The sequence below is a fragment of the Callorhinus ursinus genome, unplaced genomic scaffold (assembly GCF_003265705.2).
Source record: "Callorhinus ursinus isolate GAN/ISIS: 27379988/994484 unplaced genomic scaffold, GSC_fseal_2.0 scaffold12, whole genome shotgun sequence".
Lineage (NCBI taxonomy): Eukaryota > Metazoa > Chordata > Mammalia > Carnivora > Otariidae > Callorhinus > Callorhinus ursinus.
The window spans coordinates 5379030-5522040 of NW_027397074.1; the positions used below are offsets into that span (position 1 = coordinate 5379030).

General features: G+C 41.2%; 5 protein-coding genes across 12 annotated transcripts in view; 3 read left to right on the forward strand and 2 right to left on the reverse strand.

The window, feature by feature from the left end:
- The window catches only part of SLC26A5 (solute carrier family 26 member 5), a 58240-nt gene extending 43808 nt beyond the window's left edge, over positions 1 to 14432 (forward strand). Inside the window, exons 11-21 of the mRNA XM_025873242.2 lie at positions 374 to 487; positions 1305 to 1382; positions 2065 to 2160; positions 2379 to 2485; positions 3778 to 3847; positions 5264 to 5356; positions 6038 to 6145; positions 7016 to 7216; positions 7813 to 7867; positions 9028 to 9235; positions 13830 to 14432. Of these exons, the coding sequence (XP_025729027.1) occupies positions 374 to 487; positions 1305 to 1382; positions 2065 to 2160; positions 2379 to 2485; positions 3778 to 3847; positions 5264 to 5356; positions 6038 to 6145; positions 7016 to 7216; positions 7813 to 7867; positions 9028 to 9212 (1107 nt within the window). The 3' untranslated portion in view covers positions 9213 to 9235; positions 13830 to 14432. The remainder of the gene's footprint in view (positions 1 to 373; positions 488 to 1304; positions 1383 to 2064; positions 2161 to 2378; positions 2486 to 3777; positions 3848 to 5263; positions 5357 to 6037; positions 6146 to 7015; positions 7217 to 7812; positions 7868 to 9027; positions 9236 to 13829) is intronic.
- Positions 14433 to 16084: 1652 nt separating this feature from the next.
- Positions 16085 to 30687, reverse strand: PSMC2 (proteasome 26S subunit, ATPase 2). 2 transcript variants are annotated; one of them, XM_025872757.2, is made up of 12 exons: positions 30525 to 30687; positions 28648 to 28685; positions 27579 to 27660; positions 26482 to 26581; positions 21926 to 22057; positions 21464 to 21536; positions 20988 to 21083; positions 20227 to 20391; positions 18925 to 19012; positions 16714 to 16916; positions 16510 to 16606; positions 16085 to 16424 (listed from the first exon to the last, which is right to left on the reverse strand). In XM_025872757.2, exons 1-12 carry the CDS (start codon positions 30592 to 30594, stop codon positions 16267 to 16269), a joined length of 1302 nt encoding a protein of 433 aa, XP_025728542.1. In that variant the 5' UTR covers positions 30595 to 30687; the 3' UTR covers positions 16085 to 16266. The 2 variants fall into 2 exon arrangements, with proteins under 2 accessions (XP_025728542.1, XP_073754800.1); XM_073898699.1 differs by lacking the exon at positions 28648 to 28685 and having other exon boundaries at positions 30525 to 30666.
- A 110-nt stretch (positions 30688 to 30797) lies between these two features.
- DNAJC2 (DnaJ heat shock protein family (Hsp40) member C2) lies at positions 30798 to 68534 on the forward strand. 3 transcript variants are annotated; one of them, XM_073898697.1, is made up of 17 exons: positions 30798 to 30931; positions 36781 to 36971; positions 41954 to 42029; positions 54390 to 54488; positions 55551 to 55692; positions 57035 to 57115; positions 58211 to 58276; positions 58750 to 58841; positions 58918 to 59039; positions 59586 to 59735; positions 62951 to 63039; positions 63113 to 63182; positions 64661 to 64845; positions 65777 to 65877; positions 65991 to 66098; positions 68013 to 68167; positions 68386 to 68534. In XM_073898697.1, the coding sequence occupies exons 2-17, from the start codon at positions 36939 to 36941 to the stop codon at positions 68458 to 68460; spliced, it is 1644 nt and encodes a 547-aa protein (XP_073754798.1). In that variant the 5' UTR covers positions 30798 to 30931; positions 36781 to 36938; the 3' UTR covers positions 68461 to 68534. The 3 variants fall into 3 exon arrangements, with proteins under 3 accessions (XP_073754798.1, XP_025728543.1, XP_073754799.1); XM_025872758.2 differs by lacking the exon at positions 30798 to 30931 and adding an exon at positions 33635 to 33900; XM_073898698.1 differs by lacking the exon at positions 30798 to 30931 and adding an exon at positions 33636 to 33900 and having other exon boundaries at positions 36870 to 36971.
- A 76-nt stretch (positions 68535 to 68610) lies between these two features.
- Positions 68611 to 82848, reverse strand: PMPCB (peptidase, mitochondrial processing subunit beta). The gene is made up of 13 exons (XM_025872759.2): positions 82715 to 82848; positions 80894 to 81031; positions 80059 to 80145; positions 78719 to 78848; positions 74838 to 75036; positions 74379 to 74458; positions 72143 to 72255; positions 71213 to 71356; positions 70249 to 70409; positions 69281 to 69366; positions 69111 to 69199; positions 68880 to 68955; positions 68611 to 68795 (listed from the first exon to the last, which is right to left on the reverse strand). Exons 1-13 carry the CDS (start codon positions 82808 to 82810, stop codon positions 68731 to 68733), a joined length of 1464 nt encoding a protein of 487 aa, XP_025728544.1. The 5' UTR covers positions 82811 to 82848; the 3' UTR covers positions 68611 to 68730.
- A 33435-nt stretch (positions 82849 to 116283) lies between these two features.
- The window catches only part of NAPEPLD (N-acyl phosphatidylethanolamine phospholipase D), a 56640-nt gene continuing 29912 nt past the window's right edge, over positions 116284 to 143011 (forward strand). The window contains exons 1-3 of one of the 5 annotated variants that reach the window (XM_073898701.1): positions 116572 to 116985; positions 127151 to 127179; positions 137077 to 137383. In XM_073898701.1, the coding sequence (XP_073754802.1) occupies positions 137090 to 137383 (294 nt within the window). In that variant the 5' untranslated portion in view covers positions 116572 to 116985; positions 127151 to 127179; positions 137077 to 137089. The other 4 variants (XM_025872761.2, XM_025872760.2, XM_025872762.2 and 1 more) reach the window with 4 other exon arrangements.

The following is a 143011-nucleotide window of genomic DNA, read 5'->3' on the forward strand; positions in this document are numbered from 1 at the left end:
CAGTCCAGGCATTTAGAAGATGCCAACAGTTCTATACACCAATAACTTATAAATATTATGTCCCTTTTTGCTGCAGTTTTCTTTTAAAAAAAAAACATTTGTGTAAAAGAGTGGGTTTGGGAAAGTGGGGACTAGGGAGTGAGTGCAGCTTTTATCTCTGACAGAACAAAAGCTCTAAGTGTTTTTCTCCCATGTTATTCAAGAATCCCTATTTTAAACTCACGCTAAACAAACTCTTGTATCTGGAAAGAGAATGAAGAGACAGCCTATCCTGCTGAAAATGTATCTTAAATGGGCCATCATGCCTTATTTCCTGAAGAATGACTGACTTCTCTGACTGACTTCTCGTGTGCTTTGTGTCCACATGGAAAAGGAGCTCATTGCCCTGGGACTGTGCAACTCCATTGGCTCACTCTTCCAGACTTTCTCCATTTCATGCTCCTTGTCTCGAAGCCTTGTTCAGGAGGGAACTGGAGGGAAGACACAGGTGCGTATACAACTAGCCTCTGAGGACCAGTGATTTGGGGTAGTAAACTTTAATCCCCTGATTCTGTTCTGAACCCAAACAAAGCTGCTCTCTCTGAAGATTGATGCTTCAGGGAGCTGTGTAGTGAATCAGAGAAAGGCATGAATGGTTGAAGCGATTCACAGGAACTGAATCTATAGGAAAGAGGTATATTCTCCAGTTAAATCGAAAATTACACAACACTCCCTGCTACCAGTAAACCTCAGAGTTCAGACATAGGATGTTGCCATGAAAGCCTAAGGCTGGGTATGGATGGTCAGGATGCCAGCACCATCCAGTAGAACTTTCTGCAGTGTTGGAAATGTTCACTATTTTGCATCATCCAGTACGACAGTCATTAGACACATGTGGCCCTTGAGCACTTGAAACATGGGAAATGCAACCAAGACCTGAATTTTTAGTTGTCTTTTATTTTAATTTTAAAAATTTAATAGCTGCACATGGCTAGTGGCTCCTGCATTGGACAGCAGAGTCTCATTTGACTCTGCTGGCCCTTGTGGGTCTTGGGTCATTATTCCTTTCCCTCACCCCTGACAAGGGCATTTCGGTCAGAGTTTTTAATCATTTCAGCCTCTATTTAAAAGCTGTAAGAGAAACCAAAACTTCAGAAAGGGGAATAGGAAGGAGTTATAGGTTTATGTAATGGTTTTGATGACTTGTTTGAATCCATATTTTCTTGATCTTCCTGCAGTAATTAACAAAAGACTAAGATCACCCTCTGCCCCGCCTCTTACTCGTGTCTTCTAAAAGCCCGTTTCATGTGTCATCTCTCATTCAGCTTGCAGGTTGTTTGGCCTCGCTAATGATTCTGCTGGTCATATTAGCCACCGGATTCCTCTTTGAATCATTACCCCAGGTGTGTAGTTTGGACTTGGTGTGAGGTGCTTCCATGTGAAGAGATTTTGCTCTTTTGTTTGTTTATATTTTTGTGGCCATCTCATGGGTTTTTACTGTAACCCTATCAGAGCAGTATAAGAAAGGGCCAAGGCTGGGACCAAGATCCCACTCCACAGTCTACAGTCCTGCCCCACAATCTGGGACCTTGGGAAAGCCACCTCAACATCTCTGGGTCTCTGTTTCCTTATCTGCAAAGTGGGGGGTTTGGACTGATTAATCTCCAAGGTCCCTTCTCTCTTTGATCTTCTATGACCTTGTACTTCCGTTAAAAATCTGAGATGGCCTTCACTCCGAAGACATTTGTTTGCCCATCTAATTAATCTAGCAGAGATCAGAGTAGAGAACATCATAGTGTAGGAAGACCATGGGTGAAATGATTCCTCGAGTACCAAGTTTAATTCTGAACCTCTTGACCACCATGCAGGTTTGTTGCTAGGATATAAGCCTGGTTTTCCAAGGCCCATTCTAGCTAACCAAGTCCTGAAAATCCAGGTGTTCATGGCTCCACACGTACCATCACGGCTGCGTGGGAAGTGAGTGGGGAGAGGACGTGGGGAGGGTAGCAGGAGGACAGTGAGGAGCCAGCAAAGGGGGCTCTCTGTCCACAAGAGGAGACGCATGCGTGATGTGCTCTGTTTCAGGCTGTGCTGTCAGCCATTGTGATTGTCAACCTGAAAGGAATGTTTATGCAATTCTCAGATCTCCCCTTTTTCTGGAGAACAAGCAAAATAGAACTGGTAAGTAACAAAGATGATTGTTAGGTTAATATGTCATTGCGACACCTGGATGAGTGCTGGTAAAAATGTGAGAAAGGTAAGTTAGTGCTGTCATTTGTTATATGTAGTATCTAGTCAGGCAAGGTTAGATACCGTGTGTGTGTGTGTGTGTGTGTGTGTGTGTGTGTGTGTGGAAATTCTAGCATGATTCTACATAAAGCTTTCTGTCTTTCTTGTAGACCATCTGGCTTACCACTTTTGTTTCCTCCCTGTTCCTGGGATTGGACTATGGTTTGATTACAGCTGTGATCATCGCTCTGCTAACTGTGATTTACAGAACACAGAGGTGAGTGTACAAATTGGGATGGATGTGATTGTCCTGCCTGAAATTGCATTGTTGACTTTAAATATATTGTATTTGTCAACAGACACCACTAGATTGTGAGCATCTTGATTGTGAAGGCGCTATTTCCAGAGTCCAATGCCGGGCATATAGTGTGTATTCTCTGAAAGCTTGTTGAGGGAATCCACCCAGAAAAACAGCTAACGTTCATATCATATATTCTAATTCACAAAGCACTGGTGCATACCTGCTAAGCACCAGGGCATTGTAGCAAGTCCATGGAATGTCAAATCAAAGACCTTGAGCCAATATTCTTGCCTTGCCAATCCCTCTGACATTGAACAACTCACTCCACTAGGCCTCAATTTCTCATCCACACAACAGTAGAAAGAAGACTCGTGTGTAGGATATAGTAAGGTAATATGAGGTGCTCAAGCACTAGTATCTGTCATTACAGGATCCAGTTTGAGCCAGATTGTCCTCTAAAAAGAGGCAGGCTCTCGAAAAATAACGTTTAAAATCTATTCAAACTGGGGCGCCTGGGTGGCTCAGTCATTAAGCGTCTGCCTTCGGCTCAGGCCGTGGTCCCACGGTCCTGGGATCGAGCCCCGCATCGGGCTCCCTGCTCAGCCGAAAGCCTGCTTCTCCCTCTCCCACTCCCCCTGCTTGTGTTCCCTCTCTCGCTGTGTCTCTCTCTGTCAAATAAATAAATAAAATCTTTAAAAATAATAATAAAATAAAATCTATTCAAACCAAACTTAAGAAAACTTCTATGCTAATAAGATTTTTGTTGTTTGTTTTCTTCCCACACCTTCAGTTGACTACCACCCCCAGGAGTCAGAGCCTCTTACTAGAAACCAAAAGAAAATCTCCTCCCCTGCTTTTGAATAAGAGTAGGAAGACAGTTCTATTGAGTGGATGAGAATTAGAATTACACATTCCTTGGCATGGCTTGAACTCCGCAACATTCACTTTTGCCCCCATTTTTAAATGCCTGAGTCTTTTGTCCTGACTAGGTTATGTGGTGTGCATGTGTGTGCATGCATGTGTGTGTGCATGCATGAAGAGTATGTGGATGTGTGAGTCATGTATGTTTGGGACAGGGTGTGGGCATGTGCCAGGAATGGCCCTGGGAATGTGATCCATGTGAAGGCCTCTGCAAATGTTCCCTATAAGGATCACGTATTCCTGAATTCACTAGCAAGTCCATACGTAAACACGCAAAACCTCCTGTTTAAATCACATACTGGGCCTCAAAACAATGGTATTTTAACACCCTGTCCCTCTGTCTTTAGTCCCAGCTACAAAGTCCTTGGACAGCTTCCTGACACAGATGTGTATATCGATATAGATGCATATGAAGAGGTAGGACTTTTTTCTCATTTTAAATGGTGGTAAGCCAAATAAATAAAATCTTTTAAAAAATAAAAAAATAGGGGCGCCTGGGTGGCTCAGTCATTAAGCGTCTGCCTTCGGCTCAGGTCATGGTCCCAGGGTCCTGGGATCGAGCCCCGCATCGGGCTCCCTGCTCCGCGGGAAGCCTGCTTCTCCCTCTCCCCCTGCTTGTGTTCCCTCTCTCGCTGTGTCTCTATCAAATAAATAAAATCTTTTAAAAATAAATAAATAATAAATGGTTGTAAGTTTGTCATGGGATCAGCTGACTACCTTTTTTACACAGGACAAAAAGTGGGGCTGAAAAGGAGGGAGGTGTTGCAGTCAGAATGAGAAGCCTGAACTAGAATTTACTGTCTGTATTCACTTTTAGAGTTTATACTTTACATTAATCACTCAACCTCCTAATATTTACTTTTCCCCTTTCTTCAATAGGGATAAATAGATATTCCTGGAATTAAAGTATATATTTACCAAATACTGAAACTGAGAGGATGGTTTGTACTTGCGTGATTTTATGCCTTCAAATTCCCTTGATTTTGAATATCCTGAGGGGGCATCTGGAAGACTTGTACAAAACCTTTTAAAATTAGCTTCGTCTTGTAAGACTGATGAATCACAGACCTGTACCCCTGAAACAAATAATACATTATATGTTAATTAAAAAAAAAAAAGGAGTCAGACACTTAACTGCCTGAGCCACCTGGGTGCCCCCCTAAATAAAGTTTTATTGGAACACACACACACACACACACACACACACACACACGAATTTTTCTCAAAAAAAAAAAAATTAGCTTAGTCTCTTTGATTTGCCTTATGTTTGGGAAGCAATTCTCAGATTCACTGTAAGTACTGGGAAATGAGACTTGTATTAGGATTGTTCATTTTTCCTCCTTCTATAGAATTATGTGCTGGGTTTGTCACTTCCAAACTGCATTCTAAAGTTCCTTAAGGCTTCTGGGTAAAACATTCACTCTGTGGAACTTGGGTCTGTTTCAGCTCCTGCCTGCATTCCAGGAACCAACCAACATAACCTCTCTTCACTCCATCTGCCTGTTCTTCATGGTCTGAGGGGCAGCCTCCCCTCCCTATCCGTTTTCTTATCTCTGTTTGTAAGTTTTCGGTTCCTTCTTTGTGTTTTATGGTGAATATGAAACAAAGACTTTTAAAAGAAATGTGAAGATGTGCATATTAAATGCTTTCTTCTCAGACCTCCTTCCTCCAGGGCACTAGTTGGTAGGCTAGAGTGACAGAATTTTATCTAAACACCATAGGAGGGCCTTTAGTGACTTCTGCGTTGATTTTCAGGTTTGAGGAGGGAGGCGGGTGCAGTTTGGACTCTGAAATATTTTCATGTGTTAAATTCACTAACATTTTATTTCTCAGGTGAAAGAAATTCCTGGAATAAAAATATTCCAAATAAATGCCCCAATTTATTATGCAAATAGCGACTTGTATAGCAGTGCTTTGAAAAGAAAGGTGAGTCACAAGAAATTGATGATTTTTGAGGGGACCTGTGGATTGACGGGAATGTGAGGGACACTTAATGTCTTGATATACCTTTTATACTATTTCATTTTCTCCCCCTTGGTAAAATACATAAAATTTATCATTTTCAGTAAATTTACCATTCAGCAGATGAATGAAGTACGTCCACATTGTTGTGCAACCAGCACCACTCACACCACTAGTCATTCGCTTTTCTCATGTGCACATATTACCTTTTCAAAAGATTTTTAAGAAAGAGTGAAAAAATAATTTTAGGTGTCTCACTCTTCAGATCATGTGGGTTCCTTTGGTCATGATTAAAACTGGATCCACACCGCCCAGTTTATAAGAAAACCTGCCAATCAACCCACAGAGTCTCTTAAATATAAGAATCTGAGAGTACATTTGAAAAATACTCCTTTAAATATTCTCTCTGATACTTTAGTGTATTCACTGCTGCATCCTGCTGAATGCACATAAGAATAAGAAGAGTTACTCCCGTTCCTTTAATGAGGGAGTAACTCAGCTCAGGGTGCCTGAGGGTAGAGCAAGAGGTGGGGTGATAACTTGGTATTGAAAACAGTCCAATGGGGGAGATTGGAAGATTTACTGCATTTGGGTGGGTTTCTGGGTGCCAAGAAGTGATTTTGCGTGTATTGCTCTTCTATAAAGACTGGAGTGAACCCAGCATTCATAATGGGAGCAAGAAGAAAGGCCATGAAGAAGTATGCTAAGGAAGTTGGAAATGCAAATGTGGCCAACGCAACCGTTGTCAAAGTGGTGAGTCGTCTCTTCACTGTAGCTGAAGAGCCTCCGCACCGCCCCCCACCTTCATGCATGATTGAAGTCTTAACACAGCAGGAAGCCCCTAAAATAGGAAAGCTTAGAAACAGTCGAAGTATCCTTTATATATTAAAGATACATGATAAGGTCAGTTATGAGAATGCTTCTGAAAAAATTAGGGATATGAGCCCCAGAAAACATTGTTTAAAAGAAAAAAATAAAGATCACACAGTAGTACCTTAATAAATTGTACTTGTACCATGGGTACTTTGTCATAGATTCATTCAGCTGATAGTGAAAAACCAAAACAAAAAAACCTCAGGCTGGATTTTGCTGTTCAAGCTTATGGTAACTTGTGGCCGTGCTGAAGTTAACGGAATGGTTTTAGAAGTGAGGAGAAATTGGATATGATGACTAAGGAGAGTGGATTTTATTGGACAAAAACAAGAGGAAGAAGAAAAGAAACTGAGCTAAAACTGAATATTATGAACACATCCTTTTTCTGTCACATTACAAGGTGGGGATATGGCAGATATTTTAGAAGAGTCTGGTGGAGTCAGTAGTTTGAGAGTATGGGAACTAATTTTCCCTTATAAATCTTTCTCAGGGGCGCCTGGGTGGCTCAGTTGTCAAGCATCTGCCTTCGGCTCAAGTCATGATCCCGGGGTCTTGGGATTGAGCCCTGTGTTGGGCTCCCTGCTCAGCGGGGAGCCTGCTTCTCCCTCTGACCCTCCCCCTGCTCATGCTCGCTCTCTCTCTCTCACTCTCTCTCAAATAAATAAATAAAATCTTTAAGAAAAAAAAATCTTTCTCAGAACCAACATGTGCGCTGTTCATAGGCTTCTGGTTTGGTTTACCCATTGACAGGATGCAGAAGTAGATGGAGAAGATGCCACGAAGCCTGAAGAAGAAGATGATGAAGTAAAATATCCCCCGATAGTCATCAAGAGCACAGTCCCTGAGGAACTGCAAAGATTTATGCCCCCGGGGGATAACATCCACACCGTCATTCTGGACTTTACGCAAGTCAACTTTATTGACTCTGTTGGCGTGAAAACCCTGGCTGGGGTAAGCATCATCTTATGAGTCGTTTCATAGCTCTGTGCCATCAGTAAAATCAAAGAGTTGAACTAGGGTCCCCTTCTCAACTCTTAAAATTCTCCCTTTTTTTGGTGTTTTTTTTTTTTTCAACTTTTGATTGTGGAAAACTTCAAAACCGTACCAGAGTAAAGAGCACAGTGTAATGAATCCCTGTGTAAGCACCGCCCCACTGTAACAGCTCATCAGCCTGTGGGCAGTCCTGTGTCATCCACCGTCTGCCTTCCCGCCGTCCCCTTCTCTGACCCGAAAGCACATCCCAGCCATTGCCTCTTTGTGAATATTTCAGGGTATAGTTCTACAAGGAGAAGATTCTTTTACCAATCAGTACCATAACCCAAAATTCAACAGGAATTCTTTGATGGCCTCATTATCACTGTCCATATAAAAATTAAGAGAAATACAAATTAGTTTTAAGCAATTAGTTCAAAATGCATAATTATTGAAGTGAAGTAGCTCAGGTAAATGCACTAGCCTCTTGTGTCACTAAATAGATACTGGTAGAAAGAGACTTGCCTTGGGCCCAGAGTCGAGAGAAACTAAACTTTATTTCAACATTATTACAGATTGTAAAAGAATATGGAGATGTCGGTATTTATGTGTATTTAGCAGGATGCAGCGGTGAGTACACTTCTAGAATGGGGAGAAGTTTTAACATTTTGGTTTCGTTTCTTTCTTTTTTAATAACTTTTTAAAAGTTTGGAAATATTTTCCCTTAATTTTAGTTTCTGGCAGAAATGAAAATTATTCAGGAAGGGAAGGGAAAAAATGAAAATCATTCTTCTGAAAATCACTCTGAAGCTAGCTTTGAAATTAGTCACTCACAGGCACCCCTGTCCCTGGGCTATTGTGGCAGGCCTCCTGACCTGGACTTTGAGGGAAGGAGCTTATAAACCATTGTTCTGAGCTGGTACATTTTTTAGTAATTATTTAATGGCAGCCCTAAACATAGTTCTATACAATCATTTAGGTTTTTCCATGACAACGCCTGCTATTTTTGCTTTATAACAAATTTTGGTTGAAACAGTGCCTGAAAATGGAATCTACATAAAGGCATCGCTTTTCACCTGCCAGGATGGCAAAAAGGAGAAACGTCTGACAGCAGGCTCCGTAGGCACACTGTGAGAGAACAGGGACTCTCCAACATTGCTGGTGGGAATGCAAAATGGAACAGCCTCAGTGGAGGGCAGAGCGGCATTATCGTTCCCAATTACAAATGCACTTTACCCTTTAACCCAGCAAGTCCAGCAACGTGCTGCGTATACTCAAAATGACACACATACGTGGTTGACCATCTATAAGCAGTTGCAGAAACTGGTTACTGTCTATAAAACAAAAGACTGGAAAAAATGTCAAAGAAAAGGGACCAGTTAAATAAATTGGGTACATCCACACAATAGAATATCATGTAGTGGTAAAAAAAAATTAAGTACAAACAAAATCCAGAGTAATGGAGTAATTGGGTGATGGGCATTAAGGAGGGCACTTGTTGGGATGAGCACTGGGTGTTATATGTAAGTGATGAATCACTATATTCTACTCCTGAAACCAGGTTTACCATATATGGGATCTAGAATTTAAACAAAAACTTGAATTAAAAAGTTGAAATTAAAAAAAAACAGAAAATAGTTTCCTACTACTACTAGGGTATGACATTGTGGGGACGGGATTGAAGTGACACTTTGTCATTATAGTATTTAAGCTATATAAGAGTGCTAATTTTTTTAATGTTCAAGACTGATACCCAGAGTGTGGACTGATTTTCCTTTCTTCTTTTGTAGCACAAGTTGTAAACGACCTCACTCAAAATCGATTTTTTGAAAATCCTGCCTTGAAGGAGCTGCTGTTCCACAGCATCCACGATGCAGTGTTAGGCAGCCAGCTTCGGGAAGCGCTTGTTGGGCAAGACGCCTCAGCTCTCCCTCCCCGGGAGGACTCAGAGCCCAATGCCACTCCAGAAGCATAGATGAAGAACTCAGCTGGGATGGGGTATGCGTCTCTAGTGAACTCACTCACTGTTACACAGTTTAAGTCTAGACACTAGATTTTTTTTCCCTAAGGGTCAATACTAGTAGTCAAGGCTTGATTTGGAGAGTGAATGACACATAGCAAGATGTATCTCACTTGTGTTTTTTTTTTTATTGAATATTTCAAAGATAGACTGTCCTCTTGCCTGCATTTCTTGTGCAGTGACTTTTTTAAATTTAAATTCAATTAGCCAACATATAGTACATCATTCGTTTTTGATGTAGTGTTCAGTGATTCACTAGTTGTGCTCATCACATTACATGCCCTCCTTAATGCCCATCACCCAGTTACCCCATCCCCCCCCCCCCCTCACCTTCTGCAACCCTCAGCTTGTTTCGCCAGAGTTAAGAGTCTGTCGTGGTTTATCTCCCTCTCTGATTTCTTCCCATTTAATTTTCCCTCCCTTCCCCTGTGGTCCTCCGAGCTATTTCTTATGTTCCACATATGAGTGCAACCATATGATAATTATCTTTCTCTGCTTGACTTATTTCACTTAGCATAATACCCTGCAGTTCCATCCATGTTGATGCAAATAGTGGGTATTCATCCTCTCTGATGGCTGAGTAATATTCCACTGTATATATGAACCACATCTTCTTTATCCATTCATCTGTTGAAGGGCATCTCAGCTCCTTCCACAGTTTAGCTATTGTGGACATTGCTGCTATGAACATTGGGATGCATGTGCCCTTTCTTTTCACTACATCTGCATCTTTGGGATAAATACCCAGTAGTGCAATTCCTGAGTCATAAGGTAGCTCTATTTTTAACATCTTGAAGAACCTCCCTACTGTTTTCCAGAGTGGCTGTACCAGCTTGCATTCCCACCAACAGTGTAAGAGGGTTCCCCTTTCTCCACATCCTCACCAACATTTGTTGTTCCCTGTCTTGTTCATTTTAGCCATTCTGACTGGTGTGAGGTGGTATCTCATTGCGGTTTTGATTTGTATTGCCCTGATGACAAGTGATGTGGAGCATTTTTTCATGCGTCTGTTAGCCATTTGTATGTCTTCTTTGGAGAAGTGTCTGTTCATGTCTTCTGCCCATTTCTTGACTGGATTATTTGTTTTTTGGGTGTTGAGTTTGAGAAGTTCTTTATCGATCTTAAATACCAACTCTTTATCTGATATGTCATTTGCAAATATCTTCTCCCATTCTGTAGGTTGCCTTTTAGTTTTGTTGACCATTTCCTTTGCTGTGCAGAAGCTTTTTATCTTGATGAAGTCCCAATAGTTCATTTTTTGGGCAGTGACATTTCTGTTACTCTTTAGTATTACCTTTATAAGCCGAGCATTTAAGAAGTTATTTCCTTTAAGTACTTTACCTACAAATCAGAAATGCTGTCCCCAGGTGGGTAGTGGCTCTTGTTCTTGTACTTGATTTACAGGATTTTTGTAACCAGAGTTATCTAACAGAAGGAGCAAACCCACAATTTTCTAGAAGTTCTCTTAAAGTAACCTTTTATTATTAAAGAACAATCGAAAAATTAGAAGAAACAGAAGAAAAGAAACACATTATTTTGCTACCACTCAAAGATTATCACTAACACTTTAATATACTTCCTTCCACATCTTTTTCTGTTCATATGTATTTTCATCTTTTAATCAAAGGAAGATCATTTTCAACGTAGTGTTCTGTAATCCATTGTTTTCAGTCAATAATCCTTGCTTTCTCATTCCGGAATACTTTCACCTCAGACCTACTTCAAATTTCCCATCGTCCTCAAATTTGTAGTTGGTCTGTCCAAACTAGTATCCATTCTGTGACCTAATGCTACAACTGGTCCTGTCTCTTCAAGTCCCTTAAGTCCATCTTAATCCAGCACAGTCCCTTTTATGACACTAAGTTGTTTAAAGGGACGGGGGCAGTTGTCCTGTAGAATCCCGTTTTGTTTTTTCAAGGTATTATTTCTCTTATCCCTTTATTTCCTGAACTGCCTGTAATCTAGAAGTTATATCTAAAAGTTTCATGGATTGAAATAAAACATTGTTTTTGCTAGAATATATCATAGATGAGACACATGCTTCAAAGCTCATCACATCAGAAAACAAATATTTAGTTGCCCTACCATTAATGAACGATGCTAAGGTGGATCACTGGATTAACAGGACAGCCTAACCCCCCAGTTATGTTTTCTCCTTTGTGACTACTGAGTTACCTATATGGTATGCCTTTGGCATTGAATGAATGCCCAGTTTCCCATTAGCCATTCACCCAGGGGTTTTAACATCCTTGCCTAAGTCAATAATTTTATTAAGATTTGTGATTTTTTTTCCATTTCTCTCATTTCTTCAGCATTTATTAGTTGATGTTTCTTTGTAAACTACAACTATCCCTCCTCCACTTGAGCTATTTTGTCATCCTTAAATACATCTCTTACTGGAAAGGCAGGTTAAATGTTTTATTTTTTCAATTTAATTATCAACTTCAAAGTAAGGAGTTGGTTTAACAGATGATGACAAATTAGGTTCTTTTAAAGCTCTTTTTTTCGTGTAATTATAGGCTCGTGAATTTTTGTAGTTTTAATGTTCTTCAGTCCATTATAATTATTCTTTTTGGTGTTCAGATTGTCACAACTGTGACCAGAAGTTTTGTTGTTGCTAATAGTAAAGTAACCTTAAAGCCATGTATTTAAGAAAGGTAACTCCTAGGTATAATTTAATATCTTCCTTGGAAGTCCATAAGAGTTATCAGTTAATTCTTCATCAAACCCAGAGTTAAGCCTATAAGTGAGTAAAATGCCTATTTCAAGGACTTTATAGTTGTTCAAAAGGAGTGGGGGAGAACTTTAAGCCAATTTGTCATCAAAAGGTCTTACTCTTGTAGTTCCAACTACCACTTTATTCCAAATCAAAGCACAAGTATGCCTAAAGCCTCCTCTGCTGAGATTTCCTAATAATCAGGTTTTTTTAAAAAAAGATTTTATTTGAGAGAGAGAGTGAGAGCACAAGCTGGGGGGAAGAGCAGAGGGAAAAAGAGAAGCAGGTTCCTGCCTTCAATAGGGAGCCCCATGCGGGGCTTGATCCCAGGACCCCGGGATCGTGACACTTAACCAACTGAGCCACCCAGGTGCCCCTAACTGTCAGTTTTTAAAGTATGTTTTCTTATTGACTTCTTGTTTTAGTTTTCATGAAGAAAACATTGCCAGGAGGAAAGTGGTCAGATCCTAGGAAAGAACTACGTTAGCATGGGTCTGCTCCAGCCAAACCCTACAGTTTGCTTGCTTTAACTATTGGGTTTCTCAGTGACTTTACTAATTTAATTCAAAGTAGACCCCTCCTTTCTAATCAGTACTTAATGTAGATCTAGAGTGAAATCAGAATCGCATCCAGTTACCTCGTTTGCAGTCACCACATACAAGATCAGATACATCTGCATCCTGATACAGCCTGCCTTCTGAAAGAGCACTTAGCTGTAGAAGCTCAGCTTTAGTGGAAACTTTTGTAAAAGGGCCTGCACCATTTCAGCCACTGAAGCAGAGCTTAAGGATTTTAAACAATGTCATAAAATACTTCATTGCATCTACTTTAGCACCCCTCTTCCACAAATGCTTTACACATAGTAGATACCCATGTCCTAGTTGTTGGTAGATTTGAAAGTAGTGTACAAAAATAGTATTTATCTGTATCCAACAGAGCTGTTTTTAACTTTTCTGTTAACCATGTACATAAAAAACACTTAAGTCTTACTGAAAGGAAATCTTGTTTTTGTTTTAGCATGTCTCTGAGAAAGTAAGAGTACATTTCAAAATGTTTTATCTATATGTAAATATGCTGGAATGTTTTACTTTATTTAATATGGTGGAAAATTTCCTGACCTTTTTTACTTGAAGTATGTCTCTATGTTCTTCTTTCTGGACCTTAATAGCTATTAATATATGCTTCCTATGTTTCTCAGCACTGGTTCAAATTCATTCTTAATTCCCTGTCAAAATGGGCATAATCCACAATGATAGATACCGGGACTTGGTTAGTCTTATTTTAAGGCAATATGGGAAAGCCCTGTCTTCAGGAAGGGTCCCACATAGAGAAGTCCTTTGTCTTTCTAAAATCCTACACAACATAACAGTGGGTGATTTCTGCCTCATGGGTAGACAGAGTATGTTTGAAAATAATTGCAAACTTGGGGCACCTGGGTGGCTCAGTCATTAAGCGTCTGCCTTCGGCTCGGGTCATGATCCCAGGGTCCTGGGATCGAGCCCCGCATCGGGCTCCCTGCTCCGGGGGAAGCCTGCTTCACCGTCTCCCACTCCCCCTGCTTGTGTTCCCTCCCTCGCTGTGTCTTTCTCTGTCAAATAAATAAATAAAATCTTTAAAAAAAAAAAAGAAAAGAAAAAAGGATCGCGAACTAACTCATGTCACAGACATTGACTATATAATTGTATGGCAGCTTATACTGGGATCCCATTTGCCAGTCTCATCTGCAGTGGGACTCAGAGAAGACAGGATAGGAATCCTCTGCAAGCCCTGGGAGTAGCTCATTTTATAGTTTTCAGGTAACATCTAAAAATATTCATTCCATGTGGTTTGATCCTTTATTCTTAACTGTTCAACAGAGAAAGGAGGTGCCTGCCTCCAAAGGGACATTTTGAGAAAATGAGTCTGCCCTCACGTGTGCATGAAGGAGAGGGTAACAGACGCACAGAACCTGCCCTGGAGTGGGTAGGTGTGTTTTTCTGTTTTGGGGGTGTGGGTGGCATATGCCTTCATGAGAGGCTGATGGAGAGGGAAGGAGGGTATATGGTAGGGAAGGCTTTATCTATTATGTCTGCCCCTTTAAAGGCAGTCAATCAATTTAAATTTTAAAAATCAAATAAAATGTCTTTGGTGTGAGCCTGTGTGTGCTTTGAGTGTAAAAATGCTGTTGGTCTGTTTTAGTGTATCATTCAGAAATGCTTTTAGGATTCAGTATGTTTAGATTTTTGATAATATGGTTTGAGTGTTGATAAGAGCTGGTTTGAGAACGGGTAAAAAGTACTGCCTTAATTCTCCATATAGCCAACCAAAATTCATGAGACGGGCTTTGAAACCCCTCAAATACCAACAATAGAATGTTCAAAAAGCTTAGCATTGTAGCAGGTAACCTGCTGGCTTACTGACTTGGATTTAATCAAGTTTGAGCATCTCAAAAATCTATCTTGCCTTTGAGAAAAAGGCATACCAAGCTTTTCATTTCACTTTATGTAACGGATAAGCCTGAGCTTTGTGGAAATTAAGTTTTTATAAATCCAATCGCATTTTTAAAAATGTTTATAGAAAGTATTTTTTAAAGATCACGACATATTTTTCTAAAGTCATCAACTCTTTGTATTCTGACTTATCAGCACCCTGATATATATAGAACATACATGTGTGTCCATACACATGCATACGGACGCACATGTGCATGTATTAGGTGGAGGGGGTTACCGGTGAATGTGTGTTCATTTTCTTTTAAAATAGGGTACGAAGATACTAATCTAGATAGGGTTAACACTATTGGACAGAAACACCCCAATTTTTCAAATAATTGTCAATTTGATGTGTGACATTAAGTTTTCACCATGTAACTGAGATGTTAAGATTCTCCAGAGCCTGTAACATGTTAGGCCTGAGTGAGCTCAACATAGCCAGTTTGAGTAATCCCACATTGATGCATATGATACTACTATTGTAGCTCTGAAAAACTTGGTAAGACTTCAGAGTGTGACGTAAATGCTTATGTTTATTAAAACATTACAAAAACATACATCTTCATTCGAGTATATTTTGTTATTAGCCTAACACCTGGAAAGGGCTCACTCTGTTTCATACCTCATGAAAGACCAGGGCAGGCTTAGGAAAAATGTTCTGATCCATTTCACAAAAAAGAAAAATGAAGAAAGCAAAGCATGCTGGTTGGATTTTATGAACAAAGGGCTTTTGTTCTTCTCTTTGAAAACTTTCATATTTTAAATATTTCAATACAACATATAAAGCACTTTCTATGCTGTCAACTTTTTTTCTGTGAATTAAAACATATCCAGTTCTTGCTATTTTGCATTACTTATGAATACTGAACTGCAATAAAAACATTCTTTATTGTGCTTGGATCTCAGTATTTAGGCGGGGAGGCTAATGGTGGTGCAAGGTGGGAGGGGATTTGGTGATGGGGGCTGCACAAGAAATAATTTTAGAGAGATCTGCTGAGGATCCCAATACAACTTTATTTTTAGAAATACCTCACTTCACCAGAAGTCTAACAGGAGCTTTACCAAAATTTTAAACCATTAATTTATAAAATGAAAATAAGTACTTCTCTGTATGAAACCAATTCTGGATTTTCTAAATTAGAATATTATGTATATATTTTTCTTTCTGCTTTGCTACTTCACTGGTCATTAAAGTCACTAATTCTTCTTGATTAACTTGAAATCAACTCAAATGACAAAGCAAAACCTAATACATCAGAGGCTTCTTCCACTTTTAAAAAAAAGTTTAGCCAAAGCTTTGTTAGTCAATGTGGTAGGAAAAAAATAAAAAAACATTAAAACACGTGGTCCTGTGCCTAGATGGGCTGTTTTGAGGAGGGGCAGAAGAGCATGAACGGGAGGAACACAGGTACAGGGCTGACAAACTTGGACTTGAATCCCAGCTCTGCTGCAAGTATAGTAAGTAGGAAAGTTTTTGCATGCATTACACCAAGATGCATTAGCTCCACCTCACTGGGCAGATGGGAGGATACCATTGGCACCCAGCCAGCATATACCTAGAATGTACATGTTCTAAGCAAGCACTTTATGATATGGGACGCTTAAATGGTACTGATCAAAACAATCAATATACATCATAATAAGCTTTTCTGCCTGATGACATTAGATATCACCTTTTATTGTACTACAGAGAATAGACATCTGAAGAAAACATACAATTTTGAAATGCTTTATTTTTGTGTGTGTAATGGTTATTAACAAGTCTATTTAATAAAGTTAGGATTCCAATGAAAAGAGGTGTTTTCATGAAAGCCTTCGGGGATCAGTTGTATGTCATATAGCGGGGAGTAGCACTGAATTTGGCATAAGACTTAATGACCTTATTTACAGCCTCCAAGAAATCCTTTTCAGTAGCAATTTTTCGCCGTGCTCTGATGGCAAACATACCAGCTTCTGTGCAGACGCTTCTAATCTCAGCACCTTTCAAACAAAAAGAAAACAGGCTTATTAAAGCAGCCTGAAAAGACAGACCAGCAAATACAATAAACAAGACCTTTCAACCTACCAGTGCTATTTGGACACAGTCGTGCTAACAACTCAAATCTGATATCTCTTTCAACACTCATTGAACGAGCATGAATCTTAAAAATGTGAGTCCGACCCTAAAAATGGGGGAATTGATAAATATTAAAATAGAAAAACATCATGGGAAGAAAAAATTTCAAGCGAAGGGATTCTTGACCTCTCTAAAATGAAATGATTTTCTTACCTCTAGATCAGGTAAGCTAAATTCAATCTTTCTGTCCAATCTCCCTGGCCTCATCAGTGCTGGATCCAAAGTATCAGGTCTGTTAGTGGCCATCAGCACTTTAATGTTACCTCGAGGATCAAAACCGTCCAGCTGATTGATCAGTTCCAGCATCGTTCTCTGCACTTCATTGTCTCCTCCAGCACCATCATCAAAACGAGCCCCTGAGAAGACAAAAGGAAAAATAAGCTCTTCACGTCCACTCAGGAGCACACGATGAGTAACTCGAAGTACCATCTCCGCTCAAGTCAGGTGCTCCAGCGCAAGCGGGCATCTCCTTGTGAGGCACACTCTCTAAAAACAGCCTCCTTTACACAAAACTGATTAGAAAGTGAATCTTTCAAAAGGACTCATCACAGATTTATTTAACAAAGGCTCCGTTAAAGTATTCTTTTTAAACCTCTTTTAGGAATTTTGTTTTTTAAATCGCTCAAGAACACCTCCATTTTTAGCACAATATACATCTGGACTAGGAAACAGTAATACATGCGGACTTGAGTGCTACAGTGGTGTCTGTACGTTAAGAAACAGTCATATTCCTCGAAGTTTCTCAAAAACTTTCCTTAAAAATATGGCTAAATCCATAATACAGTAGAACTGTAACAGCTTACTATCACACTAATTTAGATGTATTAGAATATTCTAGCTTAATGTCAATCTCTCATTTCAACCAAAATAGCAAAAAAAAAAAAAAAAGGTCTCCAAACATCTATTTTTCACTTTTAAGTTGTATAAATACATATGATTATATTGATGTATTATGTACATTAAAAAAAAAATCGGAAAATTTTTTAAGTGAGATTAAAAATACAAAGAAAAATTCTAGATTGTCTTCTTGTACCCTAATACTACTTTATACACAGTGTACTTTGGAAGCCACAGCTTCAGAGCAACCTGACGTCATCATAAGGCTTATTCCAAAGATACCATACAAATAACTTTAGAGTCACAACACTACACCGATACACTGTGGTCACACATTATGTCCCTCCAAGACATTAACCACAGAATGTCCAAACCCAACAACACCCATCCAGTCTAAAAACAAGACCCTAGGTAACCTAACTGCAGTCCCCAAAGAGCATTACGGGGTGCACTATGTTTTCAAGTCATTTTTGCCACGAAGTTCATTAAATAACTATCTGAACATATGACTTCTCTTGAGCTATTAAGAATTATTACTCCCGGGGCGCCTGGGTGGCTCAGTCAGTTGAGCGTCCAACTCTTGATTTCAGCTCAGGTCATGATCTCAGGGTTGTGATACTGAGCCCTGTGTCAGTCTCCCTCTCCCTCTGCCCTTCCCCTCTCCTAAAAATAAATGAATTATTACTCTCATAAACTGTTACAATAGTCCAGGCCTACAGAACAGTTGCGTTTTCAAGGTCTATCTCATTTATTACTTAACTTTTTTTTTTTAGGTAGGCTCTACCCCAGCGTGGAGCCCAATGTGAGGCTTGAACTCACAACCCTGTTATCAAGACCTGAACTGAGATCAAGAGTTGGATACTTAACCAACTAAGCCCCCCAAACACCCTTATGATTTACTTTAAATCTCTCAAAAACCCATGAAATAAACAAGGCAGGAATTATCATTCCCTTTATAAGGTAAGCAAACAGAGGCTCAGAGTTGGAATAACCTGTCTAGATCGCACAGCTAATACTGTATTTCATCAAATCTATGAAGCCAACAATAACATCATTTTATGTATACTTTATGAAAAACCACCACCAACTAAATTATGCCCCAATGCTTTCTTATTACATCAAGTGAAGCTATACCCCAAGTTAGGAGTTGTTAAAGTGTGAAAACATGTGCCATGTGAATGAAATTAGGAAAGTACAAAGATAAAGACTTTGAGAAATAGCAATGCTCTATAATATTTTTTTTCCTTTACAATGTATCTCTATTGTTTATTAGATCTGTAGCTCAGACATGCCAGAGCTCATAGGAAGAAGAGCCGGAATTAGAATTTTGTACAAGATTAACATATCAAGAGAACTCTACACATATTACTTTAGAAGGCTCATGAAAACCAATAATAAAAAATAAAAATAATATAATATAAAAAAAATCACTGAACAATGGAAAAAAATTGAAGAGAAATAAAAATCAAAATCTTAAGGAAAAAAAAAAACCAATCCTAAAGTAGTTCTCTAAAATACCACTCATACCTCCAATAGCATCAATTTCATCAAAGAAGATAAGGCAGGCTTTTTTTGTTCTGGCCATTTCAAAGAGCTCACGAACCATTCGAGCCCCCTAATGAGAAAAATAATTCAGAGTTGGTTTAAAACATTTTTTAAACAAAATTTTCACTATTCCTAACAGTATTCTCAAGTATTAATAATACCTAAAGCTTTTTCAAAAAAACTGAAGTTTGTTACCTATTCCATCAATCTCAGCCTCAAAACAGTATTAATTTCACAATGCTATATCTATTAAATAGCCAATACTTCAAAACCTGAAGAGGTCAAATGAACACTTGAATAAAGGCACCATTTTCAATCAGTTAAAATTGAGGAAATGAAAGAAAGCATCTGATTTATCACTTGGCATTTCTGATCACTGATTTTGCTTTGTAATTTTTTTTTTCTTAAAGATTTTATTTATTTATTTGAGAGAACAAGCGGGGGGGCGGCAGAGAGAGAAGCAGGCTCCCCACTGAGCAAGGAGCCCGATGCGGGGCTCGATCCCAGGACCTTGGGATCATGACCCGAGCAGAAGGCAGATGCTTAACCGACTGAGCCACCTTAGGCACCCCTGCTTTTTAAGTTTTGATCAAGGAATAGAAGTATATTTTAACTCATGCAGCTCCTTTACTAAGTCTTTTTCTAAGTATACTAATCATTGGGGCGCCTGGGTGGCTCAGTCGTTAAGCGTCTGCCTTCGGCTCGGGCCACAATCCCAGGATCCTGGGATCGAGCCCCGCATCGGGCTCCCTGCTCTGCGGGAAGCCTGCTTCTCCCTCTCCCACTCCCCCTGCTTGTGTTCCCTCTCTCACTGTGTCTCTCTCTGTCAAATAAATAAAATCTTTAAATTAAAAAAAAAGTATACTAATCATTAATGTTTCAGATTGATATACACAGCCCTAGACTTAACTCTAATGAAAAAATACATCAAATGTATACGTGCGTGCATGTGTATATACCCTCGCACATATACAGACGATTATGTTCTCTTTCTCAATAGAATATGAAACGCTGCCCTTGAAATGAAAGTACACTTTTGAATGCATTCACTGTATTTCCGGGGTCTTAGAAACCAAATCTGTAGAAAAGCTCATCCTTTTGAAAAGGGAGCATAATGATTAAAAGTTGCAGGCAGTTGTTTGTTTCCAGTGACCAAGGGAAGGCTGGTGGCTTCTGAACTACTAATTACAATCCATCAGTCAAGAAATTTCAAGTCTGAATCCTTCAACATGGAACTGCTTTCACAGGGCTACATATTATTTGATTCTGATCAATGTACTTTACCTCACCGACATACTTCTGTACAAGTTCAGATCCAATAACTCGAATGAAGCAAGCGTCAGTCCTGTTGGCAACTGCCCGAGCACAGAGGGTCTTGCCTGTACCCGGTGGACCAAAGAGCAGCACACCCTTGGGAGGCTCAATGCCAAGGTTAACAAACCTCTCTGGCTGTGGTGGGAGACATGATTTTTACACTTATCACTTCTGTGTGATAAACACAGAACTATTTCGGTATCATATCTGTAGTATCATGATATTTAAACCAAAATTATTAAGTGCACAACCTACATACTTGATCTAAGTAAGACTTTTGCTTATTCTAAGACACGTAATACTGAATGGCTTTTAAAGGTGATTCTCTTATCCAGGCTTAACAAAACATTTTCCCACTGATTTAAAAAAATCATAGTGTTTTAAAAAACAAAAGTATTATCCTAGTTTTCCATTATCCTCCCAAGCTTAATTTGACTCAATTTAAGCCGACATCCTCTTGGTATCATTAAAACATGTGGTTTCTTCTACAGTAACTTGTAACACATTTACCATATTGCTGAAGGTTATACGTCAGCCTCTGTCACTCCAGAGAGCAGATCTGGTTTTGACTAGGTCTGACCGATCAATCCTTTGCTTCCTCTTCTCTCCTGGAACGTACCAACCCACCACACCTCTATCCTCTACCCCCTCAGAAGTTTTCACTAAAGAAAATATAAAATTTGTAAAGCTATCTAATAACAGATAACTAGTGCACAGACTCAGCCACTTACATGAAGTAATGGGGTTTCTACTACTTCTCGAAGTTTTTCAATCTGTTCCTTACAGCCACCCACATCACTGTATGTGACATCAGGTTTTTCTTCCACCTAAAAGAAGGATGAAAATGTGTAACAGATAGCCACAGGCTTTTGAATACGAGTTCAAATGTTCTATCCAGTAGAGCAAACCCAATACCCTAAAAGAAAAATCAGACTCACAGCAAGTAAGAATTCCATAAAAATGGAAGACACTGTCCAGTGTCCTAGAACCACTTGCAATACTACTTGCTATGACACTAAGTGAAAGAGACAAACCAGTAAGACTGATAAAAACGTTCTCATCTGAAAAATTGTTCAGAACGTTTTTGTAATTCTTCAGTATACGCCCACATAGTGATAGTTTACAAGTCAAAGTTTCAAAATTCTGTGAGATGGATGCAACTGTATTCAAAGTCATGCCATTCCTTTTCCCTCCCATATTTTCTTACCTGCATCATGGTAACTGTTGGGTCAATCTTGGGAGGCAGCGGAATGTGAATCTGATACTTATTTCTGTCCACCCTACGGAGATAAAAAAGATCCTCACTCAACACATTCAAAAAATGTACTAATTATCATGTGTTGAATATACCTTAACTTACTTAATCCTAACTATGCTAGAGCCAGTGCTTTCTCCACTCATACCATGTTACCTTAAATAGACCGTCAAACTCAACTCTCAAATCCTGCACTTGAGTATGACATGTAAAGCCATTCACAAAAAGCCCTAGTGGGGTAGGAGAAAGAAGCAGATGTAGAAGAAAGGATGTTCAACTGTACTACTCTACTACAGAGTATTTCTTCGTTATTCTACGGCACCCAGTTCATTCATTCCAAAGAAAGCCAAGGATGTGAATGTGACATGGTATCTTTAATGAAAGAGAAGTATTTACTGTAAAATGGAGTCTTACCCAACTCTCATCCCTTCTTCAATGTCAGTAGGTGCTACCTGATCACTGAGGTCCACCACAAACTTGGCAAACTGCTTCACATTGATAATGTACTTCGGGTCCTCCGAATCAGCATTGATTATCTTCGTACACCTAACACAGCAAAAGGCTTGGTTAGAGTAAGGAAACTAAACCACTAATAATGAATTCAAGTAACTGGATTCTCTCCTGGGCAAGCAGTATACTAATGAGCAGGTATAAACTAGAACTGCAGAAATTAGATCACTGCCAAAGATCCTTTACTATAGAAACCCAAGGGTCCACTCAAATTAGCTAAGCTGTAAAATTTTCAAAAGATACATTCCCCTATGGGGCGCCTGGGTGGCTCAGTCGTTAAGCGTCTGCCTTTGGCTCAGGTCATGATCCCGGGGTCCTGGGATCGAACCCCGCATCAGGCTCCCTGCTCGGTGGGAAGCCTGCTTCTCCCTCTCCCACTCCCCCTGCTTGTGTTCCCTCTCTCGCTGTGTCTCTCTCGAATAAATAAAATCTTTAAAAAAAAAAATACATTCCCCTAGAAAGTTACACCCAAATATTTCATCAGTAAGGAGTTCTCTAATTTCTTGATTTTTTTTTTAAGATTTTATTTATTTATTTGAGAGACACACAGAGACAGGGAGAAAGAACATGAGCAGGGAGAGGAGAAGCTGAGCAGAGAGCCCGATGCAGGGCTCGATCCCAGCACCCCAGGATCAGGACCTGAGCCAAAGGCAGACGCTTAACTGGCTGAGCCACCCAGGCGCCCCAAACTCTTGATTTTCTTAACTACATTCATTAGTGATACTCCTCTGTATCTTAAGTTACTCTCCTTTTTATATTCCCTTTAGGAAGATGCTCATCTTGTCTTACATCAACTTAAGTAATAAATGTATTTACATTCTTTCCTGAGTTTATACTTCAAATCCATGTTTATCATTGTTGCTATTCTTAACTCAAATGTATTCTTTTTCTGTGTGACATGGTGAAGGCAAATTTGTAATACCATGTACATCACAGTCAAAAGTAGTCCACCGCCTTTACTCTTTGATGGAAGGAAACAAAGAACAGAACCCACTTTAGAAAAAATCCATGTCATAAGTTGTAGCAATTATATGGGGAAATACAAAATAGTCTGGAGCGTACATAAAGGTAGAGCCCAAAGTAAACTCAAGAATGCTTTGTCCCCAGGGCACCTGGGTGGCTCAGTTGGTTAAGTGTCTGCTTTCAGCTCAGCTCATGATCCCAGGGTCCTGGGATCGAATCCTGCATCGGGCTCCCTGCTCAGTGGGAAGCCTGCTTCTCCCTCTCCCCATTCGTGCTCTCTCCCTGTTTCTGTGTCTCTCTCAAATAAATAAAATCTTAAAAAAAAAAAAAACGAATCCTTTATCCCCACAGCATAACTGTGTGACAGGACTGTTTTCTGTTACCAGCCAAGGTCTACCAGGGAGGATTACATAGAAAGTACCTATTACTACTTTCTCTGACAAACCATGTCAACACTGTCTGCACAAATAAGGATTTTGTAAATCTAAAGCTGAAAAAGTATATATACATATGTAAGGACGTCAACTTCCAGAATCAAGCGGAGTTTCTCTCAGCTCTTAAGTCTCCAACTAAAACCAAAGTACGATTTACCAGACATCTAGCATAAAAGATGGGACACCAAACAAGTGAAGGGAAAAAAAGCATCTCGGATGAAGTAGAAACCTTGCAGTTATCATTAATTTCCTTAGAGATGAGAACATAGTACAACCATGATTCGAAAATAGAGGACATTCGGGGCGCCTGGGTGGTTCAGTCCTTAAGCGTCTGCCTTCAGCTCGGGTAATGATCCCAGGGTCCTGGGATCAAGCCCCACATCAGGCTCCTGCTCCACAGGAAGCCTGCTTCTCCCTCTCCCACTCCCCCTGCTTGTGTTCCTACTCTCGCTATCTCCCTCTCTGTCAAATAAATAAAATCTTAAAAAAAAAAAGGGCATTCAAAAAAAAAACAACAAAACACATATATCGGAAGAATAAAGAGCTCTTAGAAATTAAAAGCTTGAGAAGAGAAACTTTACAGACAGGAACAAAAATCAATAAAAGAACTTAACGTTAAGAAAAATCTCACAAAAAGTAGAGCAAAAAGACCAAAACAAAACAAAACAAAACCCCACACGGGAAAGAATAGCATATTAGCAGAGATATCCAGGAGGCCCAAGATCCAAGTAATACAAGCCTGGAAAAGAGGACCAAGAAAACAGAAAGAAATTATTAACAAATAATTTCAAGAAAAACTGCCACAGTGAAGGCCATGAGAGCCCAGCACCGTGGGTGAAAATTCCCCAATACTGAGGCATGTCATCATGAAATCTCAGAATCGTGAGAACGAGGAGACCCTACAATCTCAGAATCGTGAGAACGAGGAGACCCTACAACTTTCAGATGAGAAACAGGTCACAGATACAGGACTGGGAATCAGAAGAGCTTCGGACCAACAACCCTGGGAGGTGGAAGACCATGGAATGCTGCCTTCAAAATTCTGAAGAAGGAACTTTATACCAAGACATTTTCAGACATACATGGTCTCAAAATATTGCCTCCCAACTCACTTCTTTCAGGAAGCTACCAGAGAGCTAATACTTACACCTAATGCGGGTGTAAGTAAACCAACAAGAGAAACTCATGGTACGCAAGCACCAGGAGAGAGGCCAAGGGAACCTGCAGGGTCAGAGGTCACAGGATGGTTGTGATTTAGCAGGTGCAAAGGGCCACAGTGCAAACTGAAGCAGGTAGGCAGTGCTGGGAAAGACTTCTTTAGGAGAATGGACCCGAGAGGACCTGTGGCACAGTGCACCTGAGGTATACGTGAGAAAAAACCTGATGGACCTAATGCATCTGAAGAGCTATTTACACAGTCAGGAAAAACTGGAGGGTTGAGTTTTTATATACAGAGAAAACCGGGCAAATGAGAAAACAAGACAATTATGACAAGGAAAACAAAAAATGGTACGAGAAAGAAAAAGTAATCACCATTTGCTACTTGCCTCTTTGTGAACAGCACTACTTAGCCACAGTTAGGAAATCAATGACTACTAATCCAACCAAAATTTTACTGTAATTACATTAGGAGGATGTAGGGATAGGAAAGGTATGTCTTGGGGATGAAGGCAGAGGAAACGAAACAAAATCCTCAAGCCAACAGATAATACTAAAACTAAAAAAACAAGATGCAATCTACAATATACAAGAATTATGTCCATAAGAATCATGAAGGCAGAAACCAAAGAACCAGTTAAAAATTTTGAAAATAGGTGTCTCTAGGGAAGAGAAATAGGGAAAGACAACTATTGTCCTAGAATTATTTAACTCTTTAAAACCATGATAAAACTGAAAAATAAACCAATAAATGGAAAGAAGGAGAGACCGAAAAGAGGGAGGGAGGGAGGAAGGAAAAGAGGAAAGGAAAAATAATCTGTAGTAAAATAAGCTGTAGTAAAGAGATTAAAACTGAAACAAAATTTTCAACTATTAGAATACAATACAGGAGAATATAATCTTGGATTGAGCTAAGCCTTCTTGAGCAACAATCAAACCCAAAAGGTATAGTGAAAGCATTTATGTATTTTATTAACCTCCTAAAAATTTTAAACATTAGTACAACAAAAGGTACCAAGAAGTTAAGTCAAGTGACAGAGTATTTGTAGCATACTAAAGAAAAGATTAATATGCACAATATATAAAGTCCTCCTAAAAATTCACAAAAACCACCCAACAGAACAAAACATGAATGGACACAGAAATGCAAATGTTTAGTAAGTATAAGAAGCTGTCATACTAGTAATCAGCATAATGCAAATTAAAATGAGATGTTTTTCCCCCCAAATGGTAAAAGTGTAAAAATAGATGATCACGTATCTTATACTCATCAGGAAAACAGGTATTCACTTCAAAGCCTCATGCTGAGGAGTGTAAACCGGTCAAACCACCTTTTTCCAGATTTTCAAAACTGTAAATGCCTTTGACCTCCCAAATGCACTGCTAGTAAGCTATACTACAGAAGTGTACACACACAGAGAAATATATAACATCAAAATTCAGTGTAGCATCATGTACAGTAACAAAATTGTAAATAAACCAGAATCTACAGCATGAGAAAGAAAAAGGAAGTACTAAAAAAAAAAAAAAAAAAAAAAACCCCAGGATATGTTTGTTTGCATGCAAATATATACATAAAGACACACAGGTGGACCAAGAGGACCAAACCATTTTCAGTTGCAGCTGAGGAAGGGGACAGCAAAGATGCGAAGGAAGGTTTCCCTTTCTTCACCTGATCTTTTTTGTACCATTTGGATCTTCTGATTTTTTTTATACGATTATGTCTTCACCTACTTCTTGAATAATTGTTGAAGTCATAAAATTTAATCCCAGATACTTCTGTAAAAAGCTTTGTTTACTTCGAATTAGGAATAAAAAATTTTTATGAACTATTGAGTATACCCTAGATTCTAAAAAGTGCTTAAAAGTACACATAAAAATAAATTTCCAGAGTTCTATGCATACCTCGCAACCTGTAAAGGCTGTTCACTCTGCAGTGTTTGCTTGTCTGCAGCCAAATCCCAGAGTGCTGGTGGGGCCAGGCCAGTATCAGATTCTTTAATACCTACATAAAGAAAGAGAACAAAATTCACAGAAATGTAATGTATCACCCACAAGCAGACGTTCTCAAGCTCAGCACTACTGACATTTTGGATGGCATAATTTGTTGTAGGGGGTGTCCTGTGCATTTTCGTGTAGTAGGCAGCATCCCTGGCCGTTAGCCACGAGATGCCACCAGCACCACCTCCCCCTCAAGTCATAAGCATCAAGAGTATCTCTAGTCACTGCCAAATGTCCTGGGGGATGGGGGCACTGGGGCAAAATCACCCCATTTGAAAACCGCTGCCCTAAAGTAATTACAAGCCAAAATTCAACACCATATTTCACAAATTTGTGCAGGTCAAATACTGTAAAACTTCACCACTCAAATTACTGAGAAGAAAAGTTTCCAACTACTAGACAATAGCCCACTTACTTCAAGTAATACCATGGGAGACCACATTTTTATTCACTAAGAAATTTTTACTTGTTTATTAGAAATGTTTATTGAACTTGGCTCTGACCAACAGAACATTTGCTTAAAGGATGATGTTGCTTAACTGCTTAAGCACTGGACTTGGTTGTAAAAGGAAGTGAAAGATTATTAGATAAGGAGATCTAATTTCTTTTTTTTAATTTAGATTTTATTTATTTATTAAAGGTTTTATTTATTCACTCGAGACACAGAGACACAGAGAGAACGAGAGCATGAGCAGGGGGAGAGGCAGAGGGAGAGGGAGAAGCAGGCTCCCCGCCGAGCCAGGAGCCAGAAGCGGACCTCAATCCCAGGACCCTGGGATCATGACCTGAGCCAAAGGCAGACGCTTAACCATCTGAGCCACCCAGCGCCCCTAGATTTTATTTATTTATTTGAGAGCGAAGGAGATCTAATTTCTTAACAGATAGGATAATAATTTTTTTAATCTGTAATTCGTGAAAGAGGAAGTCTTGTAGTTAAATTCTTTTGATATAATTAACCCATGACATTTAAAGAGAGGAGACAAGAATAAAGAAATATATACCAGTGAGCTCATTAATTTTCTTGAGAAGTTGCTGAATGTCATCTTCAACCTGCTTTATCTGCCTAGAATAAGTGCTTTGACCCTAGGAGATAAAGATCACTTTAATTAGAACATTAAGACATCAACAATTCATTAAACTGCAGACAGAAACTTTAACAGTTACAATGTTAATAGCTATTATTGACCCAAAGCTTGTGAAATGGAAGTAGAAAGCATTATCTTTCAGAACTATTCCTAAACCAGTATTTTCCCCCCAAACAATACATCATTATGGAAGCTAACCAATGAAAATCATACCTGAAATTAACCAAAAGAAGCCCATTTCTATGCATTAAAACTTTTCATTTCTAATTCAGTTACATACATTTTAAATATAGTACACATTTGTGTAAATTATTTCAAGTATCTTTCAATATAGTACCACACTTAATTACAAATAGTATAAAAAAAAAAGTACCAGCTTTTTTTTTTTTAAAGACTTTATTTATTTATTTGAGAGAGAGAATGAGAGAGAGAGAAAGCACATGGGGGGGGAGGGTCAGAGGGAGAAGCAGACTCCCCGCTGAGCAGGGAGCCCGATGCAGGACTTGATCCAGGGACTCCAGGATCATGACCTGAGCTGAAGGCAGTCGCTTAACCAACTGAGCCACCCAGGCGCCCAAAAAAGTACCAGCTTTGACATGCTGAATATTTACTCTCTGATCTAATCTAGAGAGAAACTGTGGTACGTTAACTTTTTTCAGTGAGGATTACTATAAACTGCTAGACATTCTTTTTTTTTTTTAAGATTTTATTTATTTATTTGAGAGAGAGAGAATGAGAGATAGAGAGCACGAGAGGGAAGAGGGTCAGAGGGAGAAGCAGACTCCCCGCTGAGCGGGGAGCCCGATGTGGGACTCGATCCCAGGACTCCGGGATCATGACCTGAGCTGAAGGCAGTCGCCTAACCAACTGAGCCACCCAGGCACCCTAGACATTCTCTTCTTAATTATTTTGGAAGGATAATACCAACAGTAGTTCTTATTTCAACATAAAACATCTGTATTTGGTAGACACTGAAAAAACTTACATAAGTTTTCAGCAAGGCAATATCCCCCTCATCCAGAGCTAAAATAAGAAAGATAACATATTAGATTCAAAAAGAGAAAACTAGAGCTAGCAATTCTTTTCTGTTCAATTTAAATTGCATTTATTGAGTGAGAAAAATTATGCAAAGATGTAATGATATAAACAGAACGAACAAAAAGTTCCTGGACTCAAGGAACTTTTATCTAACTGGGTGTAGGCAGATGTTTACCAACTGTATAACATAAATGCTGAAGAGTCTCAAAGTCCTGTGACACAAAAAGAACAGGGAGCCCAAAGACAGTTTGAGAATCAGAACAACCTGGGCACTAGCAAAGTCCCAGCAAGTCATGCATTTGCTAAGTAATGTTGGAAAAACCACTTAATCTAAAGCATCAGTTTTGTCATCTCAAAAACAGAGATAACTCATCTTACTCTCACAATGTTGTTATAAAGACCAAATTAGATATGGATGAAGAAGCACATAAAATTCTATACACATTAATCATATATATATGCAAGGGATAAATTTAATAATACATTTGCAGAATGATAACCCACCCAGAGAAATACACGGATGAAATGTTAAATCTCTTTAAGTTCTCCACCAGGTGCCTGAGTAGCTCTAAGCTGTATCCTAAAATACTTCCAAGGCAAAGAGTAGAGTGTGGGATCAAAGTAGAGAGAATATTTCTTTCTTTGGCAGGGAGGTCGAAATGGAAAAGAAAACAGTTGCTAGGAGAGGGTGAAGTTGTTTAGGAAGGGAAGAATAAGAGAAAAGAAAGGAAAAAAAAAACAATGCAAAAATGTTTTTTAAATAGTCTGTAAGGAACCAAAGAAGAAAACAGCATAAAGATGAGACTAAAAGGGGAAGAAAGGTAAACTGGGTGTGCATTATCTCCTGCACTGTGGGTAGAAGTGTCAAGTGGTATAGTCTCTACAGAGAGTAATTTCACATTATCAAAATTACAACTCTGTTTCTAAAATTCATCCTACAGCTTGTGTTTGTGCCTGGGATAAGTTATAGGAACAAGGTTATTCGTTGCTCTAGAATGGCGATCAGATTGGAAGAAATCTAAATGTGCATCAGTAAGGATTAATTATATATATTACTGCTCCCCCAATAAAGTGGGATACTATGCAGATGCAGACAGGCACACAGCACGGACCCTTTATATAACGATATGAACTTATCCCTAAGACACATGAAGATGGGAAAAAAGCAAGATGTACAATATGCTCCGTTTATGTAAAAATAGATAAACGCTTGTTCATGCACAGAAAATGTCTAGAAAGATAAGGCGAAATGGCAACACGAGTTGCCTCGGTGGATAATGGATGGCTGGGGTCAAGGGTGAGACACCTTTCAATGTATCTTTTTTTATGATTTTAGTGTTTTGAACCATATGAATAAATTAACCAAAGGAATGTTGTGTGTGTGTGTGTGTGTGTGTGTGTGTGTGTGTGTGTGTGTGTGTTTTAATAAAACTACGTCTCAGGATCCCGGTTACACAGGGATAGCACCAAGCCGTCCCACTAGAAGGGGAGGAGGGACAGGAAAGAGGATCCAGGTGACCAGGCACCGCCAGGCGGGGACACTTTTCAAGGCCGGCCAGGCCAAGCAGGGTGCGTGACTTCCTCAAGAAGACCTGACAGCTGAGTATGAACAAACACCTCGATCGGCGGGACATGAACAGAGAACTTGGCGCAGCACGAGGGGCAGAGAGAAGGCAGGCAGGCTAAACCGGCTGCCGCCACCCACTAAATCATCAGGGGCACAAAAGGGACACAGCGCCGAGTGGCGAGCAGGGAATCCAGCCTCCCCTCCGGGGCCAAGCCTGGTTCTGCTCCGGCCCGGACCGCCAGCCTATGTCAACTGACCTCGGATGGGCTTGTCGTCCTTCTCATCCTCTTTGGTTTTCCGCTGATCGGCACCGAGGTAATCCGGCATTTTAGATGCTCCGAGTGCCTCAACACCTTACTGATTACACAGCACCTCTGTCGCTTCCGGTGGTGCCGCTCTTTCCTTTCCTCGCCGGAAGTAAGCCGAGCTCTGCGGACCCGTTTGGTCTGCGCACGAGAACCGGAAGGGAGGGCCGGGGCCCCCGTGCTGACGTTCTCCTCGCAGTTACGCGGAGTGCGAGGGATTCCCGGTGGGAACCGAACGTGGGTCGGCCCTGGCGCCTCACCGGGGAGACTTGCCCTGAGCAACGGATTCTGAAACCCACCCTGGCTACGTCGCTGAGTTTAAATCCTTATTTAGTCATATCTTCCCTGTGCACTCTCGGGTAACTACTGTACCCTAGTTTATCCTTTATCTCATAGCATTGTCGAGACAGTAAATAACAGTTTCAAAGTATCCGGGGTATTAAATACGCAGTACGTAGTAGCTAGATCTACAAATAGAGGGAGGTAAATAGAAGGTGTTCATTAATTTGATGTCAGCGTGAGATGAGATAAACAGTTTCAATTTTCGAACCTCCTGGCAAAGAAGAGTGGTGGGAACCATCCTCAGGTACGGCGGAGTTGGGGAAAAGAGCAGGTTTGAAAGAAATTAGTTTAGGTGATGAACAGAAATGAATAGTTAGGAAACAACTGCAAATTTAGAAATGAAAAGCCTGGCAGTGAATAGAGTGAAAACGTAACCTGCAGGGTGGGAGAAAGTATTTGCATGTCATAAATCCGATAACGGATTAATAATCTCGAATATATGAAGAACTACGACTGGAGGAAAACGGCCCCATTTTAAAAAATGGGCAGTGGGGGCGCCTGGGTGGCTAAGTTGGTTGAGCAGAGGTCTGATTCTTGATTTTGGTTCACGTCACGATCTCAGGCTCTTGAGATCGAGCCCCGCATGGAGCCCCTCTTCAGGCTCTGCCAACTCGCTCTCTCAAATAAGTAAATAAAATCTTGAAAAAAAAAATAACGAAAAATGGGCAATGGATTTGAATATGCAATCTCTCCAAAGAAGATATACAAATGGGCAGCAAGCGCACGCAAAAGATACTCAACAACACTAGCCATTGGGGAAATGCAAATCAAAACCGGGAGATACTGCCTTACACCCATTAGAATGGCTACTATCAAAAAAAGGGCGTGAGGAGGAAGAAAATAGGTGTTGGTGAGGATGTGAAGAAAAAGGAAACCTTCCGTACTGTTGGTGAGATGTAAAATGATATAACTATGGAAAATAGTATGGCAATGCCTCAAAAAATTAAAAATATAATTACCATATGATCCAGCAATTTCAGTTCCGGATATACTCAAAAGAATCAAAAGCCAGGTCTCAAAAAAATAATTTATATCTCCATGTTCATAGCAGCACTGTTCCCAATAGCCAAAAGGTGAAAGCAACCCCATAGGCAAATGAATGGGTAAGTAAAATGTACATAACCATGAAATCTTACTCAGCCTTAAAAAGGAAGAAATTCGGATGCATACAGTTGTAAAGATGTTATGTGATGTAATTAGTCACCAAAAGACAAATAGTGTGTGATTCTACTTACATGAGGTATCTAGAGTAGTCAAATTCTCAGAGACAGAAATTAGAATGGTGGTTGCCAGAGACTAGGGGGAGGTAGAAATGGGGAGTTGTTATTTAATGGGCATAGAGTTTCAGTTTTGCAAGATGAAAAGTTTTGACAATTGGTTGCACAACAAAATGAATGGGGTGCCTGGGTGGCTCAGTCAGTTGAGTTGTCAGCCTTCAGGTCAGGGTCACGGTCCCAGGGTCCTGGGATGGAGTCCAGGCATCAGGCTCCCTGCTCAGCCTGGAGCCTGCTTCTCTCTCCCTCTGCCCCACCTTCCTGCTCTTTCTCTCTCTCTCAAATAAATAAAAATCTTTTTTCAAAAGTATTTAAAAAAACAAAACAAAATGAATGTATTTAACACTACTGAACTGTACACTAAAAAAATGTTTAGGATGTGAATTTCATGTTATGTGTATTTTACCACAATTAAAAAAAAAAACAACCCATATGACCTTAGAGGTAATTGTAAGACTGGATGGGGTAGGTGTCAGAAAAGAAAGTGGACTCAGGTTACTTTGAGCCTTAAAGCCTGTTTTAACAAGTGGTTGCATTAATAAAGAAAGGGGTCAGGAAGAGGTTTAGGGAGAGATAATTAACTTTTTGAAATGTCAATTTTGAAGTGACAGTTTTGTCATGTGGTAGATAGGAGGCCCATTCAACTTATTTTACAGTGAAAATGTAATTCATAGAGACTAATTCTCCAACTTCAAGTCTTTCATTTTTCTCAGCCTATTCCAGATACTGCTGCAGGGCTGGAAGGGGTGGGAGAGAGGGGTGAATCTTTATCCACTGGTTTCCTTTTGCTAGTTTTTGCGTTTGACCTCAATCCTAGAAGGGATCATAGTAGGAGTACAATTGATTTTATTATACATTAAACAACTAAGTTCCAGAATCCTGTAATTGGTAATATCATGGGGGGCGAAACAAACAACTTCATGCTTTTAGAACAGGGTAAAGAGATTGCTGGCCTTGGAATAAAACTTAACACTGAGGAGGTGGTCTTCTCCAAATGTCATGAGGATTAAATGAGACAACGCAGGTAAATTAAGAATATCGCAACAAATAGTAGTTGACATTATTAATTAGGTAAACGCAAATATATTACAGATATATGTACAAAATTCTCTATAGGTACACATAGACTACAATAATTCTCAATACTAATACGTACATATATTTTCATTTTTTTATTTGTGCTAGTAGAGCTACTGGAAAAATCAGCGGTTAGGGTCGGGCTAGTAGTAATTTAAAAATAAAAACATTGTATATAATAAAATTAAAAAAATAAAAACATTGTAAGAGCTGCTTCGGAAAATTATGCTCCACGAGTAGCACCTGTTGGAGAAAAAATAATCCTTTTCGCCGGGGAACTGAGGAGTCTAGGAACCTTTCTTTTGTGAGAGTCGGTCCCCAACCGGATCTGAGTCAGCAGCGGAACTAGGCTGCCGCACACGTTGGCGCGGTGTGTGGGGGTGGAATTGGCCTCCGCACCGCGAAAGATCCATCCCGGAAGTAGTTATTGGTCGTCTCCATGCGCCGGTTCCTGGGCGTCGTAGAGCCAAGGCGCGAGGCTCGGACCGAGAGGTAGAGCTGGAGGGGACGCTAAGCGCCCTCCGCCCGGGACGCGAACCGCTTAGCCAGCGGGGCTGGTCCCGGCGCCATCATGCTGCTCTTGCCGAGCGCTGCGGACGGCCAGGGCACCGCCATCACCCACGCTCTGACCTCTGGTACGTGCCCACTCAACCCCGGCTCCGTCCCGCCTTAGCCGCCCTTGCCTCAGTCCTCCACCTGCGCGACCCCGAAATCGCTCTGCCCTTGTCCCTGGCGACTAGCCCCCGGACGTGTGGGGCCGTGACGCCAGTGCCTTTCTGCTCCGGGCTATACAGCTATCGTTGCCCAGACCGAAAGGAAGGAGGGAGGGGGCGTCTTCTTTCTGCTCCTACAGTTTCTTTTTCTCTCCCGGCTGCTGACTCATGGATCGGGCGGAGCAGTTCTGGACCGAACCCTCTAGTACCGTAAAAAGGTTCTTGTAAGCATCTTCTTGCCTAGGGCAAGAGACTGCCCCAGTGAGCTCCCACGTGCCTTGGGTCGTACAAAGCCTTGCTGCTGGTGCTCTGTTAAACACCTTTCTCCCGCTCTGCGTTTGCTTCGGCTTTGTTTTTTAAATGTCAGAACTCAGACACTGCTCCTCATACTTAGTATGAAAAGATCGTTGCCAGTACTGCTGCTAAGATTTGTGTAGACAGACTTCTTAAGGAGTCATTGAGTGAGTGTTGACCTGCTGCTGTAGTTTCTTCAATGTATAGCCCAGGACAGTCGTGGGTATTGTAAACCTAGTCTCCAGTTTCAGCGATCCACGTTAATTACCGGTACCACTCATAGAGACAGTTGTCGGATGTGATTCTGAGCATATCTCGCGGCCCATGTTGCGTTCTGCTCACAGAAGTCTGTGTAATCTTAACACCTGAAGGAAAAGGCTTGAAGGGTGATCTTAAAAACTGCATCCCTGCCACACAGCTAGTCCTTCTTGAACATAGTGTTTGAATCCTCTCCTGTGTATGGTACAGATCTTAATTTCCCAAACCAACTAAAGCATGAAAAATCAGGTATTTTTAGAAAATTGTGGCCATTAGGTACAAGGGGAAACATATTTGATTTACTTGTTGCTGGACACAGTAAAACTTTTTGCATTCGTATGACTATGAAATTAAAATTGAAGTGTTCAGTTTTTTTTCCTGACTCACTACTTTTTGGGGATTGTTGATATACAGATGTACAGATTGTTAATATACAGTCTAGATGTACAGTGATTTATCTCTGCTGCTCAGGACTGATGATAAAGCCTTACTTTGATACAACAGTTTGTGGTTTTCAAAGTGGTTTCAAAATGTGGTTTGTCATTCCATCTTCCAGGGAAACCATAGAAGATAGATGTTGTTCCCATTTTACAGTTGAAGACATGTCTGACTCATTTCACGTAGTCACTAATTGTCAGACCTAGACTAAATCCAGAGCTTCTGATTTCAAATCTAGAATTTGTTTCACTATAGCATAGCTGTGTCAGTAAATCCTCGTTAGCTGCTTGGAAAATTGTCTTCCAGAACAAATCATTGCTAGTGAATTCCTTTTTTTTTTTTAAGATGTTTTGTTTATTTGACAGAAACACAGCGAGAGAGGGAACACAAGCAGGGGGAGTGGGAGAGGGAGAAGCAGGCTTCCCGCGGAGGAGGGATCCCGATGCGGGGCTCCATCCCAGGACTCTGGGATCAGCCGAAGGCAGACGCTTAACAACTGAGCCACCAGGCGCCCCCATTGCTAGTGAATTCTTAAAATTTTTAAAAGCTATCCAAATTCAAGGTTTTATTTAAGATTTTTTTTAAAGATCTTATTTATTTGACAGAGAGAGAGACACAGCAAGAGAGGGAACACAAGCAGGGGGAGTGGGAGAGGGAGAAGCAGGCTTCCCGCTGAGCCTGGAGCCCGATGTGGGGCTGGATCCCGATGTGGGGCTGGATCCCAGGACCCTGGGATCGTGACCTGAGCCGAAGGCAGACGCTTAACAACTGAGCCACCCAGGCGCCCCAAAAAAATTTTTTCTAAAAACAAGTCAAAATATCTTAAATAAGGGGCTACTGGCCTTCAGCTCAGGTCATGATCCCAGGGTGCTGGGATCGAGCCCCACATCGGGCTCCCTGCTCCGCGGAAAGCCTGCTTCTCCCTCGCCCACTCCCCCTGCTTGTGTTCCCTCTCTCTCTGTGTGTGTCTCTGTCAAATAAATAAATCAAATCTTTAAAAAAAAATTTTTTATGAGGTTAGTTTTTTATGACAGTTTATCATTTATTTATTACAGTTACTGGTCTAAAAGGAAAGCAGTTGGCAACATTTCTCCCTGTTCCTCACCTTCCTCTCATATTCTCAGAAAAGTTTTTATTTATTGTTGACATTGCTGAATGTTTTGTCATCTAACTGGAAGAGGTTGATGGAATACTCTGCAAGTACTAGGAAACGATTATTGCTAACCCTCATGTTAACTGGAATGCAGGCATACCTTGTTTTATGGCACTTCATTTTATTGTGCTTTGGTGATAGTGCATTTCTTACAATTGAAGGTTTGTGGCAACCCTGTTTTGAGCAAGTCTGTCAGCAACTTTTCCAACAGTATTTGCTTACCCTGTGTCTCTGTCACATTTTGGTAATACGGTATTTCAAACTTTGTCATTCTTATGGTGATCTGTGATGTGACAATGACTCGCTGATAGCTCAGATGATGGTTACAGTTTTTTAGCAATAAAGTATTTTAAAATTAAGATATATACGTGGTTTTTTTAGACATAATACTCTTGGAATTTTAATAGCTTACAGCATACTGTAAATATAACTTTTATGTGCACTGTGAAACCAAAAAGTATATTTGATTCACTTTTTTGCAGTGTTTGCTTTATTGTGGTGGTCTGGAACCAAACCTGCAATATCTCCCAGGTGTCCCTATATTTCTTTAGTTGATGGTTTTAAAATTACATTCTGATGCTGTTTTGATCTTATGTTGCCTTGAAACAGATTTTTTCCATGCAATACATTGAAGCCTCTCTTAACGCTTTCAATCACAGCCTCAACACTCTGTCAAGTTGAACCTGTGGGAAGATGGTTTGAAGCTTTTGTTAAGAGGAGAAACAGAAATGCTTCTGCCTCTTTTCAGGAACTGGAGGATAAGAAAGAATTATCAGAAGAATCAGAAGATGAAGAATTGCAGTTGGAGGAGTTTCCCATGTTGAAAACACTTGATCCCAAAGACTGGAAGGTATTTAATAATCTGAATCTTTTGTTCAGTCAGATGCTTTGTGAGGCATAGGCAGTTTTCCCACGAGTTTTCCATCAGTAAGCCATGTTTTGAGATGGTTCAACAAGAGAACCATAACTGAGCACCTGTTTATTGTTAAGCTCTGAGTGGGATAGCACTAGTCATAGGATACCATCTCTGCTGGAGAAATCCAGGAAGTGTTCACAGAAAACATAATGTTTGAGCTGGCCTTAAAGGGATGAGTGGCAGTTCGTGAAGCAGAGAAGGGAGAAAAGGTGTTCTGGGCAGAAGGAATAGATCTGCAAAGACACAAAGGAGTAAAGAATGTATATCACCTCTTTGGGGATTAGTGAAGAGTAGAGTAGGTAGGGTACTTCGAGGGTGGTTGTGAGAAATTAGTCCTGAAACAAGACTCTAGACCAAATTCTGTTGTACTGTCCTCTTTATGCCATGCTAAGGAAGGAATTAAGATTTTTTTTTTTAAAGATTTTTTATTTATTAGAGAGAGACACAGCGAGAGAGGGAACACAAGCAGGGGGAGTGGGAGAGGGAGAAGCAGGCTTCCCACTGAGCAGGGAGCCTGATGCGGGGCTCGATTCCAGGACCCTGGGATCATGACCTGAGCCGAAGGCAGATGCTTCATGACTGAGCCACCCAGATGCCCCAGGAATTAAGATTTTATTTTCAGGGCAGTAGGAAGTCATCAAAAGTTTTAAGCTAATTTTAGCAAAGTAATTCTCCTGGCAGTACAGAAAATTGTTTGAAAAGGGAGGGCGGGGCTGGAGGGGAAGTGAGTAGTTTGCTGTTACGGGGCTAGTGCAATAATCCAAGCCTGCAGATGCATACTTGAGCTAAATATATGGCCGGGTTTTGAGGAAGAGGGAACATGTGCTTTTTTTGGAGGTAGACTTGATAGAGCTTGGTGACCTTGACTGTGTGGTACAAGAGAAGGAGATGTACTTAGAAGACCTCTGCGCATTCCAGCTTGAATGACCTGCTGGAGTGTGATGTCAGTCACCAACATTAGGATGCAGGAAAAAGGAAGTTTGTGGGGAATGTGGTGTTTGTGTTCAAGTTTGGCTATGTCAGAGTTGAGGTTCTAGTAATGTACTGATGAAGTCTTCTAGTAAATGGTTAGAAATTGGTCTGTGGCTCTAAAAGAACGATAAAGCCAAAAACATTTGCAAGTCGTTGGCAAGTTGTAGGTGGTAGTTGAGCCTGGGGGAATTAAATGACATCAGCCAAGGAGAAGAATATAGACAAATAGGTATCCTAAAGCTTAAGTAGGCATTAGCATAATACTTAAATATGTATGCCATGGAATTAGAGTGCCAGAATTCAAATCTGGTTCTGCCCGCTTTGTGTGCTAGGATCTTGGGAAAGTTACTTGACACGTCTGTTTCGTGCAGTGAGATTGCTAACAGCTCAAAGGAGTATAGCGAAGATTAGTGCAGTGTGTATATAAAGCACTTAACCTAGTGCTTGACACGTGAGAAATACCAGACAGTGGATGATGAGTTCCTGTCTCCTAGCTTGTGAGGGTTAAATGAGTTAAAGTATATGTGTAAAGCACTTAGAAAAGTAAATAAGCACTCAGAATGTTAGCTGATTCACATACTGTCATCAGTTTTAAAAGAAAAGGACTGCACGTTGAGGAGCCTGAATAGTTAACGGTGGGCAGAGGCGGAGGAGCAGCAAAAGACACTAAGAAGGGTGAAAGAGGCCGAAAGAAAACAACGAAAGAGCCATTTGTTAGTTCAGCTAAGGTTTGTTAAACATCAGGCCCTTCTAGAAACTAGGAGAGGAGGAAGTCTCAAGAAGGACAAAACAGTCACCCGTGTCACTGCTTTGGAGAGGTCAGTCACATAACATGAATAATGATGAAAACCACCGAGTTTGGCACACGAAGGGTAGGTGAGCACACTGAAAGCAGTTCTGGTGAATGGTTCGGGAGGCAAGCAGTTACAGCTGGGTTGAGTGATTAGGAGGTGATGAAATGGAGACCACAGTGCAAAATACTCTCTTTCAAAGCTGGGCTGTAGAGAAAATACTAACTTCAGAGAAAGGCGGGGTCAGGAGAGCATAGAATTGGGGACCACTGAGGTCTACAAGAGAGAAAAGGAAGAAAGGTGGAGGTCTTTGGTATGGAAAAGAGTAGGTCAGAACAAGGTAGCGGGGTTCATACATTGGCTCAGTTAATCGTTTCTTTCAACAAACGGATCAAGCATCTGCTTCGTAGCAGATACTGTTCTGGGGGCTGAGGAGTCTGCCGAACGAGACAGTATCACTGCTCCCACATAGCTTCTATTCCAGTGAGGAGACAGACAATAGGTAGACAATCAAGGACATGGCCGTCAGGTACTGGGCCAAGAAGTCGAACAGGGTGCAGTGATGGAGTTTCCAGATAACTGCTTTAGGCTGAGTGGGCGGGGAAGGCCTGTGGAGTTGACATTTAAGATAAAACCTGAATGACACGCCAAGATCAGGGAGAATGGTGTTCCAGGCAGAGAGCTTGTGCGGGGGCAGAAAGAAGTTCACAGTGTGCCAGGAACTGATGAAGGCAAATGGGTGGAATAGGTGTGGATGAGGGAGTGGTGAGGGGGTTAAGGAGCTGTAGTCACTGGAAGGCCCTTGGAGAGTTGGAAGCAATGACAGTTTGTAAGTACTTCAGGGGAAACCAGAAGGAACAGAGATGGGCAGAGAAGTGTCTATTTTTAATAAGGTGATAACATTTAAGCTGAGACTGAAGGATGAGAAGATGGCAGCCATGTGAAGAGTGGGGGAATGTGCCAGGTGGGGAGAACAGCATGTGAGGAGAAAGGGCTTGGTGTCTGCAGTGAACTGCCAACACCAGTCTTGTATTTGGAAATGAGTGACCAAGGTAGAGTGACAGGCCAGGAATAGCGAGCGAGAGATGGAGGTGCTCCGTGCATCTGGGGCTCAGAGGAGAGGTCTGTGCTCAAGTGAACTGGGGAGTCATAAGCATTTACAGGGTACTAACTATATTCTAGCCCTGGCATTGGCTCACATCACCCAGGGCCAAATTATAGAGAGAGACAAGAGAAACCCCAGAACTGAGCTTTGCAGGTCCTGGAGAAGCCAGTAAAAGTGGCTGAAAAAAGCTACTGGAAGGTGGGACGAAAAGAGTGAATGCACAGAAACATTAAAGGAAGGGAATCTTTCAAGGAAGGAGTCGGCTGTGCCACCACTGGGAGCTGAAGTCAAGTGAGAACAGATGAGTGATCTTGGGCTTGGCACCTGGAAATTCATACTGAAGAGAGCAACCTCATTGCACCTGGGGTGGGAGTGGGTGGGGCAGAACCAAAGTGGAGTGGTCTGAAAATGCATGCTAAAGGAGGTAAATGTGTGGATGGCTTTTTCAAGAAGTTGAATGTTGATGAACAGCAGAGAAATGGAGATAGAGCGGTTAACTGGAAAGGGGATCTTGGAAGTATTTTTAGGATGAGAGCTAACGGGCACCTGGGTGGCTCAGTTAAGCATCTGCCTTCAGGTCAGGTCATGATCTCAGGGTCCTGGGATTGAACCCCGCGTCGGGCTCCCTGATCATTGGGGCGTCTGCTTCTCCTTCCTCTGCCCCTCCCCTCTGTGCACATGTGCGTGCACTCTCTCAGATAAATCAATAAAATCTTAAAAAAGAGGGGGGTGGCACCTGGGTGGCTCAGTCGTTAAGCGTCTGCCTTCGGCTCAGGTCATGATCCCAGGGTCCTGGGATCGAGCCCCACCATCGGGCTCTCTGCTCGGCGGGAAACCTGCTTCTCCCTCTGCCTCTGCCTGCCGCTCCTCCTGCTTGTGCACGCTCTCTCTGTCATATAAATAAATAAAATCTTTAAAGAAAAAAAAGGTTGAGAGGTAACAAAGCATCTTTTTATAAGGATGAAGATAATCCAGTTGAAATTTAGGAAATATCTGAAAGAAGCTCGTATTTTTGAGGAGACTTAGAGAACCAGGAGGAAGGATGGAGTAGTTTCTCTTGGTAGGACAGGCTTTTTCAGTTGTGAATGGAGGCAAAGGGAAAGATCTATGGATGCCAGTAGGGTGGTAGAAAGATAGGTAGGGATTTGAGTAGGATAGTTTACATTTTTTAGTTAAGCAGGAGGCAGGGCTGTTGATAAGAGGGTGGAGAAGGATCTGAGAGGTTTGAGGAGTAATAGAGACATAGTAACCTTAGGGAGTGGAAAGGTAAACCAGCTGGAACGAAGTATTATTGCCAGGCATAATGAAGAAGCCCATCCATATGAACTTTGCAGTCCTGAATTTAAAGGGAAACCAGTCAGCCCTGCTTGACTTTTTCTTCCCATGTTACATGCCTTCAACTCCCTTTCCTCCCCACTCACTTTCCAATACTAGATACACTCTTTGAATTCTGTAGGGAGACTTCAGTTGCTACTTCAACTTGTAAAATCACAAGGATGTTAACCCAAGCAGAAACAAAAGCAGGTATTTCCTCTCCGGAGAAGCCTCATCCCTCAGTTTCTCAAAATTTCCATCCAACCTACCTTCTTTGCTTAACATGACTCCTAGTCTTACCGTTGCCCTGGCCCAACCCTGTGGGCTGTGATAATACTTCCCTCTCTTCTGAAATCTTCTGGCTATATCCTGATTTAAGGATGGCCATAAGATATTAGTAGGTGATCTTGGACTTGGCACCTGGAAATTCCCATGTAAGAGAAAAATGGGCTCAACGGTCAAGTAAGTTTGGAAAATGCTGGGTTTTGCGGGTTTGCTTGCATGTTCTTTAATTGCAGGACTCCTCAGAGCCTTTATTAGGCTTCTGTGCATACAGAGCATCACAAAGGCTGTTAATCACAGTCCACATTTCCCAGACTTACTACAGAATCCATTTTATATGCAACGTCTCACTGGACTCCTCTATTATGGGAAGCACTGTTTTAGGGTACCAGCACAAGGGATAAGATATATTGCTCCATTTCACACTTGACTCCCTTTTGTGTCTTTATCAGAACCAAGATCATTATGCAGTACTTGGACTTGGCCATGTAAGATACAAAGCTACACAGAGACAGATCAAAGCAGCTCGTAAGTACTTAGTTCTTTGGAGATAAGCCAATATCTGATACAGGAAATGTTATCTTTTTTAAAAGATATGCATGATCATAGTCTATAGCCATAAATCTAGATTCAACAGCATTTGATACATGGTCATAACAATGCATAACCACAGTCTCCTTTACCTTCAGAACCAGAAAAAAGCAATCATTCTCATGCAGGGGCTTTTTCACTGGGAATAAGAAATCAGAGGATGGGTGGGTAGGTGTGTTTGTGACCAAGATAAAGAACATTCTTCCAGTGGCAAGCTTTTAAAAAAGTAGTGTTTCATTTCCCTTTAGAAATATGGCCAGCTGTATTTAGTGGAAGCTGCCTTGTTACTTAGGTTTTTTAATGTTATTTTGTGGTTTAGGTTACATTTTTATTGATACCACCCTGAGTCTTCTGCCCAGTGAAGAATTATCTGATGCTTTACTGCTTTCTTCATTAAAAAGATAAAAATTTCGGGGGAATTCTTGGGAACCTAGTCTTCACATGCTTTATAAAACACCATCCCCTTAGTGCCCTACACACCGTTCGGTTCACGTGGTTAATAAAGTTTGATGAAAGGGGTGAAGGTGATTAGTTTTCTGTGTTTTATCTTAGAATGTTCTGCCCTCCACTCTAGAGAATGGATATTGAGGTCAGAGGAGGTAAGAATGTGACCATAATGGAAAAGGAGTTAGGGAGTCAAGGCCAATCAAGAGGAGAAAGTATTGTACTTGGAGGAAGATGGCTGAATGAGACCCATCTCATGTTGAAAAATACTAGTTGAGACTAAGTATAGTAGATAAACTCAAAATTTTCTCCACTAATGCCAATATTTAGGAAAATCACAGGAAATATTTCTAATAAGGTGAAGGAATTTATGAGATTATTTTAGATCTATTCAGTTTCTTAAAAAGCTGGCATGGTTTTAGACTAAGCATATGTTAATGCATATGAATAGTCATTGCAATATACATAAATGCCAGGGAAATTCATTTGCCATGGAAAAATATTGGCAAAGTCTTGCTGTATGAAAGAACAGCATACAAATACCGAATGAGTTGATACATATAAATTTGTGAAAGAATTGGAAGTGATTTAGAACTATGAAAACAATTGATGTTTTAAGGTGAAGGAGTTGTTTTTTTTTTCTTTAAAGATAAAAAATACAATAAGCTGTAAAAGAAACATTTTTTTTTTTTTAAGATTTTATTTATTTATTTGACAGAGAGAGAGAGAGACAGCGAGACAGGAAACACAAGCAGGGGGAGTGGCAGAGGGAGAAGCAAACTCCCCTCAGAGCAGGGAGCCCGATGTGGGGGTTGATCCCAGGACTCTGGGATCATGACCTGAGCCAAAGGCAGACGCTTAATGACTGAGCTACCCAGGTGCCCCTTATTTGTTTCTAAGTCCATTCATTTTATTGGCATAATAGAAGTTAATTTTTTAATACTCTATAGCCAGAAGCTTTGCAACCCCAGTGCATCAGATTAACCTTAAGTAAAATTATAATTCATTCGCTGCCACTATGTTGATATTCTCAGTATTTATTCAAAAGGAAACTGATGTTCTCTTACCTCTGTCATTATAAAAAAAAAAAAAGGCAGTTGCTTGCTTTACTGCTTTCTGAAATTTAGTTCAAAAGTAAAAATGTGAAGTTTAACATTTACAAATCTGTAATTATTAGCACAGAGAAGCCTAATAAAAATAAAAATTTTACTGCATTTGAGGTCCTTCAAGTTCTTTTTTTTTTTTAAGATTTTATTTATTTATTTGACAGAGAGAAATAGCGAGAGCAGGAACACAAGCAGGGGGAGTGGGAGAGGGAGAAGCAGGCTCCCCGCAGAGCCGGGAGCCTGATGCGGTGCTCGATCCCAGGACCCTGGGATCATGACCTGAGCCAAAGGCAGACGCTCAATGACTGAGCCACCCAGGCGCACCGAGATCCTTCAGGTTCTTATATCCTGTTACACACATATAAAAAGACTTTTCTTTTTGTCTAATGTATTTTGAATTGCTGTAATGAAAATGAGGAAGTCAGTGAAAGATGAATAAAATAAGTGGTCTTTTTTTTTTTTCCTTCTCTGCATTGTCTGAAAAGAATAAGTCACTAGAAAAGTTGAATGATGCGTTAAGAAAAAGTACTTGAATACTAAAAGTGGGATTTCAGCTGCTTACATAATTTTGTTTTGAAATAAAATTGCCAGCCACACTGGCAAATGATGCATGTAGGTTTGATATTCTTTGCATGGAAATAAAGTCTTTGGTGATTTGAATTTTCTAAATTTAATAATTTTAGTTCAAAATATTTCTGACATTTTAAACTGAAGCTGTTCCTTACGCTTCTTAAAATTAAAAATCCTGGGGCTCCTGGGTGGCTCAGTCAGTTAAGCGTCTGCCTTCGGCTCAGGTCACAATCCCAGGGTCCTGGGATCGAGCCCCACATCGGGCTCCCCGCTCCACAGGAGGCCTGCTTCTCCCTCTACCACTCCCCCTGCTTGTGTTCCTGCTCTCGCTGTGTCTCTCTCTGTCAAGTAAATAAATAAAATCTTAAAAAAAAAAAATTTAAAAATCCTGGGGCGCCTGGGTAGCTCAGTTGTTAAGTGTATGCCTTCAGCCCAGGTCATGATCCCGGGTTCCTGGGATCAAGCCCCGCATCGGGCTCCCTGCTCCTCGGGAAGCCTGCTTCTCCCGCTGCCTGCCGTTCCCCTTGCTTGTGTTCCCTCTGTCGCTGTCTGTCAAATAAATAAAATCTTTAAAAAAAAAAACTTTTTAAATCCTGTTTAGAGACATTTTATAAAAATAGCAATATGACTGTACAAAAAAAGCCTTTTTGCTAATGTAACCTCAAAACATCCCAGAAAGTGTCTTCGGTGGGAGGAGAGGGGCATATCTTTGAAATTTCAGTAAACAACTGCTGCTCGCAAATTACCCTTGTTTCTTTTTCAGGCAGTGTTCTTTGGCCTTTATTTTTAATATTGAGAAATATCTTTTGCCCCCTTCACAAGAAACAATGTAAGGCAGCCTCAGGACTTCCTAATAACACATGGATGAATAAAGATTAGGCAGAAAACTCAAGAAAAAACCAGTGCAGCATAAGAAGAGACTATCCAACAAAAAATGGAGACATCACCTCTCTTAGACTTAGAAGGTTTCAAAGAAAATTTAAGTATCTCCTCATGTGGTCAGTAAAATATGAAGACACTGCTCTGGGGGTGTGGTGTAAACATGGCGGAAAGAGACTAGGGAGAAATAAGTAGAATTGTGTGGAAACTGAAAACATGAGAGCAGAATTTAGAATTCCAAAGGTTGACATACTGATTAGAAAAACAGTAGAGCAGAGGACAGGAATGTTCCCAAGATTCAGAGAGAAAGAATAAAGAGAGGCCAGATTTCTAAGAAGTCAGAATAAATGTCACAAACCGTAATTGCAAATAAAGAAGGAAACTTACCAATTTATAAGAAGATACATCTTGGAATTAAGAATGTTTGCGGACATGTGACTTAGGTTTCACTGCCCAGCACACTTCCTTCGAAATTCATAGGAGAGCAGTGTGAGTTAGGCTGTGCTGCAACAGAATCCATTTTGCCAGCAGGTATGGAGGCGCACTGCAAAGCTGATATGGCTTCCCCTCTCTGCCCTGGCCCTGGAAGCAGCCTGTGCTCAGTTTCTCTAGCGCCCCACAGTGCTGGAATCATCACACCTCTGAACTATCTGGTATGATTGATAATAGTTCCTAGGTACATAGCTTCCAAGCCTTATAGTCTGACTCTTTCAAAGATTCTGTGAGCTGCCTAGTAACGTTTAATAAGTTCCTTTCTGCTTAAACCAACTAGAAGACAAAAATGCTTCTTCTGGAATGTTAGTGAAGAAGCTGATGATATACCAGACTAAAAAAAAAAATTGGAGTTCAAAAAAACAGAAATGTTCTTGTCAGTTTTTGAAGCCCTGCAGTATATGTAGAAATTACTAACTTTATTATGCCTATAAAAAGAATTGTACACAAACGTTTATAGCAGCCTTATTCACCATACCCAAAAACTGGAACCACCCAGTGTTCACCAGCAGGATCATGGATAAGCAAACTGCTATATATTCATACAGTAGATTAGTGCTCGGTGGTTAAAAAAAGAACAGATAACTAAGACATGCAGAAATGGTGATGAATCTCAAAACATTGGGTTGAGCAGAAAAGATACAAACTATAATTCCATTTACAAGAAGTTCAGGAGCATGCAAAAGTTGTCTATGGTGAAGGAAGTCAGGTGGTAGGGCATGGGAGTTGACCAGAAAGAGTGAAGGGAACTCGGTGATAGAAGTGGTCTGTATTTTCTTTGGTGGTAGTTATAGGGGTTTATACAATTGTCAAAATTCAATGTAAATTTTATTTTAATTCAATAAAAGATGTGATTAAGCAAAAAATCACTTGGGAAATCAGATACACTCTTTGGGGCCTAGAAAGATACAAAAATTGTATTAAGAGATTATTTTTGTAAAAGTAAAATCATTGCCTCTCAAAACTTAAGGGATGGCGATTAGAGCTGCACCATAAGTTCATTGCCTTAAACTGTTACTTTTTAAAAAGAGGGAAAAATAAAATGGGCATCCAGTTCAAATGTTTAAAAGAATAGCACCAAGAAACATAGAGGGAAAATTAGAAGAGATAAAGCAGCAGTATCCCAAAGTGGATTTATAAAAAGAAAAAAATAACAAAATACAGAAAGAAAACCAAGATATTTTTAATGGAGACCACTATTAAATGTAATAGATTCAAAAATTTTGATTAAATGAACTTTTTTGAGGGGCACCTGGGTGGCTCAGTCAGTTAGGCGTCTGCCTTCAGCTCAGTTCATGATCAAGCCTGGAGTTGGGCTCCCTGCTCAGTGGGGAGTCTGCTTCTCTCTCTCCCTCTGCCCCCTCCCTGCTTGTGCTCTCTCTGTCTCTCTCAAATAAAATCTTTTTATTTTTTTTTTTAAGATTTTTATTTATTGGACAGAAAGAGACACAGTGAGAGAGGGAACACAAGCAGGGGAGTAGGAGAGGGAGAAGCAGCCCTCCCGCGGAGCAGGGAGCCGGATGCGGGGCCCGATCGATGCCTAACAACTGAGCCACCCAGGCGCCCCAATAAAATCTTTTTTAAAAAATGAACTTTTTTGAAATTGAGGAAGAAATTTTAAAGGCAAATGTTTTAAAGATTTTATTTGAGAAAGAGTGCACACGAGTGGTGGGGGTGCAGAAGGGGAGAGAGAGAGAATCTCCAGCGGACTCTACGATGAACATGGAACCCAACGTGGAGCTTGATCTCATGACCCTGAGATTGTGACTTGAGCCAAAACCAAGAGTCGGTTGCTTAACTGACTGAGCCACCCAGGTGTCCCTAAATAGGAAGAAATTTTAAAAGTTATGGAAGAATTACCTCTTGAAAAAAATGTTTTTAGGGGCACCTGGCTGGCTCAGTTGGAAGAGCATGCAATTCTTGATCTTGGGGTTGTGAGTTTGAGCTCCACAATGGGTGTGGAGATTACTAAAATAAATAAACTTTTAAAAATAATAATAGCAAATTTAATTTAACAGCACATTAAAAGAATACCCACGAACAGATAGGACTTCTCTCAGGAATCTAACTTAGGAAGTATATTAATATAGCTAAATCTATTTATAATTTAGATAACACATGATTTCCTAAGTAGTGAAAAATGTTTAAAACACAATTTAATAGACATTCCTTTTTGATAAATAGAACTTTGCAAAAAAATACAGTTAATTTCCTACTTTGGTAAGTATTTCACACCCACAGCCAACAAACTTAACCATGTGATGTTAGTGATATTACCATTAAAATCCATGGGAGAAACTAACCTGCTTATTATTTTTTATGCTATTTTAGGAGTATAGTTTAGTGAATTAAGATATTAAATAAGATAACTATTGGAAAGAAGAAAAGAAATATATTATTTTTAGGTAATATTAGGCCCTACCTAGAAACCGAAAAAAGGGTTGAGTCAAGTGGCTAGATGCAGGAGAAATATGCAAAAATAATAGCTTTTGGAAGTTACCATCAAATTTATTAGGAGGGTATAATCATTTTAAAGATGATCCCAGAGCAAGAATAGTTAACCAGAAACAAACCCTGATTAAATTTACTATAATAAAGGAGGCATCATACATCACTGGAGACAGGAAGGATTATTAGATGTTATTAGGACTTCAAATAATGAAAAGTTTAGATATTTACTTGAATTTGTTAAAATTCTAAAAAAATTTAAAGAATTTTTAAAAAATTTCATTTCTGACCATAGAAAATATTAATGAAACTACAAAATATATTAAAATTGTTGAGAATGATGAAGGCTACCTTATAAGTACTGAAAAAAATAAATGATCAGTAAATATAAATAAAAATGACTGATATATAGTGTATATATATAAATGTTTATAACTATACATATATATGACACATATACATATGTTATATATGTAAAACTCCTATTTTGAGGATTTTTTCCCCATCATTTAGGGTTCCCATTAGGTTAATTGGCAGTGCAAATCTTACATCTCAAAAAGTAGAAGTTTTACATATATATATAAATACTGTGTATGTATATGTCATGAATATATATGTGTAGATAGGTATAATGGATATTTGTATGATACATATCACAAAGAAAACGACAACAGTATTCATAGAAAAAGCATTTTAGAAACAAATTCAGTAGGTAATCACTTTTTAAATTACAGCTGAGGTATTAAGAAAATTGAGCTTTGCTGAGCAGGAGTAGAACAGGAGGGAATTTGGGGGTCTCAGTTTTTTCATTGTAAAATTTAAAATGTGACTAGATAATCTCTAACATCCCTTCTAGTTCTAAAATTCTTTTTTTTTTTTTTTAATTTATTTGAGAGAGTGAGTGGGAGAGCGTGAGCAGGGGGGAGTAGAGAGAGAAAGAGAACAGACCCCCTGCTGAGCAGGGAGCCTGAGATGGGGCTCGATCCTGAGACTCCAGGATCATGACCTGAGCTGAAATCAAGCGTCAAGACATTTAACTGGCTGAGCCACCCAGGTGCCCCTGATTACACTTATGTTTTAAAAAACCATTCTCTCTCTTTCTCTCTCTCTCTCTCTCTCTCTTTTTTTTTGGCAAGTTTCCTCTCTACATCCCCCACAAGCATCACAAGCTATTTATTACTTAGTGTTACATGAGATAATGGTTTCAAGTAGTACATGATTTAAAACAAAAGAATGTTTTAAAACAGGTGATCACTTCCCTTAAACTCGTAACTTCTGTTTATAATCTTTTTGGCAAATGTAAAGTGCTCAGTTATTAATACAGAGAAGTATGCTTTAAGAGTGATCAGTAAGATTCTTTAAAAACAATTTTCTTTGCCTGAAGTGTTTGCTACAAGGACCTTAGCTCAATTTTGTCACTGTGCCTTGTTAACTCTTACTCATTTGCTTGGAATTACCTCCTGTCATCCATTCACCTAAACCAAATTCACCTATCTTTCAAAGTCGTTTTTACTTCTGATGTACTGTTTTTCATAGTGGCTATACCAATTTACAATCCTACTGGGGCGCCTGGGTGGCTCAGTCTGTTAATTGTCTGCCTTTGGCTCAAGTCGTGATCCCAGGGTCCTGGGATCGAGCCCCACGTCGGGCTCCCTGATCAGCAGGGAGCCTGCTTCTCCCTCCCCACTGCTCACGCTTTTTCTCTCTCAAATAAATAAATAAAGTCTTAAAAAATAATTTACAATCCTCCCAACAGTGCATGAAAGTTCCCTTTTCTTTGCATTCTCACCAAAGCTTAGTTCTTGTCTTTTTGATAATAGCCGTTCTGACTGGTGTGAGCTGATATCTCATTGTGGTTTTGAATTGCATTTCTCTGATGATCAGTGATACTGAGCATCATTTCATGTGTCTGTTGGCCATCCGTATGTCCTCTTAGAAAAATGTCTATTCAGGTTCTCTGCCCATTTTTTTAATAGGATTATTTGGGGGGGGGGTTGGTGTTCATTTCTAGGAGTTCTTTATGTTTTGGATATTAACCCCTTATCAGATATATCATTTGCAAATATCTTCTCCCATTCAGTAGGTTGCCTTTTTAGGCCATTATGTTTCCATTTTTATTTGTGTCAAAGTTTTTTTTTTAAGATTTTATTTATTTATTTGACAGAGACACAGCGAGAGAAGGAACACAAGCAGGGGGAGTGGGAGAGGGAGAATCAGGCTTCCCGCCGAGCAAGGAGCCCGATGCGGGGCTCGATCCCAGGACCCTGGGATCATGACCTGAGCTGAAGGCAGACGCTTAACGACTGAGCCACCCAGGCACCCCATCAAAGTATTTTTTTAATTTCCTCTGTCATTTCCTCTTTGACCCATTAATTGTTTAGTAGCATGTTGTTTAGCCTCCACAGGTTTGTTTTTTTCCTGTGTTTTTCCTATAATTGGTTTCTAGTTTCATACCATTGTGGGTATAATAGTTGCTTGGTATAATTTCTGTGTTCTTAAATTTATTGAGACTTGTTTTATGGCCTAACGTGATCTATCCTGGAGACTGTTCTATATGCACTTGAGAAGAATGCGTATTCTGCCATGGTTGGATGGAGTGTTCTGTTAAGTATATCTGGTCTAATGTGTTGTCAAAGCCAGTGTTCCCTTACTAATTCTCTGTTTGGATAATTTGTCCATTGATGTAAGTGGGGTATTAAAGGCCCCTATGATTATTGTGTATTACTGTCAATTTCTTTTTATAACCATCAGTTTTTTTATATATGTATTTAGGTGCTTCTCTGTTGGGTGTATAGGTATTTACAATTGTTATAGCCTCTCGTTGGATCTCTTTATCATTAAGTAATGCCTTATTTTGTCTCTACAGTTTTTGTTTTAAAGTCGATTTTGTCTGACATAGTATTGCTACCCCAATTTTTTTTTCTGCTTCTATTTGCATGGAATATTTTTTTCAGTCCCTTCACTTTCAGTCTGTATATGTCTTTAAGCTGAAGTGAGTCTCTTGTAGGCAGCATATAGATGGGTCTTGTTGTTTTTAAAGATTATTTATTTGAGAGAGAAAGAGAAAGCACAGAGGGTGAGGGAGAAACAGACTCCCCCCGCTGAGCAGAGAGCCTGATGTGGGGCTCGATCCTAGGACCCCGAGATCATGACCTGAGCCAAGGGCAGATGTTTAACCAACTGAGCCACCCAGGCACCCCAGTGGATCTTGTTGTTTTATCCATTCAGTTACCCTGTGTCTTTTTTGAAGCATTTAGACCATTTACATTTTAAGCAGTTATTAATAGATATGTACTTATTGCCATTTTGCCAGTTGCTTCCTGGGTTTGGTTTGGTTTTGGGGTTTTTGTTTTTGTTTTTTGGGGGGTTGTGTATTTTAGAGCTCTTGTCTGTTTCTTTATTCTCATGATGTCTTCCCTCCTGATATAATGACTTTCTTTAAAGTTAGGCTTAGATTCCTTTATTTTTTTTTGGTATCATAGGTTTTTGATTTGTGGTTATCATGAGGTTCATATTAAAACATCCCACGTGTGTAATAGCAGTCTATATTAAAGTTGATGGTTGCTTAAGTTCAAACACATTTTAAAAGCACTATTTTACTCCCTCCCATGTTTTATGTATATGGTGTCATATTTTACATCTTTTTATTTTGTGTATCTGTTGACTGATTTTTGTAGATAACAATTGATTTTACTACTTTTCACCTTTTTCCCTTCATGCTGGCTTTATATATCTGTCTTCACTGTATGTTTGCTTTTACCAATGAAGTTTCCCTTTCACCATTTTCTTCTAGTTATGGCCTATTCTTTTCACTTAAAGAATTCTCTTTAACAGTGGCGCCTGGGTGGCTCAGTTGTTAAGTGTTTGCCTTTGGCTCAGGTCATGATCCCAGGGTCCTGGGATTGAGCCCCGCATCGGGCTCGCTGCTCTGCAGGGAAGCCTGCTTCTCCCTCTCCCACTCCCCCTGCTTGTGTTCCCTCTCTCACTGTGTCTCTGTCTGTCAAATAAACACACAAAATCTTAAAGAAAAAAAAAATTCTCTGAACCCTGGGATCATGATCTGAGCCAAAGGCAGATGCTTAATGACTGACCCACCCAGGCGCCCCATGCTACTCCCTTCTGACCTCATAGTTTCTGTTGAAAAATTGTCCTTATCGAGTTCCCCTTTTATGTAACTATTTCCTTTTTCTCTTGCTGTTTTTAAGATGCTCTTTTTATCTTTAATTTTTACTATTTTAATTATTACGCATTGAGGTACACCTTCTGGGTTTCATTCTTCCTTTGCAGGGCTCCCTTTGTGTTCCAAAGCTGGATGTCTATTTCCTTACAGGTTGGGGGAGTTTTCGGCCATTATTTCTTCAAATAAGTTTTCTGCCCTTAACTCTGTCCTTCCATGACCCCTGTAATGCAGATGTTCTCTTATACTTGATGTTGTTGCAGAGGTCCCTTAACATGTCATCGTTTTTTATTTTTAAAAAAATTTTTTTTAAAGATTTATATTTATTTCTCAGAATGAGAGAGAGAGAGCATAAGCAGGGGGAGCGAAAGGCAGAGGGAGAAGCAGGCTCCCCGCCGAGCAGGGAGCCTGACGTGGGGCTTGATCCCCAGACCCTGAGATCATGACCAAAGGCAGAAGCTTAACCAACTGAGACACCCAGGTGTCCTACAGGGCCTCATTTTTTTTTTTAATTCTTTTTTTCTTTTTGCTGTTCGGCTTGGTTGCTTTTCATTACCCTGTCCTCCTCATCGCTGATCCATTCTTCTGCATCCTCTCATCTGGCCTTGATTCCCTCTAGTTTGTTTTTCAGGTTTTCTGTCTTTGTTGAAGTACTCACTGAATCATCCACTTTTCTTCTCTCCAGTCCAGTGAACATCTTTATGACCATTACTTTGGGCCTTTAATCAGGTTAAATGCTTATTTCCATTTTGTTTAATAGCTCTTTTTTCTTGGATTTTGTTTCGATCTTTCATGTGGATCATATTCCTCTCTCCTCAGTTTGCGTGACTGTGTGTCTGTGTATTAGGTAAGTCAGCTCCCTCTCTTGTTCTTGAAAGTAGTGGCCTTATATAAAGGTGTCCTGTGGTGCTCAGTAGTGCACTCCCCCCCACCGGTCACCAGGCCCAAGCCCTCCAGAAATATTTTGTGTGGGGGCTGCAGGCACCCTCCTGGTATAGACTGGTCCAGGACTAGTATGGGTGCAGTGGTAGGCCTGGCTTGCCACCAGCACAGCTGGTTCAGAGGTCAGGCTACAAGTGTTGAAGCTGTACTGGTGGTTGGGGCTGCCCCCTCTCCTCTGTCCACAGTTGGTGTGGAGAGGCCCTGGTTCTGGCCGGGGCTCCCTACCAGGTTTGGTGGGATGGGAGCCATTTGTGATGGGCACCTTTGGGTGGAGGGGCTCTATAGGGGACCATGGGGCGAGGCAAGTAGTGTTAGCAAGGTAGATGGAGAGTGTCACGACTGGCTTCCACCAGCATCAGGGCAGTAGGCTGAAGGAGGGCAAGGAAAATGGTACCTGCCTGTGTATTTCTTTCTGGAGAAAGTTCCTGCAGATCCCTGCCCCTCTGGTACATGTCCTGTAATTAGTAAATCTCTCACATATAACCCACGTGCTTTTCATGTTGCTCGCTCTGTGCTGGGTCTCAGAATGAATGCTACAGTGCACTGGCCCTTTAACATTTTAGCAGAGGGGCGCCTGGGTGGCTCAGTCATTAAGCGTCTGCTTTCGGCTCAGGTCATGATCCCAGAGTACTGGGATCGAGCCCCTCATCAGGGCTCCCTGCTCAGCGGGAAGCCTGCTTCTCCCTCTCCCACTCCTCCTGCTTGTGTTCCCTCTCTCGCTGTGTCTCTCTCTGTCAAACAAATAAATAAAATCTTTAAAAAAAACAAATAAAATTTTAGCAGAGTCTCAGTATAGCCTTCCAACTCCTGGAGTGAAGCCCCACTCATTTTCAAAGCTATATGTTATGGGGGCTCCTCTTCTCTGTGTGAAACTCCAGGGCAAGGGTGCTCAGTAGGGGCTTGATCCCCCACTCCTCAGGGAGGACCCCTGCATCTGTCATATCCTTCCTTCAACCCCAATGGGTTGCCACACTGGGGATTTGGTTCCAGACTACATCTCTTCCTCTCTTCCCCTGACAATGTGGCTTTTTCTTTACATCTTTAGCTATGGAAAAGCTGTTCTGTTGGTCTTCAGGTCCTTTTCTGAGTTGCATTATATGTAGTTGCAGTCTTGATGGGTTCGTGGGAGGAGGTGAGCTCAGGATCCTCCTACACCGGCCATCTTCCCAAGCTCCTCATTTTTATTTTTAGTTTTGATGCATAAAGTGACAAATTGTCTAAATCTGGCTTGTTTTGTAGATAAAGCAATGGTTTTAAAACATCACCCAGACAAACGGAAAGCAGCTGGTGAACCAATAAAAGAAGGAGATAATGACTACTTCACTTGCATAACTAAAGGTAAGAAAATTTAGAGTCAGGAATTTCTAAAAGTGATGATTTATTAAGTTCTGGGGTTGGATTTCTAGTGTATATTCTGTAGTTAATTTAACTATACCATGACATTTCAAAACACTTTTCAGTTATATCTGGTTGTTTCTGATAATCTGCCCCAGAGCCTCACTACAACAAAGTGAGGTTCTCCCAACCAGCATCATCAGCAGTACCTGGCAGCTTATCAGGATGCAGAAGCTTGGGCCCCACCCCAGATCTCCTGATACAATCTGCATTTTAATGAGATCATCAGGTGATTCTTAGGAGAAGTTCATCCTAGAGTTAATTCGTCATAAATGTTACATCTAACAAGGATACTAAATTCTCCATTTCAGATACTTCGTGGGACTACATTGTTCCTCAGATGTTTTGCTAATTGAAATCCAAAAATTGATTATATCCTGCTGTGGACCCCAAGACAGTTTATTGCTCTTTAAATAACCATGTCTTCATTAAGCAAATAAATATAGGTTGTTGCCATTTCTAAATGTGTCCTTAAGTATGATTTTATTCCCAACACGGGGCTTGACCGCACAACCCTGAGGTTAAGACCTGAGCTGAGATCAAGAGTCGGCCGCTTAACCGAGTGAGCCACCCAGGTGCCCCTGATTGTGCATTTTGATGCTAAATTTTTAAAATCGTGTACACACCTTTCAAACTTACTCTTTTTTAGCCCATTCTTACACAGTGCTAAAGATGCTAAAGATTCTTTGATTTTTTTACAGCCTTGGAATCTAACGGTTAAATTTCTCTCTCTTTTTCCTCGGAGTCATGCATTCTTAAGGGTTGAATATTTAACCATTTTGTTTTGTTATGTGCCTTCCAGAAGAGATTCTGAAGGAAGTTGTGAGGTGAGATTATATCCCAGTAGTGCTGGAGGTGTCATTACCCAGATTCAATCTCTTCCTGCCCATAAGCACACAAAATTTTTAAATATGAAAAAATTTTTTTTAAAGGAAGGGGATTTTTTTTTCTCACAGGAAGAAAATGTAGAGGCATGGTAATGTGACCTTATCATTTTTTCCTCAGCTTATGAAATGTTATCTGATCCAGTGAAAAGACGGGCATTCAACAGTGTAGATCCTACTTTTGATAACTCCGTTCCTTCTAAAAGTGAAGCAAAAGACTATTTCTTCGAAGTGTTTTCCCCAGTGTTTGAAAGGAATTCTAGGTGAGTTAAAGGATCCCCTTGTGATCATAATGCTGTGTCGGCTTGCCGCATGTGCTTCCAGGCGTCTGCATCTTTCCTCTGGTAAGAGTTTGTGCTCTCCTCCTCTCCAGAATTGAGCCCCTCTGGTGAACCTACTGCTCTTAATTTATTTTGCTCTCTGAACAGAAGTTCTGCCTTTCCATGGCGAGATTCCTTATCACCTCATAGGATGTTTTTCTTTTAGATTTCCTTTGTGGGAATGAACAATAGCTGACTTTATATAGTGTGATATTGTTACTTAGGTGATGGTAATTTCCCATTCTTTTTTTCCCCTTTACTAATGTGCTTGTATTCTCTTTGGCCCCTTATCATTTGATAAAGCTTTTTTTCTTTCTGAACTGTTTCTTGGAGCACTTCATTATCATAAGATTCTCTGACAAAGGATGATATAACTTTAATATTAGTGTATATGTAATTTATTTCATTAAAGTCAGTTTTTAAATGGGTATATCAATATTCTACGTTTTTGGTTCCATCTGCGCTGGAAGGTTTCCTTAGAGCACAGCTTGGCTGCACATTGGCATCACCTGGGGAGCTTGCAGAACTCCTGATGGCTGTGTTCCACCTGGAGAGACTGTGATTTAACTGTGATTTCGATTTAATGTGTTCGGAATGTCTGTCGGGCATTTGAATACTCCCAGGTGATTCTTAATGTGCAGTCGGGTTTGAGACCCACTTTTTTGGGTTAGTGCGGCTTATAATATTTTCTCTGCCCACTCTTCTCAGTTTTGTTTTGTAACAGTGTTGAAGGTGGTAAAAACTAAATAGCGTAGTATCTTTTGTTGTGAAACAGTTTCATAGAGTAGAAAACATGGGTCAGTAACAAGCTCAGGATCCTTGCAGAGATGATGGGTGAGGTGCTGAACTGAGAAGTCTTACTCTTCGGGGGATGGTCATGGTGCTGAGGGGGTGGGAATCATCTCTCTGTATTAACATTTTAAAAAAATCTGGGCCTGCAGGTTGCTTCTCTACTGCCTGTTTAGAGGGAGAAGGAAGTATGCCTGGGAGAGGGGGCTAGCATCTGTTCTTCCTAGCCAGTGTGGCAGCTCCTCATTTATGCAGCTGAAGACAACCTGATGATGAGAACACTGTTTGATTGTTTCCTCCCCAACCCTGTCTACCCTTGTCCTCTCTCATGGCACCTGCATTGTTCAGTACCCCACTGCTGATCTTCCAGCTCCATCTCTTAGTCATAGGGAAGGGAGATTATAGGGGATTAGTAAAAATTGTTTTTTTAATAAATTAGCTTGTCTGTTGATCTTTATACAAAATTTTGAATTGACTTTTTCTTTTAATATTTCAGATGGTCAAATAAAAAAAATGTGCCTAAACTTGGTGATATGAATTCATCATTTGAAGATGTAGATGCATTTTATTCTTTCTGGTAAGTGACTACACTGTTTCTATGATGCTGTCATTTTTTAAAAGGATATTATTGGGCGCCTGTGTGGCTCGTCATTAAGCATCTGCCTTTGGCTCAGAGTCCTGGGTTCGAGTCCCACATCACAGGCTCCCTGCTCGGCGAGGAGCCTGCTTCTCCCTCTCCCACTCCCCCTGCTTGTGTTCCCTCTCTCGCTACCTCTGTCTCTGTCAAATAAATAAAATCTTTTAAAAAAAAAAGATTATTCAATAAATACTTGTTCATAAGTTACTCGTTCATAAATTAATTGAAGGATAGAATGCCAGAACCTTTCCTGAACAAAAGCACTCTATTCAGAAATAATCATAAAGGTTTTCACATAGTGCTGTATTATCTATGTGATGTTTAGGCTTTCATGATTTTTTAATCTGTTTTCTAATCAGATCTTGAGATGTCAAGCATGCTATAGTGGTAAAAAATGAAAATTAAGGAGCCATTTGATTTCAGTAAAAATAAATACATTTTCATTTGTCTTGCTAATAAAAATACTTGAATACATGTGGAAGGCAGTGCTTTTTTGTGTAACTAATTCACTAATGTTTAATAAACACAATATTCCTGGCCAATTCATAATTCCATGTGCTATATTTTCTCATTAAGTATCTGGTAAATGAAACCTAAGATTAATGTGAAACAAAAATGACCAAATTTAGCTCTATCAGTTGTAGTTGCCTTTTCCCTTCAGACGGTACAAATCAGAGATGCAGTAACCACTTTGTGGGATACCTTAAGACTTGACAGACTAGGACAGGTAAAGGTAGGGAGAGCTTTAACAACTCCCAGGCAAGAGAAAAAGCCAGTGGAGATGGCAGGGAGGTGTGATTTTAATTTAGGGGTGATGGATGAACTTTTAGATTTTCATACCAAATACAGGGTCATTTAAAAAAGAAGAAGATGGCTTGAGCATAGTGTTAGTCCCACCACTGGGGGGTGGGGGTCTACTAAGACAAACTCATCCTCTTGCCATTAATGTTTCTTAGAATTACGTGCATCTAACTTAATTTTAAAAGGAAGATTTTTTCATTTGTTTTGGCGTAACTTTGTTTTTATCTATATTAGGTATAATTTTGATTCTTGGAGAGAATTTTCTTATTTAGATGAAGAAGAAAAAGAAAAAGCAGAATGGTATGTATGTAAGTCACTAATAAAGGAAGATAGTTATTTGGTTCCTTGTTGTGATGTTGTATAAATGTACTGCATATATTTTCTCAAATAGTTTTGTGTATCCTTTTTTGAGTTTTTTTAGTAGTAGTTTGAGATCCCATCTCACAAGTTAAACTAGATGAGGCCAAATCAATAGTTATGGTATGCTTAAGAAACTGCCAAGAAATATAACTGTCACAAAAGCTCAATTCAGCAAATTATATTTCTTCTGTTTGCTTAGTTAGGTTTTAGTTTTCCCCGTTTGTTGGGAAATAACTTTTGACATGAATATTCCCCAAAAAATCAACCAAAATTAAGTAGAATCACCCTTTAACTAATGTTAATAGTGACATGGCATTTTAACCTTCTCAGACGTTATTTATATATAAACTTATATTACATTTTCCAGTGATACCATTTATAATCAATAGTTTGCAATATTTTCTATTTTATAGTCGTGATGAGAGGAGATGGATTGAAAAGCAGAACAGAGCAACAAGGGCACAAAGAAAAAAAGAAGAAATGAACAGAATAAGAACATTAGTTGGTAAGCCTTATATTTTTTTTAAAAGATTCTTTAAATATTGGAAGTTGAAAAAGTTAACTTTTTTTTTCTGATATAGACAATGCATATAGCTGTGATCCAAGAATAAAAAAATTTAAGGAAGAAGAAAAAGCCAAGAAAGAAGCAGAAAAGAAAGCAAAAGCAGAAGCAAAACGGAAGGAGCAAGAAGCTAAAGAAAAAGTAAGATGATGAAGCTCGACTTGAAGTGTTCGTAAAATCTTTAATCCTCAGATATATTTAGAAAGCTATAATTTTGGGGGCCATCTGGTGGCTCAGTCGGTTAAACATCCCAATCTTGATCTCAGGGTCATGAGTTCAAGCCTTGTGTTGGACTCTACGCCGGGCATGGAGCCTACTTTATAAAAACAAAACAAAACAACTGTAAATCTTGAAGTAGAGAATTAGGTGCTACATGAATAAATCTTGATTAAGTTGGTATACCATTGATAATTACAGGCATATTCCCTGAAGGAAATTTTTACTAAGTAAAAGCATGTCATATATATTCCTTTAATACTATACTTATTTCTAATGTGCCTATTTTACATTTCTAATAAACGTAGAACTGTACCAGCTGTTTTTCTCAGTTCAACCTTCAGTCTTCAATAAGTTGACATGTCACCTTTTGTCCTAATTTATTTAAAGGTTGAGTTTTTTGAATAAGATTATAGACATTTAGAAATCCTAGTTTTCTTATTAAAATGATTTTATTTTCCATTATTAAAGCAAAGACAGGCTGAATTAGAAGCTGCTCGGTTAGCTAAAGAGAAAGAAGAGGAGGAAGTTCGACAACAAGCATTATTGGCAAAGAAGGAAAAAGATATCCAGAAAAAAGCCATCAAGAAGGAAAGGCAGAAACTTCGAAACTCATGCAAGGTACGTCAGACTGTGCGATTGAACCAACGCTGGGTAACAAATCCAATTGCTGATTTAAACTTCAGAATATTTCCTTTCTTATACTATGCAAATATAATTAAACTGTTACATACATTTTATCTCATTTAAACATCTTAAATGCTTTTAAATTCACTTTTTAAAAATTTCACATACATGTGTGTATTTCAGTATGCAACTGTAGTAATTGGTTTTTTTGACATAAACATCATGTAATTTTCAAACCTAAAAAAAAGAAATGTTGCTCAGTATTCTAATAGTCCATATTTATCTCATTGATTATCCCCACAATATCTTTGTATGATTGGTTTATTCAAATTAGGATCCAAATAGGATTATTCCAAAGGCTTCAGTTGTGTGTCTCCCACTTGTGTCTGTAACAGGTCCCCCCACCATCACCATCTCTTCCCCTTCTCTAATTGCCATTCATTTGTTGCAAAAACCAGATCATTTGTGGGGCGCCTGGGTGGCTCAGTCATTAAGCGTCTGCCTTCAGCTCAGGTCATGATCCCAGACTCCTGGGATCGAGCTCCACATCGGGCTCCCTGCTCCACGGGAAGCCTGCTTCTCCCTCTCCCACTCCCCCTGCTTGTGTTCCCTCTCTCGCTGTGTCTCTCTGTGTCAAATAAATAAATAAAAATCTTTAAAAAAAAAAAATCATTTGTTCTGATAATGTCCTATAGTTTGGTTCCTTAATGGTGTATAATCAGTATTTATCTTAGAAGAAGTTCTTTTAGAAGTTAAACTTGGGTTCTTTTTAAAGATCTGAAAGGTTTCATTTTTATCGAAATGGATATCATTTGGGGGAGTACTGGTAGTTTGCATTCAGATAGTTTTCACCGAAAAAGATTGACCAAAAAATCCCAGAAGTATTCAAATGTAGTTTTGTCCAAGAGCTGTTCTTAACGTCTGAAGCTGGTAGCGTCAGGGACCAGTATTGCTCCTCATCGGATAGCACTGAATGAATAAATTAATGAACTGCCAAGCTATAGGGAGAGATTGCTATACGGTATTGTGTACTATACCATTGAGTTAAATCCAGCAAGTATGTAAATGCTTTCTGTGTGCAGAAACATTCTCTTCCATGTCACTGTCCTTAGGCCCTGGGTATTGGATATTTATTTTAATATATGCCATCCTGAATCTTCAGTTACTATAATATAATTGAAATTACCTTGCTCCCTCATCAGGCTTTGAAAGAGGTTTAACCAGAATATAAGCACAGGTAGTCACTTCAGGCTTTTGGTCAGTGAGAGGAAATAAAATAGGAAAAAATGAAGTATTTTCCTCAGATTTCACCCAAAAATTGTTTTGAGAAGGATGCATTGTATCATAGTGGTGAAGAGTTCGGGCTGAGAGCAAGCTGCCTGGGTTTGAAGTCATTCTCCATTAGACACTTACTGTCTATGGGCCCTCAGGAGGTTACTTCAACCTCTTTGTGCCCCAGTTTCCTCACCTACACAGTAGCTGAAATAGTACCTATTAGTAGAATTATGAAGTTTAAATGAGATCATTCACATGCAGTACTTAGCACATTTGGCATGTAATGAGAAATCCGCAAAAACTTAAAAAGGCCAATTAGAAAATAGAAAGCTTGAATAGTTCTTAGAGATGAGACATAAATGAGGGTAAACGTTCTGGCATTAGGTAACTGTTTTATTGCTCCTTTCCAGGGTGAGTTCATTTATCAGATATCTAGTGAGCACTTACTATGTGCCAAGCAGTTACATTTGATGTAGATATAATGATGATATGGTCCTTGCCTTCCAGAAATCTGGTTAATGGTGGAGAATTAAAAGTAAACACTTTAAGATGAGTACTAAGAAGAGAAAATACCAGAAAGGTAGTCAAGGAAGGCTTTCTGGATTTGGTAGGATTTAACCAGTCAAAGCAGTGTATGCATGAGATCAGAGATGAGAGAGGTCGGGGGCACGGAAAGAAGGCCGAGATCCAGGAAGCGTGGTTTAACAAACCAGAGGCAGCTGAAGACGTAAGGAGCCGGGTCTTGAAGGGCGTCATATATCTTGCTAGCTCATATCTGCTACTGAGTTGGTTGGTTTCAGTCAGGATGCTGAGAGAAGTCCAGAGGCAGAGACAGTTGGGAGTCTTTTGCCGTAATCCAGGTGAGAGAGAGTATTGTGCCTTTAACTGAGAGAGGGTGGAAATAGAAAAGGTGGAGGAAATGAACCAGCATTTAGGAGGTAGGATACGCTGCTGCCTGTGTGGCACTGATTGTATGCTGCAAGTGGTTAGTAAAGGAGGATTTACATATGTCTGGTTTCCTGCATGGAGCAGTGCGTGGATGATGTGTATAATTCAATGAAATAGAAAACGAAGGAAAAAGCTGAAAGGAAATGCTCAGCTCAGTCTACTGCCATTTCCACCTGCTCCAGTTGACTTCAGTTTAGGGCTTGTTGAGCACATTGAGATGCTCAGCTGGAAATTCTGAGTGAGTGGTTGGCTGTACAAGTCTGGGGTTCAAGAGTGGGATCGCTAAAGTCTTCTCTATCTCAGTGCCACTAGGAACCATGTGAGTAGATCACCCAGAGAGAGGAGGGTTAAGAGGGAGGAGGGTGGAGGATGCATACACCCTCGTTAAGGTACTGATAGAGGAAGAGGAGCCTGGGAAGGAGTGACCCAGACAGGCAGGAAGAAAAGCAGTAGTGCTTTTGGACAGTAAAAGCAGCACTGGGACCTTAGCGAGAGCCAGACTGCGTGGAGTAAGGAAGCATTAAGGACAATTAAGGAATGGGAGACATTGAGTACCATCTTTAATCATAATTTTTCTAATACCTCCTGTTCCTTACTTTAATTTGACATTTAAAATTTCTAGCAAATTTTACAGTTCACAAAGAACAAAGAAAGAATAGACAGCCCAACAAAGAGAATTTTGAGTCATCATACAGAATTTCTTGATTCTTAAGTGGTTCTCCGAGGAATCATTCTGACTTTTATAACATCCAGAGATCTTCCACATCATCACCTTTTTTCTGTTTTACTCCTCCATCCTCTTGGTAATGGCTTTTTCTTGCTAGTGGGTCAGGGAGAGCCTTGGGAGTATGGTTGTTAGTGGTCAGAAGGCCATACATTCACCTGAGGAGTCTCTTGAGAACTTAAATGTTTTGCATTTGTGTTTATGGACATACTCCTCCATGTCAGTAGGTAAGAGATGAAAATGTTTGTGCTTGTGCTTCTAGACCTGGAATCACTTCTCTGACAATGAGGCAGAGCGGGTTAAAATGATGGAAGAAGTGGAAAAACTTTGTGATCGGCTTGAACTTGCAAGGTATAACTCTAGGAGGGCTGTTGAAGTCTTGTCTTGGGCTTAGGATGAAGTTTCATCCCCTTTTCTCCTTTAGCTTACAGTGCTTGAATGAAACACTCACATCGTCTACAAAAGAAGTAGGAAAGGCTGCTCTGGAAAAACAGGTAACACCACTTCCCTTCTACCTTTATTTAGCATTTAATTCTGCTTATAGTGTTGCTTTCACCTCAGTATTTCCCCACCCAACATGTAAGTTACGAATAAGGGCAAAGAATCTCATTTCTTTCTGTGTCCCCCAGTATGTTTTGCTTCTAGTAAGTGCTATTGTTACTTTAAATTGGATTTAGTCTGTAAAGTTGTTACCATGTATACTGTTTGTGGTATTATAGCACATTCATTGTAGTTTTTTCAAAATCAGAAAAAAATAATTGTTTTGACTATTCCTTGAGCATCTTTGTAGGATAGTAACATTTACAACCAAAAGAAATCTGTGTTCTGTCTAGTGTACACCTTTTATTTTACAGATGAGGAAACAGGCCCAGCAATTCAGTTCAGTGTAACAAGTATTAGTACCTACCATATATAGCACTATGTCTAGGTAGTTTGGAGACATGCCTCATGCTATTGCTGCCCCAAAGGAGCTCAGGAACAGTTACGCTGAAGAGGAAAGGCCTGAGGACCAGAAGATGGAAGGTCTGGAGGTGGCCAGTACAGGGCAGAGTGGTCAGGGAAGGCTCAGGGAAGGGTGTGAGCCGGCCTTGGAGGATGGACAGTGCCAAAATAAAGGTCAGAGGAAAGCATGAACCGTAACATAGAGGTAGGAGCAGCAAGGGGGAGAAGTGGGAGAGGAAGATGGTGAGGAAAAGTAGAGCGAAATTAAGCAGGTTTTTAATACCATGACGACTGTTTTCCATTACTGCAGATGTTTGAGTAGCAAAGGGTTAATGTACTTTCAGTCTGGCCTTTGCTGGCAGGATGCGCCATTTAAGTGTGACCAGTTCTAAGACTCTGACTGGAAGGACTTGTGCTGTGAGGGATGATGGTAGTCACTGGAATCGCAGGCTCTGGGTGACTGGTTATGAGGGATGGCGGGGGGGGGGGGGGAGTCACAGATGACCCCTAGAGAGCTGTTGACAGAAGCAACAAGGCCAAATAAAGGTTTTCTTCCTTTTTACTCGTGCATGTTTGAAGGTAGACTGGAAGTAACAATGTGAAGGGTGGAACTTCAAGATAAAACACTGGCCACTTTCGGTGCCTTTACCTTTCGGTAGAGAATAAATGAGGTTATCTTCTGAAAGAGTGGATATGAGCTTAAAGAGAGGTTTGAAATGGCCCTTATGGGTGAATAACCCAGTGTAGACTTGACAAGTCCTGTCCAAGGCGAATAGAAGTCACAGGACATGAGTACAAGGCAGGTCAGGCTGAGAGTGGTTCTCGGTGCCTCAAGCAGAGCTCTGCAGCCTGGAGGCCGAGTGAGGCAAAGCCAGAGTGAAAACCTGATGGCCGGTTTCAGCGTTGGCGTGGGAGGCGTGTAGGGCATTGTGGGGAGAATACTGAGAGATGCGAACCACAGAGCCCAGCTGGAAAGGGGGAGTGTAGCAAGATGTTTTAAGTCCCTGACTTACCCGTGATATTTGTGTAGATAGAAGAAATAAATGAGCAAATTAGAAAAGAGAAAGAGGAAGCTGAGGCTCGAATGCGCCAAGCATCCAAGAATGCAGAGAAATCAACTGGTGGAAGTGGAAATGGCAGTAAAAACTGGTCAGAAGATGATCTGCAATTGCTAATTAAAGCTGTGAACCTCTTCCCTGCTGGAACAAATTCAAGGTACTGGTTTTAATGAAACTTTTTTTTTTTTAAGGTTTTATTTATTCATGAGAGCACAAGCAGAGGGAGGGACAGAGGGAGAGGGAGAAGCAGGCTCCCTGCTCAGTGGGGAGCCCGACGGACCTGGGGCTCGATCCCAGGAGCCTGGGACCATGACCTGAGCCGAAGGCAGACGCTTAACCAACTGAGCCACCCAGGCGCCCCTAATGAAACCTCTCTTGAGCACATATTAGAGCCTAGGGAAAATGCAGACAACACCCAAATAGCATTGGTTACAGTAGAAACTTCCAGAGTTATGCCTGAGTCTAGACAGACTCCTTCCACTGAATTCGGTGCCACAGTAGAAAGTGTGAAAAATAAGAGTGCATTTGGAACCTGCAGGATTTTGCAGTTTACACCAACACATATACAGGAGGATGCTTCACTAATTTCTCAGGAAAATTATAGATTATGACACATAAATCTTGACTCTCACGCTGGCTTACTCCATCGTGGCTTGTCCTGGGGACTGGGTCGGGTTCCAGAGTTTCTCTCAGTCTTAATCCTCCTTTCCTGCTTCCCACCTCAAACCAGAACTTACTGCAAAGTGTAAGTTTAGAACTCAGAAGAAGCTTTCAAGATCCAGCCTCTTTCTATAGATGAGGAAACTAAGGCTCTTTGCAGAATTTCTCTTTATGTGTGGTCTTATTACTCTTGGTTTGTACACAGAAGTCGGTAAGGGTTTTATAGACTTGAAACCAAGACTATGTGCAATTGGTTTGAACATATGAAAAGCAAAAGCTATAGTCCAGGTAATAGTAATGAGACCACACCAATTTAGAGCTAGTTCTGTAGGTATTACAGCTAACCCCTGTGCATTACAAATGGAAGGGTCATTCCAGCTTTTATTTGGGTATTTTACCCTCTTAACTTATCCTATCCCTGTCTCTAGATGGGAAGTTATCGCTAATTACATGAACATACACTCTTCTTCTGGAGTCAAGAGAACTGCCAAAGATGTTATTGGCAAAGCAAAGAGTCTTCAAAAACTTGGTGAGCAAATCAATTTCTTTGCTACCTTGAATACATATTTTTTAAAATAACTTGTGCAATTTAATGAAAGACTAAATGAGATGATCTGTAATACATTTTTTTTCATTTCTCAGACCCTCATCAAAAAGATGATATAAACAAAAAAGCTTTTGATAAATTTAAAAAAGAACATGGAGTCGTGCCTCAAGCAGACAATGCAACACCTTCAGAACGATTTGAAGGTAATTATAATCGTTTTTCTTTAGAAAATGCTAGCCATGTACTCACACTGTGATAGACCAGACCTAGGGTGTATGTTCAGAATAACTGGAAAATAAAGCGTTTCGCTGATTAGAAGATGGAAAGGAAGCATTTCTAGGACAGTCACAGATTGACCTCACCTGCCACCACTGAGAACTGCAGTTCTTCCATTTCAGATGCATTACGGGAGGGGCTGGGTTCGTTTTGTTGACCAGATTTTACAAATCAGTATTAAAGGCTATGTGGTCATTTGAAATTTGAATGAGGTCTACAGACTAGATAATAGTATTTTATCAAGGTTGATTTCCTGATTTTGAAAAGTACACTATAATTATGTTCTTGTTTTTAAGGAAAAATGAAATTGAGTAAAGGGCATCGTATCTACAACTTACGTGATTCAGAATAAATTGTCTAATTATATAGAGAAAAAAGCAAGCATGGTAAAAATGTTCAGATTTGGGCTATCTGGGGAGCACATACAGGAGTCTTCATTTCAAAATAAGACTTAGTTAAAACCTGTTAGGGTGCCGACGTTGTCTTGGGCGTTCTTCCCTGGACCAGTGTGTTTCAAACTGCAAATTGTGACCCATAGGCGCGTCACGAATAGAAAAATATCAGCGTTTTACCTCTTACATAAGTGGGTATCATCTGTCACACTTTTGTCCATGTATACATGTGCATTTGGGATGTGAACTTTTTTTCTGTGAGTGGCTGACAAAAAAGGTGGGAAAAGTTCTATTTCACTCGATGCCCTTGTGAGCCACCAGTCTGTTCTCCCCTAAACTAATCTTCGGATCTGCCTTCCAAATCACACTTCCAAATACAGGTTTTGGGATTAATTAACTGATAACCTAACCCGTCCTCCAAGTCCCACTTTTCTTGTATTCTTAATTTGGTTTATTATCCCAAAATTTCAGTATGAAAATATTAAAGAGGCTTATGCTTTACAAAGAACAAAAAATCATTTAACTGTGGTTTCAAAAATTGGGGGATGGGGTTGTTTTTTGGGGGTGTTTTTTGTTTTTGTTTTGTCTGGCCGAGGCTGGGCATTATTTAGACTCTTGAGGTAAGCAACAAAGGGAAGTTCCAGGACACTTGGAGGGCGTTTCTGAAGGGGTTTATTTTCCTAATCCCGTATGTCCTCCATCTTTTTTCCAAGAGAGGAAATGAATTCAGTCTGTGGTGTTAAATGTGGGCCTGAGACCAATGAAAGGAATCATTAAGAGCTTCCTGGAATTTAAAAGCTGACTTCAGCTTTTCAACTATTTGACATTTTCGTTTTCCTACGGAAGTGTGATGTATAACATTTACATCCTTAGAAGACCTACATTTGTTTCTGGTAGCGTGTGTGAGAGAGATCTTGTCAAGCACAAAGCGATTAGTTTAAGAGAGGTTCTTATTAGCATTAGCACTGCAAGAATTTAGTGGATGGATGTGTTGAAAATGCCACACTGGAACACAGAATCTAATGCCCCTAGAGCACTTGGCTTAATTTTGCTAGGCTCTTTCCTCCAGGGTAAAAAGAGAATGCTTTTCAGGGTCTCATCCACCTGTAAGTTTGAGGTAGCTGTCTTATGACTTGTGATTGCGTTTTTCAACAGTCTGGTGAGTAAGTTGTAGGTTGTAAGACACCAGCAATATAAGGCAGATATTTAAAAAAAAAAAAACCAACCCTGAGATATTTTAGGGGGAGTGAACGATCTTAAAAGTTTCTTCTCTCATTTAGTAGTTTAGAGGTTTTCATGTGTTTCATCTCTAAAAGTTTGTTCAGAATTCCCACAGATTTGAATGGCCACTTACCAAGATACCTGTGCGCCAAGACTCATCTGGGAGGGTGCTGCAACAGAATTTTCTATCAGGATAAGATTTTTCAAATAAGAATTTTTCTTAAATAGGTCCGTGCACAGATTTCACCCCTTGGACAACAGAAGAACAGAAGCTTTTGGAACAAGCTTTAAAAACGTACCCAGTAAATACACCTGAAAGATGGGAAAAAATAGCCGAAGCAGTGCCTGGCCGCACAAAGAAGGACTGCATGAAGCGATACAAGGTGATCGATGTTCTAAAACTTAGACTCCATTACCATTTCGACTATATTACAAAGAAATGGCAAATCTTAGCAGCTTTCTAGCTCTGGCAGTTAGTACAACTCAGCCTTGTCAGTGGTGTCTTCATTACCGATTTCCCCACATGTACCAAAGCCAGTCGGTACTAGGAAAGTATGCCAGTTCCAACAACGTCTTCACTAACCCCTTTCTCCCTTCCTAGGAACTTGTCGAGATGGTAAAAGCAAAGAAAGCTGCTCAAGAGCAAGTGCTGAATGCAAGTAGAGCCAAGAAATGACTTATGACAATCTTTGTTGTGTGTGCATTTTTATAATAAAACTGAAAATATTGTACAAATTTTCATTCTTAAAAGTAGAGTGATAATTTGAAAGTGTGCTGATCTACCGTTCACTGTGGTGGTCTTATCCTTTCAAAGTCGGACGCAGTGTTTCATTCAAATTTCCAAGTAGACATGTTTTTATTTTTTTCTTTAGGGACCGGGAGCTTAAAACTTGCAGATCTGTTAGCCTTATAAATACACGTTCAAAATATTTTGAGTAGGAGCATTTTAATCACGAAGCCAGCACATGTTCCTGCGAATCTGGTTAAACTCTGGCAGTTGTTCAATGGGACCTACGGATTAAAAGAAGACAGTTAAAAGTGAATGAAGGACAAGTATTAGTCACTTGTGCATGAGAGAAAAGGAGCCGGGCTTACCGACAGCAGCAAGAGCTGGGCTCTTATCATAAATATATTTGGTGCACACTTCTTGAACTGTCTCAGCATTTACAGCCTGAAAGAGAGAAGATCCCAGCCATTCGGAGCTTTGTGTAGGAAAGACAAAAAGACTCTACACCTAGAACTTAGCAGGGATTTATGATACATATTTTCAGCTTTTGTAACAAGGAACTTTTATACAAGTGCCTACAGTATCTAAAGACTACTTACATCAATTCTTGCTTCAAGCTCAGGGATGGGAATTCTTCTGTTATAGCATAACATCTGTCTACCAATATCTTCACAGATTGGGGTAGAACCTGTTTAAAAGAGAAGGAAAAACTTGAGTCTTGGAATACAGATCAACCCTAGGAAAATAGAATGTAGGTCTTTATTCTTACCGTCGAGTTGCAACAACATGTTTGTTTTCAGAAGATTTTTGGCTCGAGCAACTTCACTTTCAGTTACACTTGTACAGAGTCGCATCCTAAAACCATTGGGAAAAATGAAAATGTCAAGTAGTTTGAAAAGGTTACGTGCTTTTTGAGTCAATGACTTAAAAAATACGATGCTATAATCTATGAACTGCACCACAACATACAAGTGATTATGACTTCAAATTAATGAAAAGTTGAAATTTTCATGATCCCAGTAGCTACACAAAAGCTAAAATGTTACTGATTCTTCATTTTCCTGGTATCATTAATCTCTCAAAAGTAGCATGATCACAGATAGAGGTTCAATCCAACATGAAAGAAGGCTGACCACATTTTGAGAAACACTTCGCCAGTTCCCATGTTAGGATCTGATATGCTAGAGAACAGGTCTGGAGACTCCACTGGTTTCTCAAAAGAATCCAGTGGAGTCTAACTTAAGCCTACTAATTAACAATTAAACCCCCCCAGTTGATGAGATAGAGAGACTTATGGCTTATAGCCATTTAAGAATGGTAGAGGAGAGGAAGCAGAGCTAAGGAAGTTTTCCAAGCAGCGTGGGCCTTTCTGCCTCTGTCTCAAGGCACCAGTTCGGAGTAAAACAATACATTTTTCTTTTAGCAATGGTAACTTCAGATTCATTGGCATAATACCACCTTTCCAGGCCAGGTAACTTGTGGAGATATTTTCCAAGCAAACTTTTAGGATCTTCTTTCTGAAGTAATCCACTTTGTAAAGATTAAGAATTTCCTACAGGATAAAGTCAGCTTCACATGAGACTTAGAAGAAACCTCTTGTGATCTTTAAAAACATGGCAACAACTGCTACTCTTCAGTCTTGTTCTCTTGATTACGTCCCCCATCAAAACCAATCACCAACATGTGAGGAGGAAACTAGTTTAAAATGTGAATTCTAAGCAAGATTTACTTTCTCACCATTCTTTCTGAACAACACGTAGCATGTCTGCAATGGTGGCTGGTTCGCAGACCATGTAGATCCCCCACAATCCCGTATCTGTGTAGGAAGTGTTGAAGGACTGGAAGCTATGACAGAGGTTGCCGTGACAGGTGAGCTGGGCCAGCTTGCTAGAGAGATTCTGTAAGGAAAAACATTGTCTAAGAGAACTGCAGGTGTATGTGCCCAAATTACCAGAAAGAAAAATGAATTCTGTGGCAAATAGTGAATGCCCCAACGTGTGAAGTTTCTATCTAGCAACATCTCCAGAAGTTAAAATTCAACGGGACTAAGAACCATACTTCTCACCAGCCCAGTGTATCCCCAGAAAATGCACAATGTAAAAGCAATGAAACCTTGTAATTAACACGGTAGCTACAGCACTTCTAGAGTAATTCACTGCTGTGATCAGCCCAATTTGTAGGGCTCTTGGCTGTGTATGCTTAAAGATTTGAAATATTATTGCACGTGAAGCCTAAGATATTTATATGTATTATGTTGAAATCTTTGAGTACATACTTTGTATTCTGAAGTAATTTCAGACAGCAAAGTTACAAAAATAGTACAAGGAATTCCCCTTATCCAAATTCCCTAAGAACCATTACTTTACCATGTTTATCGTTTAACAAAATTTTTCAGCTGTTTGAGAGTACGCTGAAAGATCTGATGCTTTTTACCCCTAAATGCTTTGTGTACACTTCTGAAAAACCAGGAAATTAACCTCCATACAATCATGAAAAGTAGATTAACACTGATATGGTACTATTAGTGAATTCTATCCTTATTCAAATTTTGCCACCTATCCAACTTATAAACTTTACGGCACCCACAAAAAATTCTTTTCTGGCCCAGATGCAATCCAGGATCAGTTTATATCTTGTCAATTCACAGTACAGAGTTCCACCTTGCCATTTATTATGGAAAATTATTTTTAAAATCACTTACCATTCCTCCTCCAAAAGAGCGATCCCAGTTGCCAATCAGTGTATTTGCAACCATGAGACAGATTGTATCTGGATGTGCCCAACCAACGGCCTCAACAGCTACTGCAAGATGCGCCAAAGGCATCTTGTCATCCCTCACTCTTATCTAGTTAAGACCAAGAAAACAACTCTGGTTAAGACTGCCACCGCGTAATGGGCTTAATAAGAAAGAAGGTTTAGTAATGCCACATTCATTACATTGAACAGTCCAATCTGGAAAAATTTCTTGAGTTCTGGAAAGAACACCAAAAGATCTCCAATTGAAATACTACAGACGTAGCCACCAGCTGATCACCTGGTCAAAAAGGATTAGATTATTTCACTGGTAGAGATCAGCTAGTATTCTAATGATGACATAACAGGCTTATTCTCGTACCACCAATGCTACACAGTTTTCTGCGCATCAGCCAACAGCAGACCTCTCTCTCCAGGTAGTCCTTTGAAACGTCATCCCTAACTTGGCAAAGGAGGCTGCTGATGAGCCGAAGGCTACAGCTGACAAGTAGCCAATTCTCTGCAAGTTCTCTTAACAGCTACTCCCAGGAATGTACTGTGGGCACAACTTAACCTGACGTGAAAGTCAAAACTTGGGGTGTTTTAAAAATACAATTTCATACCTCAAAATACATAAATGGGCATAGTGTCAAAGAAAAAGCACAGAAAGAGCAAATTATGACATTCCCCTCAAAACCTTGCTTCCTTAAGAGAGAGGTGGTTAAATAACAGGGAATATATGTGCATAAATCCATCCTCTTGCCTTTTTCTTTCAATTTAAGCCTCTGGTTTCTTCCATTTCACTCCTGTTAGAAATAAGCACATTTTGTACACTCATTCATAAATACAACACAAGAAACCCAAAGGGCTAAACACTAGCTCCGGAGGCTTGCCCTACCTCACTTCCTGTGAATTCGCAGGGAGGCAGAGCTGGTGTTTCTCCTTCGTGTGTGGACAGAGAGTCACCAAAATGAAACTTTGCTAACTCAAGCAGTTCATCATGGGAAACTCCTAAATTGAAGGAAAACATTTCATATATCTAGTAGCAGCACGATCTAAAGCAGACAACTAGCTGCCACACTTTGTTTTACAATGAACTCCAGGTGGTATAATGTGGTAAAAGCCTTTAGAGAATAAGCTCATAGAGCGCACACCTTCTCCTTGCCGTTACAAAGCTTGAAGTTGCACAGCCTCCTCAGTCTGTAGAACAATTAACAGTTTTCATCAACAAATTCACAGCTAAGGATAAGACAGCTTGAAAATACCACATTCTATACAGAATCATGTTCTATTACTAAAAGTCCTAGAATGCAAATTGGTAAAATCACGTTTCAGTAGTACATTTTAAGTGGAAAAGAATGTAAATATGAATATGAGCTTTGTTCTCTGCGCTCTGCTACCAGAATTCAGGAACAAAATAATGTCATCTAAATTTCTGAATAAATCCATAGCTATCCAAACATTCACTGCTGGCCATCCAAAACCTAAGAATTCTATATACATGACTGTTCAAACTCATGACCCAAACAGATTCAGTGAAGGATAAACACAAAGGCAAACTTAGAAAACAAATTTAGGCATGTGGCAAGTGCTTTAAGATACTGCCATGAAGGTTCTTTATATGAAGCCTTCCTTTAAAACGTAAAAGCACAACTTACACCCATATTTCCCTAAACCAATCTGTGAGATAAAACAAGACCATGTATGAATGCATGTGTTCAGAAGCACTGTGTAGGAGAGCTGCCTTGGCTATCAATCCAGCGGGTGACAAAACAACAGGAAGAGCCCGATGTTCCAAGAATGACACGCAGAATGAAAAACCATGGACGTGCACACAGTTCTCAGCACCTGACACCACCAACTTCCATTGTTTTATTAACTTCACCTATAGCCCTCCCAATTGATTGAACATTCCAGATACTCAGTTCCTGCTCCAAAACCTCTGCATATCCTTATCCAAAAGGCAGGGAGCCAAAAAATGCTTTTTATGAAGCTAGATCTGGTCTTTTTCATTGAATTTAAGAAGCCACTGTTTATAAGGCTCATCATCACTTATGTATCAAAAAGACAAAATGCTAATATAGGATAGGCCCTTAACTGTAAGATACCCCAACTTCAACAATGTCAAGATGAACCTATGAACTACGATTAAACCCACTGTCCATATGCCACCAACAAGGGCAGAGACATCCCAGACAGCGTGGTGGTTGAGGCCTCCTCTCACTAGGTCTTCCTGTTTCCCAGGCAGTTTCAAATGTAGACCCCCCCCAGTCAGCACCAGCCATTTTAGAAACGATGTTGCTCAACAGAATCTCAGAGTGCACTCTACAAAGGTAACATGATTTAGTTTCAGAGGCCAATGAATAACATGTTAGACTTAACCCTCATTTTCTCCATTATTCCCAAGTAATTAGCTCAGAAGTCTATCCAGGGCAACTAGAATTTTAATTTGTCATTTCTAAAGAGAGAAAAATTAAATCTACACAAAAGAACACCCATCTATCTTTGCTTTACCTAAAAAGTCAAAGAGAAAACAAACCTAGAAACCAATAAAGTGTACTGTTTGCCTAAATTCAGGAAATCCAGCAGTATCTAATGGGAATTTTCTTTCATTCACTGGCTTCAAACGTGTCTCGAGGGAAGCCTTGTCCTGATGCCACCTAGATGTTTGGATTCCCACTAAACACTCTCAATAGTTCCCTATATACTTCCCCTTCTCAGTAATTAGCTCTACTGAATGAATAAATCAAAACATGAGCAACAGAACACACCCATTTCATGCCTGACCAAGGATGAAGTTGGTTCTCAAAAAGTAATTTTAAAATCTCAAGAGATTCCCAAACTCTAGTACACTTTCCCCCAAATGTCATTACCACCCGGTTTGTTCATTTGCACCTTTCCTTGCAAGTAAATTCCATTATGTGTAAACACTTATGTAAGTTCTTCTATTAAAAAAACTCTACGAAAGGCAGGAAAAGTCTATTTCCAGTGCTGTACATTCCCCTTAACCAGCATATGAAACAATTTGCTCAGTAAATAATAAATCCCAGGACATGTCCTAACAGGAGCAAACTAATAAGCACAACACTTTATGACTGTGTTTAAAACAGATACAGAAGTGTAAATCAACTAACCTCCAGCAGCAGCAAGTACTATTCTTGGCCCCTTATAATGTGTGGTTATATAATCCACCAAATCCTTACGATTTATAGATCTGTAAACAGAGTAAGAAAAGCAATATAAAAGGAAACTAAAAAGCACAGATCTTCATATAACATACCTGACATTAAATTGGACCTTAAAGGCTCTAAGTTAAATGCAGTCAGAAAAAGGGATATGGGCAACAAGTATCAAAACAATTTCAACTTTTTTATATCAAGCTGATACCATTACTTGTTATGTCAGTAGGATCCATGAGTGCAGACACCTGGGAGTTAGGTGGGGCTAAAATGTAGCTAAACACAATTTCATCTGCATTATCAGGCAGGAAAAAAATTACATTTTGAAACATACTTTTTGAATGTTTCTGAATGTTAATTTTCAAAACTCAAATTTTTCTCCAAAAAAAAAAAAATCTTGAGAATTATACCTACTTGATATTTTCAGTTGGTCCCAAAATTGTCCGTCCAAGTGCAGTATTTTGATAAGCTGTAGCATGAAGATAATCAAAAACAACTTCCTGCAAATTGGTTTCAACTTCCTGCATCTCTCTAAGGATTACTCCACGCTCACGTTCAATCTCTGCTTCTCCCAATGTGCTGTTTTGTATTATATCAGCAAGAATTTCTACAGCTAATTGAAAATAAAAGAAGAAACACTAAGAATCTTAATTTTCAATATTAAGCTCTAGTAAACTAGCATCAGAAACCATGACACTGAGCATCATTCAATTTTGACTAAATGATTAAACTAGGAAGAAACAAACTTTTCTATACAGTCAAAATACCTAAAAGGACAATATTAAAATTAAAAATATAAAATATAAACCCCTGTGGTACAGAAGAACTTGAGGAAAATTCCTACATTTGTCAAAGGTCCCCACAACACTTGTAATGACTCTACCACTTCAGACATGCCACAGAATCTGCACACGAGTATACATTGTTCTGTATGAAAATTACAAAGTAGAAAATTATCTGCGTTAGAACATCTAAGTACCTACAGAGGATCCAAAGCACCCAAGTATTTGCTACCCTGGTTCCCATAGCAATGAGGCTGCCACATAAAGAAGGCAAGAAACAGCATAATCTAAAATATGCCCCCAATGAACCACTTACAGAATCAGTGTCTTCTCAAACATCCTTCCCCAATTAACTTAATCCCAGTGCCTGTTTCCACCCATTGGATCCATGTTGGCTATAAGTCTCACCATTAGCAAAATCACTGATAAATGATGATCTAACAGAGATGGAGAGTTAACATGAACAAAAGGATAGGTATTCCAAAAGATTAAAAGTGACCCTTGGGAAAAACTGATGAAGCCCTCAAATATTTAGACAAGAATGACCCTAATTTGCAAAAAGCCAAAAGTGAACTCAAAGATATCCTACTATGCTGTTAAGCAATTTTATCAGAAAAATTACATACTTCTCCAAAAAGGAAAAACCTTATCTATTCTTCAAGAATCAGTAGTTGCAATCACAATCTAAATTTTAGTAAATATGAAACATTTGTAATCTTTAGTTTCTTTTTTTTTTTTTACTCTAGTGCAAACTTGTTCCTCCTTTATGTTCACTTTAAGAGTCACTGTCTCAGAAGCAATTATGTTACATTCCAACTATAATTAGTTACCTCTAGACTGCCCAACATGAGGAAGAAGATTGCTAGACCAAAGTAAACTGGGGCAGAGATCATGACCAAAAGGAAAAAATTCTTTAAGACCAAATAAAAACCATCTGCAGACGAAAACCAGAGGCCATGATGGGTGATGAAGAGTCCAAAGACACAGGGGAGGACAAGGAATCCTGTGTGAAGACTCCGCTTATGTGGGATTGGTAGTCTAGACTGGGGTTTGCTCAAGTGGGAGTTCATACTTCCTGTAATTTATGTTTTAATCAGAATCTTTCGGGGCGCCTGGGTGGCTCAGTCGTTACGCATCTGCCTTCGGCTCAGGTCATGATCCCAGGGTCCTGGGATCGAGCCCCACATCGGGCTCCCTGCTCCATGGGAAGCCTGCTTCTCCCTCTCCTACTCCCCCTGCTTGTGTTCCTGCTCTCGCTGTGTCTCTGTCAAATAAATAAATAAAATCTTAAAAAAAAAATCAGAATCTTTCTTTTTAATGTATATTTAATATTCCGTAGTAGTACATGTATTTAATTTGTAAATATACCTATACTGATGTATAATCACATCTCTTACCAATAAGGCTGGGTGATCATAAACATTTGGAGACTGCTAGTCTGGAACATCATGTTATTACCTCATACACCAGACTTCACCCAACTGAGGGGAGAAAAAGCCTCAAGCAAACCCCCCAAAAGAGAGCTGCTTCAGAGAGCACTTCCACTGTGGATTCCTCAAGGAGCTCTCGGGCTTTGCCACTGCCACTGGCAAGGGCTCTGTCCTTCCCAACCAAAAGCCAGGAGGAAAAAAATGGTCTTCTACCTTGTCTTGTCCTTTCTCTAGTCCTCTTTTTTTGCTTTCCCTGCTGTTTCCTGTGTAGAAAAAGGAGAGGGAGGAGCTAGAATGAACATCTCTTTAAAGTAGCCTGGCCTACCTGTGCTTAGTCCCTAACTAGTCCTGGGGTAAAAACGTGTCAAGGAAATCATTAAGAACCTTACAAAGGTTTTTTGCAATTCAAACCAACACACCCTCCCCACTGTTGTCATTTTAATTGGTTGTAATGCAAGTTAGACTACCATGTTATAAAATTTTATTTTATTTACTTGCAGGTGGTAGTTGTTTTTGTATAGAACAGGGAATTAAAAAAAAAGTTGCTCCTAATAACCAATTACACAAGAAAACAAAACAAAAGGTATCCAATTTAGAAACAACCGAAACTGTCACTGTTTGCAGATAACACATTATACACAGAAAACCCTAAAGACTCCATCAAAAACCCTTAGAATTAGTAAATCCAGTAAAGTTGCAGGATACTAAATCAACGTACAAAAACCTGTTGCATTTCTATACACTACTAATGAACTAGAAGAAACTAAGAAAACAATCCCATTTACAACTGCATCAAAAAGAATTAAATATCTAGGATTAAACTTATAAGGAGGTTAAAAGACAAACTCTGAAAACTACAAGACATTAAGGAAAGAAACTGAAGATGACACAAGTAAGTGGAAAGCTCTTCCATCCTCATGGATTAGAAGAATATCAAAATGTCCATTACTATCCAAAGCAATCTGGAGATTCAATGCAATCCCTATCAAAATTCCAATGGCATTTTTCACAGAATTAGAACAAAGAATCCTAAAATTTGTATGAAATGACAAAAAATCCCAAATAGCCAAAGCAATCTTGAGAAAGAACAAAGCTGGAGACATCACACTCCCTCACTTCAAACTCTATTACAAAGCTACAGTAGTCAAAACAGTATGCTACTGGCATAAAAAGAGATACCTAGATGAATATAACAGAACAGAGAACCCAGAAATAAACCCACAATGGTCAATTAATTTACAACAGAAGAACCAAGAATATGCAATGGGAAAGGACAGTCTCTTCAATAAATGCTGTTGGGAAATCTGGGCAGCCACATGCAAAAGAATGAAACTGCCACTATCTTGGGGCACCTGGGTGGCTCAGTCGGTTAAGGTCTGCCTTCAGCTCAGGTCATGATCCCAGGGTCCTGGGATAGAGCCCTGAGCCCCGTAGCCCCATACCGTATCCCCTTGCTCAGTGGGAAGCCTGCTTCTCCCTCTCCCTCTGCCTGCCACTCCCCCTGCTTGTGTGCTCACTCGCTGTCAAATAAATTTTAAAAACCTTAAAAAAAAGAAACGAAACTACCACTATCTTACACAATATACAAAAATTAACTAAAAATGGGTAAGGACTTGAACATAAAATCTGAAACCATGCAACTCCCAGAAGAAAACACAGGCAGTAAAAATACCTTGACATAGGTCTTAGTGATGATTTTTTTCTTTGAACTGACACCAAAAGCAACAAAATAAAAAACAAGTGGGACTACATCACACTAAAAAGCTTCTGCATAGCAAAGGAAATCATCGACAGACTGCTAAGGCATTAAAAACATTTCACTACACACATATGGCTCTGGAGAAAGTATTTTTGAATCAAGTGTTAGGGCCTGGTTTGTACAAGTCTTGCAGCTTACAACTATTTGATGCCATCTGTCATATTTACAGAAAAAAATAAAAATAGGGGCCCCCTCACCCAGAGTTTGATTCATTTTTTCACATTTCTGAGGGTTACTCTTTCACAACAGACAAAGTAAAAACAGTATTAGATGATTTTTGAACTTGTGAAAATTAACTATCTGCACCATACATAATAACAATACCTCTCGGCAAATCTTTAGAGAATGCTTTGGCATAATATACAGTCTGCTCTCTGGAGGTATAGGCATTGAGATGAGCACCCATGTTTTCAATCTCAAGTTCCAGATCTAACTGGGATCTCTTTTTGGTGCCCTGAAACAAAAAAAGAAGAAAAAGAAAATTATGGTACCTTCCTTTATCTAAACACTTCAGACAATGAATATGAGGACATAAGCAATGTCAGTTTCATGCAAGGACTAAATTTGATTTCTCAGGTGCATCCGGGGGGCGCCTGGGTGGCTTAGTCCATTAAGCATCTGCCTTCAGTTCAGGTCATGATCCCAGGATCCTGAGATCGAGCCCCGTTTTGGGCTCCCTGCTCAGTGGAGAGCCCGCTTCTCCCTCTCCCTCTGCCTGCCACTCTCCTTGCTTATGCTTTCTCTGTCAAATAAATAAATAAAATCTTTAAAAAAGCTAAAAACTAGGGCGCCTGGGTGGCTCAGTTGGTTAAGCGACTGCCTTCAGCTCAGGTCATGACCCTGGAGTCCCAGGATCAAGTCCCACATCGGGGTCCCTGCTCAGCAGGGAGTCTGCTGCTCCCTCTGACCCTCTTCCCTCTCGTGCTCTCTCTCTCTCATTCTCTCTCTCTCAAATAAATAAAATCTTTAAATAAAATAAAATAAAAAAGGTAAAAACTAGAAGTGCATCGGGCCTCAAAAACAGTGATGTACTTACAGATGACCCTTACATCCTGAGAAAATTCTTGTTTCAACTCTACGAAGCAACTTTCAGTAAGTATTTCAGATAATTATTGTGGAAAAAAAGAAAAGATTAAATAAATAAAATACACTATACTACTGGGGGCACTTGGGTGGCTCAGTTGGTTGAGCGTCTGACTTGGTTTCAGCTCAGGTCATGATCTTAGGGTCATGAAATCGAGTCCTGAGTGGGGCTCTGCACTCAGGGGAGGGGAGTCTTCTGGAGATTCTCTCTCGCTTTCCCTCTACCCCTCCCCAACCCACATGCACACGTGCATGCTCTCAAATAAAAAAATCTTTAATATATATATATATATATATATACACACATACCTACTATTGATATAGTTCTTACCTGAGTTGTTTTTTTTTTTAAAGATTTTATTTGACAGAGAGAGAGAGAGCACAAACGGGGAGTGGCAGGGAGAGGGAGAAGCAGGCTTCCCTCGGAGCAGGGAGCCTGATGTGGGGCTCGATCCCAGGACCCTGGGATCATGACCTGAGCTGAAGGCAGACGCTTAACGACTGAGCCACCCCGGTGCCCTTGAGATTGAGATTTAAAGAAGTTTAAAGAAAATGTATTTTTGTAAAGTCTTACAACTTGCCTTGAAAGCCATATGCTCCAAAAAGTGAGCTGTGCCATTATTCTTCTCATTTTCATATCGACTTCCAGCATCAATCCAGAGCCCAACCTTAATGTAAATCAAGGAAAAATTAAATGAAACCTCGTTTTCTCTTTTGGGGGAATGGAAGTGGAGAGAGGGGCAATCTTCTTCCTTTTTTTTTGACAAATGCTTTCCAATCCTAACACTCAAGTTTTCTTGACTTCAGTGAATTGACAACACATTCCTGTGAACTATGAGACTTAAAAATTTTGGTCATCGAGCTATTGCTGGGTGCTAAAGTATCTACTTGCCAGTTTCACAGAGGACCCAGATTTTTAGCCCAACTTGTTAGTACAGCCAATTAACAACTACAGTATAAAGAACACTAGAGATTGTCAGAAAATCTAGGTTCAAATCCTGGCTCTGTCATGCATTAGCTGTGTGACCTTGGACAGAACCATTTAACTTTTCTGAACTTGCCCCTCAATTGGGTGTGATGGCGCCTCCTACAAAGAATTATTTTAAAGATGAAATAAGACAATATATGTAAGAACAGCCGGCACAGAGTAGCCTAGAGAATGTACTTATTTCACTATTATCAACATCACTAACAATAACACAACAGGCTGTAAGAACCAGATGTAGACCCTAAACAAGGTACACACACACTTGCTATGAAAGTGAAAGAGTCGCAAGTGAGAGTCATCTGTCAAGGCAAAATAACTGTCACTATTCTTCAACCACCACCAGCCAATAAAAAGCTGAGATTTAAATCAACAATCTGCTCTCTCCTAATGAGGGGGTCACCTAAACAGTGGTTGCTGGAATCACTTACCGTGCATGTTGAGAGGCCAGAGTCTTCAGAGGCCACTCTGAGTCCGTTGTCCAAACGCGTTACTCGTGTTTCAGGAACATTCAGAACAACCTGTGTAGCAGCCTGTATACTTCTCAATCTGTTCCCTCCAAAATATGACTAGTTGGGGGTGAAGGGGTGGCAAAGAGGAAGCAAAACACATCACTATTCTGATATTAAATGTTGGTTAGAAAACCAAATCTATCCCAGAGACTATAAAGTACTCTTTCCTCCTTAATTTTTGTTCCACTGGGACCCACTCCTTTGCCTGGCTCAGGAACCTTGCTTAACCACTCCTAAAGCCAACTAAGTGCCTACAAACATGCCTTTCCCCTAAGGAAAACAAGCAGTTATTATCATTATCCAGAGAGAAACTGTTTTTATTTTTTTATTGTTATGTTCATCGCCATACATTATATCATTAGTTTTTGATGTAGTGTTCCATGATTCATTGTTTGTGCATAACACCCAGTGCTCCATGCAGTACGTGCCCTCCTCAATACCCATCAGGCTAACCCATCCCCCACCCCCTCCCCTCTAGAACCCTCAGTTTGTTTCTCAGAGTCCATTGTCTCTCATGGTTCGTCTCCCCCTCCGATTTACCCCCGTCATTCTTCCCCTCCTGTTATCTTTTTTTTCCTAACATATATTGCATTATTTGTTTCAGAAGTACAGATCCGTGATTCATCAGTCTTGTACAATTCACAGCGCTCACCATAGCACATACCCTCCCCAATGTCTATCACCCAGCCACCCCATCCCTCCCACCCCCCACCACTCCAGCAACCCTCAGTTTGTTTCCTGAGATTAAGAATTCCTCATATCAGGGGCGCCTGGGTGGCTCAGCCGTTAAGCGTCTGCCTTTGGCTCAGGTCATGGTCCCAGGGTCCTGGGATCGAGCCCCGCATCGGGCTCCCCGCTCGGCGGGAAGCCTGCTTCTCCCTCTCCCACTCCCCCTGTTTGTGTTCCCTCTCTCGCTGTCTCTCTCTGTCAAATAAATAAATATTTTAAAATAAAAAATAAAAAAAAAAAGAATTCCTCGTATCAGTGAGGTCATATGATACATGTCTCAGAGAGAAACTGCTTTTGTTTCAGTACCTCTCCTGGACATGTTTAATATTCATTAGAGAGGGAACAAGCTGGGGGGGGCGGGGCAAGAAAGGGAGAGAAAAATGTAAAGATACCTATACACAACACAAGAATGAGATCTGGGTTCTCACTGCTGAAGGAAAACAAAGTTTTCGAAAAGGCAGAAAGAGAAGATAGGAAGAAGGGCAGATGCTCGAGATACTCTGATCGCTGACTGCAGTTCTTCTTTTCCTTTAGACACACGTGAAAAGTCCCACATACCTGAGGTTCTCATGAGAAAGACCTATATCCTGACAAAACTCTCTTTTAGCTACCCCGGAGTTCGCAGAAAGCACAGCTGAGGAGGAAGCTCAGTCTCAGGCTAAAAGAGAACTCTGATCTCACTTTTTCATTTCCCCCAATTTGCAACCACTGTGTCTTCAGTAATCAACACGCACTCATTATGACCCCTGGGCAACTGGGGCGAAGCGGCCGGTAACCAGTGTCATCCCACACTCTCCTAGCAGCCCAGGCGCGGTGGGTGACCAAGGTCACAGCCCCGGCGGGCCGTGAGCATCCCAACCCCAGGCCGCCGGCGCCGACCCGCCGTGGGGGTGCGGGGCGCCGACTCCACGGCTGGGCTGGCGCCCAGGACTCAGGTGCCCCGCGCGGGGTCCGGAGGGAAAGCCCCGGCCGGGTCTCGGGCGGCACCCAGGCAAGTGGAGAGAAGCTCACCCTCCCAGCTGCGCCTCCAACCAGAAGCCTCTCCGCGAAACCCCAAAGCCGCCGTCGCGCCGCGGGTAACAACAGCCCTCGGGCCGCCGCCGCCATCTCCGCTCGGGACTGGGAGGAGGATGTGCTTCCGAGGTCGTGACCCGAGGGTCCACAGGAGAGGACGGGCTCCGCCTTGTGGCCACGATGGGAATTACACCCCTTGAAGTGGTCCTGGAGAGCATGGCGTTGGGCTTGGTGCGGAGCGATTGGCCCCAAATAATACGAATTAGGGAGTCTGTAGGAGGTCCTGTATTATCAGTTACTTAGATCGCCTGTGGCGTGTACGGCTCAAATGCGGAGGAGTTAAAGGTAACCTGGTGCGACCTGCTATCGCATTGGTGGCTGGAATTGACTGGACAAAGTAGAATACGATCCAAAAATTCACTGTCCTTCAGGAAGCATCTACTGGGAGAGACAAGCGTGGAGAGAGGAGGGAAGGATGTGTCATTGTTGACCCCTAGTCACTCTTCCACCCTTTACAGTCTGGTTCATTTCATTCCACCGAAACTGCTCTTGGTGAGGCCACTAATTGCTTAAAGACGGAGGCTTCATGGTCGTTATCTTACGGTCCTAATGGCAGAATTTGACATTGTAGATCTCTTTGAAAATTTCTTATTGTATCTTAGAGCCCCTCCTTTTCATAGTACCTTCTTCTTTACTTTCTTGGGCAGCTCTTTATTCACAGATCTCTTAATGAAGCTAAAAATATAAGCACTGTTCTAACTGTGCTATTCTTAGGCTCATTTTACAGATGTAGAAATTGAGGAAAAATAAATTGCCTGAGGTCACCATGCTAACAAGAGGCTTTGTGGATCCAAAGCCTGTGCTTGTAAACACTGTACCATTTTGCCCTAAAAGTTGGTGTTCCCCAGTGCTGTGGACCTGAGCCTCTTCTACTGCACTCTCCCTAACAGTTTCCATTTCCACATAAGGACTTCTCTGTCTACCCAAAGGCCTTTCTCCTGAGCTCCAGGCCCACTTACCCCTGCAACGACTAGAAAGCTGCAACTGACTATCCTTTTGGCACCTCGGTATCAACTTGTCCAAAATGCAATTCACTGTCTGGCCCTAAGTCTCTTCCTGTATATCCAATGCAAAACAGCCAAGGAGATTTCTGTTCACCCAGACATCCAAACCAAAAACCTCTATCTCATTCTTAACTCTTCTCTTTTTTCCACCCTCCACATCCAATTGATACACCCTACTCCTGCCTCTTGAATCTGTTCCAGTTGTCACAGTTTTCCACCTTGTCCAAGGGATCTTTTTAGAATGCAACTTTTAGCACAACAGTCCCGTTATGAAAAATCCTCCAGTAACTCCATGGTCAGGATAAAGTGAAGGCTCCTTAGTATGGGAGATAGGGCCCTTCATGATCTGACTCCCACGTATCTTTCTGGACTCATCTCTCTCCACCTACCCTCTCTGCAATGATTCACAGGTTTAGCCCACACTATTACATAATAAGGACAGCCAAGGTTATTCCTTCATATTTCCAAAACAAATGTGTGTTAACATTAATAAAGAAATACAAACATGCATGTATATATATATATATATGTACAAAAATATTTAGGTATAATCACAGGAAGCTCCTGGGAAATTTTAGCACATTTTAACTCAAAATTAATTTGGAATGTCAGAGAAAATGACAGAATAAAGACCTCCAAAAGTTCTTTTTCTCATAAAAGAAATGAAAAAACTGGTTTAAAGAAAATGACCAGAAGCTGGGGTGCCTGGGTGGCTCAGTCAGTTAAGGGTCTGCCTTTTAGCTCAGGTCATGATCCCAGGATCCTGCAATCGAGAGTCTTCAGATCCAGCCCTCCTCCCCGTCAGGCTCCTTGCTCAGCAGGGAGTCTGCTTCTCCCTCTCCCTCTCCCTCTGCCTCTCCCCCTGCTTGGGTGTGCTCTCTCTCCCTCGCTCTTGCTTGCTTGCTCAAATAAATAAATAAAATCTTTTAAAAAAATAAAACAAAATAAGCTATTTAAAAATGGTCATAGAACTAAAAGAAACAATGTCTAAAAAAACAAAAACTAAAGGGAAGTATGAGGATGATGGCTTACCAAATATAAAATTTCAATAAAGAGAGTTGTTATTTTTCAAAAAGTCACAGTTCTGGAATTGAAAAATACAGTAACTGAAATGAAAAATTCACTAGAGGGGTCCAAGAGCAGGTGTGAACTGTGGAAGAAAGAATCAAATTGAGGCTAGGTCAACTGAGATTATCAGTCTGAAGAATTAAAGAATGAGGCAAAATGAACAAAGTTTCAGAATGCTGTGGGATAATCCTCAAGTCTACCAACACACACATACCAAGAGTCCCAGAAGGAGAAGACAGAAAGGGGCACAAAGAATCTTTGAAGAAATCATGACCAAAAACACCCAAATTTGATGAAAAACAGTAATCTACATGTCCAAACAGCTCAATAAATTCCAAATAGGCTAAACTCAAAGAGAGCCATACCTAGAAAGACAAAGAAAATCTCAAAAGCAGCAAAAGAAAAGCAATTTATCATATATACTTGATCCTCAATAAGCTTAGTAGCTGATTTCCCATCAGAAGCCACGGAGACCAGAAGGCAGTGAGATAACACGCTCAAAGTGCTGAAAGGAAAAGACTGTAGGCCAAAAATTCTATATCTCATAAAATGATCTTTCAAAAATAAAGGAAAACAATCTGAAAATAAAATTAAGACAATTCCATTTTTAATAGCAACAAGGAATGTAATACTTAGAAAATAAGTTAGCAAAGGAGGAACACCTGGGTGGCTCTGTTGGTTGGGCGTCTGCCTTCGGCTCAGGTCATGATCCCAGGGTCCTGGGATCGAGCCCTGCATCAGGCTCCTTGCTCAGCGGGGAGCCTGCTTCTCCCTCTGCCTCTGCCTGCCACTCCCCCTGCTCGTGCTCTCTCTCTCTCTCTCTGACAAATAAATAAATAAAATCTTTTTTAAAAAATTAGCAAAGGAGGGGCGCCTGGGTGGCTCAGTTGGTTAAGCGACTGCCTTCGGCTCCGGTCATGATCCCAGGGTCCTGGGATCGAGCTCCACATCGGGCTCCCTGCTCGGCGGGAAGCCTGCTTCTCCCTCTCCCACTCCCCCTGCTTGTGTTCCCTCTCTCTCTGTCTCTCTCTCTCTCTCTGTCAATTAAATAAATAAAATCTTTAAAAAAAATTTAGCAAAGGAGTACAAACTTATACTCTGAAAACTATAAAACGTTATTTAAAGAAATTAAAGAGGTTATATATAAATGAAAAGACACCTTATGTTCATGTATCAGAAAACTTAATATTTTTAAGATGTTAGTGTTCCCCAGATGGATCTACAGATTCAATACAATCCTTATCAGAATCTCAGCTAGATTCTTAGTGTAACTTTACAAGCTGACCCTTAAATTCATATGGAAACTCAAAGGACCCTGGATAGTCAAAACAATCTTGAAATAAAGGATTCATATGTTCTAGTTTCAAAATGTACTAGAAAACAACAGTAATCAAGCAGTGTGGCAAGAGTAAGAATGTAAGAATAGACAATCACAGAGTTGTGCCAAGAATAGACAATCAATGGAATAGAATTGGGAATCTAGAAATAAACCCTCATGTTTATGAGCAATTTATTTTTGACAAGGATGCCAAAATAGTTCAATGAAGAAAGAATAGTCCTTTCAACAGAGTGGGCTGAGACAATTAGACACCCACATGCAGAAGAATAAAGTTGGACCTCCTACCTCATACCATATATAAAAACTAACTCGAAATGGATCAAAGATGTAAATCAAAGAACCCAAACTACAAAACTCTTAGAGGAAAACATAAGTATAAATCTTCACAACCTTAGATTTGACATTGGTTTTTTCAGACATGACACCTAAAACACAGGCTGCCAAGAAAAAAACATAAATTGGACTTCATCAAATTAAAAGCTTTTGTGCTTCACAGAATTAATGGAGTGACTGGAGAAGCAAGCTCTGAAAATGAGTAGGAACCAAAGAAGGCCAGGATATCAAAGACACTGCCGTCACTGGGAGTTTGGTGCTTCCAATATTCTTAGACTTTCCAGTGGCCACTTCTGCTGTACATCTTTTCCTCACTATCCCTAGTCTCCCTCAAAAATCAAAGTCAGAATCAAAATCCGAAGGAGATACCATTTTACCTGCACCAGGATGGCTAAAATAAAAAAGACAATAAAAAATGTTGATGAAGATGTGGAGAAACTGGAACCCTCATGCACTGCTAATGGGAATGAAAAATGGTACAGCTAATTTGGAAAACAATTTGGTGGTTTCTCAAAAAATTAAACATAGAGTTCCCCGTTAACCCAGCAATTCTACTCCAAGGTACACATACCCAAGTGAAATGAAAGCATGTCCACTTTTATACTAATATCTACAGCAGGCAGAAAGGTGGAAACAACCCCCATGTCCACCCATTGATGAATTATTAAGTAACATTTGGTATATCTATACAACAGAATATCATTCGACAGTAAAATGAATGAAGGACTCACACACGCTACCACATGGATGAATCTTGAAAGCATTGTGTTAAGTGAAAGAAGCCAGTATATTCAATGATTTTATGAAAGACCACATATTCTATGATTGCTTTTACATGAAATGTCTAGAATAGGCAAATTATATAGAGAAACAAAGTACATTAGTAGTTATCTAGGGTTGGGTTCGTGGGAGGATTGGAGGTTGGCAGTTAATGAGTATGGGGTTTCTTTTTTGAGGTGATTAAAATATCCTGGAATTAGGGGCACGTGGGTGGCACAGTCAGTTAAGTGTCCAACTCTTGGTTTCAGCTCAGGTCATGAGATTGAGCCCCATGTCAGCTCTGGGTTTGGCATGGAGTCTGCTTGGGACTCTCTCTCCCTCTCTCTCTCTCTCTCTCTCTCTGCCACTCCCACTTGTGCTCTCTCTCTCTCTCACTCTCAAAATAAATAAATAAATCTTTTTTAAAAATCCTGGAATTAGTGGTGATGATGGCACAACTCTATGAGCTGTCTTTAAAAGAATGGGATAATAGAACAAATGCTATGTTTATTAACAGTATCTGGATATCTGCCTCTCATCCCCACTCCCCACCCTTCCCATTCTATTCTTTAGGGAGCTGACCTGTAGATTGCTTGATTCATCAGGTTTTTAGTTGGATTTAGCCAGTGAAAATCACAGCAGGATACAAAAGCCTGGAGAAGTGAGGTAGGTGCCTTCATCCCTCAGCTTCATCCCCAGGACTTGAGGCCAAGAACACAGCCTCTTCTCCAGCTACCCTCTGCATTCTAGCAGCCTTTCCTTCTTCTTCTACCTTTGAGGCTAAGTAGGGCAGGTCTCTGCTATTGCTAGTTCTAGAATACCGCACCTCCCCTTGTTGGTTTCTCTAAAGCCCATCCCTACCTTTGTAAAAAGGCCCCTTATTAAACTCTCTTCAAATTACCCCGTTTGAATAAGCTGGAAACTGGACTGATAGAAGGTTTAAAATTTGTGTTAATCAGTATTAATATGAATGAGCCGTATAGTATGTATTATATTGTGTTAGGATGACAACTGATTTCATAGTATTATTTGTCAGTATTTAATTTTAATTTAATAGAAGAAAACAAAAACTAAAATGAAACTGAAGGAATCGTTGAACTTCAAAGATCTCTTCACCACAAGAGATATTATTCCCCAAAAGCTACTTCTTTAGAGGTCAGGAGCTATTGTTTAAATTGAAATACAGGGGTACCTGGCTGGCTCAGTCAGTGGAATGTGCGACTCTTGATCTTGGGTTTGTGAGTTCAGGCCCCACGTTGGGTGTAGAGGTTATTTAAAAAGAAAATCTTTAAAAATAAAAATAAATCAATAAACACAAAATAAATTGAGATATGTATTGTTTTAAAATCCTCTCTAAAACAGGGCACCAGGGTGGCTCAGTTGGTTAAGCCTCCAACTCTCGATCTCGACTCAGGTCTTGATCTCAGGGTTGTGAGTTCAAGCCCTGCATTGGTCTCTGTGCTCAGCGCAGTGTCTGCTTTGGATTCTTTCTCTCCCTCCCCCCTACCCCTCTCCCTGCTCGCACGCATGCTCTCTCACTCTCTCTTTCTAAGATAAATAAATAAATCTTTAAAAATAAATAAATAAAATCCTCTCCAAAGATTTAAAAATACATGTTTGAATAGCAACAGTAGCTCTTGACTCCCAGCTTTGAAAGAGAAAGGCATTGGAAATCTTACATTTCCTCTGACCTCATTCCTCCACCTCCTGATTTTTGTTGTGTTATTATTACTTTTGCATTACTCAGATGTATCCCATTCATACTCTGTTCTGTAATCAGCATTCCCATGATTGTTTCGTACGGGTCATAATATTTAAGTAGATCAATGTCATCACCAATCCCTTTATGTGGCTTTTCTATTCCCGAGTTCTTTATAGGGATCAACATTTTAGTGGACTGCATTTCATTGTCCAACAGTTGTTGCTATTTTTGTTGTTTTGTTTGTTTTTTTTTTTAAAGATTTTATTTATTTATTTGAGAGAGAGAATGAGAGAGAGAGAGAGAGAATGAGAGAGAGAGAGAGAGAGAGCATGAGAGGGGGTTGGGTCAGAGGGAGAAGCAGACTCCCTGCTGAGCAGAGAGCCCGATGCGGGACTCGATCCCGGGACTCCAGGATCATGACCTGAGCCGAAGGCAGTCGCTTAACCAACTGAGCCACCCAGGCGCCCCTATTTTTGTTGTTTTGAAAGTTTGTCATATTCTTTTCATTCTTTCACATTTGAACATGTCTGCTTTTGCCTTTATACTTGAATAATAATTCTGAGAAAATGAAAATGTGACCCAAGAATATCAGGCCCAGATAAATTGTTAAAGTAGAAGGAATATTGCCTTGGAGAAGTCTGAGGCTAACCAGATTTTTTCCCACCCTTAAATATGGCTTGCCTTATCTGTTTGAATTCCTAAAAAATTACTTTATTCCCAAAGTTTAACAGCTGAACTAGTCTATGTCTTGGTGTTGAGTAATTTTTGTACTGAGAAATTTTTATCAAAATTCCAAGAAACACAATATGTTCTTACAATCTGCAGATCCACTTCTTCCCTCATTTTAGGAAAATTCTCTTTCATTATACCTGGCATTCCATTCAGGGGGTTCTTTATTCAGGGGTAGCAGTTATCTTTATGCTGAATTACTTTATCCATCTTCCATATTTGTTGGCATCTCTCTAATTTCCTGAAGCTTTGTCCTTTTTATCTTTATCTTTTTTTATTATCTCAAACCGGAAGTAGACCCACACACATCTGCCCAACTAATTTTTTGCAATGACACATAAGTAATTCAGTGGTCAAAGGATAGCCTTTTCCACAAATAGTGCTGGAACAATCACATATTCCTAGGCCCCCTTCTTTCCAAAAATGAACGTCAACCTAAGCCTCACACGCTCTATAAAAATTAATTCAAAATGACTCAGAGACTTAAATATAAAACTATAAAATTTTTAGAAAAGTACGTAAGATAAAACCTCTTTGGGATGGAAGGCTAGAGAAAGAGATTTCAAGCTTGACACCAAAAGCATAATCCATAAAAGGAAAACCTGATAAACTGAACTTCATCAAAAGTAAAAACTTTTGTTCTGCAAAAGACACTGCTAGAGGATGGAAAGACAAGCTATAGACAGAGAAAATAATTGCAAGCCATACATGCAACAAACGACTGGTGTCTACAATGTACAAATAACTCTCAAAACAGTAAAAAAAAAAAATACTCCCAAACAAAAAAACAATCCAATTAAAAAATGGGCAGGAGACATGAACAGATACTTCACTGAAGAAGAAATACAGATGGCAAATAAGCACATGAAAAGATCAACATCATTAGCCATTAGAGAAATGTGAATTAAAATAATGAGAGATCACTACACCTGTAGCAGAAAGGCTCAAGTAAAAAATAGACTTAACACTATATTGTTGGTGAGGATGCAGAGAAACAAGATTTCTCCTACAATTCTGGTGAAAATGTAAAATACCAGAGTGGTATAGTCACTGTGGAAAATAGCTCGGCAAGTTTAAAAAAAAAAAAAGTAAATATATGCTTGGGGCGCCTGGGTGGCTCGGTCATTAAGCATCTGCCTTGGGCTCAGGTCATGATCCCGGGGTCCTGGGATCGAGCCCCACATCGGGCTCCTTGTTCAGCAGGAAGCCTGCTTCTCCCTCTCCCACTCCCCCTGCTTGTGTTCCTTCTCTCGCTGTGTCTCTCACTGTCAAATAAATTCTAAAAATCTTTAAAAAAAAATTAAATATATGCTTACCCAATGACCTAGCAATTGCACTCTTGGGCATTCATCCCAGAGAGAGGACAACATCTACATGGTTATTAAGAAGAGCTTTATTCATGATCACCAAAAAACTGGAAAGAACCCAGATGTCCTTCAACAGGTAAATGGTTAAATAATTAAATGATTTTTAAAAAAACATATCCGGACTATGGAATATTACTCGGCACTACAAAGAAATGAACTCTTGATAAATGCAACAACATGCATGGACCTCCAAAGAATTAAGCCAATCTTAAAAGTTATATACTATTTGATTCCATTTATATAACATTCTTGAACAGACAAAATTATAGAGATGGAGAAGAGGTTAGTGATTGCCAGGGGCTGAGGTAGGGAGAGGAGGAGCAGAGAGACAAGAGTGAGGTGAGCAGGGCTAAAAAGGGTAGCCGGAGAGACCCTTGAGGTGCTGGAATCATTCTCCATCGTGAACCCGGGGATGGTGGCACGGATCTCCGCATGCGATAAAATTTCACAGAATCCAATACATGCAAATGAATGCATGTAAACTGGCCAATGAGGAGGTCAGTGAATTAGGGCACAGTCGCTTTCCTGGTCTTGTTACAGTTAGGCAAGATGTTAGCATTGGGGCAAACTAGATGAAGGGTACATGAGATCCCTGTATGATTTCTTACAACAGCATGTGAATCTACAATTACCTCAAAATAAAAAGTTGAATTAAAAGAAAAAATGAAGTAACATTTCCAAAAGAAGTGTTTTTATTATGAGAGAGGAACAGCCTGGGGAGAGTGCTGCTTTCTATTTATTAATCATCATGTATCAGTCACAGGGTCATGTGCTTGCACGCGCACACACACACGCACACCAGTCACATAGTTTCTTGTACAAATTGAAACAGGAAGGCAAATTCAGAATTGTTCATCTCGGGGCGCCTGGGTGGCTCAGTCGTTAAGCGTCTGCCTTCGGCTCAGGTCATGATCCCAGGGTCGTGGGATCGAGCCCCGCATCGGGCTCCCTGCTCTGAGGGAAGCCTGCTTCTCCCTCTCCCACTCCCCCTGCTTGTGTTCCCTCTCTCACTGTCTCTCTGTCACATAAATAAATAAAATCTTAAAAAAAAAAAAAGAATTGTTCACCTGGCCATAACTAATTAAGTAATAAAAGGAACGGCAAATGAATTGGAACAACAACAAAAAAATCTTTGCATGTTTCACGAAGCTTTCCTGATCTGGCTTTTTCTACACAGCCCCCCCCTCCCCTCCGTGATGAGGAAGCGAGGAGTGTGCTGTGAGATGTGTAATGGAACAGTGTGAGTAGCTCCCTTCATCTGGCTGTGGGGTGGCCGCCTTTGTGCCCAGGCTGGACTCACTGAAGTGTTTCGGCTTTATTTCTTTTTGTTTCTTGCCTTTTAATGAGGCTCTACAGAGTGGAAGTAGGCCCTGAGTTGAATATATAATCACCATGGGAACTGAGATCCCTGGGAATGTGGCTCACAGCCCCCACATGTCTATTGTCAAAGTCCTGCTTGTGCACCTTCCTGCGTTCTGAATGTTTCTGAGTGTGAGCGAGCGTGTGTCTGTGGGCCTGTGCATGTAATGCCCAAAGTGAGCTGATTTGTCCTTGAGGACAGAGGCAGAAGAAAATGTAGGCCACTTTATACAAACAGCTTTACCTCCTTCAAACTTCTGGTTAGTGCTTGTTAGCTGGGAATCAACTGTAATCAAGTATATGAAAAGAAAAATCGTTTCTGAAAAATCTGAACTCCCACTTACCCCCACGCAGGCCCCCGTATCTCTTCCACGGGAACTAAGTCCAGCAGTTATAACACTAGAAAAATCTGATTTTCTATCTTCCTCACCTTCATTTCCTCCTGGCCTAGATGACCCCAAATTGTGAGGATTTTTCCACACCCAGGGGTCTTCCTGGAATCCTTAAAATCATGAATTGCCTCCGCATTTTCTTTTTCTCTCTGTTCATCCATTTTGTGCCTCTTAATTCACACCAGATTGATGTATACTGAATGTTTCTGCCCCTGGTTTCTAATCATTCTACAAACCTTCCTGGAAACGCTGTGTTTCCTATAGTGGAGACAGACAGTGCCTTCTAGACAACTGTTTTGCTCTAGATGTCTCCAGTGGTACCCTTAGGATAGACTTAAACTCGCTAAATCTTCGGGGCACCTGGGTGGCTCAGTCAGTTAAGCACCTGCCTTCGGCTCGGGTCATGATCCCAGGGTCCTTGGATCGAGCCCCGCCTCGGGCTCCCTGCTCCGCGGGGAGTCTGCTTCTCCTTCTCCCTCTGCCCCTCCCCCGTTCACGCGCACTCTCACTTGCTCTAAGTAAATAAATATTTAAAAAAAAAAGACAAACTCACTAAATCTTTGAGAGAAGACTCCAAGGGGTTCAGCAAAGAGGACAAGAGGAAGACAGAGTCTAGGTTCTAATTTAATGTGGGAAGAACTGCAATAAAGATCTCAAAACAAATTGTCAAGAATACCAAATATCAAAAGCACCTGGGTCCCAAGATGCCCTTCTTCAGATCTGGGTGTAAGACTCATGCAAAAGTAGATTGGACCTATTTACATTTGCTCGTTTTTCTGGTATCCGAGAAAAGAATAGATTCAGAAGCTGTAGGAATGGTGATTTGCCAGTTAAGTTAGATTTCCAGGGAGACAAGGTAGCCAAGTCAGTTTGATTACCTATTTACCTGCATCTCCTGTATGCAACCCCCTCTTCTCACCCTGGCTGGTTTCGCTGAATTTGGGTGGAGATCCTGAAGTAGAAATTTAATGATAAAGGTATTTTTTAAAAATTCCTACAAATCCATGAGCTGGCATGAAACGTTCTTCTGTAATTGTTTTTTAGGTTCAGTTTGTGGTGGGCGGAATTCTAAGATGACCCCCAATGACCCGTACCCTGCTATAATCCCTTCCCCATGGAATCTCATTCCTGTGATTAGGTCTCATCAGATGGCCATGGTGAAGGAATCTTTCACGTGGAATTAAAGTACCTAATCAGTTGAGTTTAAGTGAATCAAATAGTCCTGGGTGGACTTTTCGTAGTCAGGTGAGGCCTTTAAAAGGGTCTAGACGTCAGAGATTCTCTTGCTGGCCCTGAAGCAGCTACGCCCCCAAGAGTTCTTTAGCCCCACAGAAGTGAAGTCTTCCAACAGCCATGTGAACTTGGAAGAAGATCCCAAGCGTCATGTGAGACTGCAGCGCTGACACTGGTTATAGCCTTGTCGGACCCTGGAGTAGAGAACCCAGGTAAGCCACACTCAGGCTCCTCACCCACGGCAGCTGGGATAGTACGAGCATGAAGTAAGTCACTGAGTTTGTGTCTTTGTTATGCGGAAATATTAAACGAGTATGTCATTTAATCTCCAGAGGCTGGGCTGGCTGTTCAGAGTGGCTGTGTTGTGACCTTACCTCAATTGCCCGTTTTTTTCAGAGAAAAAAACACCCTTTTTTTTAAAAAGATTTCATTTATTTATTTGAGAGAGAGAATGAGAGATAGAAAGCACAAGAGGGAAGAGGGTCAGAGGGAGAAGCAGACTCCCCGCCGAGCAGGGAGCCCGATGCGGGACTCGATCCCGGGACTCCAGGATCATGACCTGAGCCGAAGGCAGTCGCTTAACCAACTGAGCCACCCAGGCGCCCAAGAAAAAAAAAACACCCTTAACACCAGGCCCTAAGCCTGTGTTTTGCGTATAATTGATAAAAAGAGGGGAAATCGTATAAGTAAAAATTCTTACCTCTATCCCCCCATCTAGATCTAAAACTTTCCTCCTCACAGGCCATTCATTACCATATTCTGTTGATTCTACCTCCAAAATCTAGTCTGAGCCATCTTTGTCTTTCCATCCCCATTGCACCCTCCCCTAAGCTGCTGTCATTGTAGCCCAACTGCAAACCAGCCTCTTGCGTGGTCCCCAGCATCTTCCCTTCCCCTCTCATGCCACATTCTCTGCCAGTCCAAAGTGATAATAAAACACGGGGGGAGGATTGTTTTCCTCCGCTTCTTTTTTTTTTTAAGAGCGAGAACATGTGGGGGGCGCAGAGGGAGGGAGAATCTCAAGCAGGTTCCACCCTCAGCCGGGAGCCCAACTTGGGGCTCAATCTCATGACCCTGAGATCCTGACCTGAGCTGCAATCACGAGTCGGACGCTCAACTGACTGAGCCACCCAGGCGCCCCGTCCCTTCACTTCTTCACTTCTTCCGTAGTTTCCTGTTGTCCTTAGGACAAAATCCAAAATGAGGGAGGCTCTCCTCCAAAGAATCTTGATCCATTTTTCCTCCCCTCCCAATTCTCCAGCGCTGTTGGTCTTCTGTTTTCCCCCAGTAGAAATGACCTTCTCCATGACCACCTTAATTATACTCTTTGCCTTCATTGGACTATCTAAAAATAGCAATTTTATATTTGTGGGTTTATTCATTTTGTTTCTCTATTAGCCATGAGCTCTGTGAGGGTGGGGACCATGCGTGTTTCATCCCCCTCTGTATCCCCAGCAGGGGCACCTCGCCCTGTACGGGGGAGCTGATAAGTTGTTGAATGGATGAATGAAGGTGTGACTTTGGTGTTTTTTCTCTCAAGATGAACCTAACTGGTGGTGGGTGTAATGCTTACATGGTGTCTCGGACCATGACTTGCAAGTTCTGTGTTTTTAAGTGGAAGCGCTTAGAAAACCAGTCTTTCTGTTAACTTAGATTCTTGCCTCATGTGAGGAATGGGGAGGGAGAAAAGGAGAAAATAGTACAGTCAACTGGTGGTGCTTGTTTTTTCACCAGAGAGTGCTGAGAAAATGGACATTTGGGGGCGTGAGGCCCCTTGCTCCGGACACAAAACAAGTGAAAGTCTGAATTGTGAACTGAATCCAAGGCTTTTGGATTCTAACACCTACCCTATTTCCTTTGAAGCTACTGATTAAATGATCGTGGACTACATCTAAGAAAAAGTTGTAGTAAACTTCTTTGAGTTAATGTCAAAACTAGATAGAAGACTTAGAATGCTGTTAGTCTTGTGAACTACCCTTTGATCTGTTATTTTATCGGAAATCTAGAATGTGTTGAGCCTTGATCTCACCATGACTAAATAAAAGGGAAATGAATTGGAGATTTTGTTTCTTTGTTTTTGGTTGTTAGTGAATGCCCATTGAGTCAGGGCTGATGAGCTCGACAAGTCTGTTTTGTGTCTGGGATGGTGATCAGTGGACTTCTATGAATAATAAACTCCTGGGGCGCCTGGGTGGCTCAGTTGGTTAAGCGACTGCCTTCGGCTCAGGTCATGATCTCAGGGTCTTGGGATCGGGCCCCGCATTGGGCTCCCTGCTCTGCGGGAAGCCTGCTTCTCCCTCTCCCACTCCCCCTGCTTGTGTTCCCTCTCTTGCTGTCTCTCTCTGTCAAATAAATAAAATCTTTTAAAAAAATAATAAACTCCTTTCATGATTTATTTTTCTTAAAGCCCATTCACATACACTGAGCTTCTTCTTGTAATATACCTGTGTGTATCAGTAGGCTAGGCAAGGCAGGAATAAATATCCCCATTTTATTTTTTAATTTTTTTTAAAGATTTTATTTATTTGTTTGAGAGAGAGAATGAGAGGAGGGAGGGTCAGAGGGAGAAGCAGACTCCCCTCCGAGCAGGGAGCCTGATGTGGGACTCGATCCCGGGACTCCAGGATCATGACCCGAGCCGAAGGCAGTCGCTTAAACAACTGAGCCACCTAGGCGCCCCAATATCCCCATTTTTATAGATGTGGAAATCAGAGTTCTAAGTGCTTGCCCAAGCTCCTAGAACAAGTGAGGAAGAAATGTGTGACAAACTAAAGCCGTAACTGTAAATGTAGGGATCCTTGACTCCTCTGTGGACTGGGTGGAGGGTGGGAGGTTTGCGCTAGGGTCAGGTGGTCCGATTTGGTGGCACAGGCGCTGTGGGTTGGATGGGAGCTGTGGTCTCCCCCGTGCCCCTCAGAAAAGGAGTGCTGTGTGAACAAGGTGCTCTGCCCCTTGTCTTCCCTGACCCTGATAATCTATTTGATAGAACGTTCTTTCTCCAGTTCTCTCCAGAAACTCCCTTCTGAAACCTGTCAAAACGCATGAACCAACAGCAAGCGAAGATGATCGTAGAGTCACAGGCTCTACCAGCTGAGCCAGCCAGGTGCCCCTTCAACTCCGTGTTTCTTAAACAATAGCACTCCATGCCCTTTCTATAGCACTATATAGAGATCTTCGTTTTAAATATACAACTGCAGAGGATTCCACCGAATCGATGTCCCATTTATGAAACTAATCCCCAATGGATACAAATTTATTTCTAATTTCTCGCTGTTATAAACAACACTACGGTAGATGATGACAAATAGGCATCTGTTTGTACAGGTCTATGCCACGTGACCTTATCTCCTTACCAGTCTGTCCTGGCTTAGGCTACAGGTTCCTCTGGGACAGGGAATGATGCATAAAGCATCTCTGAATTTACCTGCTTTTAGCGGGATCTAGCACATGTAGTTCAAGTTGATTGCGCCAAAGGTATTTTACAAGGAATAAGCTGGTCTCCGTGGGCTTTGTCACCTGCACCAGTCAGAACCACTGGGCATGCAGGCCTCTAAGGCTCTGTTGGGTTAGTCTGTTTGCTCTCTCCCTCCCCTCTTCCATTCTCTGTCCCTCTCTACTCTGACCTGTTTACCCAGGCAGGAGCTGAGCCTTCTCAACAGCATCCCTGCCTTTGGCTTCCCATGGGGGTCACCCAGGGGGAGGCACTGCCAGGTGATAGAGAGTGCAAGAAAGGGGAGCTGGAAGCCCTTTCCCTCTCCCTCCCTGCCTCAGCACTACGGTTCCAACAGTGGTTGTGTCTGCTGCTGGGTGGGGCTACAGCTCCCTGCGTGGCTCCAGCTCTCCTGGGGCTCGCAGCTACACTCTCCCTTCAAGGCCAGGGTAGTAAAAGCTCCCACCGTGAGCCCTGCGTGCTTCCTCATCCCTTTTTGGATCCCTTAACCCTGCCCACATCCCTATAAATCATTTTGCATTAAATGATCTCCAGGTACATCTTTGGCATGGAATGCTGTTTTTCTGCCAGTACCCTCACTGATAGAGTCCCTTCGGAACCTGAGACTCAACCGTTCTAAGCCTTGATGGAGAATTTTCCAACTGCTTTTGAAACAAAATAAAATGTGCTGGCTACACAGGTGGTCCAACCATCACTGATCCCTTCCCTAAGCTCCATAATAATGTTGAAAAGACAGAGACACACGCGGAGACACACATGGAGACACACACAGACTGACCGACAGACACATGTCCCCCTTGTTCACCTGTGACTACTTGGCCAGCATCAGCATATGTGATTCAGTCTGGAGTGTTTAATAAAAATATGCATAGGGTTTAAAGAGTGCCTCAATGGCTTCTGCCTAGAGGTTCTTTTCACTTACTGAAGCAGCAGATAGGAACTGAAAAAAATAGAGCAAGCAAATAAGACCAGCAAGGTTTTGTGTGAATGAAGCAGTATTCAGCTTTATACATTCCTTATAATGTATACAAATAGTATTTTCAATGTGTGCATTTCTTGAATAGCTATTCATTAGTGGGCTGTGAATTGCATTTTTTATATCTATGGATTGCCTTCCAACCAATTAAGTTGAAAACTGGGTTTTTTCCCATGATTAATCACTGAGCAATAGCCTGAAGAGTCTTCAGGGCTTGGAGATTTATTCTTTGTACTTTGAGTTGTATGGATATCTGGTTTCAAGTAAAACATAATGGCTGCAGATTGCGTTGTCCCTTGCTCGTTAGCAAAGATCAGGCTTTTGAGATTGGTGATTAGGATTTTTCCTTCAGGGAGGATCAGGCTGCAAAGTCTTCACACGTAGATTTTGCTGGTAGATGTCAGCTACCAAGCATTTTAAGAGACCCACAAAAAGGAGGCCTGTCATTTTGTCTCAAATCAGCTTGCTTCTAAGAGGGCTGGAACTTTCTCAGGCATAAAAAAATAGTTTGAATCATGCATGAAATCCTTTCCCCACCCTAAAGACAGAGGGATGAGGGGAATGACCAAGTGATTCATTTATTTGCAGCAAATAAATGAAAAGCCCTTTGGGGAAATAGTCTGTGTGCACTTGTGTATGCACATACGTACATAGGGGATGCAGATGCTTTATCAGCTCTATGTAGAGACTTTCCTTTAAAGCCAGGATTCATATGGGATTAAATTTAATAATATGTTTGTTTTTAGACCCTTGCCTGGTGCTTATTTCACATCCAATCTTATATGTAATATTCTTAGTGTTTTCATGTAAAATAGCCTTGACCTAGCAACAATAGGACACCTTTAATTTTAATCAGATGGGGACACTGAATTCATGTATTATACTGATGTACTCCTTCCTGGTTAACTAGAGATTGGACATTTTCTTGGAAAAATAGACCAGTAGTATGGTTTTAAACTTCATATGGTCATGTGGTCATCTTTGACGTTGGTGTTTTGGGTCCCCTCGCCCGTGTCAGTACATTGAGCTTTATCAGGCACACGTGATCAATGTGTTTTCAGTGATAGGGGTAATATGGTTGTGTTTTTTATGGAGAACTAGGCCCAGTTATTATCATTGTAAAACTGATATTTTTATATATATATAAGTAAGAGTTATTCAGTTTGTATGGGAGTTGACCGTTTCCCACGAAATTCTAGTCCTTACAATAAGGTGGTGAGCAGCTAATACGATCACAGCCAGCTTACGAATGAGGCTCTGAGAAGATCCCGTACCTTCTAAGACGTCAAGGTGAGATGCTGAAAAGAACCCAGAGCTCTGACCAAATTCTATGCTTTATGGACCCCCCATCCTAAGTCTTCACTTTATGGGATGTCTACTTAAGGAATTCCCCCAAACAAGCTCAGCTTTGAATTTTTTGGTACTGAAGGCATCACTTTATTTAAAATAAGGAAGAAAAACTTCTTTAGGGAGATTCTCCGTAAGATATCTTTCCTGTTTTGCTTTAGAAGATCAATATAGAAATGGGAATAGTCTTCTTCCAGACTTTGTCCCCTGGTCACTGCTCAGTATAATAGATTGAATGCATTAAGGACTAAAGGAATGGACCGAGGTTAGTTAGGGCATCATTCTGCCTGTGAGAAAATGTTCAGCTTTGGAGCAAAGAACTAATACACGTTACCCATGTTGACGCTTTGTATTTAATATCACTCCTGTTCCGTAAATCACAAGATGATGTATTTTCTGGTGAATTTCAAAATCAGTTTCTTGAAATGTAACATGTTAAAATGGTTCTCCGAGTCCTAGGAACGTGAGCAGCCTCTGTTTTCGCCTTTGTGCCGTTATGTTGGGTAAGAACGCCTGCTCCAGGCAGTCTGCCTAGTTTGAAACCCGCTTTTGTTTACCTCACAAGCTTACCTCGCAGGGCTGTTGGGAGAATTAAATAGGTTAATACATATTAAAGCACTTAGTATAGAGGCTGGTACATAATAAGTGCTCAGTCACTTCTATTACTTTGTTCCTCCAAACATTGTTTCCTAATAAACACAAGCGAAGTTCTCTTTAAGCTACAAGAATGAAAGCCTACAAATGTCAGCGGTGCTTATCTCTCCATGCTGGGATGGATGACGATTTTATCTGTTGCTTTATGCTTCACTGTATTCTGTTTCTAAAGTGAACGTGCGTTATTTTTACCATAAAGTGTTCTTTTTTGTGACGTAGATAACTGCCAATAGGCAGACAGAAAAGTTAGAAACACAGGTCTTCACAACAACACACAGTGCTTGAAACTTCCCCGGGAGCCTCATCAGGAAGAGGGGGTGACCAAGTCCGGTGACTTGCTGGCTCTGAGTTGGGTGTACCTCTGGGGCAGTGTTGACAAAACAGTACCAGCCATGCCTGCTGATGACCTTTCAGCTCCTAAATAGTCAACAACCAACAGCTCTGTTTTGTTTTTTTTTAAAGAATTTGTGCTATTACAACAACCCAAATCTACCATCTAAACTGAAGCTGTCTTCAGTGAACTGTTGACGTGAAGAGCAGCCAGACTCTCCAGCTTTTTGTTACATGAACAGTAGAGATTAACTTCGAGCTCCACACAAGTAGTGACTTGCCTGCATCCTAATATTTCTAGGCTTCGTTACCGTTCACAAGGACAAAAGGTCAAAGGCTAACTCGATCTTACGCACCTCCCCGTGACCCTCGGTTAAAGGCTTCGGTATAGTAGTTTCACTATCATGGTAGATCTACAGTGTGAACAGGCAGGAGGAATGAACCGCGTTCAGGAGTTAGGCCTGATAACTGGGTTGGGACATGTATTGGGAGAACATGTCCTGGGTGCAAGGATCTGGAAGGCAGGAGAACACACTATACAAAACCAGTGAGGGGAGGTCTAGCCCCAACCAGTGGGAATATCCCAAATGGTGAGGGACAAGTCCTGGTGGTCCAGAACAGGGGATACTTGGAAATCCGGGGAGGCGTGTTAGCTGGCGGAAGGACCACAGTATGGGACTGGCCCTGTGGCCTTGTCTTTTTTTTTTTTTTTTTTTTAAGATTTTATTTATTTGACAGAGCACAAGCAGGGGGAGTGGCAGGCAGAGGCAGAGGGAGAGGGAGAAGCAGACTCCCCGCTGAGCAGGGAGCCCGATGCGGGGCTCGATCCCAGGACCCTGGGATCGTAACCTGAGCCGAAGGCAGACGCTTAACGACTGAGCCACCCAGGTGCCCCATGGCCTTGTCCTTGATCCTCCCTGTGGAGGAAGGACTGTGGGGTCTGAGAAGTGTGACAGGAGGGTTTCCAAAGAGACAGACTTAGTATTGGACCGAGCACTAAGGCTCAAACCCATATGAACAGAGCACAGGTCCACATCTCCAGGGAGTGAGAGTGAGAGAGCGAGCGTGTGTGTGTGTGTGTGTGTGTGTTGGGGAGGGTTGGGGGCAGGAAAACTAGCAGCTGGAAAGGGTTGACCGTGAGGTCTGGATTGGCCTAAACACCAGCCCAGAGTGGGGCCATTTGGTGGGAAGCAGGGGCTGGAGGGTGTGTGAGGTGGCATCAGACTTGAGTCTTGGGAGGGATTAAATAGTTGGGGACTAGATAGAAACTGATATTAATAAAAACAGCAACTGTGTGCTGAGCACCTACTATGTGTCAGACAATGTACTAGGTCTTTGCATACGTTATCGTTAACCTCAAAACACTTCTGTAAGTAGGTGTAATTATTTCTAATATATAAATGAGGAAGCTGGGGCTCAGAGGACACCTAATAGTCCAAGGTCACAGAGTTACGAAGAGGCAAGTTGAGGTCTGCCTAAATCCAAACCGACAGTCTTTCTACTCCATGAACACATTTACTCCTTACTGCATATGAATGAGCACTATTGGCTCCAGTTTCTTTGTTCTTTGTTTGTTCACTCATTCACTCACTCTGTCACACTCTGTCACACTCTGTCACACTGTCACTCTCTCACAATTCTCTTACACTCTTACTCTCACACTCATTCACTGACATTCTCATTCACTCAATCGCACACTCAGTCACACTCGCTCTCACTGTCACTCGCTCTCGCTCTCACACACTCTCACACCCATTCACTGTCACTCAGTCTCTCACTCACACTCTTTCTCTCACTTTTACTCACACTCACTCTTGTTCACTGACAATCGCACACTCAGTCATACTCGCTCTCACTGTCACTCGCTCTCTCAGTCTCTCACTCTCTCACACACTCACACTCATTCTCACACTCACTTTCATACTTCACTCACTCACACTCACTCTTTTTCTCTTACTCTTTCACTCACGTTCACTGACACTCATTCACTCAATCACACAGTCACACTCGCTCTCATTATCACTCATTCTCTCGCTCTCACACTAAGTCACTCACTCTCACACTCACTGTCACTCTGTCTCTCACCCACACTCACTCACTCTCTCATTCTGTCGCTCTCGCTCTCATTCGTTCTCGCTCGTTCTCACTCTCACCTCACTCACGCACTCTCGCACTCTCATGCACTTTCACGCACTCATGCGCTCTCGCTCACTTGCACTCGCTTACTCTCGCGCTCACTCGCTTACTCTCATCCACACTTATTCACTCACAGTCTCTCACACTCATCCACTCACACTATCACACCCACCCACTCACACTCTCACTCACACTCTTACACCTTCATCTCACTCACACTCATACTTTTCCTCACACTCTCACAATCCCTCCCAATCACTCACACTCACCTACACTCGTTCTCACACTCCCTCTCATTCACTTGCACTCATTCTCTCACGCACTCTCACCCACTCACGCACTCTCATGCGCTCTCGCTCACTCACTCACCCAGGTGTTCCCAAACGGTAATTTTTTTACTTGTGGAAAAGTATGTTAAAGCGTCAGGCTGGTAGTATCAAATAATATAATTCCATATTGAAATGGGAAATGTTCATTACTCTAAGAAAATATGTGCGGTGCCTGGGTGACTCAGTGGGTTAAGTGTCCGCCTTTGGCTCAGGTCATGATCCCAGGGTCCTGGGATCCAAGCTCTACCAGGGCTCCCTGCTCAGTGGGGAATCTGCTTCTCCCTCTGCCCCTCCCCCCACTTGTGTGTGCATACTCTCTCTCTTTCTCAAATAAAACCTTTAAAAACAAAACAAAAAACATACTCTTGGGCGCCTGGGTGACTCAGTTGGTTAAGTGACTGCCTTCAGCTCAGGTCATGATCCTGGAGTCCCTGGATCGAGTCCCACATCGGGCTCCCTGCTCAGCAGGGAGTCTGCTTCTCCCTCTGACCCTCCCCCCTCTCATGTGCTCTCTCTCTCTCTCTCTCTCTCTCTCTCACTCTCTCACTCACTCTCTCAAATAAATAAAATCTTTAAAAAAAATTAAAAAAACATGAATACTCTTAGATTGAGAGGACCTGGCAGTAGCTTCAACATTCTTGCTGACCATTTCTCTAATTAGTTGGAAACCCTGCAGAGTGACATCAGGTGGTACTTGATGAACACTTATACAAGATTAGAGTAGATGGAGTAAAGCAGTGATAAGAGAAAAGACAGGGAAACAAAGACAGATTCAGGGCCTCAGAAGTATTGGTGTCACTAACATTTGGATTGCTTTGGGTTGTCAAAGATGTTTTGGGCTCAGAGAGCTACTGCTGTATCCTAAATGTTAAATGCTTGTTCAGTCTGCCTTGAGGCTTTTTCCCTATATCTTTCAGTAAAAACCTATCACCTTAGTCATGTTTTTGCCACATAAAAGGATGTTTGACAGAGACCAAATCAAAATTAAGATGCCCTCAATTGGCTGGGATGATGGGCCTCATGTCCTACAGTAAGATTTCATAGACACAAACTTAAAAGCTCTCTTTATTTTCAAAGAATTAACTGTACGGATAAGAGACTAGTGGAGGATTGGACTAAACAGCAACCTAAAACCATCTTTTTGCAAACTGGAAGCTTATAGTAATAATAGTATGATGATCAAAAAAAAGAGTAAATCCATCTTAGACAACTTTTATAAAACCATACTGTTCTCCCCAGGAGAACAGCTCTTCCCACTCCATTCTGTACATCTAGCTCTTCCTGGAAGGTGGTGTTCAGTTCTGGGTACATACTTGAAGAATTTTATAGGCGCCCCTAAGGTGAATCTATCTGAAGCCACTGCTGAAATTCAGGTTGGCCCAGGTGTGTCTGGGTGGTTGATGGACAGATGAGCCTCTCTCAAGAGAGAACAGAAGCAAAAGAAAGAGTTGGGCAGCTAACCCTGGCTCACTTACGAAGCCTTAAGTGTTGAAGAATGAGTGGTCTGGGCATAAGGTTTTTTTGTTTTGTTGTTTTGTTTGTTTGTTTTTTCAAAGAGTTTTTGTTATTGATGTTTTGTTTTTAATGTAAGTCATTCTTTTTTATGTAAGCGAAGATTCCAGAGATTGTATTTGGTTTTATGCACTGTAGTATCCCTAGTTCCTTAAACTCTCTGTGCTTCACTTTCATCCTTGATAGATGGTGATGATAACAACATTGACCTCACAGGGTTGTTGAGCAGGTTAAATGAGTAAATGTTTGTGAAGTGCGTAGAAGAGTGCCTGGAACACGGTAAACACTACTATATAAAGTAGTAGTTGTTGCTGTTACTGAGACTTCTGCTGGGGGAGGTCTCTCTGCTTGTATTTTTTTTTTAAGTATTTGTTTTTGAGAGAAAAAGCACATGTGCACACTCACACAAGCAGGGGCAAGGGGCAAAGGGAGAGGGAGAAGCAGACTCCCTGCTGAAAGGGAGCCAGATGCGGGGCTCTATCCGGGGACCCTGGGATCATGACCTGACCCGAAGGCAGAGGCTTAAACGACTAAGCCATTCAGGCGCCCCCTCCGTATTTTAAAGATACTTTCCAAATGATTTTTATGCAATCATCTGGGTTTGCTCATAGACTCCTAGGAAACTACTGGAGTCTATTATTCTTGTTCTTGGGGAATTGACTAGCTTCTTGTAGGAGCCAAGACCAAGCCAAGAATGAATCTCAGACTGTCCTTGTAAATCTGAAACAATCTGTAAACCCTAAGTTCACTGTGCTTGCATTAGAAATTCTCTCACAGTCCTTATCCCTCCGTAGAAGATCTGGGTTGCAGGTTACTACAGAGACTGTGTTTACTAAATAATCAATCTTAGGGGCGCCTGTGTGGCTCAGTCGGTTAAGCATCTGCCTTGGGCTCAGGTCATGATCTCAGGGTCCTGGGATCGAGCCCCGCATCGGGCTCCCTGCTCAGTGGGGAATCAGTCTGCTTCTCCCTCTGCCTTTGCTCCTTCCCCCCACCCCAAATCCTGCACGCTCTATCTCTCAAATAAAATCTTAAAAAAAAAATGAATCCTAATTCACGGTGGATTTCATCTTAATGATGGCACGGAACATGGCAGAGTTTGTAGGCTAATGTGAATTTCTACAAAGCATGATAATTTCCACTAATGTTGCCCTCAATGTACATTAACATGTACATGATAAACCTATATTTCATTTTTGGCTTAGATCCATGTAGAGTCCTTGGGGCTCTAACTCTGCTCTCACTTTAAGAATTAAAACAGAGAGTAGTTTGTTTTCCAAGAGGGTTACCATCATCCCTTAATGCTGGGAAACTCTGAGCATAGGGAGTACATAGCTCTATCCACCTAGATGTTAATACTAGATGATATGCTACATGATGGCAGTGCCTTTGCTTTTCCACAATGGAAATTGTAGAAATCTTGAATTTTGGAAGCCAGGATTACATTTTTTCACACCCCTACCCCAGGCTATCGTTAATTGCTGAGTGGTATTTATTAAGCAATATAATGTCACATTAGCATTGTAAAAAGCAAGCAAGAGGAGAGTCTAATTATTGGATCCCTCTATCCAACAGAAATGGGCCTGGGGGCGCCTGGGTGGCTCAGTCGTTAAGCGTCCACCTTCGGCTCAGGTCATGACCCCAGGGTCCTGGGATCGAGCCCCGCATCGGGCTCCCTGCTCGGCAGGAAGCCTGCTTCTCCCTCTCCCACTCCCCCTGCTTGTGTTCCCTCTCTCGCTGTCTCTCTCTCTCTGTCAAATAAATAAATAAAATCTTAAAAAAAAAAAAAAAAGAAAGAAAGAAATGGGCCTGAATCTTGCTTCCACATCTTACTGGCCTTGTGCCCTTAGGAAAGTTAGTCTCTCTAAATCTCCACTTTCTCCTCTATAGAGGAGTGTACTAATGCCTAGCGTCTGAGTTTGTTATGAAGATTGAGAATTGGAAAGTTAGTAGCGTCTGGCCTATGGAAAAGGCACAAAAGTGTACCTTAAAAAAGCTGAACCTGAAATGCAAAATCCTAAACCAGCATAAGTATGTAGTGTAAAATAGCAAAGGAATACAGAGAGGACTACGTCATGAGGAGTGCTGCATGATCAAGGACACACAGTACATTAACCATCAGTATCTATTGTGCAAAGTGCGATTTCATGGTTTTTCTAGGTGTGTGGAAATGACAACCTCCTTTCCACTTCAAAGAGGTTTTCTGAGTGAGTTTGGCCTTTGTACTCGAATCCAGAAAATGCAAGATCTATCTGGAGCACTCCAGGAGTGGAGGCAGGGTACTGGTGAGGCCTAAGAAGGAAAACTGAATGTGTTAAGTCGTTATCCAGAAAGGTCTATGAGGACAGTGTTGTTGGCTCGTTACCATAAAATTCTAAAGTTGTAGCCTCTGCCTGGAAGCACGCAAGGATGCAGAGCTGACAGATCGTGTATGGCTGCCTGCTGTCTGCCCCAGCTAAGAGTTTTTAATCAGCAGATTGCTGTGCAAGGTGGCTCACACTGTTAACCCCACTTAGAAACTGACTTTGAGGCAAGGTCAAGAGAGATGCCAAATTGCATGTACAATGAGCAGGTGAGGATAGCCTTGAATTAAATCCTCACACAAATCAGCCGCCTCTTTTTCTCCAGTGCTCTGGGTGTCTTGCTGAAACATGAGTTTTCTGGCCTCTTTACTTCACCTCCATCTCTCCCCACTCCCCACCCCATGCCCCAACCCCAAGGAGGCCCTTCAGAATTCGGGGAATAATCCTTCATCTACTATAGCTAGTCTAGAGCCGTAATAGGAGGGTGGGCTGTGTGCTAACCACAGAATTCAGTGCTAGAGGCATAAATATGCATCAGAGTGTTTGTATATGAGTAGCCCACATTAGGTTAGGGAGACAGAAATGGAAACAAATAGTCATACTACAATAACTGCTTTAATAGTTCTCTGAAAGCACCAAGGTCAGAGAGAACCATTCTGCTTTGGGAAAGTGGGAGATCTTCTCAAAGGTGGTGATTCTCAATCTGAGCATTGAGGGATGAGCCTGAGTGCTCAGAGAGTGAAGGCAGGGAAGAAAATTCCAAGCAGAAGAAGAAACGTGCGCACAAGTTTAGATATGTGGGCAGTTGGCGTGGTGGACAGGGAGGCTGGAGAGAGATTGTAATGGTAACACGTGAATGTGAAGTTCAAAGGTAAGACCTGTTTGGCTCCAGCTCCGAGTTTTAGAATCAGAAGGGGTCTTCGTGATCATGGTGGCTCAGGGCGGTCAATGACATGTTCACACAAGGACCAGAAGCAATCTCTTCCAGTGCTAGGTCTTCTTTCTCCAACCATGACCCCTAGCCCGAACCCGGCAAGCTATTCCTATAAAGCCCAGAAACTGGGCGTCTCAGAGTTCAACCTGGAAGTCACAGTATGGAGTTTAGGTCTATGTGTCTACTCATTTGTCAAGTTAGCATGGCATCAATATCTTATACTAATTGTTATCAGACTTCCAAGACTGCTTGCAGGAGAGTGTGTGAGTTTTCCATTGCTGCTGTAACAAATGACCATCAACTTGGTGGTTTATACAAAATTATTTTCTTAGAGTTCTGGAGGCCAAAAGCCAAAATCCGTTTCACTGGGCTAAGGTCAAGGTATCACAGGACTGGTTCGTCCTAGAGGCTTCATGCTTTCCTTGCCTCCCTCTTACAAGGATTGTGATTACATTTAGGCCCCCCCACCCCAGATCATCCAGGCTAACCTCCCTCTTTTAGATCCTTTTTTTTTTTTTAAAGATTTTATTTATTTGAGAGAGAGGGAATGAGAGACAGAGAGCACGAGAGGGAAGAGGGTCAGAGGGAGAAGCAGACTCCCCGCTGTGCAGGGAGCCCGATGCGGGACTCGATCCCGGGACTCCAGGATCATGACCTGAGCCGAAGGCAGTCGCCCAACCAACTGAGCCACCCAGGCGCCCCTTCTTTTAGATCCTTAATCGCATGTATAAAGTCTCTTTTGCCACACGAGGTAACATTCACAGACTCTGGGCATTAGGAGGTGGATATTTTAGGGAGAACAGAGAATTGTTCCATTTACTACAGATAGTAGTACTCTTTGTCCTTGAATTGGAAGTATGCAGACCACACATTCCTGTTTGTGGCCATGGACTTGGAAATTCAGGGGTAGATGGGAAGGGCTGGAACAAGTAACCCTTGTTAGTGACTTGAGTCTATGAAGAATCAGGTACTTGAGGGATTGGTCTGATCTTTGTGGGGAAGAAGGCAATGGTTTTTCCTTTCTGCTCATAATATATGCCATCTAAGTTGGATTACCCTTGTACTGGAAATGTATTGGACAATTTAAAAAGGGTTAGAGATTCCTTCTGAAATTTTTGTTTGCTGACTCAGTGATGGCAGAGCCACAGGACTGGCTGAGCACTGGGAATAAATTATCTTAATGTGGAAATACTGACGGTTCATAGTTTCTAATGCTGGATTGGCACATGCTTTAGTCTGAGAGCATAACAATCCTCAGACCCTAGGCCTGCATGTGAGAGCCCACGCTGGCCTCCTGTTACTGCACCCTCTCTAAGTGTGCCCCGGGGACCTGGTCTCTTAGAGCCCAAGCTCCATCCCCAACCCCCCCCCCGCCAGGTACCCAGGAATTGGAGTCCTGCCACAGTGGTCTCAAGTCTGCTTCCAGGGCCTGCACCAACCTCACCCCATGTCTGTCCTCTTGAGCTCAGGCAGCACGCTACTGTGTGCACCCCAAGGCCCGGGGTGGCTCTGTTGGGCATGGATGGGACATAGACACTGGGAAGGGTCCACATGGGTAAGCTCCAGTCCATCATAGCAAAGGACAAAAGCTCGAAGCCGATGTCATGGACTAGTTGCAAGCTCTCCCTGAGTGAGCTCCAGGGGCTGGCAGAGAGCTCTGAGGGGGGGAGAGAACTCTAAGAACCTGGGCCTCATCCTTATGAAGGTGTATTTTGTTAAGGTAGGAGGATTGAAGATTAATTAATCCCTCAAGTCATTAGGAAAGTATCTATCTCCAGGCCTCAACCTTCATAACACAAGGTGTTTAGCTGGGTGGCTGATGGAGATAAATAAAATTTAATGCCTTCAACATTAACAGTTGGGTTTTTGTGTTTAGATTTTGGAGTATGTTTGGTTCTTTATTCTGAATTATAGTCTTTTGTTGTAACTATGTGATTCAGCTCCATGGGAACTAAAGATAATGTTAGCAAAACTCTAAGAACAAAAGAATAAGTGATTTATTTATTATCAGTGTGCTTCCATGAAGACTTCACTCAAATCCTATTCTGGGAACCACTAAGGTGTGGAGGGTTTCCTCTCTCATTGGAGAAAACCAAATTCTCGTATCAGTGGATTTCTCCTAATCGAATTAACAAGAGGATTAAAAACAAATCTATATTCAACACTCCTACCATTTTAAAAGTTAAAACTAGTGCTTTAAATGAAGAATAAATTTTGGGCGCCTGGGTGGCTCAGTTAAGCATCCAACTCTTGATTTTGGCTCATGTCATGATCTCAGGGTTGTGGGATTGAGCCCCACGTTGGGCTTGCCCTCAGCTCAGAGTGTGCTTGAGATTCTCTCCTCCTCCCTCTGTTCCTCCCTCTCCCTCTCTACTTTGCCGGAGTGTTCTCGCTCTGTCTCTCAAATAAATAAAATCTTTAAAAAAAATAATGAAGAATAAATTCAAATATTAAATCCCTGAAATCTAAAATTCTTACAAAATACATATTGGTTGCTTTAGTTCCTTTTTTTTTTTTTTTTTTTGAAAGTAATCTCTATGCTCAAAGTGGGACTCAAACTCACAACCCTGAGATGGAGTCTCATGCTCTATTGACTGAGCCAGCCAGGCACTACTTATCTTTTTTTTTTTTTTTAATCTCAAGTTTCATGATTCAAAGTAGCATGCTGGCTTGTACTATCTCAGTGCTATTCTTGGAAGCACAGAATTTTCCAGATTGAATAGACAGCGATGGTGGCGGACTCCTCCCTCCACTTCTGGAGTTCTCTCCTGTACTTTTTGTGGTATTAATCCACAAAAAATGCTCTTTCTCAGAAAAATTCTGCTTTCTAAAATTGTCAAAGCAATCAGCATTACTTGGACGAGTTTACCTAGGGCTTAGATTCTACATTTTGAAGATCATAGCCTGACTCTTTTAGATTAAAAAAAAAAAAAATGAAATATACTGGCCAGTTACCAGCAAGAGGAATATTACTTTTCACACAGCTGAAGTACTATAATATCTGGCTAGTCTCTTTTCTAGTGGGATAAAGGCTAAGTGAAATTCAAAGTATGATCTTACAACTATAGTGTGTGAAATTAGTCTTAAGAAGCAAAGGGGCTTAATTTTTGGTTATTTCCTCAGATCAGCTGCCTTTTCCAGTTGCTAATATCATTCTCTAATTTAGAGATCCGCAGTGGTCTCCAATTTTTATTGTGAGTGCCATACAAATAACCCATATTTGTTTTTTAATTTTATAATATGCTACTGTACAGATACATATTATGAAACTCAAGATGAGAAAGCAAACAAGATTTAAAAAACATAAACAGAAGTTCTTTTTTTCTCGAATACCCACTGGGTTGGGGCACCCCACCTTGGAAATTGTGGCTATATGGTGACATCATTTGACTCAATTTCTTCTTGGCTGCTATTTTTTTTTTTTTTTTTAGAGATTTTATTTATTTGAGAGAGAGAACAAACACAAGCAGGGGGAGCTACAGAGGGAGAAGCAGGCTTCCCGTGAAGCAGGGAGCCTGATGTGGGGCTTGATCCCAGGACCCTGGGATCATGACCTGAGCTGAAGGCAGACGCTTAACGACTGAGCCACCCAGACACTCCTTGGTTGCTATTTCTGCTTTTAAAAGAAGAGAAGGTTTGGAGAAATTTTACTTAACTGTCCCTTTAGGTAGAACACAGTTCTTGTCTCTAAGACCTTGACTCTATTTCTTTTCTGGCCCATCTCAGATACTGAGAATAGGGGGAGAAAAGTAGCCTAACATAGAGGTCAGCAAACTTTTTTGGTAAGGGGTCAGATAGTAAATATTTTAGGCTTGGTGTGTCCTACATCTCTGGAGCAAGTACTCAGCTCTGCCCTTGTGTGCAAAAGCAGTTAGACAATATGTAAACGAATGAATGTTGTGTGACAATAAAACTTTATGGACACTGCAATTTGAATTTTGTGTAATTTTCAGGAGTCACAAAATATTTTTGATTCTCACTGCCCTCTTCCAACCAAGTAAAATTGTAAAAGCCATACTTAGTTCACAGGCCATACAAAAATAGGTGCAACCTCAAGCTATAAAACTGCTCGGAGAAAACGGGAAAAACTTCATGACTTTGGACTTGGCAGTGGTTTCTTAGATATGACACCAAAAGCACAGGCAACAAAAGCAAAAAGACAAATGGGACTATCTCAAACTTGTGCATCAAGGACCCAATTAGAGTGAAAAGGCAATCTATAGAGCAGAAGAAAATATTTTCAAGTCCTATATCTGATAAGGGGTTAATATCCAGATGATATAAAGAATCCTACAACTTAACAAAAGATAATATAATTCAAAATGGGCAAAAGACTTGAACAGACATTTCTCCAACTAATCATCAGAAAACTGCTAATAAACCACAATGAGATCACCTCAGACCCATTAGGGTGGCTACTACCAACCAAAATATAACAAATGTTGGTGAGGATGTAGAGATACTGGAGCCCTTGGGCACCATTGGTGGGAGTGCAAAATGAAGCAGCCACTATGGAAACCGCATGGAGGATTCTCAAAACATTAAAAATAGTAATGCCATTGGATCCAGCAATCCTACTTCTGGGCACATATTTAAAAGAATGGAGAGCAGGGTTTGAAGAGACATTTGCACATCCTTGTTGATAGCATCACTATTCACAATAGCCAAGAGGCAGAAGCCACCCAAGTGGCCATCAGGGGATGAATGGATAAATAACATGTGGTAAATACAATAAAATATTATTCAGTCTTAAAAAGGAAGAAAATCCTGTCCCATACTACCACACGGAGAAATCTTGAGGACACTATGCTAAGTGAAATAGGCCAGTCATAAAAAAGACAAATACCGATGATTCTGCTTACATGGGATATTTAAATAGTCAAATCCACATAAAAAGTAGAATAGTGGTTATCAGGGCCAACGGGTAGGGGGAAAAGGGGAATGTTGTTTAATGGGTATAGAGTTACAGATTTGCAAGTTGAAAAAGTTCTGGAGATCTGTTTCCCCAACAATATGAATATACTTAACACTATGGAACTGTGCCACCCAGGCACCCCTCAGCTGAGTAAATTTTAAAGATCTTTATTGACTTTATTCAATGATTCATGATTCGGGCAGCATCCCATCCAGCAGATAGAAAGGAGTTCTGAGTAGCTGTGCAAAATGAAAGACTTCTAGGAAGAAGGTGTTGAAAACCAATCTCTCGGGGCGCCTGGGTGGCTCCGTTGGTTAACCGTCTGCCTTCAGCTCAGGTCATGATCCCAGGGTCCTGGGATCCAGCCCCGCATCGGGCTCCCTGCAGAAGAAGCCTGCTTCTCCCTCTCCCACTCCTCCTGCTTGTGTTCCCTCTCTAGCTGTCTCTCTCTCTGTGTCAAAGTAATAAATAAAATCTTAAAAAAAAAAAAAAAACCCAGGGCGCCTGGGTGGCTCAGATGGTTAAGCGTCTGCCTTCGGCTCAGGTCATGATCCCGGGGTCCTGGAATCGAGTTCCGCATCGGGCTCCCTGCTCCTTGGGAGCCTGCTTCTCCCTCTGCTTCTCTCTCTCTCTCTCTCTCTGTCTCTCATGAATAAAAAAAAAAAAAAAAACCCCTCTCTGCTCTTGAGCTGAAATATAACATGAAGGACAGAATTTGGGGATAAAAAGGCACGATCGTTTCCTTACTTTGCCAGGCAAAGGAGGCTGCAACAGGCTACTGCCTTCAAAACTACAGACGCCCCCAGGAGAAAAGACTGAGGGGTTTTATAGAAAAGTACAGGATTGGGGCACCTGGGTGTCTCAGTTGGTTAAGCGACTGCCTTTGGTTCAGGTCATGATCCCGGGATTGCGATCGAGTCCAGCGTCGTTGGGCTCCCCTCTCAGTGGGGAGTCTGCTTCTCCCTCTGACCCTTTCCCCTCTCATGCGTTCTCTCTCTCTCTCAAATAAAATCTTAAAGTACAGGATCTGGGTGGTTTCGATAGGAATCTGGTATAGGCTTCCAGCCACCTTCACGGTCTTCAGTGTGGTCTCAAGACTCCCTCTGGCCACTTGAGTCTTGTTACTAAGTATACGTTGAGGTCAGCAAGATGTCAACATTGATACAAGTTCCTGGAACAAAGGATTCTGAAAAGTGAAGGGGAAGGGAAAGCTTCAAGAAAGAGGAGGAAAATGTGTACAGTTTAAAGTCAAGCCGTGGTGAAGCATTACTGTGTCCACTGTGTCCATCTGAATTTCCATCCATCTTTATGTTTCTATAGCAGTTTCCAAGGGAGCAGGGCATAGAAGTTACACTAGCAGAAAGTGGGTTGGTTGGCAAAGTCTCTTTCCTTTAGGTGATGGCAGGGGTCTATCACGCAGGTGATCTTGTTAGTGCTGATCAGGTGATTCCTGATTAGTTTAAGATTCCATTTCTGAGAGAGGCAAAAACTAATTCTCAGTTTGGTGATGTGAAAGCTTAGCCTGAGTGACTCCATTTGGTGCCTGTTGTCTTGTTTTTAATAGTAACCATTTAGAAGACACATAGTTATCATTATGCGCTAAGTGCCTGGCTTCCTAAGGGTGGCATAAGAGGGAAGGACAAATAAAACTCAGTTCAGCAAGTCAGGGTCTAAAATTAAACCATGAGTGAAATGCAGAGAGTGCAGTGTTCACTTTGCCCTGTACAGGGAAGCACGGCGACCTAGAAATTTTGCCTGGAGTGATATAAATTGTTACACTGATCAGCTTCTTTTCATTGCCTAGAAAAAAATCCAACCATCGTAAAAGCTTTAGAAGTTGTGTTGAGCAGAGATTACAACACAATCCATAAAGTTTATGTAGTATTCCAGGAGTTAAGCAAGCATAAACATTACTCCTTAATTAATACAGCTTCAATTATAATCTCAGTGTGTGTTAAAAGACTATTCATCTCTCCTAGGCTTTCCTGATTTAGAGAGATATCCTTATCCCAAGTACCTGCTCTCACGGAAGAACACCCTGTGAACACTTGTCTCTTCACGGTATCTGTAAGTATGTGTAGAGAAGAGTTAGCAAGTGAACACTTCAAACTGATTATTAAGCATAGTAAGCCAATGCAGCCCATGAATCTAGACAGTATCCTAGTTCAGAGGGAAAAAGTTATAAAAGACATTCTTGGGACAATCCTAGAAACTTGAATATGGACTGAATATTGAGTGACATCAGCACTAGCCCGAGGGAGTAAGGTCCACACCTGACCTAATCTTTGTATTTCTGCAGTATGACACAGGCACCTTCACTTTCAGATAGCAAAATACTTTGCTTTGTATTTTCCAACTGTCCTATCTGCATTTGGGGCCTGTGTGTTGTTTTTTCCAACATAACAGCCCACACCTCAAGTCTCAAAGGCCATGGGCACAAGCAGGAGACTCTTAAGAAGGAATCTTTTTGCCCAACCATCTGCTGATGAATTCAATTTCAACCTGATTTCCACCTGTTTGTGCTTAAATTACTGCTTAAAACAAATAATATCATCCTGCAGTTTAAAAAGAAAATCCCAGGGGTGCATGGGCGGCTCGGTCAGTTGAGCGTCTGCATGGGGTGCAGGCCCTAATCCCGGGGTCCTGGGATATAGGCCCCTGTGGGGCTCCCTTTCAGCGGCGGTCTGCTTCTCCATCTCCCTCTGTTCCTCCCACTTGTGCACCCCTGTTCTCTCTCAATAAGTAAAAATCTTTAAAAAAATAAAAATCCTGGGAGAAACTCGGAATCACAATTTCATGCCCTTTATCCTGAGAGCGTAAAAAAGAAAAAAAAAACTACTAGGAGGCTGTGACATCATTTTAAAAAGGTAATGAGCACACTGTGACAAGGCAGTGCTGCCATTAACATTCAGTATCTCTTGTACACACTTCAGATTAGTTTCTTTGCTGCCAGGCTCATGGCACCATCGGTTTTAAGTATTCTACCAAGAGCTTGTCTACTACGATAGCGCCGATTATGAGATGCCACCAAGAACCCATTTAGTCTTAGTAGTTACGGCTGGTATCTAGGAAAGTGTTCATGCATCTGAAAGTTAGCTGTTGATTTAGGGCAGGGTAACCAATCTGGTAGGAGAAAGGTTTCTGCAGGGCGAAGCCGAGGCGCGCGCTGGCCGGGAGGCGGAAGGGTCAGGGGAGGGGTTCTAAGCGCGCGGTCCGTGGTGCCTCCTTTACCAAGATGGCCTCGGAGTTGGGGTCCGCGGGGGCGGCCATCTTGGTAAAGGCCGGAGTGGCGGCGCCGACGCGGGCAGGGCTGCCAGATTCGAAGGTCACAATGAGTGAGGGAGCAGGCCACGTGGAGCGAACTTTGCCTCGGCCTATGCGTACAGCTCGTCTCCGCGATGGCGAGGCGGCGGGCATTGAGGCGGTGCCTGCAGCTGCTGGCGCCCTCGGCGGAGACGGCGCGCCGGGGCCGGGGGCGGAGGAACCCGGGCGCCGGCCGCCGCGGCCCCTCCCGCTGCGCGGGGGCGCTGTGCCCGGGGGCGCTGTGGCCCGCAGCCCAGGAAGAGCAGCGGCAGCGGCGGCGCGCGCGCCCAGCCGCCCCCCACGCCAGGTGAGCCCCGCCCCGCCGGGAGCCGGAGCGCCGGGAGGTCGGCTCTCCCGCTCCGGCCTCGCGCGAGGCTGCTTCCTCCCGCCCGCGGATCCCTTTCGCGGCTCGCTTTCTCCTCGGCCTCTGGGTGGAGCCGCCAGCGCAGTCCGGCCTGGGGCTGTTTGTGGACTCAGCGAAGTAGAGCGCCCCGTGGGTGGGATTCCCGGTGCGGAGCCCTGCCTCCTCCTGGAGATGCTGCACTTGTGAGAGGCAGGGGTTCGTTTGAATTTCTGCACCTCGAGAGTTGCGGAGCCCGCATCTCTGAAGCTGCCTGGGTCAAGAGCCACATTTTTTACGCCCCCTCTTGGGAGAGTAGCCGTCTCTGGGACTTGTTTCAGCCCCGTCTTCTCTGCAGATCACCAGGTTGCATCTTCACTGATCGGAATACATGTGGGTGTACCTTCTTTGGCTGTATGTAAACGAATGGGTCGACAGCTTCCTTAGAGCAACTTATTTCTGCTTCATATATGGTATTTATCTTAAAAAAAAAAAATCCATTCCAACAGGTTTTTTTGCTTTTGTCTTCAAAGTTAACCACTGAATGGAAGAGCAAAAGAAAGGAGCAGAGTGGGGTGGGGTGGGGTGGTGGAAGCTGGTGCTTGCTTGAGTTTTTTTTGTCCCGTGGTTGTTTCTTAAGTTGGGTATTATTGCAAGCTTTTCAGAACAGGTATGCAGATAGCGTTTTTTCCCCGGTGTAGAACTCGCTGTGGTCCCGATAGTTGAGATAAATAGGCCTCCGTGGGCTCCAGTCTGATGCATCAACACGGCAGTCGAACCTGGAAAATATTGAGAGAATGAGAAAAGTTAACCTTTAAAAAGTCACTGAGTCCTTGTCCTTTGCCTTTACTGTTATAATATGACTCATCTCGTTTGCTTTGGCTGAGCATGAAGTGTTTGCTTTTGATGATTCTGATTAATTTATTGAGAAACTCATTCCTCAGCTACGACTCTCTGAAAATTAAACAGTTCCAATCTCTCTTAAAAGTGGTTATCTACACGTCTGTTTCTATTTTAGTTACACCGTTTTTGATTTAGCCTCATAGATATCGTTTAGAAAGAAGTTATGTAATCTTTAAAAAGAAGAGATTACCTATATCCTACAACAGTCTGATGTTGCAAGAAAACATTAGGTCTGTGAGTGAAGAAATTAGGGCAAGTGTACTTGTTTAAGAATTTAGGAGATACTTCAATTAAAACTGTTGTGAGTCACCTGGAAATACAGTTCCAGTTTTCAAAAATTTTTTGTTGCATTCTGCAGACTTTCTTGCTGAAGAATTTCCGTGAGTCTCCAAGAGGGGGAAATACTTGAGTGTTTCTCATACCCTATTTTTGCTCACAATTCCAAGTTAAATTGTACAGAATTCATACTGCAAAACTTAATTTTTAAATTAGTCCAGGGATGATTGTATGAAGGATGTTTTAATATAAGCATTCCGTTGTAGGGTTTTGGTTCTGTTTTAGTTGATGCAGTCATCCTCTTATGTTTGTTTGAAAAGGGTATAATGTTCCTTTGGTACTTACGAGTTTGGGAAACTGAGGGGATTTTAAAGAACGTTTTGTCTATGGAAAAGTACTATTTGCCTTTGATTTTCATTCCGCTTTTTCTTTGTAGTGGTAGATGGCTGTGGATGTAGAGGGTTTTTCCATTCCATTCTACTCTTTTTATGCAAATAAGAATATGACTGTAGCTGGGGGGCTGTGTTGATCCAGCATCTTAGATTGAAAAGAATACAAGTAAAAAATGTTTGAAGTATTATTGGGGAAATGAACTGTGCACGTTATTAAATGTTAACGAGCACCTTTATCCTGGAGGCCTGTGAGGGCATGTGTAAAACTGGCATTAAAAAAAATTCCTCATGGGGCGCCTGGGTGGCTCAGTTGGTTAAGCAACTGCCTTCGGCTCAGGTCATGATCCTGGAGTCCCGGGATCGAGTCCCGCAACGGGCTCCCTGCTGAGCAGGGAGTCTGCTTCTTCCTCTGACCCTCCCCCCTCTCATGCTCACGCGCGCGCTCTCTCTCTCTCTCTCCCCCCCCCCTTCCCTCTCCAACAAAAACAAATAAAAAAAAATCTTAAAAAAAAAAAATCCTCATGTGGGGTGCCTGGGTGGTTCAGTCGGTTAAATGTTCGCCGCTTGGTTCAGCTTAGGTCGTGATCTCAGGGTTGTGGGGTCCAGCCCTGAAGTCAGGCTCCCCGCTCAGTGCAGCCTCTGCTTGAGATTCTGTCTCCCTCTCCTTCTGCCCCTCTCACACCCTCCCCCCCAATAAATAAATCTTTGAAAGAAATCATGTGATTTCCAGCATAAAGTTCAAGTAACATACCTTTCTAACTGCTATATTACTGAAGAAGTCTACCTATCTATAATTTATAGTGCTTTGCTCAACTTGTCTTTTGAATTGATAACTATTTATTGTGTATTTAAATGTTAAGACTTTTGTGACAGATTATATATGTATTCATATGACCCCAGGGGCAGTTTAGTTATATCAGAAATAGTCTTTTGTCAACTCAGTTGGTTAGGTAACGTAAATATTATGACTGTAACTTACAAAGCCCTTTCAAGTGTTTATGTATTATTAGCTTGACTTAATAGACATTGAATATGTGACGTTATTAACCCCATTCCACAGATGAGACAATCAGGAAACTGAGAGCTTGGGAGATTTTAGCGAAGGTCCCTTGGCACAGTGGCTCTGGCCTTGCGCAGGAATATCCCCTGCTGCCTCTTGTTGGAAAGGGGTACCAATGAAGCCAGGGTCGAGTGGTGGGGCTCAGCAAGCTTTGGTGTGCATTACAGAGGTAGATTATAGCCCTAAACCTGTTTGCAAGTGGTCCGGATCATCGGTTGTAGGGGTACACAGCTGGCATGTGGATGGATCAGCGTCGGTTCAAAAGCGTGATTGAGAAAGACCTCGGTATGTACCAGCTACCTAAAACAATTCATCTTTTCCCTTGAAGGCAGCAGATTTTCAGGTTTATCTAAATCGGGGTTTTCCCAGATTAAGGGACGGTAACATAATGGCTGGACAGGAAGTGCCTGTATACTTCTGTGCTCCTTTGTAATCTCATTTTTTAAGAGTAAAGTTGTCAGAATAAAGACATCGCAAGCTTCCTCATTGTTTCTGGCACCCCTTAAACTGGTAAGGTGCTTGTTTGTTTTGCTTACAAGACCCTGATGCTAGGACACCTGAACTGCAGCAATAATTAGTCTGGAAAGTTTTCTGTATTTTGGGGGTCCTTCAAACTGCAAAGATGTTCGTTCTCTTTTCAAGTTACTGTGTTCCTTCCTTTCGCTTGTTTGGAGAGTTTGTGAAAAGAAGTACTGTGTATATATTCAGAATGTTGTGCCATTATATGGTTCAAGTAACTAAGGACAGTTTAAAGAGCTTCTAGACTCCCCTTTAAAAAAAAAAGAAGTGAAGGCCCACTTATCTGTTTATGAGTTAAACTAAGTAAAATACCCTACATGAGTTGGAATGTGTCCTTTATCTTTTTATGCTGATCATATGCTCTTTTGGTCCAAGTGTTTTTATTTAAGATTTTATTTATTTGAATGAGAGAGAGTGAGAGAATGAGAACAAGAAGGGGGAAGGGAGAGAGAGAGAAGCAGACTCCCTGCTATGCAGGGAGCCCCCGAGACAGGATCCCAGGACCCTGGGATCATGATCAAGCCGAAGGCAGACCCTTAACCGACTGAGCCACCCACGCGCCCTGGTCCAGGTGTTTTTAAACATAATTATGATGAAAGCATGGCTAGTAAACAGCCCAGGCTCTATCCCCAGCCACAGCTGGACCCTTGGAATGTCATGTAACCCTCCGGCCTGACTTGCTTCACCTGTGAAGTAAAGGGGTCACACAGGGATGAACTTGAGTCATTGAATGTTCAAGTTAGAGAGGACTTTAGTATGTACTGGTCCAACCTCTTTAATTTACAGATTTCCTGTTTCTACTCTTGCAAGAGTTTTTAGCCTGTCATGATACTGCAAAACTGAAACCTCAAAATGAGACTTTTCTTCCATTTCACAGGGATGAGGTACTTTAACGTTCTTGGATGAAAGTTGATTCCTCTCTCATTCTTTGCTCACATAGCGTCTCAATTTTACATGTAGATGAGCTGTTCATTGTGTATAAATGTATATGTGCTGTTCAGCGCTTGTTTTTCAACTGCATGAATATGAATGCCGGTGGGCATATTGAATATCACCACAATGAAGAATTTGACAAACTTTGTATGTTCTCAGCAACATTCTCTTGGTTAAGCATGAATATGGAGAGCTTTATAATTCCTCTTTGCTTAGCTGCCCAAATATCTTAAGTTGTACTTAATAATAATGGTCATCTCCGATTTACTATGAACTCACATTTTAGTAAATTTTGTTGAAGACCTAACTGCATTTATATGGTACCCTGAGGCCACAGAGTGATCACTCCTCCAGGTTTTTCTGGGACTGAGGAGGTTCTCGGGATGGAGGACTCTCTGTGCTATAATTGGGAAAGCTCCAGGCACACTACATGTGCTGGTCCCCTTGCCCGAAGGTGTCTCTTCATTGACCTTGATTAACAGTTCTTCCCAGTTGGAAGGATAAAATGCCAGGGGGTTATATGCTGGATGAACTCAAAAGACATCTTTTCAAAGACAAGGAAAATATCTTCAAGGCTTCATATATATTATCTGTTTATATGACTAGAATATAGAACTATATAAATGATTTTTTTTAAAGATTTTATTTATTTGAGAGAGAGAATGAGAGAGCATGAGAGGGGGGAGGGTCAGAGGGAGAAGCAGACTCCCCGCCGAGCAGGGAGCCCGATGCGGGACTCGATCCCGGGACTCCAGGATCATGACCTGAGCCGAAGGCAGTCGCCCAACCAACTGAGCCACCCAGGCGCCCCATTTGTTTTTTTTCTATGTAACTTTAAACGAGAACAGTTTAGTGATTAAATAGGTCACGTTTGAAGTCTTCTCCATGTAAAATTTAAAGGGCAGTTATATTTATAAGAGAACTTATCAGGGAGCTCCTAAGTGCTTTTTACTTTGGAAAGGGAACAGAAAGGACATCATTGAAAGCCAAAAAGGAAAAAAGGCTAGCCTTGCCAGTGAGACCGTAGGTTTTGGCTCTATGCTACTAACTTTGAACCCGGTATCCGTTCAAGATAAATTTATTGGATTTTTCTTGCAGATTCACCATGATCAGTGGAAAAGAGTGTAGGCTCTGGAATCTGATTCAGCTTGGGTTGGATCTCCAGGCCCAAATGGTAGCCAGCTTTTTGCCTTTATGTGAACTGTTAAACTCAGTAAACCTTTTGTTACATCACCTTTAACATAAGGGTGATCTCTGCCTCCTGGGAATGTTGAGGGTTGAATGAGATGATGAATATATTCCAAGTGGCACAGAGTAAGTGCCTAGTAAGCAGTAAACTAGAGCAGTCACGCGTGCTGCGTGCTGTACCCATGTTTGGGTTAGGAAGGATTCTGTGGTTCCATGGCTTCCCCGAACTTCGCAGCTACGGTTATTGTCTCAGTTGGGATTAGTTTGGGGAGGCTTAGAGCTGGAAGATTCAGAGTGGGTATGGTGGCCCCTGAAGTCCTGGTTCTCTGTGCCATTCCTAGGAAGTGACCCTCACGCTCAGGGTGGCTCCGGCCAGCAAGATACAGGAGAAATCAAAAAGAGTGTCTCCTTTGCCCTTAAGGAGACTCCCAGAAGCAACATGGAAGACTTCTGCTTGAATCACAAAGTATCATCGATAATGGCTAATCCCTGGTGGGAAAGGTGGTCATTTAGCTGGTGCATAGCTAGCTACCCTAAGTAGAACTGGGGCTCTGTGACTGAAGAGAAAAGGGGGGTGGGGGACTAGATTTTATGGTAGGCCTCTTCTGTTTTTTTTTGTGTTTTTTTTTGTTTATAGAGCAGTTTTTATTTTAGTATTTTTAAAAGTTTTTTAAAGATTTTATTTATTTATTTGACAGAGAGGTAGAGCACAAGTAGGCAGAGTGGCAGGCAGAGGGAGAGGGAGAAGCAGGCTCTGCTGAGCAGGAAGCCTGACGTGGGGCTTGATCCTGGGACCCTGAGCCGAAGGTAGACACCCAACCGACTGAGCCACCCAGGTGCCCTGATTTTTATTTATTTATTTATTTGTCTGTTTATTTTAGTTTTTTTGATTTTTATTTATTTTTAAAATATTTTATTTGACACTCACAGCGAGAGTGTGAGCACAAACAGGGGGAGCGGCAGGGAGAGGGAGAAGCAGACTCCCCGCTGAGCAAGGAGCCCGCCGTGGGGCTCCATCCCAGGACCCCGGGATCATGACCTGAGCGGAAGGTAGATGCTTAAGTCACTGAGTTACTCAGGCGCCCCAGCATCTTCTAATCTTTACCACTAGGTCACAACTTTACCACCAGATAACTTCAAGGCCTCAAGAATTCCCTAGGATTTTTCAGTCTTTAGTTCCGTGATTAGTAGTAGGAACGCCCTCTGTTGGCTTTTGTCTCACTGTCCTTTGGTTACTTTTGCTTCTCCTATAATTTTATTCCCAATGAGTCTTTTTAAAAACAACTCTATCCCAGTGAAGAATAATTAGGAGATTACGCTCCTCTTCTTCATTTGTTCATTCAACAAATACTTACTGAACACTTCTCACGTATAGGCTGCTTTGGGTTATTATAGACAATGTGAATCATCATCGATTATGTGTCTTTTTCTTTTGGTTTGGCTTCCTTGGGAGCACAGAGTCGAATTTGTGACTCGGCTGGATGGAATACAGGTCTGTGACCTATCAAACTTTGTTCTTAGCCATGTGGTCTTCCTAGTGCTGGCACCCTGTGGTCACCTTGGGGTTATGCTCGCTCTCTAACTTGTAGTGTAGTGGGGCAGGGGGGAAGAGTAGGCTTTATGGTTGGCAGTTGCCAGGCTAGCATAAATTTGGGGGTACCAGAAAGTCCCTTTGGTCCTTCTTAAATGCCTGTCCTACTTTTACACCAATGACTAATTCGAAGTAGCCATTCTTAACCCTGCCTGTGTATTGGGATCACCCACAGAGCTTTTAAAAACTATCTGGGGAAACCCCAGCTAACATTTTGATTCAGAAGCCTCAAGTATAGTTTTTAAACCATAGGTCATTCTGATGGGCGGAATCCCAGGTTTAAGGCTTTGTACCCAGCTGACTTGGAAATACTTAGAGAGGAGTACCATGTCGCTACCTATCAGTTATATTAGAGATCAGATCCTTCCTTAATAACCTGTTTTGGCCACCGGAGGGGGGAGTGGGAGAACCCTAGACTAGTAGTCACTTGGTTTGGGGATAGAGGATACTGAAATGCTTTAGGGGTCATTTAGCCAGAGTTGGCCTGGCTTGCCTGTTTTGCCTGCTCCTGTGACGGAAGGCTTTTCCTTTGAGCTAAAGAATCTTGATAACTAGGGCTCCGGCACTGGGGAGAGTGCTGATTGTAGGTGTGGCCACTATTAGTATCCTGAGTTTGCACATTTTTCTCCCGGGGGGACGGACAGGGGAGAGAAGGGGGTGAGGCTGGAGAGGATTATTCTGTTCAGAACCAGGAAGGACACTGTACAGGTTTAGGAAGGGTCTCCTGGTGAATTCAGAAAGTTGCTGAGGCCACAAGGAGCTATGGGTTTCATAGGAATCCTGTGGAGAATTGTGGTTTCGTATTTGTTTTGAGCTGTGTGAGTTCCAGGAAGACCAGGGCTGCTTTTACTCAAATATAAAAACAAAAACACATTCCAGAGTTTATTTCATTTCAGTTTATTCATGCCGTTACCCTTAGCTCCCATATTTTATTAGTGCAGAAAATTAAAAATGGATTATGTGCTTAGAATATAATAAGGTAGTGGCTTACAGTTACTGTGGGCTTATTGTGTGCCAGACGCTGGGCTAAGGATTACGTACATTTTGTCCAATACCACAATGAATGGGCATCAGACAAGGAAACTAAGATGTGACAAGGATATCTGCCAAGTTGGGAAGTATCTATTTTAAAATGTTTAAATTTGGGGGGCTCCTGGGTGGCGCAGTTGTTGGGCGTCTGCCTTTGGCTCAGGTCATGATCCCAGGGTCCTGGGATGGAGCCCCATATCGGGTTCCCTGCTCCGCGGAAAGCCTGCTTCTCCCTCTCCCACTCCCCCTGCTTGTGTTCCCTCTCTTGCTGTGTCTCTTTGTCAAATAAATAAAATCTTTAAAAAAATAAAATGTGGGCTGCATTCAGAAGCTTATGAGCCTCTTTGGCGTCCCTGATCCTGTGGATCACAGAACTTCTCATCATTGTGAACCGTTTGGCATATAAGGAAAAGTATTTGGGCCAGTTGTTTTGGAAATGCCTTATTCTAAAAGCTATAGTTTTTGGTATTCATAGCTGACACTTCTGTAAATCTATTTCTCCAAAATCTGTAGGGTTGCTGAGGATTTTTTTTTTTTTTTTTTTTTGCTAGAATATAGATATAGTAGACATTCAAACAGTGTTTGGTAAATGTCTCTAGAAATGATTGAGGTATAGGCCCTTACACATTATACCTGAAATCTTTTTAAAGGGTGAAAATCAAATGGCTGTTTGATGATCAGATTTGTCATGAAATCTCTTCTGAAAATCTTTTAAGCTCTACATAATCTCCTGGTCTGCCTGGTAAACCCGTGAAACTACACTTTCTCCAAGTAGCTAACGTTGCTGTTCTCAGATAAAAAATACTGTGCTTATCCCTTGCTAACCCATCCTGGGAAGGTGGCTGCATCTGAGCTAATTTTAGCTGGGGACTTCCTACCAGGGAGTAGAACTTGGGAGGGGCATACCACAGTGGAGGCCCTGTTAGAGGGGGGCAGCCCTTCCGTGGCCCGAGCAGGCTTTCTGGTGTAGCCACAGATTGTTAGAACTGGGGCGGTTGAAGGGGTCTTAAGGCTGTGGCTCAGGCCTCTCGTTTTACAGGTAGAGAAAGTCTTAATGATAGTAAGTGACTTTTTTTTTTTTTATTAAGACTTTATATATTTATTTGAGAGAGAGAGAGTGCTAGTCGGGGAGGAGCAGAGGGAGAGAGACAAGCCGACTCTGCACACAGCATGGAGCCCGATGTGGAGCTGGATCCCACAACCCTGAAATCAGGACCTGAGCTGAAATGAAGAGTCCGACGCTCAACTGACAGAGCCACCCAGAAACCCCGATAATAAATGACCTTTTAAAGCTTACAGGCTTCAGTGTGGACAGTCTCGACTTACTATGGCTTGACTTTCGATTTTTCAACATTATGGTGGTGGTAAAGCCATATATATTCAGTAGAAACTGTACTTTCAATTTTGAACTCTTCCCAGGCTAACAGTTAATGATACGCTTCTGGCAGCTGCAGGGCTCCCAGTCAGCCCTGTGATCATGAGAGTCCACAGTCGACACACTGACAGCCATTCTGCCCCCCCACATAACCATTCTGGTTTTCACTTTCAGTAATATTCAGTAAATACATGAGCTGTTCAATGCTTTATTGCAAAACCGGCTTTGTGTCAGACGATTTTGCCCAACTGTAGACTAATGTAAGTCTTCTGCTCACGTGTAAGGTAGGCTAGGCTAAGCTGTGGTGTTCGGTAGGTTAGGTGTGTTAAATGCGTGTGTTAATTTTCGACTTTCAGTATTTTCAACTTCAGGATGGGTTTGTTTGGATTGTCACCCTGTTGTAAGTCGAGGAAGATTGGTACAGTGAAAGTTCGGACCAGACTGAAGTCAGAAGTAGAAGAGAGTGCTTTCCCCTCCTACCCTTCCTTTCTATCCGGGATCTATGAAGATCTCTTTTCTTCTTTTTTTTTGGGGGGGGGGAGCGGAGAGAGAGCACATTGGGGGGTGTGAGAAGGGGGGGGGGGGGGGGCAGAGGGAGAGGGCAAGAGAGAGAATCTTAAGCAGGCTCCATGCCCAGAGTGGAGCCTGATATGGGGCTCCATCTCAAGACCCTGAGATCATGACCTGAACTGAAGTCAGAAGTCGGACACTTAACCAACTGAGCCACCCTGGCGCCCCCCATTCCTTTTCTTTATGGAATATATATTTTTATGGGTTATACTTTAAAAACAAGCAGCTTTCTTTTTGCATAATGGATTGAGACAGAGACAGAAGAGAGAGAGGCCACACTTTGAAAGTATATTTTTGTTCAAATCTTGGCTGAAGGAATAATGAATGAACACTTAAGGTCCTATAACAGATTGAGGATACACTTTTAAGTTTCTCAAACTTCAGGCTAGTCTCTCCTCCCCCATAATCACCAGCTGTTTCAGTTAAGTAGTTGTATCATTTAGGCCAGAATTGGATCTGAACTTTTTGTTTGCATTATTTCTAAGATATTAAGGTGGTGATAATTATGTCAGTTCAGTAAACATCCTGCTTTATGCATGTTTTCCCAATTTGCCATAAGGTGCCACTTTATTATTTTTTTTAACATGCCATTTTAGTAGGATTATTCTAAAGATTCCAGTTGCAGTACTGTGGGTGGTATTTTAAAACGGGATTTGGTCTTAAGCTGCCTTGTTTATTGTTTCTAATTCTAATCAGAGCTTTGCTTTCTTATTTGCTTATAGGAAAAACTTACAGAGGAAACACCTACAGTGTATGTATTTTGGTGACTTAAAATCTTTTAATAGCCTGTGAAATGACTTTTTAGTTCAATATATTGAATTTTGCCAAATAGCAAAGAATATTTGTGTTCTGTGATCAAGAACATTTGTTGTCCTTGACTAGTTTTTGAAAAGAAAACATGTTCTCTAGTTTGTATCTTGGAGAGTCAGGTTGAATTCTGCACTCACTCTTCTCAAAACTGTCTATTCTGAGTCTTCAGTGCTTTTGGTAAGGTAGCATTTCTTTGTGAATTACTTGTGTCAGATGACACAACACAGTTTAGTAACAAATTCCATGTCCTGGGGCACCTGGATGGCTCAGTCGGTTAAGTGTCTGCATTTGACCTTGGGCATGATCCCAGGGTCCTGAGATCAACCCCCCGCCCCCCCCCTTGCCCTGCATTGAGCTCCCTGCTCAGCGGGGAGTCTGCTTCTCCCTCTGCTTCCCCCCACTTGTGCCCATGTATGCACATGCGCTCTCCCTCTCAGATAAATGGATAAAATCTTAAAAAAAAATTCCATGTCCTTATTTAAGGGAAAAAAATACATGGGGTCTGGGGAGTTCGGTGCTTCAGAAGCAGTAGAACAGTCTTTCTGAGGAATTTTTTGCAAGAGTCCATTTTATAGAGCCTAGAAGAGGCAATGTGGAAACAGGGCATGATGGGTAAGAGGTTGGGCATTTTTGTATAGGGCTAGCAGGCCTGTTTTTAGGGTAAGGTAAGCTCGCTGAGCTGAATTGGACGATTGTGATAGGATTCCTTGACAAGGGTTTCCCATGAGTGCAGGCTGACTTGGGTTTAAGATTTGTGGGCCAGGCCACAGGGCAGTTTCTGTTCTGTGGGTCCTGATAAGCGAATTAACTTTGTCATTTGTTGAAGTAATTTTTCTGTCTCGAATCACATGAACACTTTATAAGGCAAAATTAGTTTTTTTCACACAAGAAAATATTTTGATTTTTATAAAGGATCAGGAAACTTAGACTTTTTATAAAAATACTTTTTAAACATAAAATTTTTAAGGAAAGAACAGCAATCTGTTTTTAAGTCTATCTGGAATTCTGGAATGTTCTCTTTCACTTGAAACAGCTCAATTAGATCAAAAGGTTCTAGTTATCATATTCTTTATATTTTTACTGAACATCAGTAATAGTAGTAGTCACAATTTGCATTTGGATAGTGCTTGGAAATACTAGCCTATGATGTCATTGCTCCTCGTTACAGTCCTTCAGGGAGACATTTGGTTGTTATCTTTATTTCACAGATGAGTAAGGCCAGGTTGAGACAGGTTAAGTTACTTTCCCCACGATGATCTCTCTCTAGTTAGTGGTAAAGCTGGAGTCCTGTCTTCTACAGCCCCCACTAATGTTCTTTTCACCTTTATGAAGGTTAATTGTTTACTGTGATAAATAGATTTCTATCATATATACACATATATCATATTTTATGTATATATGTATACACATGTATTCTAAAATATTTTTGACTCAAAAACTATTATTAAAGGTTGTCATAACTCATTTTTAGTGTGCTCCCAGGTCTTGTATATTAAGCTATTTGTTTTCCCTTAACTTTTTAGTGAAACTGGTTGTTAAGTCAACAAAGTGAGTAAAAAAAAAAAAATGCACGGATAACAATGCGGTACTTTCTTTGTTGATGTATGGGGTGTACATACCTCCCACAGAGCATTCTCCCTTTCATTAGCCAGTGTACTTCCCACGCTTGGACATATCTCCCCTCCCTACCAGACTCCTGAATGCACGTGGAGACTAACACCAGTCTTCAGGGAAGTCTGTATTGTCTGTGAGGGACGGAGACAGTTTAATTTAACCTTTGGAAGCCCTCTGCAGACACTCCTGTGAATTGAAATAGTTTCATTAGCTATGTTAACTAGCATAATATTAAAAGGACCCTTTTCACTACAGATAGGACTGCAAATATAAAATGGTGAATTTCGTGTTATTTTAGATATCTGAAAACGGAGTTCTGAATGTTTTCCAGATTTCAAGTCAGCATCTTTGTTAGTATGTAATGGATAGTCACTCACTCAATTAGTATTTATTAAATGTCATCCCTAGGAATAATGATTTGCAATGTCATGATTTATGAGCACGTTGAAATCCCAAACATACGTTGTACTAATGTAATTTGTTTCTTTAAGTTTCCAAATGATAAAGCAATGCATTCAATTCTAGGCAGCGGGCAAATCTTAAATGTCAAAGAAAGGATAAAACATTTGCTTTTGAAATAGTGCTTGTTTTTTGAAAGCGTTTTACCCATGTGTGCAGTTATTGAAGTAAAACATTTGTACTTGGCAGACTTGTCTTCACCAAATGTCACAGCTCAGATCTCTCTTTGGTTAGAGACGTTGGGGTAAGTCCTTTTCCTAGTAAGTAGGCAATTAATCTTCAAAGAAATGTGGAGAATGTAGTTGATGATTACTAGATGGAATTTATGTTGTCTCTTTGTAACAAATTGTTCTTTAAACAAAGAGTATTTATATTTTATATTAGTTGTCATAGGGCTTTGTTTAAATTTGCTTCTGGATTCTAGCTTTTTAGTCCAAATGTAGCTGTTGTTCACAGAAGAAAGAAGTGTCAACACATTAATTGCGGTTCTGATTATATTTAATTACCAAGGCTAATGTTTTTGCTCCTCTTCCAAAATCTCTATCTTCGTGTAGAAACTGGTGTATTTCATCAGTGTCAAGACAGGCGTTTTATGCGCATTTGAACACCACTGATTATGTCATATAATGTTATGTCATATAATGGGTGATCTTATAATTGATAATGTTTTTACAGTCTTAGTGGCACATAAAAGAACCATGTGTGCCATTCATGGTGCCTTAAATTGGATGAAAATCAGCATGACGTAAAGATCTTCATCAAGTTTTGGACTCACTTTTAAAACACAGGTTGTTTACCTTGTATATGTACTCAGCACTATGCACATCTCCTTTCGCTTACTGTTGGGCTGAGATCAAGGCTGAATTTTTACTTGTTAAATTTGGGGAGAGACCTATAACCAGAAATAAGGAGGAGATTTGCTACATTTAATTAAGGAAACTCCAGCCTGGATATGTTACGGGGTTTGTCTGAATTTCCAAAGCTGAAAACGAGTTACATACACAGAACCCACTCTTCTTGAGTCCTTGTTCTTCCCATCATTTTATCTTTGGTGCTTGTGAGTGGCCAGAACACTGATAGTTGATGAGGACCCTTCTCATGTGACCCAGGCTCCTGTGTCTCCACCTGCTGAGGCTCACTTTGTCACTGGAGCACCTGTTGGTAGAGCTTGTCACTTTGCATGTTCACCGAGTGGACTGCCAGTACTTTTCCTCCAAGAGAACAAGTCCAGATTGTTACCGTTTGGGTTTTCATGTCCTTCTGTTTGTTTCCAAATCATTTCACACTAACGGTGCCTAGTGCCAACATTTTGTGTTGCTTGAACACTTTCGTGGTCATATATAATCCTGTGAATATATGTCCAGGTATTGAAGGATATTTTAAAAATCATGTGCAAAGGCCCCGTGATGGAAGAGGTGGCCGTGAGGTGGGAGTGTGGTGCATTTGAGGAAGTAGATGAAGGCCATGTGTTTGTAGCAGAGCAGAGTGTGGGCAGGGCCGGAAACACCCTCACGGACCATCTTCTTACTGACTTCTGCCCTCCTTCTGAGAACCAAGGGAATCTTCTGGAGGTTTTTCCTTTTCGTTGGTTTTGTCACATCTGCCTTTAAAAGATCATTCCTGAAGACTGGATTCTGTGTGTGTTGGGGAGAAGGGCGTGTTAAGAGAGGATGGCTCTTTGCTGGAGAATGGTTTCCATGGATGGATTGGGGTGAGACCCTGAGTGGACGGGAGGAAAGAAAATGGGAAAAGCATGCAGAGACCGCTTATTTTTCAAGGATAAAGCAGATCACTGAACCCATTTTTCACTCTCCTTCTACTCCCGGGTCCCTGGAAACCTCTGTTTTCTTACCTTCACTTGTATCACCCCCAACACAACCGGGGTCCCAGGGTCGTCATGTCCATGGGTGTCCTTGAGTACTTGTGCTTGGATCCCTCCCTGTCATCTCACACCCTGTCTCAAGCTCGCTGGGTCAGAAAGCCACCTTCTCTTCCACCCTCCAAACACTTGCTTTCCCCTAATTCCTTGGCTTGGTCATTGGTGCTGTCATTTCTGACTCCTGCCACTTGTCTGCCCATCCCCCAACCTGCCCTACAAACTGTCCACAGTTTGCCACCATCCAGAGACTCAGCTCTTCCTGATTCACCCTCTTGTTTCTTGGATTTATTCTGTGTTTTCTCTTCTCACTGTCACTGCCTCCTCATCTTTTGACTGGACTACTATCTACCTCTTAGTATTTCAATTAGAAATGGGTATTAGGGATGCCTGGGTGGCTCCTTTGGTTGAGTGTCTGCCTTCGGCTCGGGTCATGATCCTGGGGTCCTGCGATTGAGCCCCGTGTGGGGCTCCCTGCTCAGCGGGGAGTCTGCTTCTCCCTCTCCCTCTGTCTCTCCCTCTACTTACGTGCTTTCTCTCTGTCAAATAAATAACATCTTAAAAAAAAAAAAGAAATGGGCATTATGATACCTACCTTGAAATTTTGCTAGGAGCAGAAATTTAAATGGAATTTGTGAAACAGGGAGCAGACTGTTTCACTATTACTGGATGTTCTGGGCTGCCTGTTTCCTATTCACAAATTTATCTGCCTGGCTCGTGTTTAGCCACACCCTTTCGTTTTTATCCTGCTACCAGAGTTGTTTCTCCTTTTTAAGCTCCTTCATTATTTTCTTCATTGCTTACAAGGCAGCCAGACCTCCTTTAAGTCTCAGGTCGGGCCCCAAATCGGATCCCAGGCTTCATGCGTTTGCTGTTGGCTGTTACAAGCCTTCCTTACTTCTTATGTCCCAGCCGCATTGGACCACTCTATGTTGTCTCAAAACTCTATTTTTTTTAATGTTAATTACCGTACATCATTAGTTTCTGATGTAGTGTTCCAGGATTTATTGTTTGCGTATAACACCCAGTGCTCCATGCAGTACGTGCCCTCTTTAATACCCATCACCAGGCTAACCCATCCCGCCACCCCCTTTCCCTCTAAAACCCTCAGTTTCTCAGAGTCTGTAGTCTCTCATGGTTCATCTCCCCCACCGATTTACCCCCCTTCATTTCTCCCTTCTTACAATCTTTTTTTTTTTTTAACATATAATGTATTATTTGTTTCAGAGGTACAGATCTGTGATTCAACAGTCTCACGCAATTCACAGCACTCACCACAGCCGCATACCCTCCCCAATGTCTATCACCCAGCCACCCCATCCCTCCCACCCCTCACCACTCCAGCAACCCTCAATTTGTTTCCTGAGATTAAGAATTCCTCATATCAGTGAGATCATATGATACACGTCTTTCTCTGATTGACTTATTTCGTTCAGCATAATACCCTCCAGTTCCATCCACGTCGTTGCAAATGGCAAGATCTCATTCCTTTTGATGGCTGCATGATATTCCATTGTATATATACACCACATCTTCTTTATCCAGTCATCTGTCGATGGACATCTGGGCTCTTTCCATAGTTTGGCTATTGTGGATATTGATGCTATAAACATTGGGGTGCACATACCCCTTCGGATCCCTACATTTGTATCTTTGGGGTAAATACCCAGTAGTGCAATTGCTGGGTTGTAGGGCAGCTCATATTTCAATTTTTTGAGGAACCTCCACACTGTTCTCCAGCGTGGCTGCACCAGCTTGCATTCCCACCCACAGTGTAGGAGGGTTCCCCTTTCTCCACATCCCCGCCAACATCTGTCGTTTCCTGACTTGTTAATTTTAGCCGTTCTGACCGGTGTGAGGTGGTATCTCATGGAGGTTTTGATTTGGATTTCCCTGATGCCGAGCGATGTTGAGCACTTTTTCGTGTGTCTGTTGGCCATTTGGATGTCTTCTTTGGAAAAATGTCTGTTCATGTCGTCTGCCCATTTCTTGATTGGATCATTTGTTCTTTGGGTGTTGAGTTTGGTAAGTTCTTTATAGATTTTGGATACTAGCCCTTTATCTGATACGTCATTTGCAAATATCTTCTCCCATTCTGTCGGTTGTCTTTTGGTTTTGTTGACTGTTTCTTTTGCTGTGCAAAAGCTTTTTATCTTGATGAAGTCCCAATAGTTCATTTTTGCCCTTGCTTCCCTTGCCTTTGGCGATGTTTCTAGGAAGAAGTTGCTGCAGCTGAGGTCGAAGAGGTTGCTGCCTGTGTTCTTCTTCAGGATTTTGATGGACTCCTGTCTCACATTGAGGTCTTTCAACCATTTGGAGTCTATTTTTGTGTGTGGTGTAAGGAAATGGTCCAGTTTCATTCTTCTGCATGTGGCTGTCCAATTTTCCCAACACCATTTGTTGAAGAGACTTGTCTCTTTTCCATTGGACATTCTTTCCTGCTTTGTCAAAGATTACTTGACCATAGAGTTGAGGGTCCATTTCTGAGCTCTCTATTCTGTTCCATTGATCTATGTGTCTGTTTTTGTGCCAGTACCATACTGTCTTGATGATGACAGCTTTGTAATAGAGCATGAAGTCCGGAATTTTGATGCCACCAGCTTTGGTTTTCTTTTTCAACATTCCTCTGGCTGTTCGGGGTCTTTTCTGGTTCCATACAAATTTTAGGATTATTTGTTCCATTTCTTTGAAAAAAGTGGATGGTATTTTGATAGGGATTGCATTAAATGTGTAGATTGCTCTAGGTAGCACTGACATCTTCACAATATTTGTTCTTCTAATCCATGAGCATGGAACGTTTTTCCATTTCTTTGTGTTTTCCTCAGTTTCTTTCATGAGTATTTTATAGTTTTCTGAGTACAGATTCTTTGCCTCTTTGGTTAGATTTATTCCTAGGTATCTTATGGTTTGGGGTGCCTTTGTAAATGGGATCAACTCCTTAATTTCTCGTTCTTCTGTCTTGTTGTTGGTGTATAGGAATGCCACTGATTTCTGTGCATTGATTTTATATCCTGCCACTTGACTGAATTCCTGTATGAGTTCTAGCAGTTTTGGGGTGGAGTCTTTTGGGTTTTCCACATACAGTATCATATCATCTGCAAAGAGTGAGAGTTTGACTTCTTCTTTGCTAATTTGGATGCACTTTATTTCTTTTTGTTGTCTGATTGCTGTGGCTAGGACTTCTAATACTATGTTGAATAGCAGTGGTGATAGTGGACATCCCTGCCACGTTCCTGACCTCAGGGGGAAAGCTCTCAGTTTTTCCCCATTGAGAATGATATTCGCTGTGGGTTTTTCATAGATGGCTTTTATGATATTGAGGTATATACCCTCTATCCCTACACTCTGAAGAGTTTTGATCAAGAAAGGATGCTGTACTTTGTCAAATGCTTTTTCTGCATCTATCGAGAGGATCATATGGTTCTTGTTCAACATCCGCAAATCAATCAATGTGATACAGTACATTAATCAAAACTCTATTTTGACTTTGCTTTTGTGGTTTTTGAATCAGAGGGCCCATTTCTCCTTTCTCCTTATCCTCTGAGTGTTTCAATGAGCCAGAAATTTATTACATAGTTGGTAGGAATATTATATATGTATTTATATGTATATGTGTATATATGTACGTATGGGTGTGTGTGTGTCTATATAAAGAGGCCCATGTACATATCTCACAAGCTATTTATCATCACAAGGGGTTGGTAGCATCAAGTCAGTTCTGCCGTCTATTAGACACATTACTTTGTCAGGAAATAAAGTCTCTAAATTTGGTGCATTTACATCTGTTAAATGAAGTGGGGTTTAAATGGTTGGTCTTTGTTCTTGCCCTTTGTAAAGTCCTGGGCCTGAACTCAATTATAACCCAGGGAATTATAGAGCAGTTCTTTGAGAACTGAGATAACTCACCCAGATTCTTTGCTTTCTGATGGAATTTAAAGAATTGAGATATATGGCCATGTAGTAGGATTAGGGGAAAAAAGAATTAGCCTTTGGTGAGTGGCAACCCTTTTATGGACGTTATGTCATTTCATCTTCTGAATCCCCATGAGATAAGTAGGTGTTTTACAGATGAGACAGTTGAGGGCTAGAAAGGTGGTTATTTGCCTAAGATAGAAAGCTTGTTAGGCTCTCTTAACCATTAGGCTCTCCCGCAATCTGTGGTGGCTGAGCAGCAACAGTGTGTGCTTTAGCTTTTGCTACCGGTGCTTTCTTAACACTGATCATTCCCTAGACCATAGAGTATTTTACTGTAGACGGTTTGGAAAAATAGTTTTAGTTCATTGTACGTGTTCACCCTAGCCTTTGCGTTCTTTCCCTTTCCCTCCTGGACGGTATTTCTATGCTAAACATCATTGCCGCCATAAACATATTTGGCTTTCTGTTGTATTCATTTTGTTAGGGTTATGAAGTGTATTATGTGTGTGCATTGTATTTAAATTGGACAGAAAGCAAATGTTTGTTTAATAGAATGGGAAAGAAATGAAATTCATGGCAGATTAATGCATATTCTTTTTTTGGGGAAAGATTTATTAGAGAGAGAGAAAGAGAGCTTGAGCAGGGGGAGGGACAGAGAGGGAGAGAGAGAGAGAATCTGAAGCAGATTCCCTGCTGAGCATGGAGCCTGACCCTGAGATCATGACCTGAGCCAAAATCAAGAGTTGGATGCTCAACTGACAGCCATCTCTTTGCCCCTGGATAAATGCATATTCTTGATATGTTATCACTTTTAAGTGTCTGGAGTACCTACATAGCTCAAATTAAGGATTTTGGTTCCTTGAGTTAAGTGGTGGTGATGGTGGTGGTGGGAATAAGATCAACAGCAACAGCTAACATTTGTTGAGCTCTTGCCTTGTGTGTATGTGGTACATTTGTTATATACATGTTACATGCATTTTTTTTTAAATTTTTTTTAAAGATTTTATTTATTTGAGAGAGAGAGAGCATGAGAGAGGGGAGGTCAGAGAGAGAAGCATACTCCCCGCTGAGCAGGGAGCCCAATGCGGAACTTGATCCTGGAACTCCAGGATCATGACCTGAGCCCAAGGTAGTCGCTTAACCAACTGAGCCACCCAGGCGTTACATGCATGTAACGCCTAATATACATGTTACATGCATGTTTCTAAGTGCTTTATTTGTATTAGCTTTTGAAAACCTCTCAGTAAGCCTCAGAGGCAGGTGCTTTTGTTATCTCCATTTTATAGAGGAGGAAGTCGAGGCCCAGAGAGGGTAGGAAACTTATCCAAGGTCACTGCACTGTTTTGGCAGCTCTAAATCTGAGTTAATTCAAATTTGCATGGTTAAACACTTAAATACATTATCGAAATGTCTCTCCATTAATGTTGTTGTCTCCTTCCCTGAGATCTGAACTCAGTGCGTTTTTTAGGGGAATTGGGAACAGATTATCTTCAAAGTAAAAATGGCTAGGCCTAGTGGAGTTATATGTAAATCACTGGAAGTACTAAGTTATCCTCAAGGAACTAAGGCAGTCCTTCTCACTGTGTCTTTTTAACAATAATATTTTTAAAATTGAGGTATGAAAATATTACAGATTCAGAAAGGTGCTTTAATTGTACCAGATATCATTGAAATGGAAAATTTCCTATGTTTAAATGCTGCCTAGTAGAGGGACATTGCTTTGGATTACAGCAGATAAGGAATATTTAAAAGCTTTGGCAGGAATAGGTAAAGCAAACATCTTTTCTATTTAGCAAGCAGTAATACTGGATTCAGAAATTGTATTTGCAGGAAGAAAGCTTGAGCTGATAGAGATATACTGTTTTCATACGATTGAGGAAATTTCTACTGGCTAAGAAATAATACTGCGGATGCTGTGTAATAAGTTTTAATGCCTTTGTGTTAAAGTATTTTCCCCCCTTCTATTTTTTTTAGTTCTGAAAAGGACATGGATGAAAATGAAAGCAGCCAGTCCCTGATGACAAGCAGCCAATATCCTAAAGAAGCAGTAAGAAAGCGCCAAAATTCAGCCCGGAGCTCTGTAGGAAGTGATTCTTCTAGGCTTTCCAGGAAAAGTTTCAAACTGGATTACAGACTAGAGGAAGATGTAACTAAATCAAAGAAAGGGAAGGATGGCAGATTTGTCAACCCATGGCCAACTTGGAAAAATCTCTCCATTCCAAATGTTCTCAGATGGCTGATAATGGAAAAGGATCACAGCGGTGTTCCAGGTTCCAAGGAGGTAGCATTTGGTTTTCTTGGGGGGGGGGGGCTGCGTATTTACTCTGATTATTAATTTTTCTGTGAATTGTATTATGACACTCAAGTTAGTTATTTGAGCCCCTTTTATATGATAAGGCCTAGGGCTGGGTTCTGGGGAGACAATTGAATATGGTGCCCTCGAGTTCATATTTGAGCAACAAAGTACGTATATGAATAGCCAGTTCTGATCTGGTGGCAACTAGAGGTAGGAACAGAGCGTTGTAGAAGTATAGGAAAGGAAGCAATTGATTCTAGCTGGTGGGGCTGGAGATGGCTTCCCAGAGGAGGCGGTATGACTCTTGAGCGGGGCCTAGAAGATGAAAAGTATTTTGGCAGTGGTTTTCAGGTGGGTGATGGCATTGAACAAGGTCATGTCCTGCAAGTGCAGGACATATGCCGTAAAGTCGGAACCTGATGCGTGTTTGGAATATGAATTATGAAGGTTAAGGCATTGCCCAGAGTGCTTGGCTTTTTTTTTTTTTTCCCCTGCCATCCTTGGATAGAGCTGCTAAAGCTATAAAAAAAGTCTTCAGATAACCTTTCCAGACCTTTAAAAATTGGCAGTAGGTCACTGACCTTTAAATATGTGAGTTTTACCTAGGGTGAAACTTATTAACATTTGGCATACAGTTTATTAGAGCAGTGTAATTATATTTGCCAGGGGGTGGGTGGCAATGAATAGCAAGAGCCTTTTCTCCCCCCCTCCTTCCACCTTTCTTAATTTCTTGCCCCTCTCCGCCACCTGTCTCCTCTGGCCTCTCTTTTCTACCAACCCTGTCCTGGCAGGCTTTGTGGGGAGTGGGGAGAGAGGGAACTTGATATTGGAAGTAGGGGATGGGATGAAAAGGGTGGGGGCATCCTTGACGGCTTGATCTGTGGTGGGAAGGGCAATAGGGGTGGAGGTGGTTGGGGAATGGGGGGGGTGGGGTGATGGTGGGAGATCTTTCACCTTGGTAAATGTTTCTTTTTTAAATTTTTTTAAAGATTTTATTTATTTATTTGAGAGAGAATGAGAGAGAGAGAGCACATGAGAGGGGGGAAGGTCAGAGGGAGAAGCAGACTCCCTGCTGAGCAGGGAGCCTGACGTGGGACTCGATCCCGGGACTCCAGGATCATGACCTGAGCCGAAGGCAGTCGCTTAACCAACTGAGCCACCCAGGCGCCCACCCCCCCTTTTTTTTAAAGATACAGGATTAACAACAACAACAAAAAAACCCTGATGTTTTCACGTTGATGCTAAGGAATGTTCACAGTATTAATCGTAATTAACAAATTGATTAATGTGAATAATACTTTTCCAACACCTTATTAGAATGAGCCTGGGCATTAGTAGATAAAACCTTACTACATGTTTCAGTTTTGAGAATGGGAGGAACAAGAACCCCCCCCCCCCACTTGTTTTCTCCTTCTGGAGAACCCATATGAAGAGCAACATGGAACGTAGCTGTGAAGAGGAGGGGTAGGGCTGGAGGCCAAGATGGATAGGCTGCCTCTTTGGGGTATATTTCTTCCCCCTTTTAAAAAAAAAAATTATTTATTTAGAGAGCATGTGTGCACGAGTCGGGGGTGGGACAGAGGGAGAGAAAGAATCCCAAGGAGACTGGGCACTGAGTGCAGACTCAACATGAGGCTCGATCTCATGACCCTGAGATCATGACCTGAGCCGAAAGCAAGAACCCGACACTGAACTGATAGAGCCACCCAAGCACCCTTCTTCCGGTTTTCTGAGCCAGAGGTTCTAAAACTGCAGAAGTAAGCAATGGTAACTTTAGTTTTTTATTTCACATGGGAAATGAGGGATCACATGAAGGCAGAAATACATCTATGCATTCTAAGGATTTGGAGATAATCTAGAAATTGGATTGAATCTCTAAGAACTTGCCAGGCTAGTGGTTCTGAAGCTCTTTTCAATCCTGACCCCTTTTGAAATCTCATGAAAGCTGTGGGCCCTTTACTATAATTTCATAGAGTTCGTGGACCCTCTCAGGCCCTTCCAGTAACTCATTCATTCACTCATTCATTCATTTAGTATTTATTGAGCACCTGCTGTGGTCGAGGCACACAGTTCTAGGTGGTAGAGATAGAACCGTCAACCCACAGCAGAAAGACACCCAGACGTTCTTAGACCTTAGGTTTAGCGGAAGAGAGAAACAGTAAACAGGTAGGTAAATTATATGGTATATTAAAACGTGACTAGTTCTTTGAAGAATAGTAAAGCGGAGAAGGAAATTAGGGTGATGGAGGTGAGAGCTGCATTCTTTAATGAAGTGTAAGTTTTTTTTTTTTTTTTAAGGCAGGAGATTTTTAATTTTTTAATTTTTTATTTTTTTTTTTAAAGATTTATTCATTTTAGAGTGTGGGGGAGGAGCAGAGGGAGAGGGAGAGAGAAGCTCAAGCAGACGCCATGCTGAGTGTGGAGCCCAGCAAGGGGCTCGATCACATGACCTATGAGATCATGACCCGAGCCAAAACCAAGAGTCAGATGGTCAATAGATTACGCCACCCAGGTGCCCCAGCAGGAGATTTATTAAATTGAAGTATAGTTGACTAATATTAGTCTGAGGTGTATAACATAGTGATCTGACGGTTATATACATTACTCAGTGCTCACCATGATAAGTGTAGTTCCCCACAGTCACCACACAAAGTTATTACAATATTATTGACTATATTCACTATGCTGTACTTTTCATTTCCGTGACTTTATTTTCTTTTATTTTTTGGGGGGAAGGGCATAGGGAGAGAATCTCAAGCAGGCTCCATACCACCCAGTCTGGAGCCTGATACGGGGCTCGATCCCATCACCCTGAGATCAGGACCTGAGCCAAAATCAGGAGTGGACCCTCAACCGACTGAGCCACCGAGGTGCCCCCCATGACTTAATTTATTTTACAACTAGAAGTTTGTACCTCTCAATTCCCTTCATCTATTTCACCCATTCCCCTCCACACCTCCTCTCTGGCAACCTCTGATTTGTTCTCTGTATGTATGAGTCTGTTTCTTTTTAAGTTTACTTGTTTGTTCATGTGTTTTGTTTTTTAGATTCTACATATGGGTGAAATCATATGGTATTTGTCTTTCTCTGTCCAACTTATTTCACAGTGCTAGTAACAATCTTGTCTTTGCAAGAGAAATAGGCATATGACCTGAGAACAAAGCCATCAAAACATTGCCAAGTAACAATATTGTTTGCAGCATAGAACAAACAGAAGCATATGCAGAATCTACTTGAAAACCCTTCTTGTGTTATTTTTTTGAAATCAGGTTCCCTGATTATTAGCTCAAAAAGCTGAGATCAGGATGAGTCTTAGCTGGTATTGAATGCAACTCTTTCACAACAGAAACCAGCAAACATCCTTCAAAATGAAATTAACCATTCACCTGTTGATGGACACTTAGGTTGCTTCTGTATCTTGCCTATTGTAAATATAGTTTACCTTTGAATACAGATAGCATACAATGTATGTGTTAATGGACTGTTTATGTTATCAGTAAGGCTTCTGCTCAAGAGTAGGCTGTTACTAATTAAATTTTGGGGATGTCAAAAATAATACAGGGATTTTTGACTGTGCAGGGGTCAGTCACCCTAACCTTCACGTTGTTCAAGGGTCAGTGACAATACTGTGGTAGATATAGGTGTGCATAATATCTTTTTAAATTAGTGTTTTCATTTTCTTCAGATAAATACCCAAAAGTAGAATTATTGGGTCATATGGTATTTCTATTTTTAATTTTTTAGGGAACCTCCATACTGTTTTCCATAATGGTTGCACCAATTTACAATCCTACCAGCAGTGCGTGAGAGTTACCTTTTCTCCACAGCCTTACCAAAGCTTGTTATGGTTTTTTTGATACTAGCCATTCTGAATGGTGGGAGGCAATATCTTATTGTGGTTTTGATTTGCATTTCCCTGATGATGAGTGATGTTGAGTATCTGTATTTTCATGTGTCTGTTGGTCATCTGTATGTTTTCTTGGAAAATGTCTATTCAGGTCCTCTGTGCATTTTCAAATTGGATTATTAGGTTTTTGCTGTTGGGTTGTATGGATTCTTTATGTATTTTGGATGTTAATCCCTTATCAGGTGTATCATTTGCAAAGATCTTCTATTCAGTAGGTTGCCGTTTTGTTTTGTTGATGGTTTACTTTTGCTATGCAAAACCCTTTTAGTTGGATGTAGTCCCAGTTGATTTAGTCTTGGAAGATTGTATGTTTCTAGGAATATATCCATTTCTTCTAGGTTGTCCAATATGTTAGATGTAATTTTTTGTAGTAGTCTCTTATCCTTTATATTTCTATGTTGTCTGTTTTAACTTCTCTTTCATTTCTGGTTTTATTTGAGTCTTTTTTTGTTAATGAGTCGGCTAAAGATTTGTCAGTTTTGCCTTTTTTTTTTTAAGAAAAACTTTGTTTCATTGATCTTTTATTTTTTAAGTGTCTATTTTCATTTATTTCTGCTCTGATCTTTCTTGTGTCATCAGAGCTGCTGTTTCCTTATTTATTTTCATTCCAGATGATCTGTCCATTAATATTAGTTGGTGTTAAAGTCCTTTAGTATTAGTGCGTTATTGTCAGTTTCTCACTTTACATCCATTAATATTTGTTTTATATATTCAGGTGTTCCTTTGTTGGGTGCATAAATATTTATAGTTGTTATAAGCATCTTGTGGGATTGAGCCCTTTATTAAAATGTAATTGCCCTCTGTCTCTTGCTACAGTCTTTGTTTTAAATTCTGTTTTGACTGATAGAAACATTGTACCCCACTTCCCCCCCCCAACTTCCCTTTGCATGGGAATTCTTTTTCCATCCCCTCACTTTTCAGTCTGTATGTGTCTGCAGTGAGTCTCTTGTAGGCAGCAGATTGGTGGGGCTTGTTTTTGTTTTTTAAAGATTTTATTTGGAAGAGAACGCACAAGCAAGCATGAGTGGGGGAGGGGTAGAGGGAGAAGCAGACTCGAGCCTGATATGGGACTCAATCCCAGGACCCCGGGATCATGACCTGAGCCGAAGGCAGATGCTTAACCAACTGAGCCACCCATGCACCCTTTGTTTTTGTTTTGTTTTTTTTTCTTAATCCATTCTGTCTTTTGATTGGAAAATTTAGACCATTTACATTTAAAGACATTGATAGGTATGTACCTACTGCCATTTTGTTAATTGTTTGCTGGTTGATTTTGTAGTTTCCTGTTCTTTTCCCCTCTTGCTCTCTTTCCTTGTGATTTAATGATTTTCATTAATTATGCTTGGATTCCATTCTCTCTTTTTCTCTCTCTCTCTCTTTATATCTGTTACAGGTTTTTGTTTGGTGGTTACCAGGAAGCTCATGAATAACATTCTATGGATCTAAGAGTCTGTATTAAGTTGATTTCACTTAAGTGAACACATTCTAAAAGTGCTGTTTTTTTACTCCCTTCCACATTTTATGTATGTCACATCATATTTTACATCTTATTTTGTGTGTCCCTTGACTCATTTTTATAGATGTAATTGATTTTACTTTTGTCTTTTAACTGTCTTACTAGCTTTATAACTGACTGATATACTACCTTTACTATGTGTTTGCTTTTACCAGTGAAGTTTTCCTTTCACAATTTTCTTCTAGTTACA

Bases quoted from the DNA above. Each gene is read 5' to 3' on its own strand.
- DNAJC2 (XM_025872758.2), top strand. From the start codon at position 33,837: ATGCTGCTCTTGCCGAGCGCTGCGGACGGCCAGGGCACCGCCATCACC. The intron at 63,040-63,112 runs GTATAACTCTAG...TTTCTCCTTTAG, and splicing joins GATCGGCTTGAACTTGCAAG to CTTACAGTGCTTGAATGAAA. The intron at 64,846-65,776 runs GTACTGGTTTTA...CCCTGTCTCTAG, and splicing joins CCTGCTGGAACAAATTCAAG to ATGGGAAGTTATCGCTAATT.
- PMPCB (XM_025872759.2), bottom strand. From the start codon at position 82,810: ATGGCGGCGGCGGCCCGAGGGCTGTTGTTACCCGCGGCGCGACGGCGG. The intron at 71,357-72,142 runs GTAGGGCAAGCC...GGTCTTAACTAG, and splicing joins GCGAATTCACAGGAAGTGAG to ATAAGAGTGAGGGATGACAA. The intron at 68,956-69,110 runs GTAAGTAGTCTT...TCTCTCTTTCAG, and splicing joins AGCTTGAAGCAAGAATTGAT to GCTGTAAATGCTGAGACAGT.
- PSMC2 (XM_025872757.2), bottom strand. From the start codon at position 30,594: ATGCCGGATTACCTCGGTGCCGATCAGCGGAAAACCAAAGAGGATGAG. The intron at 27,661-28,647 runs GTAAGTTTTTTC...TTTATCTCCTAG, and splicing joins TTGCCTTGCTGAAAACTTAT to GGTCAAAGCACTTATTCTAG. The intron at 16,917-18,924 runs GTATGAGTGGTA...TTGTCTTCTCAG, and splicing joins TGAAATTGATGCTATTGGAG to GGGCTCGTTTTGATGATGGT.